Genomic DNA, 144,179 nt, shown 5'->3' with positions numbered 1-144,179 from the left:
CACCAGTCTCAACTACAGAGGAACCAGGAACACAGACTGATCTGAATAAGGAGTCCCAGCAGACAAGTCACACACACTCTGTCTCAGCCCAATGCAAGATCCCAAACCTATGCCATGGTCCTTTAGGAAAACCAAGCCTTCAGTTTCACGCAATCCTAATGCCCAACTTCAAGGTAAACATATTTACGACTAGCACAATCCCAGGTAAAGTGGAAGAAAATGCCCTGAGGAAGGACAGAGAGATCTGGGGGGCATAGGAAAGAAAGCAGCCCCTCATCCCAGAGTTTGATTAAAGCCTTCACTGACTGAAAGCAAGAATTGTAGCACAATCCACTGTATTTTCTGTGAAGATACAAACTTAGAAATGATATCCCTTCTGCATATAATATTGTTTGGTTAGGACACACTAAACCAGGTGTGAGGCCTGCCTGTACCCACAGCTACATTCCTTTCCCCAGACATTGTCTGAGAATCTCAAACAAGGCTATTAACTTTGTTTATGGAGAGACGGTATGTCTTTCTGCATCCCTGGGATCTTACCAACTGTGGTCCTATCATGTGTCTCTCTAGAATCACTTAATGATCTCATTTAGATTCCTTAGACATCACTCAAGTTAAAGATGTCACTTCCATCCCCATAAGAGTACTTTATATGGCCATCTTGAAAAGCAATGGGCTGTGCCCCACCCCTTGCAGAGGTTCAACTGCACTGAGTAGATCTTTCCCACACTGAGTAGGTCTTCCTCTCTGGAACTCTTCTTTGACAAGCCCACACCCATGCTCTCACATGTCTTATTTTCTCCTGAGCTCCTTCCTGCCTTTCAATTAACCCTTGGGCTCAGTCTAGATCAGAGTATCCTTACTAAACCCCACCTCTGCTTTATATACTAATTCTAAAATTCTCTTCTGCAATAAAGTCATGAATCCAAGTCTAGAAAGAACAGGTAATGATACCACAAGTGAGGGTGGCAAGCTGTGCCTCCTGCCTCTGTCCTCCAACATGCTAATAATGCATACAAACACCCTACATATCATGCCTACTTCCTAATGTCTTTGATGCTACCATCAGAGTACCTGGGTTGTGACACAAATCATCCCTCATCCCACTCCACACCAACATACAGCTGCCTTACCTATAGACGGACTTTGTGTCCTCAGAATACATTCCATTAGTCTGTACAGGATAATTTTGTCACCCAAGTGCAACAAGTGTTATTGGCCTGTACTAAATGAACCAAAATATTAGCATTCTTAGAAGAATTCACTCCAAGCATGCAACATTCAAAGAGATCTCATGTGGAAGGCTTGGTGTAGCACTAAGGTGCTTCCACAAGGAGCACCTCAGGAGCGTCTGTGAGCACCACCCACCGCTGCACCTGACTGGGTAGGTATGCTGTACTAGATACCATCCTCTCTGGTGCTCCATGTTCTGGGAAAGAAAACACCCTGTAAACCAAAAGGAACTATTGGGGTGACCCTCAGGACAGAACCAAGCTCACTCAGAGAGATAAAAAGAACACAGTTGCTTTTGACCAGGCCACTTTGTGACAGACACTGCCCTTCAGATGAGCTTAGGTAAAAGTGCAGCTTCCAAAGGTTTGGAAGAAAAAAAAAGGAATGCACCAAGTGAAGAAGTGGTGGGAAGGAATAAAAGCCAGGAATGGCAGTGGGAATGAACTCCAGGGGCCTCTCTGCAATGGGTTACTCGGGCCATATGCAAATCACAGAGGCAAAGCCCGATCCTGGCTTGTATAAGTCATAGCCGCCCTGGGCTTCTGTTTTCGATTGGGATAAAGACACTAGACAAAAAGTGTTAAGATTTCTGCTCTTTTTTAGAGCTGTGTGTGAACAAGAGATTCTTCAGCACTGGTGTAAATCCTGGGAGATTCTCTCTAAGGTGGGTGGAGAGGCTCCATGTTGGCAACTTGGGTTACCACAAGGTGTAACCTGCTTAATATGGTGGCAACAGAAGAGACCAAATGTACCAAAGAAGTCACGTAGGATAACAGGCACAGAAAATGTATGGTGTCCAGACTCCAGGCCATGTCCTTAAGGAAAGCAAACTCTACCTATCCAGGTTAAAGAGATGGAATTAAGCCTGCTTCATGTGCTCTCTACAGAATCCAGACTGTGACAACTCCAACCTTTACCCTTTGTACTTTTCAGGCATAGAAACTAAACCTCATGTAACCTGCTGGGGGCAGAGCAGGCCTAGGGTTTGTGCTCCAGTTCTCCTATTCGGTCTCATGGATCATGCATCCCTCATGGGGATTTCGTGTCATTGGCCCAGAAGATTTAACTGCTCTTCCTCCTGTTTCTCACAGATGTAGTTGACTTCATTCTGTGACTCCTTTGTAGGGCTCTATCTCTTCCATTGTACAAGGAATTATCCCTGAGCTGTTTGGTACTGGGTCCCTAGATAGCACTGAAGCTAAATCAGTCATAGGGCAGACTCAGGCTCAGCAAGTGCTGACTTCAAACAAAAAATAGGTAAGCAATGGATGGATGGGTGAGTGGATTGACAGATGGGTGGGTGGGTGGGTGGGTGGGTAGGTGGATGAATGGTAGGTGGGTAGTTGGATCAATGGGATGGGTGGATGGGTAGGTGGATGGGTAGGTGAATAAATACATGGATGGCAGGGTGGGTGGATGGGTGGATAGATGGGTGGGTGGATGAAGAGGTGGGAGGATGGGTGGATGGATGGATGAACGGGTGGGTGGGTAGATAAGTGGATGAGTGGGTGGATGGATGGATGGGTATATAGGTGGATGGATGGATGGTTGGATGGATGGATGGATGGATGGATGGGTATATAGGTGGAGGAATGGAGTATAGGTAGATGGTGGATGGATAGATAGATGATAAATGAATGAGTGTATGGGTAGGTGGATAATGGGTGGGTAGGTGGATGGATAGATAGATGATGGATAGATGGGAGAATGAATAGATGGGAGGATGGATAGATGGGAGGATGGATGGATGGATAGATGAGTAGGTAGGTAGTTGAATGAGTGGGTGAGTGAGTTGATGGATGCGTGGATGGTGGGTGGGAACGTGTGTGGAGTCTTGCTGTCAGACCATGCTTATATTGCTTCAGCCCATATGTTTAAATAAGACAGAATGAATTATGAGTTAGTTAGTCATTAAACATTTTTACAAGAGAAGGACCCACAAGCAGTGGTGATATTCACAGTGTTAGGGGTCACAGCCAGCTCTACACATGGTAGCAATTGATTTGTATTATCAGCTTGCTCAAGAAAGTAAATCCATGGGAGAAAATGTATGCTTTAAACTTCTCTAACATCTTCCATTTTCCAAAACAGAATTTTAAGAACAAAAATATAGAGAAATATGCATGTCATAGTCATGTACATCAGCTATGCCCGGATGACAAGAACATCCCTGTAGACAGAAGATCCGGGTCTGTCTCCACAAAAGGGAACCTCGAAGCATCTTTCATATAAACAAAGGAGCTGCTTTAATCTGCTCAACTCATCTCTGTGGGGAAATCCTTGGGAAATTGCCACATTTCACTGTGTTTCAGCAAACACACTGGACTGTGAAGCACAAGATGGAAAATGTGCAGCGAGGGCCTCATCAAGCCTGCCCTCCCATGAGCCACTGAAGAGTATTCAGGCAGTGACCTGATATTTACCCTCAATATTTCATATAAATAAAGTTGAATATGTATCTTAGAGGAAAGAAATGCATATTTTGACATAATTTTTTTATTTTTCTTAGAGAATTTCATACATGTGTACATATACTGTAAACCAATTGTAGCTACTCTGACTCCTCCCCTCCAGACCCACTCTCACATGCTGCTCTCAATTTCATCTTTTTGTTTTAACCTATGATGTTCAACTAGTGTTGTCCATCTACACATGTGTGTAGAGCCATCATTACAGCATGTTCAGCCTACCAGGTCCCATACCCCTAAAGGAAAATGTCTGTCTCTCACCTAGCACCCATTGACGGCCAATAGCTCAGCTAGGCATGGGGATCATGTGCCCTTCCCCCATCTGTTCTGAAATGTTGACTTTTGTTGGTCTTATTTAGGTCTTGTGTAGCAACCATAGCCACCATGACTTCATGACTACAAGAGTCTCGTCATGTTCAGAGGGCATTGCTTCACCCTCGTCCTCTGACCACTGGCTCTTACAATCTTCCTGCCTCCTCTTCCATGGTGTTTCCTAACCTTTGGAGTAGACTGTATGATATTGGTGTCCCACATAGGAATGGGCACTCATGAACACTTACAAAAGAAATGGTTATTATGCTCCGTCATGGGAAAGTTTAATCACTTATGTATCAGGCCTTGTGCATATAGAACCTCCATTGAACACCTTTTCCCAAAGGTGATGTGTGTAATGCTGGCGTCTGCGGGTTCCAGCTTACCTGTGAAGCAAAGCAGCTTTCACGTGAAGAGGTCCTTACACACACACACACACACACACACACACTTTCTGAGAACTCTATATGATCCCTTTAGGCCCTTGTTGAAATAACAGGGTCTCTTCCTCCCGTATAAACGTAGAGCCTTATTACATTCTCCCATCTCAACTCCTGTCTTTGTCCGCCATTTCTGGGGAACTGGCACCTTATCCTTCTCTTATCAGCCCTCTGCTAAAGTTCTGCAGATTTCATCCCAATGAGAGACCCTTGGACTTTCATCAAGACCATCTACCAACATCTCTGAATCTTGTCTCCTTCTAAACTCAGCACCTACTCGATCCCAAAACTTTGAAATGACTCGCCTTGACAGTGACCATTTAAGAGGTCACTTCTTCTTCACTGACATTTCATCCAGAAAATATTAGTGGTCTCTAGTCCTCCCCGAGGGGGCAAATCTTACCTGGCTCTAGCCTGACACACCCAAATGTACAGAAGAACATAAACCAACATGCACAGTGACAGCCACACTGTATCAATATCTCCTTCGCCATCATCCAGTACGTCCATATAAGCGGAAAGGACAGGAAACACCCATGGACAAATGACAGCTGTCCCTCCACAGTAGGTACACAATTCTTTACCACATAACTGGGCAATATTAATTTCTTAAACTCTAATAAATGGAGTTCATATAGGAAAATGATTGTGGGCACCTGCCTATGCCAGCTAACATGAGCAATGAGGAGCCTGCCTCAATCCATTTGTTCTGCAAATGAACTTGGTTGTAGACTATCAAGGGAAATACACTACGAACTTATCTTTGAATTTGAACAGGTACAGTGGGAGGAAAGAGCTGTGGGCCCCCTCTCTCCATGGAGAGAGATTCTAAGCCTAGGAGCTTGGAGCAGTGACTCTCTTGGACAACATCAACTAGGAGCCCATTTCATATACATATTCACAGGTACTCTCCAGCCCCATTGAGTCAGACCCTCGGGGCGGTGGTGGGGGACCCCTCCATCTTTCTTAGCAAGCTTTATGTGGATTTTTAACACCTCTGCTTAGGAGACGATCCTGGGAGGTGTTAATACAATTTGGGTATTCACTCCCCCTTCCTGAAATTCTGATTAGATGCCTGCATCTTATTTAAGAAATTCCCAGTGTAAGCCAGATGTGGTTGCACACACTTACAATCTTAGTACTTAGGAGGCAGAAGCAAGAGAATTGCCACAAGTCACAGCCACTGTGGGATACATAGTAAGACTCTGACTCAAAAAAAAAAAAAAAAGAAAGAAAGAAAGAAAAAGCACCCAGGCAGTGGGGGGAGGGCAGAGGGTCTCCCAGGAAAGTGTAAGAAACAGTAGAGAGCTGGTGAGAGAGCCAACAATAGGCTGAATGCTGTTCTCAGCCCCTATCAGAGATGCCTCCGTTTGTTCTGGATGAGGGTTAATGCAGAGGCTCATGACTGGTTCAAGTGCCAAGAAAAAGTGACTGATGAGTGTGTGCTCGGCTGAAATAGGATACCTACATTACGCAGTCCAGTGCTCATGGAACATAGGGGACCAAAGAGGAGGGCAGAAAAAATGTAAGGGCTACAGGACAAGAGTGCCATGAAATGCTCTTCTGGACATGACACCGCTGCTGGAACCCTGAGTGCCCAGCAGCAGTGGTCACCTGCATGAGACCTTCAGAAGGCAGGTCCACAATGTCTATCACCCTCCCTGAGGAGCAGTCGGTTACTAGGAGACAGAGTCATGGCCTTCAGTGCTGTAGTCACTGGTGAGTCTCCCATACTCCAATGAAGAGCTTTATACCCACACAGATGCAAGCACTCTGGTTTAACACACCGGAGCACAGAAGAGGTTAAAGTAGGAAGGGGAACTTTTGTGAAGAAGGGATTTGGTGTGAGGGAAATATGAGAGGAAAATGAAGGCATATGATCGATATTTTGTATTTGTCTGTGAAATTGTAATATAGTATATGATTACATATTTTCTAAATATAATAATGGTATAATAGAGAACATATTCCAAATTACTAGCATTACATTTTAGCAAAACTGCAGACCGGAATAAGCTTGTTGTGTACTTAATGTCACTGGGCTCTCAAGCAGATCCCTTGGTCTAATCATACGATATATGTAATTATATAATGCATTATATAGTGCATAATTATAAAAATAATACATATCATTATATATGTTATAACATGTAATATAATAGCCACTATATGTTATATTACATATATAAATAATTAAAATAAGAAGAATGAAAGAAGGAGACTGCCTAGGTCCCAAGGTGAACCTACAGTCAGCTACTGTCAGAGAAACATGGGATTCACGGGTCCTGAAGTTCTCCCAGCACAAAGCTGTGTTCACTGTTGCTTCACCTGTCCTACATCCCTGCACATGAGCAGCTCCTTCTGCTCTTGATTTGCATAGCCAGACCCTGCACAGAGACTGGCCAGCCTGACACAGTCACCATCTCATTTGGTAAGGATCCATAAATGTCAAGCTTCTTGTTATTCACGTTATTCTTGTGTTCGTTACAGCTGTTGGTATAATCATCAAACCAAATCAGAAGATTTTATGGGCTTGCTGTAAAATTCTCTCTGGATGTCTGCCACTCTCGCTGAGGGGCCTACTCGGACAAAATCCCATCTGCTATCTAGAGGAAATACCAGAGCTACTGAAAAGAGGGAGAACGGGCAGAATCAGGGGGCCTGGCATCTGAGCTTTGGTTAAATCCACCCACTCACCCACCCACTGTGTCTCTGATCACATAGTTGTCCACTTCACACCAGCAGCTTGGGTTATGTCCAGGTTATTAGGCAGGGCCTGGTACTATGTCTCAGGCCTGAAGCTATGCCTTATGTGTCCTTGCCATAATGTACTCCTTAACCTTATGCCTTGTGAATATTTTAATCAACAAAACACTTTTTTCTCCCATTTGTAGACAATAACTCTTTTTGTGTTGTTGGACTGAGAAAACTCACAAAGAGAGTTACTCTGAATTTAATTTCATTTAGAAAGTAATGTGCAAGGCATATGTCAAGTGCATTTGTATGTGTGCTGAGCATCTGTGTATGTCTCTGCCTCTGTGTGTGTGTGTGTGTGTGTGTGTGTGTGTGTGTGTGTGTGTGTGCCTGTGTGCACATGTGGAGACCAGAGGTCGGTCTCTACTTTCAGCTTGTCTTTTGAGACAGGTTCTTTCTCTGACTCTGGAGCTCAGTGACTTGTCTGGTTAGGTAGCCCGTGAGTGTCAGGGATCCTCCAGCCTCCACTTGCCCAGATCTGGGGCTACAGGCACATGCCACAACAACCAGCTTTTCAGGTGGGTTCTTGGGATCAGACTTAGATCTCCATGCTTAAACAGCAAGCACCTGTATAGTGTGTGTAGTGTGGTTGAATGAGAAATGTCCCCATAGGCTTGTGTGTTTGGACTCTTGGTCACCAGATGGTGACGTTGTTTGGGGAGGCTATGAAACCCTTAGGAGGTGCATCCTGGCTGAAGAGATGTCACTGGAGGTGGACTTTGGAGGTTTATAGTCTGGCCATACTTCTTATGTTCTCTCTCTCTCTCTCTCTCTCTCTCTCTCTCTCTCTCTCTCTCGCTCCCTCTGTCCCCTCCTCTCTGTCCTTTTCTCTCCCTCTCTATACATTTCCTATGTGCAGACAAACCCACCTCTTGTCTGCCATGTGCTATACCTCACCATGATTATAGCTATGATTATGATTATTATAGTCACCATGATTATGACTATAGCTCCCTAGCACAGAGATAAGCCAAATCAACTTTCCTTCTTAAATTGCTTTTCGTCACGGTATTTAATAACACCAACAGACAAGTAACAGACTGGCTGTGTGGTAACTAGATTTTGATGGTTGGTATCGTCACCTTATAGCCTTCAGCTACAGAGTGAGTTGTTTTAAAGTTAGTTAGTGAACAACTGTATACTAGACCCCAGTGGTGCCAGCCCAGGGGAGAGATGCTTCCAATGGCATTTGCTTTGCCAAGAGGAGAAGAAGAAGAAGAAGAAGAAGAAGAAGAAGAAGAAGAAGAAGAAGAAGAAGAAGAAGAAGAAGAAGAGGAGGAGGAGGAGGAGGAGGAGGAGGAGGAGGAGGAGGAGGAGGAGGAGGAGGAGGAGGAGGAGGAGGAAGAAGGAGGAGGAGGAGGAGGGGGAGGAGGAGGAGGAGGAGGAGGAGAAGGAGAAGGAGAAGGAGAAGGAGAAGGAGAAGGAGAAGGAGAAGGAGAAGGAGAAGGAGAAGGAGAAGGAGAAGGAGAAGGAGAAGGAGAAGGAGAAGGAGAAAAGGAGAAGGAGAAGGAGAAGGAGAAGGAGAAGGAGAAGGAGAAGGAGAAGGAGAAGGAGAAGGAGAAGGAGAAGGAGAAGGAGAAGGAGAAGGAGAAGGAGAAGGAGAAGGAGAAGAAGAAGAAGAAGAAGAAGAAGAAGAAGAAGAAGAAGAAGAAGAAGAAGAAGAAGAAGAAGAAGAAAAGAAAATATCATGAAATACAGAACCCACATACTGATCTCAGCTATACAGAGCTCTCTAGAAACTGAGACTATTCTGTCCCCAGAGATAAGACAGCCTACATGTCTCTCATCAAATCAGCTTTGTGGAGGTCTGATAGTCCTAGCACCTGGAACCGCACTGGGCCATGTGGAGATGGGAAACCATATGTCTTGCTTCAGAAAAGCTTATATTTTTGTACTGATAGGGTATTCATACCCAAAGCTCTGGATCCCAAATTCAATCTACAGCCCCAGGGAGATCCAAACATGCCTGCATCGGTCAACAAGCTTGACCCACCATCTGGAAAGTCAGATGAGTCATTGCTATGACACCATGAAGACAATTCGAGGGCTTGGAGGGAAGTGTGACTAATCTCATGGAGATGAAAGGGTCTTCAGAGCTGTTGAGCCAAGACATGCGGAAACTCTCTGTAGAGAGTCATTTTTCTCTCCAAATTTAAGTATCATCATTTATTGCTGTGTTGGGATGCAGACATGCAGCTGAATAATAACTGGAATTTGGGGACATCGAACAGCATGGAAACTACAACAGATATTCATACATTCCCTGTCCCTGGGCTGCGCAGAGGCTCATCACTAGATTGTAAGCTATAAACAGGGGTCTCCATAATGCTCAGCATGTCCGTCTCCATACACACACAGCAAGAGTCCAGCAAGACCAGAAGCAAAGGCCATGCAGGCAGCCCGCATGTGCATGGCACCCACATCCCTGACCTCCTTTGATTCAGTACCCAGCATCCCTCACTTCTGGATTCAGCACCCAACATTTGTGTGCGCCACCACCCCCCAACACCCTTTACTTCCTCTGGATTCAGCTTACATTTTTTTCTGACTGTTTCACGATTGACTGCTATGGAAAAAACAGTCAATGTTCAAGAGATTCTCAAGTGGCCACTAATACTGCACAATCAACCACACCAGTTGTATTGGGTCACTGGACTATGCCTAATGAATACACAATGACAAATGTGGATTGGATCACTCCTGTGCTGAGGCAGTTATAATACATGGTTCCTGGCTGGGAAGGTAGCTCAGTTGTTAAGAGCAAATACTGATCATGCAGGAAACCCAACTTCTGTTCTCAACACCCAGGCCATAACCTCTGACTGTCCCAGCTCCAGCAGATCTTACACCCTCTTCTGTCCTCCATGGGTGCCTGCATTCATGTGGACATACCACACACAGAGACAGAGTCAGACACAACATTTAACATGTAAAAGTAAATAATTTTTTAATAAACTAAATATCCTCCCATTACTATGGAAACCTGGAAAGTCACATGGAGATATGACAGGTCACAGGGAGATTTGGAAAGTCACAAGATGCAGAAATATAGAAGCCAGAGCCCTAGTTTCCTAATGAGTAATAGGCTCCACCTAGCACTCCACAGAATCTCCATGTGTGGAATAAACTTGCGCTGTGCCAAGCCTCTGGGGCAGCAGGGTTTACCTGTTTCAGCTCAGCTCGATGGGTTCTGCCATATCTAGTATGTCAGCCATTCTTGCCTCAATGGTTATTATTGGCAAAGTCCCAACTGCTTGCAGTTCACATTCCATCTGGGCACATGCTTAGGGTGGCTTCCTCCTCTCTCACATTAAGAAGGTGAATCCTATCCAGGCAGTGGTGGTGCACACCTTTAATCCCAGCACATGGGAGACAGAGGCAGGCAGATTTCTGATTTCGAGGCCATCCTGGTCTACAGAGTGAGCTCCAGGACAGCCAGGGCTACACAGAGAAACCCTGTCTTGAAAGAAGAAGAAGTGTCCACACTTCAGTCTTCATTCTTCTTGAGTTTCATGTGTTTAGCAAACTGTATCTTATATCTTGGGTATCCTAAGTTTTGGGCTAATATCCACTTATCAGTGAGTACATATTGTGTGAGTTCCTTTGTGATTGTGCCCCTCCTTAGAATTGGGAACAGAACACCCATGGAAGGAGTTACAGAGACAAAGTTTGGAGCTGTGACGAAAGGATGGACCATCTAGAGACTGCCATATCCAGAGATCCATCCCATGATCAGCATCCAAACGCTGACACCATTGCATTCACTAGCAAGATTTTGCTGAAAGGACCCAGATATAGCTGTCTCTTGTGAGACTATGCCGGGGCCTGGCAAACACAGAAGTGGATGCTCACAGTCAGCTAGTGAATGGATCACAGGGCCCCCAATGGAGGAGCTGGAGAAAGTACCAAAGGAGCTGAAGGGATCTGCAACCCTATGGGTGGAACAACATTATGAACTAACCAGTACCCCGGAGCTCTTGACTCTAGCTGCATATGTATCAAAAGATGGCCTAGTCGGCCATCACTGGAAAGAGAGGCCCATTGGATATGCAAACTTTATATGCCCCAGTACAGGGGAACGCCAGGGCCAAAAAAATGGAAATGGGTGGGTAGGGAAGTGGGGGGGGGGGGGGTATGGGGGACTTTTGGGATAGCATTGGAAATGTAATTGAGGAAAAGATGTAATAAAAAAATTTAAAAAAAAAAAGAAAGAAGAAGAAGAAGAGGAAGAAGAGGAGGAGGAGGAAGAGGAGGAAGAGGAGGAGGAGGAGGAAGAAGAAGAAGAAGAAGAAGAAGAAGAAGAAGAAGAAGAAGAAGAAGAAGAAGAAGAAGAAGAAGATTATGACTCCTGAACTGATATCAACCAATCACAGTCCTTGCCAGATTGGTTTAGGCTCTAGCAGGGTATCTACCTCTGAACATGAAATGAATGGTAGTTCCTTAGTAATTTCAGGAAATGCTTTATTTCTTCAACACGATCGCATATGCATCTATGACCTGGAGGCCAAGGACAATATCCTCATAGTGACAATGGCAAGGAAGACAGAATGAAAGGAAGAGGATTCTTAACATAACTTAGACGCCATCAGCTAGCTAAGCACTCTAGCACTGTTTTGAGTCCGTTGTCTGAGAAGTACCTGCCATGAGTGTCAGAGGTTTCAATCCAGCTTCGCATCAGATCTGAGGAGAGCCTGAGATTCTGTGTTAGTCCAACAGCTCTGGAGCCCAGACATCAGCTCCAAAGGAAAGGTCATTGTGTATGCAGGGGCAGAGGACATACCTTTCTGATAGGCTGTGTGCAGGTAAGTACCAGCCAAAGGACATTATCTGCAAATAGGAACCCTCGAAATTGCCAAACAACAATCTGGCAAAGCTGTACTTTACACTGAAAGCTCAGGCCATGCAAAAGGAAGCAAAATCTATGCTGCAGAGGACATGGCCACCTCCTCACCCCCTCTGTCACTGCTCCGGGGCCTCTGCCTCTGCAAACTGTTCAGACAATTCCTCCCAGGGCCACCTCCTCACTCCTTCTATCACTGCTCTGGTGCCTCTACCTCTGCACACTGTGCAGACAAATCCTCCCAAATGACAGTTGTCCTTCCCCTATTCTTCTTTCCCTTTGACTCAAAGAAACACCTGACTTCTTCCACCAACTTCCCCTCCCTTACAGAAGAAGGCAATCAGACCCCGTAAGACTCCATTTAGCAGCTGACTCCAGAAGAGACTTAGCTGGAGCCTCACTCTGCAATCACCCTGAAGCAACAAAGCCATCCATCACTACTTCCTGTCTATCACATAACACTAGGCCCCTGCTTCACAAGCATGGCTCCGGTGTCATGGTACACACGTCATATAGGGTGGAGAACTTGCTTGGCATGGATAAGCAGGCTGTGCAGGATCGCATGGCCAATTGCAGAGTTTAAAACTACTCTGCACATCTTGAGATTTTAATCTAAGTTCAGTCAGGCATTTTTTATGGCCCTGCCTATCTTATAGTTTGGATTTTAAATATCCTACCTCTTTGCTACAATGTGCTTCCTCACTCTCAGCCCAGAAAATATGCAGCCAAGCAATCATGGACTACAAACGTGAGTCAGAATAAACCTTCACCCTGTAGGTTGATTTTTTTCAGGCATTTTATCATAATCACCCAAAGCTGATTAACAGCAGTGGTCCTTGCCTATTAACCATAGGCTGGCCAGCCTCTGCTGCTGGGTGATGGTGCTGCTGACACTGGCCTTGTCTCTCCGGCTCTAGCAAGCAGGCTCTGGCTTTTTCAAGGGACAGAAGCAGTGTGACTCATGCAGTAAGACAGAGGCTCTGCTTGTGAGTGAAAGAATCCAGGATATGTAACAGTGGAAACAGAGTCGGGGGAATATTTTGTATTTTAACAACACGCCACTAAATAGCATCAGTGCTGAACACTCAGTCACCAACACTATAGTCCTCTCTTCTTCACTGCTGCTAAAATGATAAAACACCCTAACCCAAAGCCACTTAGAAGAGGAAGAGTTGGTTTGTCTCACAATTTCAGGTGATGACCTTCATGGAGGGACTCAAACCGATGGTCACATTATATCTGTAGTTGAGAGCAGAGGGAAACAAAGATACCCAGGATATCTGCTTGCTTCTGCTCTCGTATAATCCTCTCCTGTCTTGTACAATTCAGGAACTGACCTCCAGAGAGAGACTCCACCTACAGTGTTCTCGCACCAACCAACAATCCAGGCATGCCCCCCCAAAGACACCCCCACAGACTAACCTTATCTAAACAAGTTCTCAAGTGAGGCTCTCTTCTTGGGCAAGTCTAGGCTATAGCTAGCTGACAATTAAGAACTGACCAGCACAACTCTTGACCCCCAAAGTTTGCAGAGCTCTGTGCTACAGCACCATAAAGTGTTAAGAAATAAGGTGTCTTTGTGTGAAACTGCAAGAAGTAAGTGTTGAACAGAAAGACTTTTCAGTATAGCCGCTTTCCCTTTGGAGAGCTGACAGTTTACCCAAAATGAAGGACCCAGTACTAGAGCGGCAACACAAAGCTCAGACTATAATTTTCAAGAGAGCTTCCTCCCCAAACCCCATCTCATAAAGGCTGCTCCATGACCTTGAACTCCCAAGACAAGCACACTTCATTTTTCTTCAAATTACCTCCAAACAATTACATTCGTATTGCGCTCATGTCCAGCAATCTGAAACCCAGTCCTCCAAATTGTCTGTAATGTGAAACATGACTAACTCCTTCCCTGGGTGAATATTTTTGCCTGGTGTGTGGGGTAACATCTTTTAAACAGATTCTTACAAATTGAAAGTCTCACGGAGTACGTAAAGTGCCACTCCTGATATGAGGAGACGTCTTTGCTGCATGAAGCCGAGTTCACCAGCAACCTATGCTACCTCACCGTCTCCTTTCTGCCAGCCATGCTGAAGTTCCTAGGCAAATGAGTACATGCCCACAGTTACTTCTGCACATCTCTGCTGTCACCCCAATACCTCAAGTGTCCCAGAGACTCGTGAGATGCTGTATTCATTACTGTATTCATACCCCTGAGATCACACAATACTCCGGAAACAAAGCCACCAGGTGTTTCCTAGGCTTTTCAGGTTTTCAAAGTAAAGGGACATTTTTTCTATAAAAAGTAACTCATTTATCTTTTTCATATAGGCCTTCTATTTTCTTCCAAGTAAAAATATTGGAAGTATTTATGTGTTGTGCAAGATGCAAGGGGTCAGCTTCTGGTTTGCTCCTCACAGTCTCCTCAATTGTTAAGACACTGTCTCTCTAACTGAACCTGTAATCCATCAAATTGGCTAGACTAGCTGGTCTCCATTGTAGGGTTACAGACCAGTATTGCCTCACAGTCTTTTACATGGATGTTGGGAATCCAAACTCACACTTTGTGCTTGCATAGTGTGATGGGTTGTATATGCTTTGCCCTGGGATTGGCACTAATAGGAGGTGTGGCCTGTTGGAGTAGGTGTGTCACTGTGGGTGTGGGCTATAAGACCCTTACCTAGAAGTTACTCTTCCACTAGCAGCCTGCAGATGAAGATGCAGAACTCTCAGCTCCCCCTGCACCAGGCCTGCCTGGATGCTGCCCTACTTTCTGCCTTAATGATAATGGACTGAACCTGTGAACCTGTAAGCCAGCCTCAATTAAATGTCGACTTTATAAGAGCTGCCTTGGTCATGGTGCCTCCACAATTCCCTTTCCAACATGCTGCTATCTTGATGGTAGTAGCCCCTAAGTACATTCACAGCAAACAGTGACTCAGCACACAGCCAACCTCTAATCTGCTTATTTTAATTTTATTTGACAATTTATAGACATATGTGTACTGTATGTATTTGTGGGGCCCAATATGATATTTTCACTTGTGTTCACAATGCATAATGACTAAATCAAACTAATTAACAAATGTTTAACATCAGTCACTGGTACTTCTTTCATTCAGAAGTCATTTTAAACTGCTTTAGCAGTTGTTAAACATATAATAGATAATATTTTTAAAGATTTATTTATTTAGGAGTGTGTGTGTGAAAGACAGAGAGAGAGAGAGAGAGAGAGAGAGAGAGAGAGAGAGAGAGAGAGAGAGAGAGAGAGAGAGCTTGTTTATAGTGCCTCTGAAGTCCAGAAGAGGGCATTGGGTCTCGTGCATCTGGAGTTACTTCAGAGCCATCAACATGAATTAGAGGGATGAACATGTGTCCTCTGTAAGAGCAATACGTCATTTTAGCCACTGAGGCATCTCTCCAACCCCTCACATTGGTCACTGCTCTGTGGAGAAAGAGCTCCTTATGGTTCCATAACCCTGTCCTAACCCTCCTAAACCTCCATAGAAGATAGCTGAACATCCCCAATCGCTTGAGTCTCTCCTCAGCATTTTGATGATTAGCCAAGTTTGTCAAGAAGTTGAGCAGGAGACCTTAAAGATCAGGCATTAACAGTAACCCAGAAAATAGCTATGGTCATATCAGGTTCTTTTGGAGGAGCAGGAAGTCACGAGAAACCATTTTGCCCACGCATGTTCTACTGCCTGAAGATGCTATTTTGAGGACTTGAGTCGATGTAAGCCATTGGGTTTTACTAGGAAAGGAGAGGAGAGAAGAACCTTTCAGACAACGGAAAGAGCACATCCCAAGTCATGTCTGGAAAACCAGCAAGCACAGGCATCGTCATCATACCACGCTTGTTCTCATCTTATCTCCAAAGGTAGACCAGGGTTGCACCTCGTCAATCCTTGGATGGAGATTAGAAACAAAGTTCTTGGAAGAAAGAAGCACGGTGCGTATGATATGCTGAGACGTGGGCAAAGAGAACAAGAGTTGCCAAAGAGAAGGTTTTGCTTTCATGCTGAGGTTCTCAACCTGTGGATCTGGACCCCCAAAGACAACCAGACAACATGGATACGTACATTACAATTCATAACAATGGCAAAATTGGTTATGAGGTAGAAATGAAAGTAATTTTATGGTTGGGGGTCACCACAACATGAGGAACTGTGTTAAAGGGTTGATGCATTAGGAAGGCTGAGAGCCACTGCTTTAATAGGTGCTGAAGGGATTGATCATTGTCGTAGTCACTGGGAGGTAGGGGAGAGGAGTTTAGATATTGTCTCTTCTACTACGTTCCATTGCTGTGATAAGCACTGTTATCAAAAGCCACCTAGGGCGGAAGAGAATTATTTTGCCTTAACGTTTATGGCTCATTATAATTATTGAAGGAAACCAAGGCAGGAGTGGAAGCAGAAACCAATGGTGCTGTTTAGTGGCACCATGTTTTTCATTGTCACGTCCGCTCTCGACCAGCAAGAACGACACGACCACCACTCCTTCTAACAGCAGTTTATTCAGTCTTCATCTTTCTTCTTGTTTATATCTCCCCCGAACCCTGGGCCTCTCACTCTTATATACTCTCAGTTCTCATCCACTCACAGCAGGCCACGTCACCTCACCAGGTACGCAGCTTCAGCTAATCAGGGCAGCAGGGGCATATCTCCACCAAAATGGCTTCGCCAGTAACCTGGTACACCTGCGCAGCTCTCATGATGTTTGTGGCTTATATTCAGGTGAGGAAGTCAGGTGCAAGTCATAAGACTTAGCTGCAGTCCCTGGCGCCTTCTTGGGACTGCTGCCACACCCGCTCCTCACATTTCATGTCTTGCTTGGCTTGCTTTTTGTGTACAACTCTGGACTATTTGCTCTGCTGTAGCACTGCCTACTGTGGGCTGAGCCTTCATCATTCATTGTTCAAGAAAATCCCCCTGCGGATGTCCACAGTCCAATCTTCTAAAGGCAATTCCTCAATTAAGGTTCCTTCTTCTTAAATGACTCTACTTTGTGGAGAGGGAAAAATAAATAAACAAAAAAAAAAAAAACTAGCACAACTCCCAACTACAATTCTGTATCAACTTCCCCAGGAAGCTTAACACGCACATGTTGGGGCTGATGAGATGGTTCAGAGGGTAATGATGCTTGAGGCCAATCACAACTACTTGACTTTGATGTCAGGGACCCTCGTGGTAGGAAGGGGGGAGCAGCTCCTATAGGTTGCTCTCAGCTCCACACACATGCCCTGACAAGCACATGCACACACACACATAAACAAATAACTACAAGAAGATTAATTTTTGAGACTACATATTCAGTTCCTCTGCTACAAATGAGTTAGAACATCTAGGAAATGCTTCTCAGCACCAATTATGTCTTTAAAAGAACAAGAAACTGTTTGAAAATAGCTCAAAGCCCATGCCAATGTACAGCCTCAAAGTGTAATTTAGGAGGCTGGGGAGAAGGCTCGGTGATTAAAAGAACGTGTTGCTCTAAAGGAGGACCTGAGTTCAGTTTTCAGCACCCACATGGTAGCTCAAAAACATCCCATTTGTAACCTCAGTTCTAGAGGATCTGATGCCCTCTTCTGACCGCCCAGGGCATGCACATATGCAAGCAAATAGTCATAGACATAAGATAAAATATATAAATCTAAAAATAAATTTCAAATCTAAAACTTAGTTTAAAATTGTTATGCAGAATCCAAAACTTTCTATGGATGAAGGAAAGATCCCATAAGGGCAGGATTAGCTGGATGTCTTTAATGCAAACAGCCTCTCATTAGTCCTTCATCTAGATACGGATAATAAATACAATTCTGTTCTTTGTCTCTGCAAAACTCCAAACACAGTGCCTCTAGAAAACGCAAACTCAGTTGAGTTTGGAAATTTGCAGACAGCAAAGAGTGAACGTATTTAAAAGATAGGGAGGTATCCGCAACCAAAATTACACAGCGCAATCAACAAGATGAAAACAAAGGAAGGCTCGAGTCAAATTCTATCTGGGCATGCAGAAAAGTGCCATGTGGTTACGCAGTTTTAAGGGGAAGAGGGATGAATGTGTTTCCAAAGTGGTGGTTTCATTGTTGCCTGGAATTACCTCAAATACTTTAGGTATGGAGGAGACCTTAGCTCTCTCAAGCAAAGGGGCATCATCTTCTGCTGACTGAGCCCATTATGATATAGAATAGGCCATTAAACCAAAATGAACATGACATAAAGATAATTGCATATCTTATTTAAAACCTGTTCCAATCACCACCACCAAAAAAAAAAAAAAAGACAAAACAAAAAACAAAACAACAACAACAACAAAAAAAAAAAAAAAACCCAAAACTCCAAAATACTAAGGACAGGCAGAGAAGCAGTAACTTCTTGTGCCAAACAGCACGGATAACTCAATAAAACAACAGTAGCTCCAGGTCCTGGCTGTGTATCTCCTCAGAGAATCCATTTGCTTCAGTCTGTCACCTACAACAGAGCAGAGCTTATTACAGACACCTGGGAAACCGTGTGCCTCTGTAGGATTCATGACCAAAGCTCCTGGTCAAGGCTCACTGGCAAAACTGAATGAGCAATGGGCAATAATCTCTACAGTCTTGCTTGTACAGAAAAAGTAGGAAAGAGACAAAGCAAACAGCAAGAATTCAGTGGGTTTATTAGGGCAAGGGGAGTCTCTCAGGTAGACTTCAACATTGCACATAGAATCTTTCTGAACGTGTCTACTTAGGGATAGTAAAATTCTACACAGAGCATCCCAGGCTTCTGCAACAGTGGAAAGAACACCTAAGACAAAGAAAGACAGGGCAGACAGATAACAGAGGTATTGGGAAATTGAGAGTGTTTTAATGAAGAGAAAAAAAATTACTTTTAAGGATGCTGTGATTGTAATTCTGCATGAAATCCAAAGAGTGGGAGCCCTTTTCTTAATCCTGTGTTCTCCAGTCATTTGCAAGCTAAGCCACTCCAGAGATATAAACGTCATTCAAGAAGTTACTCCCGAGATCGTGACACCATTGGGGTGATAGATTATGATGCCAAGAGCTGAATGCGGAAAGTCTTCTACCGATGAAACAGAAAGCACAGTAAATACTACATAAATACCACATATTGTGTTAATCAGTCGATCAATCGATGCCAAGTGCTAGACAAAGCCCTGTGGATCTCCATGATAAATTGTGGCTTAAAAACCAAAATCAGGAAGAATCCATTGAAGGACGGCTTTCTACATGGCCCGCATCTCCTTTGAACACATAATTCTCTAAACTCAAAGTCAGACACAGGTGACATTTAAAGAAGAAAGATGCTGCAATTTCCAGACAGGGAAGTATTTGTCTTTCTCTAATTAAACTTAGTCACTGCATTGAAATAAAGCCATAGCTGGGCCACAGTGCTTGTATTTCACTTACAGCTAAGCTGTGCAGTAAGGATAATGTTGCTGAGAACAAGCTCATTGCCAACAGGCCAATCACCATTACTTTTAGAACAAGCTCATTTCCAACAGGCCAATCACCATTACTTTTAGAAAAGTCACTGCTGCAACCACCAATGTTTGCTGTAACTAACAGCAAATTAGATGGCGACACTTCCTCTTTTATTTGAAACAAGATCTTGCTATGTAGCCCAGGGTTGCCTAAATCTTGCAATCATCCTGCCTCGGCCATCCACGTGCTGAAGTTACAGGTGTACACCACTACACTCAGAGACTTAAACCAAGAACTTCCAATAAGACGAGAGGCTATGCACTTTGTAGCACACACATTTCTTGAGTACTTGTTTCAATTTTTGAAAGATTTGGGTGACCAACCAGGGGGCATTCAGGAGCTGGACTTAAGCTCCCTACACATTTGCAGCAAATGTGCAAGTTGGTCTTCATGTGGGATCCCTGACAAGTGGAACCAGAGCTGTCTCGGTCTCTGTTCCCTGCCATTAGGTTCCCCCTTCCCCCTACCTGGACTGCTTGCTTGGGCCTCTATGGAAGAGAATATGCCTAGTCCTGCTGGAGTAGACATTCCAGGGTAGGGTGGTACCCAAAGGGGGCTCCCCCTTCTCTGAGGAGAGGGGAGGGAACAATGGGTGAAGGGATTTGTATAACTTTAATTTTTTCAAAGCCTACTTTTAATGATGGTTCTTAAACACTTTAACCTCCCTTCTAGCCTACCACCCACCAGAGGTAGTGTAAAAGAAAGGATATTATGATGTGGGGTAAGTGAACCTGTTTAGAAATAGTTCTTTGGAGCAAATCCCATCTGTGTTGTCAGGAAGTCAGCAGTTCAGTTCACAAGTCAGCAGCTGGATCCACTCAAACACTTCACGAATATACCACAGTTTAGTTCAGTGGTGTGGGGATAGCAGCAGTAGTAGTAGAATCTAGCAGGAACACCTAGGCTTCAGACAAAATGGCACGAGTCAGCAGGAGGGACCAGGACCAACAGGAAAGCTAGGAAAGGTTCTCTGTAGTGCCTCTCTCAACAAAGCATTGCAAAGCTAGCTATATAAGCCAGCACCTGTCACAATCCCTTGAGTTCTACTTATACTCCTTCCAAACATCACCTGTCCTCCACCGATCTTGCCTCACCACGTGTCTTGCCTCAGCACATGAGTCCATCTTGGCAAAACTCCACTTGAGTCTGTTTCAGCTGACATCACTCCACCAATTGGCCGGAGTCTGAGGAAGCTGCAAGAAGCCGCAGTTTTTGATGTGTTTCTCTCTATGGAGTCCTCACAAATGCAGCTCAACTATGCAGTGTAAGGCGAATCAATACATGCATGTCATTAGAAAAAGAATCCTTCATCACATGTTTTTTTCACATTCTTGCTTTAGCAAAACATCCTTTCACCTGTGTCTGCTTCAGGAAAACTCCTTCATGTGTTTGCCCCACCTAAACACCATCCAATACAACTGACTTTCCAAAGAATCCATAAGTTTTTACTTAAGTTTTTACAAATGTAAGTGGAGGACTGGGAGGAGAGGAGGGAGGGAGGGGGGCTGTGATCAGGAGGTCAAATGAATTTAAAAAATAAAACACAATAAAACATTATCATACAACTATTCAGGATGTTTTCCCATAAATAAGCAAAATCACAATTCCAGAGTGTGATGCTAAGGAACTGAGAACTTAGTGTGCCCAGGACTCAGTGCCTCCAGCTCTTTTGTAGATATGCCCAGGACTCCTTGTTTCCAGCATCCTTTGTAAGTGTGCCTAGGCCTCCATGCTCCTCCGTACTGAGGTTCAGAGCACTCTCCACTCATTCCCAGTCACACCATCCAGAGGCAACAGCTCCATTAGTCTACATTCACTGAGACACAGTGGTGAACGGTGGACCAATTAGAAGTCTTCTATCTCTCCCCTGTTCTACTGTTTTAGAAACTGAAGAGTTTCAACCCATCCTCACCAGGCTTCATTCTGTTACATAAACACAAGCAAGGACACACTTAGCATCACCGGCCCGGGATGAAGACATGAGTGAGAGTATCCTGTGGGTTCAAAGCACAGCGAGAGTGCACTGATGGACTCCATGTGCCAGGAGGCTTATACAGACCACTCTGTTAAATTCTGAGAGTAGCCTGGGAAGCAGGCATTGTAACTTCCACACTTTCAAGACAGAAATGGGGGCTTGGTGACGTCTCCAGAGACCATAGATCACACAGTGAATACATGGGGGTGGGAAGTGTGGAGGGGTTATCTGCAGGAACTCTCTGCTTCGGCCTTGATGCAGTAGAGTCTTACAAGGGGGAGGATAAAGACTGGAGAAAGAAAGCAGCAAGTGTTTAGTTGGCATAGTTTTTTTAAATATTTTATTGGGTTTTTATACCTTTTTCTTCTCTTCCAACCCTTATTCCACGCTAATCCCTTTCAAACCTCATCCCCATCACTAAGATAGGAAAGAAAGAAGGTTAAAGGGGAAGGGGGGCATCGTGTTTCTTGGAGCAAGTCCAAACTTCATCATTGGGATCTCTCCAACTTCTCATCAAGCCGTAACTGCAACCAAGACCAACAAGGATCAGCAAGGACCAGCAAGGACCAGCAACAGCCTCTTTCTTCTTTGGAATGCCTCCCACCCTTCTCCAGGTTCTGGCATTTATTTCCTCTCCAGAGTTCCGAGGAAAACTTTGCAATTGACAAAAATGACAGCCCTCCTAGAGCATGAGACAACGATAGTTAACAGCTGTGGACAAACTGAAGCAGCCCCATACCCCACACCTGGGATTAAAACGTAACATAACTGATTTTTTTTTAAGAAATAAAAACTCCCACTACAGTATTTCAGACAGGAGCTGAGCCTAGAGCCAAGTCCAATGGAGGGGTGTGCACAGGATGAGCGGTAAGACCAAGCCCTCCCATGAGTCTTCTGGATGAGGGCTGGAGCCGTGAGCTGCACCTGTCCACCGAGCTAGGAAACAGAGAACCAACTTAACACTCTAGGATTATCTGATGTGCAGAGGAAAACAGCTCAGGCAGTAAGACACTTGGTTTTATAACATGTTCAGTGTCCAGAACCCAAGTGAAAATGCTGGCTGTGGTGTCAAATGCTTGTGATCCCTGCAGTGGAGAGCGGACACGGGTGATTCTGAGGCTGATGGGCAGCCAGCCTAGCCTACTTGGTGAGCAGCATTTCCCACTAAAATGGTGAACAGCTCCTGAAAAAGGACCCCCAAGGTTATCCTCTGGTCTGTACACACACTCACTCACACACAAACACACACACACACACCTGCATGCATACACACACACATGCACACGTATGCACAAAAAGAAAACAGTAATAATCTGGTCACAGGATAGAAGATGGACCAGAGGAGTGGGTGATAAAGGAAACCAAACAGACTAGATTGTGGCATTCCTATGGCATAGAGTCTCTCTGCCTTACAGTGCTGAGGGAGGGACCAGGGTCTTTTGATGCAGTCGCCTGTGTGACTTCAGACTCTAGAAAGGACATACAGAAGGGGACAGGAGGAGGAGGGGAGGGAAAGGCCACAAGATCATCTTTGAATTAGTGGACTGTCAGGCTCTGTGGAGCATCTAAGTGGAGGCATATCCAATAGGCTGATGGATGAAGAGGCAGCACACACCAAACACAGTGATGGGGAAAACCAAGGACAGAAGTGCCCTAGCTTCCTGGTGTGCAATGGTGGGGAACCTGTGCTGTGTCCCTGGCTGAGAAACCTTGAAGATCTGGGAGCAAAGGGAGGTGAACGTTCTCAGAATCACCCCCTCGGGAGCAGCGAAGAGTCCCTTCTCCCAGCCACACTTTGCTCTCCCAGTGGATGGTATTCGACCTTCAAGATTGTCGCCGAGGATGCCCTGTCCATTTGGTCTTTGCTCCTTCAACAAAAAGGTCAGTAGGATAAGTAATTTTATTTCATTGGTCCTGACCATCTGAAGCAAGCGGTGACAGGGTAACCTAATTCTGAGACAGAGACAGAGATAGAGGTGTTGGGGGGGGGGTGTCCCCGCAAATGGGAATCTAAATGGTAAAGGTCACAGGGTGTTCCTGTGGCCATTTAGTCATTGATAACTCCACGCTTCCCTACAGATTTTTTGTCAAGATATTCTGTTGTTTACAATCACACATGTGATTGTTTACGTGACATTTGACTTCCTGTTCTGCTCAAGCCTGTTTGTGTAACTACAGCATACTATCTGACATTTAAAATTTAGTAAAAGATTTTTCAACACCCACTGTGTGTCAGGCACCAGGCTCAATCCTAGGGATGTGAGCTGCTGGGACCTGATTCTTACCGTCGGCTGTTTACAGCCGGTGACGGCTCAGTTATTATCTTCTTGGTAAACTAAGGACATTTCTGATTCTGATTCTGATTCTGATTCTGATTCAAAGAAACTTCCCTGGTCTCTCTGCACCAAGCCCTGAAGAGTCTCGCTCTAAAGCCAAAGACAGCCCAGGAAGAGGAAGCTCCCACAAGACACCTGCTGTAGACTGAGCCGCCCTGCCACCATCTTGATGAGATCTGCTGTGTCTATTTTAGAGTTTGTCATGACTGCTGGCATGTTGGCATGATGTGGAGTGTTGACATTCCTCACAGAAGGAGTCATTGGATCCTCACTTCAGCTTCCAGACAGTCTTCCCCATCATTTTGAAGAGATTCCACCCTAATTACATGTGCTCTCAGGAGGTGCCACAGCACATGCTGGGAAGGCTAAGGGAGAGGAGACCCACTCCATCTCTGTGGCTATAGGGAAACCAAAGCCCACATGATGTGACCTTTCCACCACGGCTACTTTGGGCTCACGAATACACCTGTACTTAACCTCTTCCCGTGCACCTTGTGAGTGTTCCCAATAAATGGATCAGAGGAACTGAATTTTGGCTTGTCAGCATGACCTCAGAGGAACAGATAGATGTTCACATTTCCCCCAGGGGAGTGAGGGATTAGCAAGAGCTTCACACAAGGTAGAAGTCAAAATGTTTAAGGCACTTTAAATTGATCTTACAGGTGATTATGGGTGATATCCATTTCAATTCTTAAGCAAGAGAGTGTCCTTATTCCTTTACACGTCTCCTTTGCTACTGTTTTCCTTTGGGCTTTGAGATGTTTCACCTGTATCTATCCATACATGTATCTGCCTACCTACTTACCAAACACACATATTATATAGATATAGTATATGTGTGTGTGTGTGTGTGTGTGTGTGTATACACACACACACACACACACACACACACAAATATAGTAGGTAGGCAGATTCATGTATATATTTCTCTATTTCCCCAACCCTGACACACACACACACACACACACCACTTATTTTTTTGTACAGGGTTTTACTGTGTAGCTCTGGTTGGGCTGGAGTTCAATTCACCTATTTTAAAAGATACTGCCTAATGATTTTTCATATTTATCTGAATTATACAATCATAATCACTCTAATTTCAGAACTGCTTTGTTATTGTCAAGAAAGACCCCATATACAAAGCAGATGTAGTCCTTTCTTCCTTCTACCCACACACTGAATATGGCTGATCTATAAATGTCTGTCTGTCTATATAGATTTTTTTTTTACCACAGTGGATACTTTATACAGATAGAATCCTACATTTAATTTGTCTTTTTTTACCAAGACTTGCAATTACAGAGAATAATATATTTAAAGTTTACTCATGTTATAGAATCTATCAATAATTTCTTGTAAAAGCTAGCTACTATTCTATTGTTGGGATAGAGCATGTCTTGTTGATTTATTCATGGGTGGTGGCATTGTGGGGCTTGTTTCCTCTTTGGGGCTATGATGAATAATGTTGCCATGAACAGTCACCTATATGTTGTCTATTTACCTAGGTCTAAATTGCTGGGTGATAATCCAGCTGTGTCCACTCTTTTCATTTATTTTCTGTTTGTTTGAATATTAACCCTATATCTAATACATGTTTTGTGGATATTTTCTCACACTCCATAGGTCGCCTTTGACCCAGTTTTCCAACAGTACTTTTTGGTGCATCAGTTCCTTCTCCATGCCTGTCCTTGATATCCATAAAGATCAACTGACCATATCATGAATTTATTGCTAGACTCTTCTATCCCATCTGTCTGCTTGTCTGTTCTTATGCCAGTATCAGGCTATTATGATTCAACCTTTTGGGGAACAACAAGACTGTTTTCAAAGACACAGGACTCTTTGTAATTCCTCCAAGAAATGTGTGGGGTTTGTGCTTTCTCCTTACCCTTCAGCACTGGTGACTGTCCATCTTTTTGTTGTAACTCTCCCAGTAGGAATAAAGTGGAATCTCACTGTGCTGTCCATATAAATTTCCCTGCTGGCTAATGACCCCATGGCCTTCTGATGCTAAAAGTTCTGAGGCGTGTTTCATATGTTATTTGTTCCCTACACTAAAATAAAAAACTGTCTTCTTAAAATTTACCAATATAAAACTGATCTATTGGATCTATTGGGCCCCTTTGATATCAGGGAGGGGAGGGGATCATTAATGATGTGTAGTCAATATAAATTTATGTATGGAATATGGTCATATTTTTAGGATTCCAGAAAGAAAGAAACCACAAGTACCCTTAATGTTCTATCCTTTAGAGAGGGTCAGGACAAGACCCCATTTAAGCAGGAACTCATTTTTCTTTTTTTTTTAATTTTTAATATTTTTATTACATATTTTCCTCAATTACATTTCCAATGTTATCCCAAAAGTCCCCCATAGCGCCCCCCACTTCCCTACCCACCAATTCCCATTCTTTTGGCCCTGGCATTCCCCTATATTGGGGCATATAAAGTTTGCAAGTCCAATGGGCCTCTCTTTCCAGTGATGGCCGACTAGACCATCTTTTGATACATATGCAGCTAGAGACAAGAGCTCCGGGGTTCTGGTTAGTACATCATGTTGTTCCAACAATAGGGTTGCAGATCCCTTTAGCTCCTTGGGTACTTTCTCTAGCTTCTCCATTGGGAGCCCTGTGATACATCCAATAGCTGACTGTGATCATCCACTCCTGTGTTTGCTAGGCCCCGGCATCGTCTCACAAGAGACAGCTATATTTGGGTCCTTTCAGCAAAATCTTGGAACTCATTTTTCTAAACAACAAGAAAAATGGGAAGTGAGGAGAGCAAAATATAATATTATGAATAGACCCAGGGTAGATCTAGACTGGAGTTTCAGAGGGCCCTGCATGTTAGACTGGAGATCAGATCACAAGGAAGTCTCTGAGGTGGTAAACCCAAAAGCAAATAACAATACGGAGCATGTTCAACCTGCAACCGGGGAAGCTGCAAATCAGGTGTCATCATAGGCATGACCATGACCTCTGCTCCAGGACACAACGCTATGTGCCACCTTCTCCCAACTTTCAGATAGCCTTCCTGCCCATGAGGTTAGTGTGACTCGTCATGCATCATAAGAAATTACAGAAGCCACCAGCTAGATGGTGGAGAACTTAGAGGAGGCTCTGAAACACACATGTTTAAAGACCTAATGCTCAACTCTGCGATTTATTTACATGTGGTCTTTATCATTAAACCCAAGTTTAAAAAAAAGTTAAAAGTCACTGTTTAAGATGAGACTTGTCATTGAACGGATTGCCAACTTATGCTGAGTCAGCATGCACGTTCCCGGAAACCCTTGCCCTCCCTTGTCACATTTGGGGCACAGTGTTCCATGGTTGATGTTGTACTCACACTGGATCACATGGGTAATCTTTACAGAACATCGATGCCTCACCTCTGCCACCCAGAAACCTTTTAATCGGTTTCAAGCTGCAGCCTGAACGTCAAATGTTGGAAATCTCTCCAGATAATCAGGCTCAGGACAACTTAAAAGGATGCAGTGAAACCCAGTCAGAGCATCTTTAAGATGGAAATACGTTTTCATGCCAACTACCAATCCAGCTCGTCACTGCTCAACCCTGCTCTTCCTGAAGGATCACCAAACCTGACCACTTGCCCACAGTCAACCTTGGAGAAGCAAACTTCAAAAGCTCAGGCACTAAAAACCTGCCACCGTGCCTGGAGGCTCACCCTAGACCTGGGCAACTTAAATGTTCTCTACAAGTATGAAATTCACCAAAGTAATGAACAAACTCCAGAGGTTGTGGGATCTGAACCTCTCGTTTTACAGATGAGAAATCCAAGGCACAGAACAGCATCTTCAGTCATGACAGAGAGCCTGCGTGCCCTCTCTCTGCTGCGTTTGAGCAAAGGATGTTTCGGGGAGGGGGGGGATGCATCTGTGGTCAAAAGTTCATCACGAAAATGTGTGTTGCTCAGGAGATTGAAAATTTCCACGCCGACCCATCGAGGCCAGGTGGCTCCCATTCCTTCAGTTCACGTTCATTTAATTAAGGGTAGGTACAGTAATTAGAAACAGGCAGGGACACAGGAAATGGAAACCTCTAATACAATTCTGTGTGGACAGGTCAGCATCCACCATGGCAAGCAGCTGGGACTCACGGTCTGGCCTGAGGGAAGCAGAAGGAAGCGCATTCCACGCGTAGGAAAAGCAGTTTAAAGACAGCTTCCCCAGGTCTCAGTGTTACAGCCCATTCTGGATAGTGAATGCCAGCTCAGAGCCAGACGTCATCCAACCTGAGGATGACAAGGGCAAAACTCACTGTGCACGCTTGCTTGCTTCCCCGAGTACATACCAAGTGCCTTCTCTTTGCATTATCCTTTATAATCCTTGAAGCCACTCTATGGAGGAAGTACATTTGGCAAAAAAAAAAGTGCCTGAGGTTCAGAATGACTGAGTTGTCACCAGTCTGCACCCAAATCCCACAGGCAGGAGTAAGGCCAAGACTAAAAGCCACACCCATCTGGAACCAGAGTTCTAGCATCCCCTATACCACACCATCTACCCCTTTCCACATCAGCAACCTTGGCTCTTAAAGAAGATCAGCCTCATCCTGACAGGTGAGGATGCACAGGAGCCATTGGAACAGATGCTGGACAGAGCAGAGTGAGCAATGGAATGCGGGTTGTGCCTTACTAAATACATGGCCCTCTCTGCCGCTAGGAATGTGCTCAGAGAGTGAGTGCAGCCATCCCAGATGCTGCAGACCCAGACCTCTGCGGTGCTGTGGCCCACGACAAGGAGACCCCAGGTCCATAGCTACATTTGAACCATCTGGCTTAGTTGCCTGTTACACTGCCACGTCAGCCAAGCACAGGGTCTCCAGCAGACATAGCGAGTTCACAGCTCAGTGATTCCCTAGATGAATTATCCGCACTCTGGTGCCAGATTTTCCACAAAGCCAGCTGCAGGTGGCTTCTCCTGATTGCCATCTGTCTTGTCAATAGGACATGATATATAGGTCACTATTTTCCCCTCTGGTACCCACCAGCTGGGCTGTAGTAGTTGTGTAGTAGTAACTGATATCTCTCTCTCTCTCTCTCTCTCTCTCTCTCTCTCTCTCTCTCTCTCTCTCTCTCTCTCTCTCTCTCTCTCTCTCTCTCTCTCTCTCTCTCTCTTCAGTCTGTGTTCTGACCAAACCTTAATGAAGGAAGGATTTGTTCTGGCTCAATCTATGGTCCATCACTGGAGAAAGGCTGGAGTATGAGGTAGCTAGCCACATCCTGTCTTTAGTCAACAAGAAGAGAGAGAGATGAATGCTAGCTAGCCCTGTGTGTTTGCTTTCTTTCTGTCTCTTTTTATTAGTCTTAGGTCCCCAGTTCACAGGATGGTGGCATCTAAATTCAGTGTACGTCTTTCTTTCTCAGTTAGATCTCTGTGGAAACATCCTAGCTGGGCACCTCCCCCCAACCCCCAGGTAACTCTCAATCTAGTGACATTGGTATCAGACATTAACCAGTGCACACCCCTGGGTCCTTCCCTACCTCTGCATTTCCACTCCAAACTTTCTCATTGGTTCAAAACTTCATAGTATTTTGTGACTGTTTTTAAGCCTAACCTCCTTTGCTCTGCCTGTCACATACACAATTCAAGGTTGGAATGCTGTTTGGTCTATGGGGTTGGGGGAGAACAGTAGAATTCTACCTCCTGAGTGAGACCAGCTTCTGTTTCCCTGAGGTTTTCCAGGAGCCTCAGGAGACACTTTTGAGTTATTGATTGCCTGTCTTGGACAAGAAGCCTAGAAAAGAAGCCAGAGGGCAGAGGGCAAAGGCTTTTGGAAGTGACCAAAGGTGTGGAGAATCACTCTCAGACACAAATATATGCAAACACACACACACACACACATACACACACACACACATGCTACTCAGCAGGCTGCCCTTTGATTTGTGCTTCCAGATACCACACTCCAAAACCTCCAACCAGAATGTGTTCAAGCCTCAAGGATCACACTCACCAGGTTACAGAAAATACAGAGTGCACAGGAGCTTGCTAGATAGGACCCCAAAATGCAAAAAAAAAAAAAAAAACAAGCACTGGATGTGGGAAGCCATGCAAGACAAAACCAGGTTTCACAAACGAATTATTATATGGGGAAGAAAAAGGAAGAGAGAAATGACAGCTCAGGAGAAGACTAACCACACCTTTGTCTGTATCCTAACTTGGATGGACTCTTTAAAAGGGGGAGAAGGTAATTGAACATTGGCTGGAATTAATGCACATGTTTTAGATGTGATCGTGGGACTTGGTTCTTTAAAAGTCCCATCATCCTCCACAGCTTGAAATATTTATGGGTGAAATGATAGGATATGGGAGATTTTCTTGGAGACCGTCCAGAGGCGGGAGAGAGGCAGGGTATAGCTGGGAGGAAACTGAGCTTGGTTTGCCAATAGTTGGCGCCCATGACTGGACTGAGGGACCTGGCAACAAGACACTGCTCTTACCACGCTGATACCTGTTTGGAGCTTCCCATGATGAACAGGATCTTTTTTTTTTTTAAGGGAAGAAGTAAAAAGTCTCAGCCCAGGAAGACTCCAGACTGAAACATTCCCACTCTCTCCAAGACTTTCTGTCTCAGAAGCAAGGAACAGTGCTTCCTGCTTCCCAGGACAAGCAGCTGATAAGGTCACCGTGTTCATGGCCTACTAGCTATAGACTTCCCAAGAGGTAGGGTTACCTGAAGCTGTGTGGATTTGTCATGTGGCCTGGGCATCCCCTTGAGTGCCCTCCCCAGCCTCTAGCCTGTACTATGTCCAGCAAATATGTTTGGCTGGCTAGAAAAATGAATGGCAAACTCCTAGCCCTTTGGGTACCATTTGCAGACATAATTCTTCAATATATAAGACAAAAGTCTGCCTCTGTTGCTTCCTTGCTGTGTGGCTTGGAGCAAGAATCTTAACCTCTCTGAGTCTCCTGTTGTATAAATCATACTGGCAAATCGCCTCCTGGCTGCTGGCTTTCCTCATAGCTTTAGTTGCTGTTCCCTGGGAAGAGCAGATATGCACTGGTGGGAACCACCAAGGCAGCTCCCTGGGTGTCCCTTAAGGCTCTCAGCTTCAAAGGTGCCAGCAATGTCAACCTTGGTACCTACTTCCTGGTGTTCCATGGTGGCACTGCACAAAGACTTCAGGTCCTGGGCAAGTTTCATCTCCAAGGTTCTTGTAGTGGAAAGCATCAGCCAATGTCATTATAAAGCAAATATGTTAACATTTCAGATTAACCTACTACCAAACCAAACCAGTGGGGGGTATTGGGGACCCAGGGCTACTGTAGGAAGCAGGGTGCCTGACCACAGTAGACAGAAGCTTCATCTACTGCAGGAAGAAGATCCAGTCTGGCTGCAGTGGCTTTGACAAGCAGGTCTGCCAGCTGATGCCTCACCCAAGACCATGGTACAGCCCTGAGCAGAGGACAGACTATATAAAGTCAGTCCTCCAGAGCCCCACCAACCTCAGTCTCTACAGTGTGTAACGCCTGTCTATACCTGCCACTGACGATGCTTGCAAGGACCCTGAATGGACCTCAGGATCCTGTGGAATGACCAGAAAAGCTGTGGCTGAATAGCCTCTGAACAGGCTTGCAGCTGCCCCTCACTGGTGTCCCTGACTCCTCCAAAAAGCTCGGCAGAGGACAACTGAAGGCCAAGCTGAGTCCAGTTTCCTGGCCTAGAATAGCCTAGCAGGAGGAACGGGCTCAGAAAGCTGGAGAGAGCCATCATTACCTATCATAGCCTGGTTCCGGAACACCCGGGCTGAATGGAGGTGCTGAGCTCTGAGAGATGGATCAAGCTAGGCCTGGAGGGATTAAAGAAGGAACACAGGCCAACACCACAGCTCTGCTGGTAAAGCCATTTGCTGCCAAGCCTGTGACTCATCCCTGAGACCCACTGTCCCTGACCTCCATGCCCACCCACCACCCCACTGTACCACCACCACCACCACCACCACCCACACACACACACACACACACACACACACACACACACACGCACAAAATAAAAATCTAATTTGAAAGAAAAAATATAAATAGCATGCTAAAGATGCCTTATCGTGTCCAGGGAGTTTATGCTCTTAAAAAAGGCCATAGGGAGGTGCAGGCTCTTGGGAGTCAACTCAGTTATGCCTGTGGGGGTAACTATCATTTCCCTATCATTCCCCACAGCAGCCCAAGTCCCCAAGCTCCAGCCAAAAACCACCCTCCCCAGAGCTGACTCTGGCAATGGTGAGACCAGATCTGGGCATAAAATGTCCTAGGAAATGACAGCCACATTTGAGCAGGAAATTAGTTAAGGGATTTAAGGGGGTGATAGAAAATAGTCTGCAGACCTTGGACCCTGAGACTCCCCAAACTTCACACTTTTCCAAGCCGCGCGGCGCCGACACCAAGCTAAACCGAAGAACGCTTCCGCCCTCTAGTGGACAGAACGGCCGTAGTCCTGGTGGTTTCAGGTGCCCTCTTCCTTCAGTGTGATAGAGAGGACCCAGAAAAGGACAAGCAAGGATAAAACTGTGGACCATTGTCTCTGGCTCCTATTCCCTGCCCTCGTTCTTCCTCAGCAGTCCCCCATTTTCCCACCGATCAGACATCCACCCCTCCTAGCTTGCTTGTTTGCTCCCACATAAAACTCACTCTGTGAATGAATAAAGGAGCTTAAAATGGGAGCCTCATCCGGAGAAACTCGGTTTCAACTGGCAAAGCCTGGGCTCAAAGTCAAGTTCCCATACAGTGGGCACCAAAGAGGTATTTTCGGGTGGCCGGGAGGCACTTAGGTCCTCGCCATAGACTTCAGAAATCATTTGCACTCCTTTTTCCGATAGGACAAGGGTGGGTGGACCAAAGTGAGGAATAAGACAGACCCTGAGCTCCGTGATAGGCTTTGGAATCCCCAGGGCACCAGAGAATGGACCCGTCCCACCCCTCACTTTCTGCAGTCCTTGCAGACATTCATGCCTAAGGGTCCCTAGATAGCAGGTGCCCCGAAGCCATGGGAATCTCCAGCTTCCCGCCGACTTCCAGCTGCCCGAGCAAAGCCCTCTGCCACGCCCCATGCCTCAGCCCTGTCTCTTGTCTTTCGCTGTCCCAACTTCATCTGAGGCCATCCTGGGATCTGGTAGTATGTGACAAGCAACATGTTTACCCTCGTTGTCTGGACAGCCTCGGCCACTCTTTTTCCTTTCCTTTCCCTTTCCTTTTTTAATTACCTACATCGTGGCTTAGAACCCGCTGATGATGTTCTATCACCACCTAGTGGTCAGATCCAAAATGTGTGGCATGGCCACACCCAGCGTCTTGGTACAGGACCACCTGATCGAAGAAAATGAAAATTAATGTATGCCTCTAAGACAGGATGAGGCGGGGGGAAAATCCCAAAGCCTGTTTATGCAGAGGCTGAACCAGTGTCTGTCAAATGCTGGCAGAGGAAGGAGTGGGCAGGCAGAAGAAAACTGAGTTTGCCAGGTGTTCTCTTCGGAGACAGCACCCTGAGCTGACATTTATGACGCTGCCATCATAAGCCAGGCTGGGGTGCGTCCGGCGTGTTCACGCTGACATGACGGAGCATCAGAAAACAGGCTCAAGATCCAGTGGCTGCTGAGTGTGGAGCTGGGACTTGAACCCAGGAAGTCTTAACCAGGTTCCGAGACTGAGTAGCAATGCTTTGGTCACCTGGGCACAATATCATGCAAACAAAGACATTAAAGGTACCGCTACTGTAGATGGGCTGTGTCTCCAGATTCTAACGCCAATTTCTATGGGTCCAACTTTTTGTCAACACCTTAGGCTCCGTGCCAAAAGAAAACAATAAGAAGACACCGGTACTCTTCCCTTGGCGGCCATCTTTTCTTCCCCGAGATCCCAATGGTGAGACTGGCTCTTCTCACCTGCAGCGGTGAGGCTAGGGTTCCCCCTCACACAGCCACAGCTGCACCCCTTTTGCCCTGGCGGGGTCCTGGCATGGGGCGTCATGTTTTGGAAATAATAATTTTCTTCTTCCTAGCGCGTCTCCATCCTTACTCCTTCCTCGCCCTGCTGCTAGCTCCCCTGAGGAAGTTGAAGAGTTTCCTCAAACCCCCGCCTCCACTTTGTCTGTACAATGGGAAGCAGCTGGTCCTGCCCGCACAGCTGCACAGGTCTGTGACTGGCTGTTCATTTGTGCTCAGTGTTTTATAAACAGCAAACTGCAAAGGGCAAACTGCTCCATCTACAAACTCAAAGGGCTGCTGTCCTCCATTTTTAAAAGCGTGTGCATCCAGAGACACCACTGTTGTCAGAAAACAAAACAAATGCACAACCCCCCCACCCCCCCATCAAATGACCTTTGGCACAGAGCACGGACAAACGCAGGAAGAGAAAGATACACACCTCTGTTCCCCACCAACCCCCGGCCCCGAGGCAGGAGTGTAGATCTAACAACAGTAACCACACCCAAAAGTATACAGGAAAAGAAAATCTAACAGCTCAGAAACGAAATTGCATTTGCTTGAAAAGCCAAGGGCCGGGAGCCTCCACATCACCAGAGTGCTGTGACAACGTACAGATCCTGTATTGAACCACTTAATGGTCTGTCAAATTCAATTAGGGGAAATTTTGAGACTTCCCATTTAAACGATCTGTTCTTCCTTCAAGACTGAGTGTCTTGGATGAGAACCTGGAAGCCATACCCGTCTCCAGAACAGCCGGGAAGGCTCTCCAGAGTCTCAACCAAATGCAGTGTTGTTAGGGACTTTCCTTAGGTGCGGTCTTTGTCCCTGAGGAGATACAGTCCTGCTCCAGGAAGAGGAGAGGGCTTGGCACTTGTATGATCTTCTGGAGCTGTGAAGGTTGGCTCTGGATAGTACTAGCGTTTCCTGGATATTTAATCTCCACTGTGATTATTTCCAACCATGGTAGATAGTAGACTTTTGCCAACGAAACAACAGAGGGGACCTCTCCATCACTCTCTTGTCAGCTTGCTCATCCAAAATAGGGCGTCAGCTCAGCATAGTCTAATGAAGAGTAAGGCTGTCTTTGCTTGGTGTTTCTAGAACCAGTCAAGACAGGAGAGTTCAGCAACAGGTCATCTATGTGCAAGCATTTGCCAGGAAGGAGAAGCAGGGACTGACCAAAGGAGACAGAGGGGGAGTGTACTGGCTAGTTTTGTGTCAACTTGACACAGCTGGAGTTATCACAGAGAAAGGACCTTCAGTTGAGGAAATGCCTCCATGAGATCCAACTGTAAGGCATTTTCTCAATTAGTGATCAAGGGGGAAAGGCCCCTTGTGGGTGGGACCATCTCTGGGCTGGTAGTCTTGGGTTCTATAAGAGAGCAGGCTGAGCAAGCCAGGGGAAGCAAGCCAGTAAAGAACATCCCTCCATGGCCTCTGCATCAGCTCCTGCTTCCTGACCTGCTTGAGGTCCAGTCCTGACTAAGACAAATTGGTACCAGCATAATGGGGTATTCCTGTGACAACCTGACCATGTTTGGGGGAGGACTGTGGAAGGACTTTGGAACTTTGGACTTGAAGATCCATTCGATGTTAAGAGCTCTGTAAGGTGTTGTGTAGGAGCTTGCAAGATCATGGTGAGAACAGTGCAGAAGATGGAGGTCTGGCCTGTGAAATTTCAGAGGGAAAATTAAAGACTCTTTTCAGGGCCATTGCTGTTTTGATTGTGAAGATTCTGTAGTTCTGGTTAGCTGGGGCTGAAGAATCAGCTGTGATTAACAAGATACCAAACTACTAAAGCAAAAACTTTGCATTACTGGGACTATTGATGCTGGTTAGCTGGAGCTAAGAAATTAGTGGTGATTAAGAAGAGACCAGCCTTACAGAAGCTTTGCAGTTTCATGAGGTCCCATTTGTCAATTCTCGATCTTACAGCGAAAGCCATTACTGTTCTATTCAGGAATTTTTCCCCTATGCCAATATCTTCGAGGCTTCTCCCCACTTTCTCCTCTATAAGTTTCAGTGTCTCTGTTTTATGTGGAGTTCCTTGATCCACTTAGATTTGACCTTAGTACAAGGAGATAGGAATGGATCAATTCCCATTCTTCTACATGATAACGGCCAGTTGTGCCAGCACCATTTGCTGAAAATGCTGTCTTTTTTCCACTGGATAGTTTTAGATCCCTTGTCGAAGATCCGATTGGGAAAGGATCTTTACCTATCCTAAATCAGATAGAGGACTAATATCCAATATATATATAAAGAACTCAAGAAGGTGGACTCCAGAAAATCAAATAACCCCATTAAAAAATGGGGCTCAGAGCTAAACAAAGAATTCTCACCTGAGGAATACCGAATGGCAGAGAAACACCTGAAAAAATGTTCAGCATCCTTAATCATCAGGGAAATGCGAATCAAAACAACCCTGAGATTCCATCTCACACCAGTCAGAATGGCTAAGATCAAAAATTCAGGTGACAGCAGATGCTGGCGAGGATGTGGAGAAAGAGGAACACTCCTCCACTGTTGGTGGGATTGCAAGCTTGTACAACCACTCTGGAAATCAGTCTGGCGGTTCCTCAGAAAATTGGACATAGTACTACCAGAGGATCCCGCAATACCTCTCCTGGGCATATATCCAGAAGATGTCACAACTAGTAAGAAAGAAACATGCTCCACTATGTTCATAGCAGCCTTATTTATAATAGCCAAAAGCTGGAAAGAACCCAGATGCCCCTCAACAGAGGAATGGATACAGAAAATGTGGTACATTTACACAATGGAGTACTACTCAGCTATTAAAGAATGAATTTATCAAATTCCTAGGCAAATGGTTGGACCTGAAGGGCATTATCCTGAGTGAGGTAACCCAATCACAAAAGAACTCAAATGATATGTACTCACTGATAAGTGGATATTAGCCCAGAAACTTAGGATACCCAAGATATAAGTTACAATTTGCAAAACACATGAAACTCAAGAACAACGAAGACCAAAGTGTGGACACTTTGCCCCTTCATAGAATTGGGAAAAGAAAAAAAAACCACCCATGGAAGGAGTTACAGAGACAAGTTTGGAGCTGAGACAAAAGGATGGACCATCTAGAGACTGCAATATCCAAGGATCCATCCCATAATCAGCCTCCAACCACTGACACCATTGCATACACTAGCAAGAGTTTGCTGAAAGGACCCTGATATAGCAGTCTCTAGTGAGACTACGCCAGGGCCTAGCAAACACATAAGTGGAAGCTCACAGTCAGCTATTGGATGGATCATAGGGCCCCCAATGGAGGAGCTAGAGAAAATACCCAAGGAGCTAAAGGGATCTGCATCCCTATAGGTGGAACAACATTATGAACTAACCAGTACCCCAGAGCTCTTGACTCTAGCTGCATATGTATCAAAAGATGGCCTAGTCGGCCATCACTGGAAAGAGATGCCCATTGGACTTGCAAACTTTATATGCCCCAGTACAGGGGAACGCCAGGGCCAAAAAGTGGGAATGGGTGAGTAGGAGAGTAGGGGGGGAGGGTATGGGGGACTTTTGGGATAGCATTGGAATTGTAATTAAGGAAAATACATAATAAAAAAATATTTATTAAAAAAAAAGAAGAAGAAGAGACCAGCATCTTTGAGGTGACATCTTCTGGGAAGTGTTTTCTGAAAGCACAAGGAGGCGGTGTTCCAGAGATAGCCAAGGTTGTACTCCTGCTGCAGCAGGACTTGGTAATGTTTAAGAGTCACCCAGATGGTACTGGTTTTGAAGGCATGAAGGCGTCATGCAGAGCAGCTGAGGCTCGGCACTGTGAGGCCATTGGTGAAGGTGCAGCCTCAATTGCAATTGACAGCCCAAGACTGAAGGGGTCATGCAGTGTTGGAGATGCCAGTACCATGAGATGACCACCAAGAGCAGCAGCAGTGGAGTACAGGCATTTGGAGCCTAGAAGACAAAGGGCATGGCTGGAGAAGTGACCCAAGCTCTTGGAGGAGCCCAGAAGATAGTGAGTTGGATCCCAGACATTGGATGGTTAGAGGTTGATTTTTGCTTTTGTGACTGTGCCCTGATATTTTCCCTCTTGAAGGAAGAAACTATTTTAGTGGAGCCCACAGTTAAGAGACTTTTAATTGTAAAAAAGACTTTGGATTTTAAAAGAGATGGATATTTTAGAGATTGAAATTTTAAGAATATGTAAAGATTGTGGGACGTTTAAAGTTATTTAGATCTTGGGGATGAATAAGAATGTAAGGGTGGAGGCTTACTAGTGATGTATTTGTGTGTCAAGTTGACAAGGGGTCAATTGTACTGGCTAGTTTTGTGTCAACTTGACACAGCTGGAGTTATCACAGAGAAAGGAGCTTCAGTTGAGGAAATGCCTCCATGAGATCCAACTGTAAGGCATTTTCTCAATTAGTGATCAAGGGGGAAAGGCCCCTTGTGGGTGGGGCCATCTCTGGGCTGGTAGTCTTGGGTTCTATAAGAGAGCAGACTGAGCAAGTCAGGGGAGGCAAGCCAGTAAAGAACATCCCTCCATGGCCTCTGCATCAGCTCCTGCTTTCTGACCTGCTTGAGTTCCAGTCCTGACTTCCTTTGGTGATGAACAGCAGTATGGAAGTGTAAGCTGAATAAACCCTTTCCTCCCCAACTTACTTCTTGATCATGATGTTTGTGCAGGAATAGAAACCCTGACTAAGACAGGGAGGAAAAAGAAAGGAGTGCTAATGGGTCACTTGCTGTGGGCAACAGAAGCCTCTTAGCACCAGGGCCCCCAGAACATTCTTGAGAGCAAAGAAGCTAAGCTGTGTGTCAAGGGTCAGCCCTAGCTTACAAACTGAAGGTCACCCATGGCAGGTTGGCTCATCAGCACTCTGCACAGAGGCTAAGATGATCCTCTGCAGAAAGAGTCAGACAGACATGATGGGTCCAAGATCTTCCTCAGGTTGACTGTCACAGCAGACAAGCAGAAATAGGCAAGGGACCTTCCGAATCCACTGTCAAAACCTGCCTCAAGAAAACCCAGTATAACAAAAGCAGCTCACCTTCACGCTGGGAGTAAATTATACTTCTGGGGAGCTCTAAAGGACTCGTCTGGCACTTACGTTTATTAGCTCCAACTTATAAAAGGGAGAATTCCCTCATGTGCCCAAAGTCCTGTAAGCAATTACTAACCCTAATATGCATATTTGTGCAACTTAATACTGAAGATCTTGCCGAGAAATGACCTTGCATAGCAAAGCATTCAGACGTTCTATTTTGTGATTTCTTAACAGCATTCCAGTACACATCACGTAGGTGGCATCCTGACACGCCATGATCAGTGACCACCACGTTCTGGTCCTTCACAGACCCTAAAACCCCCTCCCTGCTTTGTATGTCTCTGTGTGGCGTACACGTGTGGTATTTGTACATATGTACAGGTGAGCCCATGAGGCCAGGAAGACGCTGGGTGTCCTGTTCTATCAGCGCCCCGCCCCCCTCGTTCCCTTGAGAGGGGATCAATCACTGAACTGGGAGCTAGGCTGGAAGCCAGCAAGACCCAATGAGTGACCTTCCTGTCCCCACCATCTGTACAGCACTGGGGTGGCATGCCTGTGCTGTCGTGCCTGGCTTCTTACAGCAGTGCTGAGACCCAACCTCAGGTCCCCACGAGGCAGCAAACACAGTGTTCCAGTCTCCTTCTGTCGCTATGATGAACACTCTGACCAAAAGTAGCTTGGGGAAGAAAGGGCTTGCTTCAGCTTATACTTCCAGGTCACAGTCCATCGCTGAGGGAAGTCCAAGCAGGAACTGAAGGCAGTAACCTGGAGTCAGGAGGCTGGAGAGATAGTCAGCGGTTAAGAGCACTGACTGCTTTTCCAGAGGTCCTGAGGTCCTGGTCCAGCAACCACATGGTGGCTCACAACCATGTACAGTGTACTCATATACATAAAATAAATCTTTTAAAAAAAAAAAAAGAAACCTGGAGTGGAAGCCCACTTACTGGCGCTCTCACCATCTCGTGCTATGCTAGCTTTCTTACTGAGCCCAGGATCACCTACATAGAGTGCCACTCGCAGGGAGATGGACCCTCTCACACCTCAATCAACATTCTAGACAATTCCTCAGACCTATCCACAGGCTAGTATGATGGAGGTAACTCTTCAATTGAGGATCCCTCTTCCCAAGTTGTATCAAGTTGACAACAGAAACTAAACAGGGCTTACCGTTACCTAGAGAGTGATCTTGTGCCCAAAGTGACATTTCTATCACTCTCAGCCTCAACATTTTACTATCATGTAAAGTTATCTTCTGGGCGCTAAGGCTTTTATTATGAAAACAGCAACTAGAAATCTGAAACTGAAAACTCACCCTCCTGAGTAGACAGATGAAAAAAGCAAAATATACCTTTATAGAGAAACACCCGAAGGTGACAACGTCGGCCGTAGAAGCTGAATGCTGCCAATTTTAGATATACTTTCCATGCAGGGACATGAGCAGGGCTGGGTGACTGCAGAGGCTGGCAAACACTCCCGCAGCCACAGCTGGGAGCTGTCTGGGACTCAAAGGCTAGGTGCATGGTCATCATGCCTACGTCTGCCACCATCCCCAGACCCAGTCCTGGAGCAGGCTACATCTGGGTACACTCAGTGGAGCTACAAAATATCTGCGCTTTCAAAAGGTAAGTCCTTTATTCTTAAAAAATACGCTAATGTTTTTGAGCAACTATTATAAACCAGTGGAAATCTAGGACTTCACTGTCCTTTTTGTAAAGTTAAATATCTATGCAAACAGATGGCAGAACGCACACTAAAGGGGTCTGCGGGAACCCAGAGTGTCTCTGTGATGTGAGCAGGCATCCCCATTGCCAAATGTTTCATCAAGGTTGAAGGAACGTGAGCCCATAAAGTCAGGGCTGGGCTAGCAACCCACAAGTTGACCTCAGGTTACATCCTAACAAAGTCCTGTGAAGTTAAACAAACAGGGCAAAATGAGTAACATAAAAGTCTTAACAAATTCAAGACATTAAAAATCAGTCGGGTTGTTTTTTGTTTTTTTGTTTTTTTTCTGGTTTATTAAAACAAAACTCCATGTCCATGCTTCTCGGGACATGCTATCACCAGGCATAAACGTCAGTCAACATTTCCAAGGCAGTGTCGCTCACAAAGTCACACAGTGCTTTTTTACAATAGCAATTCTTTTTACAACAATCTAGCATTGCTTTGTACAATGGGCAAATACTGTAACAAATGCCTTCCATAAAGACAGTTAGCCCTTTAGCTGTTGGGAAGCAAGGTCAGAAGTCTCATGAAGCAGTCACTGGTTGCACTAAACTAAATGCCAGGTGGCAGCTCTCAAGCCCCTAAAAAGTGTTTTTAAAAAACAGATTTACATCCCATAATAAGTCTTAGAAACTTCAAAGGTAGGGCCTATCATTTCAAAACACTACAGTAATCTATGGATAAAAATCTGCATTCAACTGTGCAGAGTTTTCTTCTAGATCTGAATTAAAACCTTTATTATTTACCCCAATTTTAATTTTTTAATTTCTCTATTAATTCTGCTACTCTCAATTTTAAAAAGGCCAGGGTTGCGGTAGGTTCTTCATGAGGAAGGCACTGCAGCCAGCTTCCTGTGCTTGCTCTCTCCAGTGAGGAAAGATACCGGAGCATGCCACGGTGCATCGTGAGCGATACAAAAAGCATGCAGCCTGCCTGCCACTGTTGTGACTTTTGGTCTGCTTAAAGAACAATGAATGTAGTTTCTGAAAAGGTTTTCCATGGCATGCAGTGTCCCAGAGGGGAAAAGGTCCTGAGGTCCAAACAGTTTGGGAAATGCTACGTGCATCGGTCTGTGTACTATCAGATGCAGTCCTGTCCGCATTGCAGGGCGCTGCATGTTCCCACGGATCCCCATCTCAGGGCATCACATGATACGAACACTGCAGGAACCAAGGCGGCAGGACAGGAACTCCAGTCCTAGCTTCTATTCCCTGCCATCCATCCCAGATATACCTTCTGCATTTGGCCTCCTGACGTCCATGGTTTAAGAGAGTCAGGAAGCGTAGAGTGTGTTCCTGGCTGAATGGACATAACACTTGTTTTGCCTTCATTTTTCCTTAGGATTTGGAAAGCAAATGCCCCTCCCCCTCTGGCTTACTTGGCTTGGCCTCACTTAAAAGCAGAGTGCAGCTTCATATTGCTTAGTATTAGGTTTTTATTTATTAAACCTGACTCACAGTCTTCCCCTGAAGGGCATGCATTTCAACTTGACAGAAATGCAGTAAACTGTAATAAATTATATACAAGCACCTAGTTTGTTTAATCGTTCGAGGAAGCCCCCCACTGCTGGAAAACAAGGGGAATGTTTCTATTAAGGAACAGGGCTACCTGGAAGCCTTATTGTGATGCTTTCTTTCATAATGAGGCACTGAAGAATGAGTTGTGCTAAAATTAACTCAAGGGTCAGCTTGTCAGGAAGAGCATAACTTTGGTTGAGATTTTTCTTCCATAAGAAAGGTTTCAAAGCACCAGTTAATTATGAAAAGCGTGCATGCCTATCCTCACAGTGAGTTAATTGTCAGGCAACAGCAAGTTCTTAAAGTAACACCTACCAAAAGGGAGAGCACGGCAAGGGACGCAGGACACACAGTCTCTGAGCAAGCTGGGAGCAGCGCTCATTTGCAGAGCTGACAAGCAGGGCAGCAACACCCACTGACAGACAGATCAGAGGGAGCCACCTGCAGTTCCCATTTAGAGGGGGGGAAAAAAAACAGAGACCAATAAAATGCTTGAGCCCCCACAGGTAAACCCAAGGGAGTACACCAGCCTCTCTGGGTGTCCCCCAAGTACAGCCAAGGGAAGTGCCAGCCTAGTTAGGGGAGCAGAGGCTAAAGGTGAGCATCTCACTCCACACCAAAGTCGCTACAGTTGACAGAAGTGAAGCAAAGGAAAAGGAGGTGTGCCATGCACAAGGCAAGGGCGGAGGTCACCACAGCACAGTATTATTGCTATGCGCTCCAGACCAGCCACATCATGCTCTGTGTAACACCAGGCGGGCCCACCCTCCCCCAACACACACTTCACTCATAGGATACAGTTAGTGTTTGAAATTCAAGTTCAGGAAAGTACAAACCTCATCCCTAATACTTTTATAAATTCAAATCATCTATACAACACTCATAAGAAAAATTCATAATTCCATAAAATCATACATATGGACAGTGAACAATTAGAGACTGCATTGTCACGTGATCTTGAAATCTGCCATAATTACCACAAATAACTAACAGTTATGCTCCCTGCTCATAAGAAAGGCACCTACCCACTACAACAGAGATGTTTTCACCATCACTCGCCTTTACATGGCAGGAAGTTTGGGTATGTAGCCCACATAAATGTCCTTGCCTCCAACCACCTGCCACTCAGCTGGGTCACTGTGCATGCTACACAGGCTGCACAGTGCGCCATCTGGGCACAAGCCATACACTAGTCACAGCACCCAGTGAGTGAGCAGTGTCTGGAACCCCTGGGTCAGCAGTGTGTAGCCAGAGTGCCACAAGCCAATGATCACTGCAGCCGAGCTCCTCAAAAGCAGCAGGTGTCTATCACTCAAAGGTATCAGCAACAGGGACTCTAAACGCTGGTCATTACAGCTCAAAGGCACTCTTGTCACGTGAGCACAGCCTTTAATGCCACCTTCCTGGCCAAGCACAGCTCACCCTCGCCAACCAGAGTCACCTCCTGATGCTGGCTCTTTCCTCAGCCTCTCACGTCCTGACTGCAGTGTCATCTGCTTTCAGGCAGCTACTCAGATACATCTTGAGTGTGCCGGCCCAGGACATCATTGCTCCTTAGTAAAGCAGTTGAGAGGAAAGGGCTCACATACAACCCATAACTTCTGTTGACAGCGATAATGGAGACAGAGAATGGATGGCCCAATTATTTTAAAGGAAACATTATTACTTACTATATAAGAGTCAGTTCTACAAACACCTCAATGTCCATCACAGTAACTAGCCTGAAAAGTTGTACTTAAAATGTGAACCTTTAATAAACTCCAAAATAACTTACTGAGATTTCACCTATAACCTAGTGATCATGAATCCAGATGGCACTGGCCCCAAGTGCTCTGCGCAGGCCACTGCGTCTGTGTTGGGAGGAGCGCAGGTCCACGGGGGCAGAAGGCACGTGTCTTCCTGGAAGTCTCCTCGGGGTAGGGCAGGCTGGGCCATGCCAGGATACCTGCCACTCTGTGTCAGACTGGAGTCTGCAAGGGACTCATCAGCTCCTCGCTCAAGATAGGTGCTGAGAGATCGCTACAGCACCACAAAACTCAGAATATACTCTAGCAGTTTCTGCCGGTTGCACTGCGGTACGAAAGTACTGCTCAGTTCTAGAACGGACACTCGCTTTTGCTTGGTCTCTTTGAAAACCTGGAGAGAAAGATAAGAGAAACTGAGTCAAAGAAACTGCAAAGGAAGTACTTTTGTTACCAGCCCAGTCCTTGACCTATGTCCATAACCCAAAACGTCAGAAAACATACAAAGCTGTAGGCATGTAGGTCAGATGCAAGCATGGAGGTGTGAGTTGGATGTAAGCATGGAGGTGTGAGTTGGATGTAAGCATGGAGGTGTGGATCAGATGCAAGCATGGAGGTGTGAGTCAGATGTAAGCATGGAGGTGTGAGTCAGATGTAAGCATGGAGGTGTGAGTCAGATGTAAGCATGGAGGTGTGAGTCAGATGTAAGCATGGAGGTGTGAGTCAGATGTAAACATGGAGGTGTGAGTCAGATGTAAGCATGGAGGTGTGAGTCAGATGCAAGCATGGAGGTGTGAGTCAGGTGCAAGCATGGAGGTGTGAGTTGGATGTAAGCATGGAGGTGTGAGTCAGATGCAAGCATGGAGGTGTGAGTGGGATGCAAGCGTGGAGACATGTGAGAAGGTGTAAATGGGAGTCCATCCAGTGCCTTGGGTTTCACAACTTATATTGGAATATAGTCAGAAACAGTCCCTTATAAAAGGCCACATGCAGCTCTGTGAAACTCATCAGACATGGATGTAAAGAAACCCGAGGCTAATTCTAGCAATACTAGTAAACATGCAAAAAAAAAAAAAAAAAAAAAATAGAATGTGGGAAAGTTAACACTGAACTCGCCTAATGTCTGTTATAGTTTGGGAATGAATATGAAACCAGCAAAATGCCAGAGCATCAAACAGGCCTTCAGCACGTCCTGATCCCAACCCTCACACACTAGGAAATACATTCCCAATTAGCCCAGCACAAACTGCTTCTTCTGGACCCCCCTCCCCCCGTCCCCCGCCACAGAGGCAGAGCAACAGATCGGAGCTACACAGAACAGAAGGCAGCGTGGTCGTGGACACATACCCCGATGTCCTTAAACATTTTCACAGCGTTCTTCACGAGACAGTATGTGGCACTCTCAGCTGCAGAGAGACAACAAGGCCTTCAGTGTTCAGGCTCAGCATACGGTCTCTACATGGGAGGCTACAAAGAACATGAACGCAGGAGTCCAGACTGAAGCAAGCGCCCTCCTGCTAATGGCAACTCTCACAGCCTTCTTCCAGGGACCTGCCATCTCCTTAAACCTATCCTGCCATCTATTAAAGAAAGCAGAGAGAGGAGAAGAGGCAGCTAGGAGAGAAGGAAGACAGATGCACCAAGCATCCATCTTGCAGTCTTGTAAGAACCAAGCACGGTGGTGCAGAATGGCTTGCTAATAGCAGACAGTGATGGTGGTTAGACCTATGGCCATACAAAGCTCAAGTCTAGAGGTCAGGAAACAAGATTTCTTTTTTCTTTTCTTTTTTTTTTAATTTATTGTATGAGTGCTCTGCTACATATACAACTTCATGCCAGAAGAGGGCATCAGGCTCCGTTATAGATGGTTGTGAGCCACCATGTGGTTGCTGGGAATTGAACTCAGGTCCTCTGGAAGAGCAGTCAGTGCTCTTAACCACTGAGCCATCTCTCCAGCCCAGGAAACAGGATCTCTAACCCACATTTGCCACTGATTAGTCAGGGGCCTGCGACAGGTGGTCCCAAAGTGGCACGAAGGGACTGACGATCTCTACACTTCTTCTGGCTCTGAACGCTGACTGGCATGTGCCCCACTGTGCCAGACAACCACCAGGACTCAGACAGGCGCAGGGCAGCACTGTGCAAAAGAGGCCTTCGCTGACAATGGCTCACACCCCCAGCAGCAGCAGACTGAAGGAGGTGGCGAGCATACAGTGAAAGACTACACAGCAGACAGAGTCACAGGCAGCATGCATGAACCTCCATTACCATGTGAGCTGGCCAAAGGCAGACACACAACACAGAGCTGGACCATTCAGCTTGTATGGCACACCACAGCAGATCTGTCCAATGAACGGTCAGCAAAATTGTACCTTTTCCCCAATTTCCCAAAATTAACAGAATTATATAATAATAGGAAAATGGGTTTGTGGTTTTGGTTTGTTTGGTGTAGCAGTAATTCATTAAATTCACTCTGTGCTCCCAGAGCGTGCGCAAGTATTTCTCGTCACCCACCCAAATGTTTTGGATAAAAAATGAAAGATTCATACACACCACCTTTATATTTTAATATGACGTCACTAGCTTAATGGCTGGGCCACTCCTGAACCTCCTTGTGGCTAACACACTCCCCTCCAATATTCCTGAGTTGACACTTCCTAAATCTGTATTTTATCCTTGTTGCCCTTCAGGGCAGCCCCCCTGGGGCTTCCCACACCCCACACCCCACACCCATCCCTGCACCTACATTCTGGCCAACTCTCCCTCCTGCACCTTCCCGGCATCTTCCTCCTACCTCAGTCCCTTCCCGGGAATCCTAAAAGTCTTCACCTCTGTCTCCCTGCCTAGCCATTGGTCTCTGGCAACTTTATATCTCAATCAAAGCCAACTGGGAGCAGGGAACCGCAGCGCAGACATGCAGTTCCCGTGTGATTTCAGGAGCCAAATTAACACAAATAGCATTAGAACCAATCCTCAACAGTCTCGTTTTTGTTTGTTTTTGAACTCAATCGGTAGACTACGCTGGCCTCGAACTCACGGAGATCCACCTGCCTCTGCCACCTAAGTGCTGGGACTAAAGGCATGTGCCACCACTCCCCAGCTTTTGGGTTTTTTTTTTTGTTTGTTTGTTTGTCTTGGTTTTTGTTTGGGGAAACAGTTTTCCAGAGAAGCCAAAATGAAACTGCACATACCGTACACGGCAACGTTCCTTTCCGTCCTGGTGATAAGGTACCTGTGCAGTTTCTGCAGGTACTCAGACTCGGGAACTGGACCGCTGAAGTTGTGGACAAAGATGGCAGCCGAGCTGTAGGCTTCTAGCAGGGGACCCAGAAGCCTCTGAAGAAAGGTGATGAATTGCTGGTGCTCCTTGGACTGGCTCACCTGAGAGCATAAGCAGAGGTGAGGTCACCGGAAGGGAGGGAAAGCAGGGTCAGCTGCTAGGGACTCTGGGATCCCAGGGCTGAAGATGGTCCTCCCACTAGCACTGCATGGAAGCAGCCTGCGGCTCCAGCACATGACTGGCTAGGAACGATCAGCTGGGACCAGAGTGCTCTTCAGGGCACTCCCTCCCTCCCATAGGATTTGAGGGGCCTGTCCATTCAACACTCATCTAGAATGAATCATCCTAATTGACCGACAGGACTGTTACAAGTTCTCATCCCTTGGAACAGCTGGTCTAGGGGCTGAGCCCTCTGAGGCATGCACTTCAAGTGTGATAGACACCCACGCATGTAAGGAGCAGGGAACAGAAGTTATGTATTCAAGCGCATGAAGCGAGACCGCTGTCCATTGGTGAAGCTGGTAAAACCCAGATGGAAAGAGAGTTAGTTCCTAAGTGTCATTTGGAAACAAAATCACTGCCCTGTGGAGAGCAGGTGCAGGGGTGGGTGTCGGGAGAGGCCTGTGCATTCCTGGAGGTGCTGAAAGTCACCCTTTCTTCATCCATGGTTTCCCAATCCTGTTCCCTTTCCACGTACCAGCTCCCACACTATACAATTTAAGGGACTGATTTTCAGTGACTTTACTCAGTGGTTAGAACTGGTGCATAAGAACTTTGGACATGAAGAAGTCACCAGTACCATTATCTAACTGCAATATAAACCTAACATCTCACTGTTCTTGACCCAGAATTCCTCACAAAGTACCTTGAGATAGCAATCTCGCTGCTCCTCACCAAAGTCACTGTCTTCGTCTTCCTCGTCACTTCTCCAGTTCAGGGGTTCCGGAAGCTTCTTGTCCCACTGCTGTTCTGCAAGGCCAGGACTGACATCTTCCTGGTCATCTTGCTAGGCCAAGAAGAGAGCGGACAGTAAATAAGATTCCTTGGCACACGGCCAAACATGCAACTGATGGGCCAAAGCCAAGGAAGCCTGCCTGAGCCCTCTCAGCCGTGCGTCCCTCACACGTATTTCCAAACTTTTTCCAAACTCAAAACCACCCGGGAGGCAGCAGGGAGGACAGATGGAGGCTGGGGAAGTCACAAGAAGGAACTTCCATTTCTTCTGAGTGGAGGGTGGCTTTCCCAGCCCCTCTGAACCACACTAAATCTATTAGACAAGACTCTGGAATCTCAAGAGAGAAAAATGAACTGTGCACAAGCTACGAACACCTAATATGCTTCACGTCTCATCCAAGAATCAACGTCCGTATGCCAGAGATCAGATTAAGATCTAGAAAACACCTCTGACAAAAGAAATCAAAATATTAAACAATCCCCAGACATCTGTACCCATTCTTACTCTCCCCTGCTACTGTCTGAACATAAACACATAGCAAGTATATTTACTGGTTAAAATAACCAGCAGAAACACTGTTTTAAATAAATAATTGGTAGAAAAAAAAATGAAGAGCAAGAAACTAAAGAAAATAAAGCCAGGCCATTTCTCTTACCTCTGCCACTGTGAGAATGCCATACTGGATGAACTTGCCAACTGTCTCATGACAAACTTGGTAAAAAGTCTGGCAGGGCTAAAAAGAAAAGGCCATTTAAAGATGAGTTGGCCCCATACTTTTCTTAAAGACTCCACCACCTTATTCATCCCCTGAACAAGTCCTTTGATCTCTGAGGTCCACTGTCTTGATAAATGGTCATGACAAGGCCAGAGAAAAGACCCTTCCCATGAGTGGCAGTACACTTAGTGTGTCCCCAACAATAGGGAGTGCTACTGAGCTTAATGCCTCGGTGGCATGAACCCTGGAAGGAGCAACTCCTTGGACGTTTTGGGAAATCTTGTTTCTTCTGTTTGAAGATGATCTCCATGCAAGAGCTGTCTTACGGTGAAGACAGCTCACACAAGTAACGAAAGAGGAAACACAGAAGCCCAATGATTCAGGAGGCCCACAAGGAACACGCGGCCACTTGAGGAGCCCCACTACCCACACCCTCCTGACCCTGCAACTCAAGTGTCAACCGCACACAAGGAGTATGTTCAAGAAGACCACACTAAAAATGATCACACGTGTGAATGTCCCAAGATACAGTCATATGAGCTAAAAAGAACAGTACAGGCAAACGTAGATTCTACATGGTTCAAGTATCCCAAATCTGCTCAATATGTAGGCTGCATTTTAAATGTCACCAAGTGCAGGGCGGTGGTAAATTCAACATTCTACTTCTGAGCCTCTGAAAGTATAAGCTGAGAAGGTTTCTGGGGCTCACACTCATCGTTTGGGGTTCTAACACCCACAAGAAGATGTGTCGGTTACTGACAACTGGCACAGGACCTTCTAACTGAGAACTTACAACAATCTCTCATGCTACAGAGCCAAACAAAAGCCAAGACAGTCGAGGCCAGACCAGCTTAGTGGCTCTGAAACTCAGAAGTGGGTCAGAAAGCTGCATGGACGGGAGATGTTCTGAGAGAACTAAAGGCGTCTCACAGCTGCACACAGACAATTAAGAAAGGATCAGGGGGCATGGAGGTGCCTCTGCAGTGAGCTGGCCTAATGCTGCTTGTATTCTAATGCTAATTTGGGGCCCCTAAGACTGTGCCCCAGAAGCAGGTTAGAAGATGAGTGACTCTGCCCCCAAGTTATTTCTTTTTGGTGAATAAAGATGACTGACAGCCAATAGCTGGGCAGAAGAGACAAAGTGAAGGTTAGGCTTCTCAGGCTTGGGGGAAGAGCAGGACCTCAAGGAGGAAGAAGGTGCAGGAGAGGAGTAAGGAGAAGCCGCTGTGGGTTAAGGGTCAAGCTGGTGTGGCCCTGAGGGCTGCCCAATTGGAGCTAAGAGAGCCCAGATGGAGCATAGTAAACAGTAATAACTCTGGTTATCACTGTAAAGAAGATTCTAACAGCATGGAGTTAGGCAGCTGCCCAGCTATTGTACTGCTTAGAGCTGGTTGTAAATATTAAGGCTGTGGGTATGTCTTTCATCCAGGAACTCCATAACCAAAAGCTGGGTAGAAACCCAGCCACCTCCACTCACCAGAGAAATGGTACCTTCGTTAGAGAGAAGGTAGCACAGGCTGGCGGCCTTCCTCACCAGCTGCTCCTGGCTGATCAGGTTGCCGAGGCCTCCAGCAGACCCTCCAGAGCACCTCTTATTCTGGACTGCATAGATGCTGCAAGCTAAGGAAATACAGGGAATCTGAAGTCAACAGTCCTGGGTCTCAAAGAGAAACTTTGACTCTTAAATGACCAATAGAACCTATTAACAAATAAAAAAACAAAATCTGCAGTTGCTGGAGAAATTTAACTACAGCCCCAAAGAATCCCATTCCGTGAGGGCCTAGCTGATGAAAGCTAAGTCTCCTGCTCGCCCCAGAACTCTCTTAATTCACCCCCACAGTAAGAAACTCAGTACTACACAGGGAAATTCAGTAGGCAGCCGTTTCACTAGAGTAAACTCCAGTGTCCCATTCTCTAGAGCAAGGGGCTAGCAGCTAAACCAATCAGGCATCACCATGTGATCCAGGCCCTAATGTACCTATGATGGCTTCCATGATGAAGACATGAAGTACGCCATTGCTGTAGAAGTTGAGTTCAAAGACTGACGGGACAGTTGTGCTGGGAGTAATAAAAAACTCATCTTTCCTGCTCGTGTGGGTGATGGTGACACAATTCCCCAGAAGCTGAATAGCATGCATGACGACATCTTCTGAATTCCCGGAGAAGCCTAGGTCAAAATCTCGAGCTAGGACTTCCTCCTTCATCACAAAGAAGTCTTCCACGAGCGTGGAGAGATGGATTCCCTACATAGAGACAGAAACGGATTGTGGCATCAGAAAGCCTCATTTCCCCAGATTTCTTCCTGCTATGACTGCCCTGCTGACAGCCACAGAGACAGGCCCAGACCAGCAACATGAGCAAGTAGGAAAGGCACTGCTCCCCAGGACTGTCACGGGCAGATGTCCCATCACAAAACTGAGCACAAAGGGAAAGAGAAGCGGCTGCCTGACAGTAGTGCCAAGGATCCGAGCGTTCGTGAGGATTCCCTTGGCTTTAAACACACGTCCCAAGCGCTCATGTGAAGAGCACGACAATGAATATGGTAGACGTGGTCTATCCATGGCAGAACTACATAAGCCTATTGTGGGAGGACAGAGGGGCTCTAATATTCAGAGCAAACTGCCTGGAAACTCTTTTCCAGCAGAACGTATACTGTGTCCTGAAATATGCCTTATTTCCATTACCTACAGCAACCAGAAACAGTATCCTTCCACGATGTGTATTCACAGTGTAGCTCTTTCCCTCGCTGGACTGCTGGGCTCAGGGCAGGGTGCCAGCCTTCTTTTTCTGTTCTTCTCCTAGCCTCAGCCTAACAAACACCCAGGCTTCTACCAAAGAACATGAAGGAGCGATAAGACGTACCTGCCTGTGTCTGTAGAGGAGCAGACAGGCCACAATGTGGGTGGACATGATAGCGCAGGACTTGCTGGCGGCTGGAAAGAAACAGAGTGTTAGCTGGCCTTGCTCTAACTAACATGAGGCCTTGAAAGTGCTTAGCTTTAAACAGAAGCCCGTGGAGCTAACCACGTCTTCTGCTATAATTCCTGTAACTGCAGTTTACAGTGGAAATACAACTGGATTTGACAGTGCCCTGGTAAAATGACTTCAGAGCAATCACTTAGCCATGAGGCCACATTCTAAGACAGATCCACCTTCAACCCAGAGCAAGTAGGCTAGATCAGTCAACAAAATGCCTTTAATGAAATACCAAGACCCAAAGCGCAGGCCCCCTCTGGAGCTCTAAAGGGGCCTGGACTAAGTGCCACAGCATGCATGCCATGGGCTGTAGTCTCCTTTCCTGTCCTTGCAGGTCCCCATGGTGAAAAGCCAGCATACCCAGCAGGGAAAGAGCAGGTCTGAAGTCACAGCATCAGGCTCCATCCTATCTCTACATTCATTAATCTCGTGACCGGTGTCCTGTTCAGGTGCTCAAGGGCACCACAGTACACAACTTGGAATTCCAGGACAGCCTGATGGTGGCCGCTCCACCCGCTGCTTTGTTAGCCTGGCGGCATCTTTGTGCACAGATAGCACAGAACAAAAGCAGAATCCACGAGAGTGCAGAGCCATTCAGGGCTCCGTCCACACCCACAATTCACACAGCCTTAGATGGGCAGCCAATCAGTACTGAGTAAAAGGCCTCATGCAGTCAGAGGTGAAAGAGACACCGCTAAAAGCCCCGAGATGTCAGACCATGAAATAGTTCAGGCCGTCACAAGCGAGGCCCAATCACCTCGACACAGCCCGCTCTAAGCAGCAGGAGAATCAGTGATGAGCGCCCGCTCCATCAGAGGTCCTGCGGTGTTTGTTGTATTCTGAGCCCCACCCACCTTCGATGTTACTTTCCTTCCAGGATCCTGCCTGTCACAACCTAGGCAGTAGGTGATAGACTCAGAAGAGGGACCCCCCCGGCGGAGTTCCAAATGTGGACAGCCTACTCCGCTCCGAGGGCCGTGTGAGCAGAAAGCGTGCAGCTTACTTACTGAAGAGAATGTGCTCGGCCAGGTTTGCAATCAGCCTTCGTCTGAAGGCTTCGTCTGCTGGGTTTCTGGACTCATTACTGGATAGGTCTTGATGTTCATCAGCAACGTCATTCGGTCTGAAGAGACAAATCACCCCTCTCAGCCCCACAGCGCAACTTCACTTTTATTTGTGAGATGCCTTCTATTTCTGTTGCCCAGACTAGCTAATATTCACTGTGTGGATGGGGCCAGCCTCCAGCTTGCAGCATGCCTCCTGCCTTCTGACTGCTGGGCTGACATACACAAGGCTAGACCTAGCCTCACGCTTTAGAAGGCACACAATACGGAACTAATCTCTAAATTATGAGTAGCTCCGATCACCACACATTTTAAGTTTAAATGATAAATAGATCATTTCTCTGGATTATTTTCCTCTGCAATGTGGAGCCTAATATATTTTTTCAGACAGAATACTTCATTTATTAATCACTGAATAGTCTATTAATATATCACTTCCAAACTCACTGGCAGAATGAATGCAGAAAGCAAGAGATATTTTAAAACAGCTGAAAACTCTAATTTTAGGACTCTAAATTACAAAGCATTTTCAGTTCTGGAAAATTCAATTACTACCAAACATTTTCTATGCATCTGACTTACAATATGTATAACCCAAGCAATCACTGAAAAATAAAATAATAAAATAAAAACCCAGTTCACATATTCAAAAGCATCAATCAAATGATCCAACAAGATTCACAAACTCACAAAGGTTTTATGCATAATTAAAAACAAAGCCTACACACACACGCACACGCACACGCGCACATGACAGAGAGAGACGGAGACAGAGAAAAGCAGAGACAGTGCGAGAGAACTCACATCTTCACATCTTCCATCAAATCAAGAATATTACTGCAATGAGGTCTGAGAAAGATCTCTTCCTAAGGCTGACCTGCTGTCCTACACAATCAGGGAAAGTGATGGGATAGCCGAGTCCCACAGGGACCCATAGCCTACCTTGAAGGAAGGATCGCTGGTAACAGTGCTTGCTCCAGAGAAAGGGGGGCAGATACAGGTTTCTGACTCTGGCCTTCTAAATATTCCTGGAAATTTAAAAGAAAGGAAAAAAAATCCTTCATAGCAACATATAAACTATATTTGATCTTCAAAAGTTAAAAGGAACTGTTTAAAAAGCAAGCTTTGGGCCTGTACCTTGGCACACCCTCACCTTCAAGGAAAATGGCTGTGCAAAATCCACTCGGACGTAGCCGTAGTTTTTCCGCAGCATTCTGATAACGCCTCTCGCCACACTCCAGAGGCTCTCGTTCTTCTTGGGCTTCCCCTAAACAGTGAAGAGGGAGGATGACCTGCTTGCTGCTGCTGCTGCAGCTGCCATGCATCCCTCAAGTGCAGGAACTGTTGAAAGTCACAGGAGCTAAAATCCCAGGAGTACCTCCTACTTTTTAAAGCCTCAGGTTGCCAAGCACATACCTTGTCCAATAGTTCCACTCTACGCAAGCAAAGCGGAGCTCCCCTGCACTTGCACACTGCTGGCGAGGCCATTTGGTGATGTGCCTCACATGTGGACTCATGAGTGGGCAGTGCTTATCAACCGAGTACACTCCGGCTTAAACTATTGGCCACCCTCCCTTAGTATGCACACGTGTAAGTAAACCCAAAAGGCTCTAAGCGAAGTGTGTTGAGACTTCTTTCAAAGAGCTGTTCTAAAGATATTTTAAAATTTTGGCTTCTTTAAAAAAACACAGAAATACTGTAAGATTAACGTTTTCATTTTAATCCCAGGTGTGATATGGGGCTGCTTCACTCTACCCGCAGCAGCTGACTATGATTTGCCTCGTGCTCTAGCTGGGGCATGGTTTCAACAGCCACAGGTAATTTGTGTGACTGAGTGACGTTTGGGATGCTGGGGACTTTCTTAGAGAGCATATAAATGCTAGGGCTCCAAGAGGCATTGGGGGTTGTTGCTGGTTGCTGCTGGTTGCTGCTGGTTGCTGCTGGTCATGGTTGTTCAGTAGTCATGCACAAAGAAGAAGATATCCTGACCTCAAAGATCAAACTTGCCCCAAGGAACTCGACATTCCTAATCAGCAGGAAGTAGGTAAAGGATGATACCCCGCCCCTTTCCTTTCTACTCTTTTTTCTCTCCTATCAAGTGAGGAGATGAAAGGATGAAAGGGAAAGGGTGGAAAAAGTAGAAGAAAGAACCCACAAAGTAGCAAAAGATAAGCTCCAAGCTGTGTGTGTGATTTCCTTACACAGTGGAACATCTCCCCACTGTGAAGTCTCAACTGCATGCAGCAACATGGCCAACCCTCACAAATGCTTGTGCTCACAAGGCATTCAGATTCCAAAGAACTGCACACGTTATTATTCTATAAAGTTCAATCTTCTTATAAGAGGTCAGACACGTGACTATCCCAAAGGGGGCTAACAGGAGGGGAGCCCGTAAGATTTCTGGGTGCTGATAATATCAGTCCTTAATTTGGGTGCTAGTCACATAGATAAACTCATTTTGATCTCATCTAAGTGCTTATGACTGGTGCATCCTTTGGTAAAAATTTACTGAAAAAAATTCCTCCCATTTCTCGGATTGGTTTGCGATTGCCAGTCTTCAGGCTTCACTAAAATTCACAGGAAATCAACCCTGAGACCGCAAGGAGACCACCACGTGAGACTCTCACAGCTGACAGATGAGATGAAGGCAACTCAGCATGCCCACCCAGGCAGGTGTCAGATGATTAGCACAACGGTGTCATTAAATACATAAAAGCTGGAGAGGCCCAGACGGCCTGATGCAGGCCAACTCCTTACCAACTGTTCGCCATTGTAGTGACCTTCGATTATGCGATCATACGAGATGCCCACGGGTATGACGAGGATGTCAGGAATGGTGTTGGACGACAGAGTATCCACTACCACTGAGAGGAGCCCTGCCCGGGCACAGGAGGTCTTGCCACTGCGGGACCGGGTGCCTTCCAGGAAGATCTCCAGGAACTGCTGCTGTCGGAGGAGTTCAACTACATGCTGAGATACAAGAAAATCAGACATGAACAGAAGACTGAGCAACTCGGGTGAGTGCAGGACAGTTAAACCCTAAGACAAAGCCCAGAGAAACACTGTAACTTCACCACTGACCTAACATTTCCCCACATCCATTACAGGCAAGGATGCCAGCACGGCTGTGCTTGGGTGATCACACACAAGAATCACCCACAGCAATGCAGTAATCTCCCAAACCCAACCAAACCCAACACGTCTCCCTCACTCTCCAATGACAGCTAATGCTGCGGGCTTGAGGACAATTAAAGGCCATACGCACCCCATGGAGCAACGCTCTGTACAGAATGTCTTTGCGTCCATCTGGGGTTTCATCGAGCCTCCGTCTTATGAAAAAGCCCCCAAGCTTGTGAATCAAGGTACTGCAAATTCAAGAATGCACAAATTATTTGTAAGGAAAAATATAAAAAGAAGACTCAAATGTCAAGAGAGTCCAAAGCATTGCCATCCGGACAGAAGCACACGTGTCATTTGAATGTTGATGATGAAAACACAGGGGTTCCTTTTCCGTGTTGCTGACGTGTTTCACTCACTCCTTAGCCTGGGAGCATCGCTGCATCGTAACTTCTGAGCCAAAAAGGAACCTGACAACGTGATCCACAGAGGTAAGGATAGGGATTTGAGGGAGACTGAGTCATTGCCTTCTCTGTGTGTCCACTGGTGAGTTCTCTAGGCTGTAGGAGGCAGGTCCATCCCATCACACAGATGCATGGCCCTGGCTAAACCAAATGGGTCACAGGCTGGGCAGGAGTTAGAAAACTAGCCTCTCTGGCTGAGGACCCTGGATCGATTCCCAGTACCCACATGGTGGTTCACAACCATCTGCAACTCCAGTACCAAGGGATCGACACCACCTTCCGAACTACTTGGGCACTGGGTACACACGCGGTACATAAACATATATGCAGGCAAAATATTCATGCACATGAAACAAGTCCTTGATTTTTTTTAAAAAAGATATATAAATGAGTCACAAAACAAAACTAAATGTCAGAACCTAAGAACGGGACTGACTGGTAGGAATGGAGGAGGGGTTAACAAAGATGAGAGGAAGATAAGAGAGTGTGAGGAAGAGAATAATCAGAATACACTAAATACACAAAGTTAACCAGTGGCTGAGCATGGTGGTGCATGCCTCTAATCTCAGCACTCAAGAGGCAGAGACAGTAGGACTTCCAAGTTCAAACTGGTCTACATTGCCGGTTCCAGGACAGCCAGAGCCACAGAGTAAAACCTTGTCTCAAAAATGAAAAAAAAAAAAAGAAAGAAAGAAAGAAAAGAAAAGGGTATTTTTAAAAACAAAACCCCACCCATAATCCCCAGTCAGAGTTTGAGGCACACAGACATTATCCCATGGCACATTTGTAAAATGAACAAATATTCCCTGGGAAAATACTCTCAAGTAACTGATGCTTAAAAGAGGGTCCCTATGGGGCAGGGATAATTTTACCAAGCTGGAATCAAGGATCACCATCTTTACAGACAGGAGACGGGAGCTGGAGAGACAGCGCAGCAGCGACGATGACTGGCTACTCTTCCAAAGGACCTGAGTTCAACTCCCAGCACCTACATGGCAGCTCAGAAGCCTCTGTAACGCTAGTTCCAGGGGATCAGACCTCCTCTTCTGGCCTCAGTATTTATCACTTGTCCATACAGGGATAAAACAACTCTGCTCCCAGCTCCAGGTCCCTCTCTGCAGCGCTGATAAGCTTAGACATGAAGCTGAAAGTCTGCTGTCAGCTGTCCTAAATTTACAACCTCTTCCTAGTCTTTTCAATAAGAGAAGTTGTTTTCAAACACTAGTATTTGCATTGGTGTAAGTAACAATACTATATATATTCAATGTTAACATTCTGGTCTCCTTTGCGTCTGTTTATGGAAACCAAGGTAAGATGTTGGTGAACTGTAGCATCATTCTGAAATTCTTCAGAATAAATTCAGTGAGTGAGCAATGTAACCTGAGATGTGTTTGTCACTGTGGAGACTTAAATGAGATGAAAGAAAACACCAGTGTCTGCTCTGTCGGAAAGATAAGCAATGCCTTGAGCTCCTGAGGAGAAACACGGAACTGTGAGAAGTGAGAAATGACTGGCACTTACAAAAAAGCTTCACTCAAAACCAGATCTGGAGAGAGTGAGTCTGTGAGCAACTCTGACCACAGGAGAGCCCCGCAGGCAAGTCACCTTAGTGCTGAGACCAGGGCTGTCTGCCGTGCACGCGTGCGTGTGTGTGTGTGTGTGTGTGTGTGTGTGTGTGTGTGTGTGAGCCCCGCAGGCAAGTCACCTTAGTGCTGAGACCAGGGCTGTCTGCCGTGCACGAGTGCGTGTGTGTGTGTGTGTGTGTGTGTGTGTGTGTATGAGCCCCAGCAGGCAAGTCACCTTAGTGCTGAGACCAGGGCTGTCTGCCGTGCACGCGTGCGTGTGTGTGTGTGTGTGTGTGTGTGTGTGTGTGTGAGCCCCGCAGGCAAGTCACCTTAGTGCTGAGACCAGGGCTGTCTGCCGTGCACTCGTGCGTGTGTGTGTGTGTGTGTGTGTGAGCCCCAGCAGGCAAGTCACCTTAGTGCTGAGACCAGGGCTGTCTGCCATGAACATGTGCGTGTGTGTGTGTGTGTGTGTGTGTGCGCGCATAGGCGCATGTGAGGCCAGCACACAACCCACAACAGCCACATGCCATTAACCAAGATCCATCTACATACAACAGGCCTGGAGCTTGACAAACAGGCTAGGCTGGCTTCCAGAGAGTCCATGGTGCCACCCGCCCGCCTGCCCGCCTCTGCCTCCCCAGCATGGGGACCACAAGCAGACACCACAACACCCAGACTTTTCCTGCACAATTCTAGGGATAGGCCTGAGGGCCTCACAAACAGATTACCACTGTACCATCTCCCCAGCCAACCTGTCTGGTGATTTTCTAATCTAGTTTCTTGGTTCCCTGGTGCTGGGGAAAAAATGCTGTGGGGTGTGACGAGGGTATCTAGCCCCTGTGAAGACACATCTGTCCCGTAGGTTCCTGTCAGTGTCACTATGCTGTCTGTCTATGGTCCCTATTACACGATAAGCTATTTGACAGTCAGGGCTAAGTGTGGATAAGGACCACTGACCACAACAGTGGCTTCTCTTCTGCTGAAGGATCACACAGGCTGGCTGCAGACTTGGGATCTAGAGAACTCAGAGTGGATCAGGAAGAGCATCCCGCATGGTGAGGCTGGGGCCTAGACTGAATGCCACTGTGGGAGGCCCTGCCTGTCCAGCGACCGGCCCCTCCCTGCAGTTTCTCTCTGCATTCACTGCATTGGAACTCCTGGCAGGTCGAGCTGACCTCAGTGCTGTGTGCTGCTTGGAAGTTAAGAGTTCAGTTTCTCACACAAGCTCAGCCCAGTCCTCACCAGCTTCTTCTCAGTGACCAGAGGTGGGAGACGGCAGATCTGGTCTCCCTATGCCCTCTGCTGAGCCCCAAATGGGGGCAAGCACTGACTCTTAGGAACTCAGGTTACTAATTCCTTCTCAGTTTGTCTCTGCTCTCCTCTCCAAGAACACGGCTATACTGACATAAGCCCTCATCATTTGCCTGAACTCTCACAACAGATCAGAATTAATTTCTCCAAGTCCAGAATGAGCAGTCGACACACAGGTCTGCGCATGCGTTCAGTCAGGAGTTTCCCATCCTGAGCAAGAACGGCTCTGGATCCAGCCCTAGCTGTGCGGCTGCCCCTCCTGCCTCTGGCCTTTCCGTGGGCTTCCGTGGACTCACTCCAGCGCACCTACCTGCCTCCACTGTCCTACAACCATGCCCTGAGCCTCTGCCTTGAGGCTCTACACTGTTCCCCTTGAGTGTAAACCACAGCATCCTCCGGAAATGCCCTGTCAAAGTGTTGGGTTGGGTTCTCTGCGTCGTGAGGTCAAAGTGGCAGCAGGGTCACCCTTGCTGACGTTAGATACCATGGTGCCATCCCCCCAGCTTCCTTGGACAGGCCTGATCCATTGCCCTTTAATGGCCTTTTGCTGCCTGATACTGTCCTTCAGTTGACCTGCAACACACTCCAGAAAGTAGCCCATATCAAATACAGAGACAGCGAGATGGGCAAGGCTTGCGTTGTATGCTATGCAAATGTTACACAATGAAATATTACTTCTACAATAAAAAGGCTAATGTCATTTTTATAACAAGTATCAAAATATAACAACAAATCCCATATTCAAAACAATCTTGTTATAGTTTGGGTTGGGGTTTTTTTGTTTCTGGTTTTGATTTTTGAGACGGAGACGCATTATCTACCCCTGCCCGGCTGGAAACTTGCAGTCTGAACCAGGATGGCCTAGGATTCACGTAGACCCAGCTGCCTCAGCCACCCAAACACTGAGATTAAAGGTGTGTCCATCTGACTAAACTAGCTTTTTACCACCGTTCACTTCAGCGAGGCTTAGCTCACCTGAAGACGGGGATGTTGAGATTATTGCCCGAGGCGATGTACGGCGCCTTGATGTTGTGGCAAAAGAGGATGAAGGTGAGCAACAGGTAGTCAATGTGCGATCTGTGCACGGGCAGAAACAGGAGCGGCAGGTTCGTCTAGGCAGAAGGAAGCGACAATGTTAAGGCTCGGGAGTTAAGGTGCAGTCCTACTTTGTTTGGTTACTGTCATCATCCTTCACTGGCCAATCAATGACTCGCTCTCTCCCAACAGGCTCCAGTAATTCCTCAGTGCCTACACAGTAGACATAAGCTCCATTACTACAACAAAGAGACCGTGGGGGAGAACACACAACAGTTCAAGTTGACCCACACCTCTGCTGAGGAAGACATCGTCATAGAAACCATCATGGAAATGAGCACAGGGCTCTAGAGCCAGGTGGGCCGATCTTCCCCTCGGCCTGCGCCTTTAAGTCACTATGTGTAAGACAAGATGGTGAGACTTACTATGTGTAAGACGAGATGGTGAGACTTGGTGTTCAGAGTTGTTGCAAGGTAAATTACAAAAGAAGTACTACACATCTTTGATAGGCCCTGCTGGTTTCCACAAAGGGTGTCTGGGGGTGGGGCGTTTCCCAATGGGTTCACAGGGCAAACAGCACAGAGGCGATACTCTGACCAAGCTCCAGCAGCGCCCCACACACACGGGAGACACAGCATGATGGGACACAGGACCCACACCCGGGGAAATGGAGTGACAGGAAACAGAAATCCTACCTCAGTTGCAGCCTTGACCATCTCGAGCTGACCCTTGTGAATCTGAATGTTCCAGAAGAAGCTGTTGAATAGCTTTAGCAACACCCAGCCAGTCAGCCTGACAGAAATAAACACATTTGAAGCTGTACATATATAGACACACGTGCATGTTACAAATCTGCATGCAGTTTACTTCTGCCTCTCTCAGCTTCTGGATCTACCACCTAGAAGTAGTTGTAAATTTAATTTTAAATTGAAATCTGTAAAAGTACTTGTAAAAAGTACTGTAAATTTAAAAATACATATGTGTGTGTGCACCTGGTTATCTGAACTGAAAACTGGGCATATGGACTTAAAGCAGACACCACTCACAGAAGTCTCTGCTGGCTCTCAACTATGAACACATTTTTCTCTAGCAGCACTTACACACTTCAAAGGCGAGTAGCCAGGCTAACTTAGTGACCTTCTAACACTCAGTCCCTCCATGTCAGACATGGACATATAAGGCTTGACTCAGCCATCTGAGGAGAACAGGGGACACCCATAGCAGAGCAGCCGCCACCCATCGGCATGGGTAAAGGCAGCCCGAAGCCTCTGTGTGCTCGTTCACAAGGGAGCATATTGATTTACCAATGGAACACATGAGTACCCTGTTCGCATGTCTCCCTTGATGGAGGAAAGGAAAATCCCACAACTCCAATCTACTTGAAGGAAACAGGCTGGCTTGGGCCTCAAGCAACCCTAGCCTGAAATACCTGATCATCCCTGGGGAGACGGTGGCGACCATTTCCTGGAGGATCTTCCTGGCTTTCCTTTTCACCTTCTGGATGGCTTTGGACTGCTGCTGGGCAGATCCATCTGGATTCAACTCCGCAGCCACTTCAGCAATTGCCTCTTGGACTCTGATTTCAACGTGAAAGTCAGACAATGAAACAGATTCCGTGTAACAGGACATACTGGTATTTCCCAAACTACAGCTATACACGAATATGTCGGACAAACAGACTAGAATGCTCGTTATCTTTAGTGTGCAGAAAATGCATGTTCTCTTTCATCTGTAGTAGAGCAGCCAGAGAGAGAATACAAGTTGGGACCCTCAGTCGGGGTTGTCTATCAAAACTGATGGGCAGAGCCAGGAGAGAGGGTTCAGTGGTCAGGAGGATGTACTGTTCTTGAAGATGACCTGAGTTTGATTCCCAGCACCTACAACAGGCAGCTCACAACGGCTCCAAGGGATTGGACATTCCTATAGCCTCCTCCTATAGAGACGTACATTCCTACATACATACATACATACATACATACATACATACATAAATAACAGTAATAACACCTTTCCAATGGAGGGCATCCTAAGCCAAAGGCTCCTTAGCAATCTGGACATATCTAAGAATTCACTCAGAGATCTGAGCGACTGCTGTGGGACTGAATGCCCCAGTCAAGTTACACTTTAGCAAAGCCAGGGGAGCGAAGGCCGTCCTGTGTACGTAACTCACAATGGAGCACGTACTCAAAGAACACGCAGACTTCATGAAAATGGATTGTGTCATCTATATGGAACCCAGTATAATAAACAAGGTAAAACAAAGTGCCACCAGAAAGTCAGAGTACTGCATGGCTTTCCTTTAGCCATCATAATCATAATCTGCCATTTGCTTATATTGCACCTCACCAGAACTGCATGCAAAGCCCTGAGAAGACAGACGTAGTGTTTACTTTTTGTTTTCTCCTTCTGAATCAGTCATTTTACAAAGGCAGAGCTCGACACTGAGCCGTAAGAATGTGCGGCAGGAAAGGCTCGTCCCACCGCCGCACTCACGGCATGGGCCTAAGATGCTTCTCTAGGTGTCTAATGTGAGGCCTGTACTGTCAACTATTCAATCGTTCATGTAACATGCTCTCCTGAGTTCTTACAGCGTCCAACACTGTTGGCGTTAGAGCCACAGCTCTCCACAAAGCTACAAAGAAACATTATGAATTCCAGGTTTTCAGCCACCCCATCTCCGGCCTCTCACTCTAGCTATACCTCTGAGGTGGGTATAGCTAGAGGCGGCGAAGAGAAACTCTCACTCAAACTCCATACTGTGAGGCTCAGAAAACCACCCCTCAAGCATGGAGCAAGGTGAACTTCTTTAAATAAAAGTAAATGGGAGGCCTAGGAAACTACCCTAGGCTTCAAAGCTCTCCGTGATCTCTTCTGACCTAAGACAATGGAAGCGGCCCTCTCTGGAATTCCCTTTTCTGACAGACAATGTCTCCCCCGGGAGACAAGATTATCTGAAACGTCTAGAACCCTGATAAGCATAGAGGGAAAGCTGCCACCTGGGACGCAAAGTACAGACAGCGCTGGCTGACTTCATCTAGTCTTCCGAGGGAGGCTCGCAGCTACTTGGGCAACCTAATCACTCTGTCCCCAGTGAGGTTCCATTGCTCATTTCCTCCCTCAGAGAGAACTCTGTCCCGGCTGTTATCTCTCCCCAGCTCACTCATGATCCACTAAAGTTACTTACTGCAACTTAAAATCATCCACAGCGCCTCGTTCCCTTCTCCCTGAGGCTACTCCAGTTTCCCACTGCCTCCTTAGACGGTTACTTTTCTGGGGTCGGTGCACATTAACGAACCTGTGAAGCTCCTTCCCTGATAGTCTGCTGATGTCTGCCTCCCTCAAAGATAAACAAGTTTCTCAGAGAGCGAAAATCCGAAGACTCTGGCAATGGCTTCCTACTGCACGGGCTTGGGTCTAAGTCCTCAAACCAAATACTTCTCTTTATGCTATCAAAACAGAAAATGGGTTGCCGCCAATATCGGTATGACAGAAAATTGAATGGGGAACCCTAGGCACATGCACACACGTCTCTAACATTGGCTCATGACTGCTTCCACTTTCTAGAAGCCTCGTCAGTACACAGTCCACAAACCAGGACCACCCACCCCAGCGGCAGTCTTTCCCCGCCTTCCACTCTCCTGACTTCTGTGACCCAATACTTAATGTTCAGAAATGCAAGCACTGCCCTTGAGAGAGAAGCAGAGAAACCAACAGAAGAGGCTTAATTCCCACCCCCTCCCACGGCCACATCCACCCTGTCCCCGCTTTGTCAACAGTGGCCCCACTCTTACCTGCTGCTGTTCAGTACATTCTCAGTAATACTGGTGGCAAACATGCCCTTATGGACATCTCGCTCTTGAACAAAAAGGATGTAAGACAGCCGTCTCGCCAGCCACCCTCGGTGCCTGTAACACACACACCACCTCAGCGAGCGCTCCAGAACACCTCTACTACAGAGTGGCCCTCCACCCACAGAAAGAGTTTCAGGTCATTTATTCCAGCCAATGGCTCTAGAGCCATTTTGGCTCAAAATGGTCCTATGCAGCCATTTTGACTCATAATTGTTTTTGTATATTCTCAGGTAAAAGAAATTGCTTCTCATGCTTAACTTGTTGCTGAATGTAACCCAAAAGAAAAGTCTGACTTCATCAACAGCACCACGAAGACAAGTAAGTGGGATGTTACCCATGAGCTGTGTGTGGGCAGGACAGATAGAGGTGACAGACAGGGCACAGCGATAGCTATAGGTGACATAAAGTAAACTTGGAGGTCTCCTCCCAACAGGAAAGGCAATTTTTGTATTGGAACATTCTTCCAAGACAAGCACTGAGTGTCAAAGTAAATTAAAAGCTAATCAGATCAAAGACATCTGGTTTCTCAATCGCTACATTTCCCCAGTGTAAACACACAGCAGGTGGATCTAAGGCGAAGTTCTCTCTCTCATAGGTGACGATGACTGCATGGTGATTAGCTGGGGCACAGAGATGCACTTCAGAATCAGAAGCCGTGAATCTCACTGTGTGGTGATTTGAAACCACGTATGATAATGGCATGCGGTGACACTGTCAGCACACTGCAGACGTGAGGTCAATAACTCTGAACTCTGAGGTCGGTAACTCTGGAACTGCCTGTGACTAGTTTGCTCACATGGCTTCTGATCCCTCCGTCACTCTCCTCATCTCCTGAAAAGCTTGGCTCACTGCTGCATTCAAGCCCAAGTCTGTGTTCAGTGAGCCCTTCCAGATGGTTGTTACGATGTTTGCCCAAGCACTCCCAGAAACCCATGGAGCGTGTGTGGAGGTGGGAGTGTGCCTGAGTGAGCGAGCACCTGAGAGCGCCTGACAGAACAGCACAAGCAGGCGTGCGACCGGCCTGCACATGTGCAGCACAGGGCCTGTCCTGCGTATAAACACGTTTAGGCTTTGTCAGCTAACACACAGGCAGCCAGAACTAGTAACTAGTAACTAGTAATTAGTAACTAGTAACTAGTAACTAGTAACGAGTGTGGGCTGTTACCAAGTCAATATAGTCAAGGCTTCGTAAACTGTCTTAAAAACCGTTCTAAATAAGAATACCAGACAAAACTTTTAGCTTCATACATAAAATGTCTATTTACATCAAGAAGACACTGTTTCTTTACATGAAAAGTCACAGTCGTGTCAACTAAAAAACAAGAAATAAAACCTGACTTCATAGAGCAGTCTCTCCTCTCTGCTTTGCATTGAAACAAAGGCGAGGCAGAGGAACCTGAGAATGGAGAGAAAGATAGATCCGTGGCCTTGGGCTGCAGTTTTCTGACAAAAGCAAGCTCCAATCCAGACAAGCTGGCCTCATCGCTCTCAGACAAGACCCTCTTCATGTACTTAGAGCAGGACCACGGAGGACTGAATCCAAGCACTGACTTCCTGGATCACCTTTCACAGAATTTTCATGACCAAGAACACCTCTTACCACCAGCGATGAGAGGCCCTAAGTACTCTAACAACTGTAAGTCCTGCAGTAGTCTTGGCTGCTGTTTCTCTTGCTTCAGGAACTCTTCCTTATCCTCTAACTTTAACTTAACGGAAAACAAAGGCCTCTTTCTCTGGCACCTCTAAATCCCTGTATACTTGGATCTTGGAAGTCAGAACTCACTGTTTTAAATTATCTTCAGTAAGCAAATCAAAGAAGGTTTAGCGCAGGGACGGGCCAACAGGAAGGAGACGTGGCAAAGGGAAAGAGAGAGGTGAATCTGAGCATAGTATTGTGACACACACCATGAAAATACAATGAAGGCCGCCATTCTGAAGTGGATGCACACTCACAAAAAGGACATCGACTTAGTACAGAGATGATCCAGTACTGTGTTTGTATGTGGCTACACACACATGTCAGCAAACACACACACACACAGCAGACACACGCATACAGTCAGGTGAGTGCACATGGCAGACAATGGACTCTCCTTGTCTCATAGGTTCCAGAAACCATAATCAGGAGGTCATCAGGTTAAGCCAGTGTCTCTCAACCTTCCTAGTGCTGTGGCCCTTTAACACGGTTCCTCAGGACGTGGTGACCCCCGCCCCAGCCATTATTTCCTTGCTACTTTATAACTGTTAACTCTGCTACTGTTATGAATCATAACGTAAATATCTAATATGCAGACTGTCTACCTGCTCTCATTAATTTAATGCAAACACTATTAAATAGTCTTCTGACCCCCAAGGCGATCACGCACCACAGTTGAGAACCACTGAGTTAAGAACCTTCCTGGCCACATTTATATTTTTTTTTTAATATGAAATAGTCACAACATATAAGACATTCACACCTGCATTTCCTGTCAGAGAAATACTCCCTACTTCTTAGCAACAGTTAATCGCATGCATATGTTAAGAACCCCACAGGTGGCACATTCACCCCAGAAAAGCTGCAGTCACCCTGACAGGCCTCCCGAGGCTGTCCTGCTTCTGCTGCTTAGATGCAGGCCCGTGTATGAAAAGCTCACACTCTGTCCACTCCAGAAAGCACAGGCCCATAGTAAAGTACACTACCCAGCGTTACAGAGTTTAACTTCTAGGACGTATCACAAGTATAAGAAATGTCTTTTTACCTTGTGTGAGTTTCATTGATATAAATAACATTCCGCAAACCCAGAGATGGGATACTGGGGTTGAAAAACCTTTCCTATAAAAACAAAATGAATGTACACATGAATTCACAGCAGATGTGATGGTCAAAAATTCCACTAATGTCTCTAGAAGACATTTAAAAATCCAAACATAACAGTTAGGGATTACTGCTTAAAAACTTACTGAATGAAGAAAATACATGTTTTATTGAATAGTACTTCATATACTTCAAAGATAGTCACAAACTCAAGGTTAACTTTGAAACCCTAAAGCCAAAGGCAATGGTATTTCTTCCTTCCCACACCATGGTGCCCTCCACCCCTACAGAGCGGGGACCCACAATCAGCTGCCATCACAGAAGTCACAGCTTTCAGAGTTCCCCAAATACAAACTGTCATCCTAAATAACTCAGTTACTCGTGAGCCCCTGGCCCACAAGACACACGAGAATTACTACCATTGAATGAGTGAGGAAACTGAGGCTGCCAAAACTTGAGGCGTCTATCTCAGAGCTCTCTATTCCCTAAAATGACTGGCCACTTAATACTGAAAAGTACAGCTACCAGTCACTTTACAGGTGATCCTTATCAATGTGAGCAAGGTCAAAAAAATCCAAAAATAAAAAGTGCCAACAAGATATAAAAATCACTTAATCTCTTTACAGAAAACTGGAGTTTCAAAAAATAGAACACAGATCCCAAGTATAAAAACATTTACTAACAAATTGTATTAAATGCATGGAGGAACTGCAAGAAGAAAGTAGTTCCATCCTCCATCCCTGCTACACAGAAAGCAACAGCCTGTTTCACTATAGCCACCCAACCCCAGGCCTGTTACACTATAGCCACCCAACCCCAGGCCTGTTACACTATAGCCACCCAACCCCAGGCCTGTTACACTATAGCCACCCAACCCCAGGCCTGTTACACTATAGCCACCCAACCCCAGGCCATAGCCACCACTCCACAACAGCCTGTTACACTATAGCCACCCAACCCCAGGCCTGTTACACTATAGCCACCCAACCCCAGGCCATAGCCACCACTCCACAACAGCCTGTTACACTATAGCCACCCAACCCCAGGCCTATTACACTATAGCCACCCAACCCCAGGCCTATTACACTATAACCACCCAACCCCAGGCCATAGCCACCACTCTACAACAGCCTGTTACACTATAACCACCCAACCCCAGGCCATAGCCACCACTCCACAACAGCCTGTTACACTATAACCACCCAACCCCAGGCCATAGCCACCACTCTACAACAGCCTGTTACACTATAGCCACCCAACCCCAGGCCATAGCCACCACTCCACAACAGCCTGTTACACTATAGCCACCCAACCCCAGGCCTATTACACTATAGCCACCCAACCCCAGGCCATAGCCACCACTCCACAACAGCCTGTTGTTACACTATAACCACCCAACCCCAGGCCATAGCCACCACTCTACAACAGCCTGTTACACTATAACCACCCAACCCCAGGCCATAGCCACCACTCCACAACAGCCTGTTACACTATAACCACCCAACCCCAGGCCATAGCCACCACTCTACAACAGCCTGTTACACTATAGCCACCCAACCCCAGGCCATAGCCACCACTCCACAACAGCCTGTTACACTATAGCCACCCAACCCCAGGCCTATTACACTATAGCCACCCAACCCCAGGCCATAGCCACCACTCCACAACAGCCTGTTGTTACACTATAACCACCCAACCCCAGGCCATAGCCACCACTCTACAACAGCCTGTTACACTATAACCACCCAACCCCAGGCCATAGCCACCACTCCACAACAGCCTGTTACACTATAACCACCCAACCCCAGGCCATAGCCACCACTCTACAACAGCCTGTTACACTATAGCCACCCAACCCCAGGCCATAGCCACCACTCCACAACAGCCTGTTACACTATAGCCACCCAACCCCAGGCCTATTACACTATAGCCACCCAACCCCAGGCCATAGCCACCACTCCACAACAGCCTGTTGTTACACTATAACCACCCAACCCCAGGCCATAGCCACCACTCTACAACAGCCTGTTACACTATAACCACCCAACCCCAGGCCATAGCCACCACTCCACAACAGCCTGTTACACTATAACCACCCAACCCCAGGCCATAGCCACCACTCTACAACAGCCTGTTACACTATAGCCACCCAACCCCAGGCCATAGCCACCACTCCACAACAGCCTGTTACACTATAGCCACCCAACCCCAGGCCATAGCTACCACTCCACAGTAATTCCCTGTGCAGCTCTAGTTTACAATACACTGTAGCACTTCACTTGCAATACTGTTTGGTGCAGAACCACAGTTTAGGTATTGTCTTGCATTCAAAATTAGAATTAGGTGAGAGGCCAGTCTAAAAGGAAAAGCCACATGCCCTTCTATTTAAATCTTTGTTTCTCCTACCCTCTAAATCTGAAATGGCCTCACCCCTGGACTGGCAATTCTCAAGCCCCTTCAGTTGTAACGAATTCTTGCATTAAGGCCCTTAGAGTTTAAAGGCAGCATCTCTAACAAGCCATTCTTTAGCAGACCTGGACAATGGGTAAGAACTGTTCAGGCTCTGCTAAAGCTTGCTAATGTTAACAAATACCTTTATGCGAAGTTCAGAACCGAACCTCCTGCCAAGTCAGCTCCAGGGGAGAATTTACCAGCACAGTTAGCCATTCACACAAGTCATAAACAACCTCTGTAAAAGGCGGTTTCTGGGTCCTAAGTATTTGATCCATCTCAGGAAGAGCTCAACATCTAACACATCCCTTTAAAACATAACTCTCACTTAGAGCAGTCGGGAAGGAAATCCTGTCTGCTAACGCACCCCACCACCAAATGCCATCAGCAGCTCACCTTTCACCCAGTCGGCTCTTCTCAAAGAACGCAGAAGGTGGTGTGACATGCTTATTTCTCAACAAAAGAACAAAACCAAGGGTACTCTTGGGGGCCAAAAGTCAGAGCCCAGCAGGTACTGAGCACTCCATCAACACTATGAACTCAAAGAAAAACTGACTCTCCCCTAACTGTGGACCAATAATATTTAATAAATGAACAGCAATAGAAATTAAGTCCATTTCTTTACCCGAAATGTTTGGCTTATAAACAGGGGTCTCGGTTCTAAAGGAGTCAAGTCTATTAAGACCAAAGACAAAACCCACAAAACTGAAAACCCTCTGCAGCAGCAAAGCATGGTGGTCCTTACCCAGCTCTGCGGCGTGCAGGAATAGCAGCACCTTCCCACGAAGGGCCTCTTCCGGCTCATCAGGCTCTCCTTCCATTTCAGTGTTGCAGATCTGAAGAAGGTAGGTTTGAACCCACAGTCAACCTAGTAAACATAAGGCAGAAATTGTGTCTAAATGGCAAACATTGTTTTGATCCTCCTGGTCTATTTCAAATAGAAGAGAAAATGATGCTGCTCTCATTGTCAGCAGTGTAACTACACGTGCCATGAGTGTTTTTCATGTAAGGTATCTTATTCTACCATCACCACTTGGAAAGAAACTTTGGTACAGAAGAAAAAGTTGATTTTCTGAAAACAGTAGTTTGTAACAGCTGCTGTGTACTCGATACAGCATTCACAGGTTAAATCCACAGGGTTGTAATGTTCACCACAATAGGAATGGATAGAAAAAGTAGGCATCCATATCACCCAGTGGATTATTATTTAGCCACAAAAAGGAATAAAAACCAAAGAAGCTAAGAGCTAGTTATGTTAACAATAACCCGACCCACAAAGGCCAACTACTGTCTTTCTTACAAGAACAAGCTGAAATTGTGAACCTCATAGAAGCAGAGATAGAAGAGTAAGCCCGGGGCCAGAGGGACTTCTGACAGTGGGATGAAGAAGTCAGACTCCCAAACCCCTGTGCTCAGTCAACCTTATGCCCTTCCAAAGCACAAACTACTCCCATATTCCCACGGGAAAACCACGCAGGCCTGACACAGTGAGCAGGCGTTCTTACAACAGTTTAGAAGAAAAACAAAGTATGTTTAGTGACATTCTGTTACCAGGAGCATTTAAAGCCTAGAATTTGAATCACCTGGCCAGAGTCAAGCCCGGTCCTTCCGTTCCCTTTAAGATTATTATTTAACTTTCCCTTCATTGTTTGTCAGATCCCACGGATACAATGTTCTTAAAAACAACCAATTAATATCAAATTTTGTTGAGGTATTTTAAACACTCCATGTAATGCTGAATTAGTAACACCACAAGAAAAATGCATGCTTTTCAATTAGTTTAATAAACAAGTTTCCTGGATTTTATGTTTTAATTTCCATTATAAAACTCAGGCTTACTAAATATAAGTTGTGTGGTAAATACTAAAAGGAAAAAATGTTTAAGCACACTACACAAAACAATGGTTACAATTTTGCCTCCATACAAGAAATTTATTTTTTAATACAATTACTGCTCTGAAATTCTCCACCCATTTTTTTTCTTCCCAGTTAATACTACTAAAAATTTTAAATCTTAGATTGTAAAAACAGCATTTCTAAGAGTCGGAAGCAGTTTCTTTGATGATTAATCTCTGCTTGATTACCACTGCAAACATTTTAAGGGGGCTGTGCTGAAGGCTTCTCTTCAACTTACCCAGTCCTCATTGGTGTGTTTACATCGGCCAAGGCTGTATTCCGATGAACTGGGCAGATAAGAAACGTCTATTGTGCCAACTGTCACTGAAGACTCCTCCATGTCAGAACGTGGACGTCCCAAACCATGTGCTGTAAGAAATAAGCACTACTCAAGGAAGTATCCAGAGAGTAACACCGGGCCTCAAACTGCTCATCTCCTCACAGTTCTGCTTAGTAACAAGATAACACATGAACTGACAGATTGCTAGTGTACTGAGCAGCAGCAAAAAGCTATAGCTTGGTGGTAGAGTGCTCATCTGGCCCGATCTGTTTACATGTCTGCTAAGCTGCCCTGACCTCAAAGGTCAACATTCACAGACCAGTATTTTCCAAACATACAAGGATAAGGCAGCTGTAGCCTTCAGATTCCTGGGCCAAACTGCCATGAGCAGTCACTTGTAAAAAACGAAGACAACTTAATAAATAAGGCACTTATAATAATGCTGGCTTGCAACGAATAATTATTTCACTTTTGTTAATAACTGAGTATCCCTGGGAGGATAGAGACAAAACTTTATTATTTATTTATGAATATGTGTGCATGTATAGGCATATACATATGAGTGCTGGAGGAGGCCAAAACAGCACATCAGATCCCTGGAGCTAGGTCGTGAGCTACCTGATGTAGGTGCTGGGAACCAAACTCTAATCCTCTGAAAGATCAGCCAGACTGTTAACCACTGCGCCACATCTCCAGCCCCAGCATAAGCTTACTTAGTAAGACATTTTATATGTATGAATGCAGCTTTTTTTAATTTTTAAAAACCTTATATCATCGTTATTTAATTATTTTAGCTGCTGGCTTCCCCCCCACCCCCCCCCACCCCCCAGCATTAGATTCTTCTCTTAAAATCAAAATCCACCTTCAGTGAGAACACTATTCTCTAAGAGGAACACCAGGACTCTTTACAATCCCCACGTGGATTTGCTCCGATAACTGTTTAGCCGCAAAACAACATCTGCCCTTAGCCATTCAGCTTAAGCAATCAGCTGACACCAGAGACCAGTAAAGCATCGCATCTGGTGGGAAAGTTCTTTATTATAAAGATTCGACGCCCCCCTCCCCCTACCAACTTCCGGCTCTGAATGGCCACACAACGGAGGGGGGCCGGGGATGGGGGAGCACATTGCAGCCTGAGAAAAGAAATGAGGCGATCGGAGGAGGAAAGGGAGGCTTGTGCCAACAGAAGTCCAAGCCTTGCTCCTCCAGCCCCACAGGGTTTACTTGAGGTCAAGCCAGATTTTTTTTACAGGAGAGGGGAGGAGAATAAAAGAATCCCAGAGGCTCTAGACAGCAGTGCTGAGCAGGGAAGAAAACAAAATCTGACAGTGGGCCACAGGCAGGGGCAAGGGGGCCCCTCTGGAGTTCAAGGCCCCCGGCTGCACACCACGCATGTGAATTTGGACAAGTTGGTTAACCACTACGCCTTGCTTCTCCCATCTGAAAAATGGGCACCATGCCACCTGACTCGGCTGTCTCCAGCTGCAGGGAGGGCAGGGGTCTCCATAGCAAGCCCGGGACACTGTGGGGTACGCGGGACTGCTGTCAGCGGGCGGTCCCTGGAGCCAGCTGCTCGCGGAGCCCCCTGCTGCCTCGGTTTCCCTCCCGGCCACCCGGGACGGAGGGTGCTGGGCTGTCAGCCCTGCTGGTGCTGTCACTGCAGCCCGATCCCTGGAGCGATACCGTGCCCACCCATCCCGGAGCCCGGCCCACTCCAGAGGGGACCCGGGTGTCCGCCCCTCTTGCAAAGCCTCGGGCGGGCCCAGGGAGAGCGGCGCCCACCCACGCACCTGACCCCGCGCTCCGGCCCAGCGGCGTCCTGCAGCCGCAGCCCGCACCACGCTCCGCGCTCCGCGCTCTGCTCCACCCGCCCGGCAGCTCGCGCCTGGGCGCACACAGCTGCCAGCGCTTCGCCTCTGCGCCTGCTGCAGCGGCGCGCCGCGATGACGCAGGCGGCGCGCGGCAGTGACGTCGGGGCTGCCGGCCGCCGGGCTTAGCGTTAAGGCGCTTGGAGGAAGAGGACGGTGGGGATGCAAAGCATGGGGAGTGAGCCTGATGGCTACACTGTCCAAGCTGCATGCTTCATGCATCGGCCGGTGGGTGTCTGTCTGCCATCTCCCTTGCGTGACCTCAGCTAACCTAGGCTAGCACCAGGCCCTGTCCTGTGGAGGAATGCATTCGGGCTGCGTGGGTTTAGGTACTTGTGCGTGATCTTGCCCTTTTGTATGTGAGACCAAGCTCAATTTGTGAAGAATGAAGAGACAAGGACTGCAGAGTGCAACGTTGTGAAATGTCTGAGTGACCGAGCCCGCAACGGCGAAAAAATGTAGAATAGACAAAGGAAGGCTTGAAAGATAACCCAATAAAAACATGCCCATAGCTCCCTAGAACCCAAATTCCTGGGCCCAGCACAGACATAAACAGAGAGGCCTCTCCTCTCCCTCTGTCCCCAGCAGTTGTCCCTGCTGTGGCCCTGAGATGCTGTTTCTCTCCTGTTGTGCTTCTGCCTCTCATCCCAGCACTCTGTAGTCCCTGAACTGCTTCTCCAAGCCTTCCCTTCCACCCCATTCCTCCATTGTCACAGCCTCCTGTGACATCTCAAAGATTAACTAGAGCACCATGTCTCAGGTCTTCATCCGGTGTCAGACTGCAAACCCATGGCGGCGACAGTGCCTTACATCAGGGTCCTAATTAATATGTTATAATAAGCACCCAGTAAATACTGGGAGCTGAGGCACAACAAGAAAAACTAGATTTCCTTAGCTTGAACTTTCCACTTCTCTTTATAAACCCATCCTACAAAGCAAATATTCTCTTCTGGGAAACAACCCCAGAGAGTAGAAGTGGCCATATATCAAGGACCCTGCCTTGATTTAGCCTCACATGTACCTTAGCAAAAAAACCAAACATACTTCACTAAGGCTCTCAAGGAGTATATATTGGCTACAAAGAGTAATTTCTTATCCCAAAACATTGTGAAATTTTGTGCACAGGATACAGGGGCGCTAACAACACAACAGGCATGGAAGGAAAACATGAAGAAAAACTTTAGATTAATAAAGAAGAGGAGAGAAATGAATTAGAAAGACTGACAAAGAAATTCTAAAATGTAAGCCATATGGAAAGTGTGTCTTACATAAAAGCCATAGTGACTCTTCTTGCACAAGAGTGGCTGTGCATGTGAATGTGGGTTTGCCGTGCTAAGTTCTGGTTACATAATGAAAATTGTTTTGGAAACAGGTGGCACCCTAAGCAATTTATTTTATCAGCAGAGTGATTTATAGTAACCAGTCTAGCCAGTCAAGATGGAGCAACAGGGGAGAATTTGCTGTCTTATTTAATACAAGAAAAACCAAACAGGCAGTATAAAACAGTGACATTCAAGAATCAGACATTCTGTACCTTAGATAGACAGTCCAAGGGGAGGCACACAATGAGCTGAACCTTGTACTTGCTTTGGCTTATCACCTAAGAGAGTTATCAGGCTTCAGTACAGAAAGAAGGAACTCAGCCAGGTTTAGGTAGACTGAAATGAGGAGATAGAATTGAGAGACTATGGGTGTCAAAGCAGGAGCAACAGCAGAGTACTAGAGAGGAGAAAGCTACGTGGCAAAAGAAGCCATGGAGACCTGCAGGCACAGGTTCAGGGAAGAAGAACACAGAAACATGAAGTGAAGAAAGAACACTCACTGTGGCTAGCACAAGATGGGGACTACTCTTGTTCTACAAGTCATAGTTAAAAGATTCTCCGTGGTCATAAAGGATGCTTAAAATGCCTGATCTTCAAAGAGTCTAGAAACCTCATTATTTATGACATAAATAATCTCACCTCAGTAGCAGAGCAAAAACAGCCCTACAATAAAGTCATATTATAGTCATATTTAACAAACCCTAAAAACCCAGTCCCACCCCTACCCCTTGGACAATTGCAAAAACACGCATACAAACAAAAGACCACCAAAGTACCCAAGAATAAAGCATGAGGATGCTTACAGGGAACAAAATTTAAAATATCCTGTACCTCACAAAGTGAGATTCTCAGTGTTGTCAAATTGAAATTTTAGGTAGGCATGCAAAAAGAAAAGAAAAAAGAAAACAGGAAAGAGTAATGCAGAACAGAAATGGAGAAACCCATGAATCAAGAATGCTAGAGCTAGCAGAGTTAACAGCAAGTAGAAGAGAGACATGGAAAAAGATTCAGCCAGATCTAGTCCGGGAAAAGATGTGGCTCAGCTGGTATGTGGCTTGCCAAGGTAACATGCATGAAGTCGTGCATCCCATCTCTACCACCACATAAAAGGAGGTGTGGTGATACAGGACAGACCATGAATGCCAGCACAGAGGAGGCACAGGCAGAGGGTCAGAAGTTCAAAGTCACCCTCCACCATACGGTGACTTTAATGCCAGCTGGGCCACAAGAGACCCCATCTTAGAAATCCAAATCAAAGTCATAGACCTTATAAAAGCATTGAGATTTTTTGTAAGCATATAAACACATACATACACACCTGTGATGAATTCACAGCAGGTTAAATGTTACCAAAAAGTAAAATAAATTACTTTGAAACATTGTGTCAGAGCTAGGTGGAACACAGCGCTGGGGAACCAGAAGTAAATAATGAAGAGGGATGGCATCAGGGGACTTGGGTGGGTGCATGTGATTGTTGTCCCTGGAGCAAGGAGAAAGATAAACACTGAAAGAATCCATGTCTGGAAGACCCAGGCTGTAAGAAATGTCACTGACTTCCAAACAAACAACAAAATGCTATATATTCAAATCTGAACCTACACAGAGGAGTTACAGGATCTTAAGGTAATTTTTTAAAATTACATTTAAAAGATAGCAGACTGCTTACAACAAAAATAAAGACAATATACTCTGCAGTTTATAGCATATATAACTACTGTGTGACCAGAGAAGGAAGTGTAACCAACAGAGACAGAAGGTGGAGGAGAAACGATTGAAACTCAAGCCTTTCTCACACTAAGATCCACATTTTCCCAGTATTTACACTGCCTGTTTAATAGTCCCTCTTTAAAAGGCTTCGTTCAGTGATCTAAACGAACCTGAGGACATTTGTTCCAGTTGCTACAGATCCACAAATGTACACTTCCCCACAAAAGAATAGTACTAACTGAATTCAAAATCCAATCATATAGTAGCCATGGCATTGCTTGATTTCAAATATAACAATTATTCTAGAAAGCTTTATTAGAAGAAATCATTTGAATGAGGAAGAGGTCCATGATTTTTTTATTCTCCTCATCTTTTCTCCAGGCTCCTTTTGGGTATTCAATTATTCAGTAAATATTTATAAAGCTGCTACTTTATGCCAGGCACTCTGCTGTAAAGATGGCTTTAACAAGACAGTACAGCTCGTTCTCGAGAGTGTATAGTCCGGTATACTTACTCAACTCCTGTTTAATAATTGTTCCCCAAAAGATTCAAATCGGCGTCTAGCTCTTTGGCTCGTGGCTTCTAGGATTCCCCTAGTCTCTCTCCCTGAGAGAGCCGCTGCCTTAATATCTTTTCTTTCCCTCTGATTTTGTTCAGGGTGATCTTTTGCCAGGCTCTGAGAAAGGAATGAAACAAGGTTGTCTAAGCCAATTATGATAATCTCATTCCAGAATATTGCAACTGTTGCTGCAGCCAAGATGATCACATGACCCAGTAGTCCAGGGCAATGTGACCTAAAAGAAGAGCAGCTGTGAGGATTGCCCCAGCTCTGCTCTCCCAGTTAAAGGGACAACAGCAGGCATTGCTGCTTCCCTGCTTCCTGCTCCAGCTGATATCCGGATTCCATCAGGTCCCCACCTATGTAAGCCACTACACTGTGACAGGATTCTGTCACTCTCCAGCCAAGGCACATCTGCTTGGACTATAATTGTAGGCACGTTTCTTGCTGCTAGAATGATTCAACCACTTGGAGAAATAAACAAGCCCATCTAAGAGAAAGACTTTGGAAATCAGCTTCGCCAGCCTAGCAGGCTGAGGGCTGGCAGAGGAAGGGGTGGGCCCAATGTCTTTCAGAAGCTACCCTAGGCCATAGGGGCTGAATATCCCTGACTCACTTTGAACACATTCATCACACTGCAAGGCCCGCACTTTCACTGAAACTTGCTTCATCACTAAATGGATAAATAGATTCCAAATAAAGCCAAAGGAGGGTTTTCCCGTGTTATGTCTGATGTTGGCTGAAAACCTGTAACTGTCGGCACCACGCCATCCCTTTGGATTGACGCATCCATCGACTGTCATTGCTGGTTGAAAGAATCACATTACCAAATCTGAACAGTTCTGAGCATTAAGTAATGACTAGTCCGACACCTAGAAAATTCAAGAGCCTCCAAAAAAAGCTGCATCATGAAAACTGGGCCCAGACCAGAGCTCCAAACCACTTACCCAGCTTCAAACAATACTTTTTTTTTTTTTTCAAGCTTTGAGGTGCACAGAACAGCGGTTGATGGTAGTGTAAACTTCTGCTGCTTGGGCATTAAAGCAAGCTTGGCTTCAGTTTAAGGGAAGACAGAGCAGGCAGCAGGCCCTCCAGGATACAGTGTGTCTTTGGAGCCTCAGGGAAGGCCCACATTGTAGAGCTTGTCACAGAAGAAATAGAACTCTTAAAGACACCCGGGGCCCAGGCAAGGATGTGGAGACTCAGAAAAAAAAAAAAATGACCAGGGCTTCTCCTTGGTCCTCCATGAGACATGCATACTCAGGTAAGGAACAGAGGTAGAGTTCTAAAAATGCTCACTTTTGAACTCTGGGCAATGGGTTAATTCAACATTCCCTCGTTCACAACCCACCAGCAGTGTGTTTTGTACCAGACATCTCACCAAGTATTGCTGGCAGAAAAAAAAATGATAATGTCAGGCATGGATGTGGTCCTGGCAAGGGAAGAGACTAGTGGATATTGACACAAGAGTGGGAAGAAGGACAAGAGAAAATAAAGAAAGAAAATAAGGACTGAAGATTCCATGTCACAGCACAGTGAGGAGACCAGCCACATGATGGTCAGGTCACTTAACTAGACATTACCAGGCTGGAGGGCACTGATGGTGGTACCTAACCTGATAAATAGCAGTCTCGGGAACGGAGCTGCAGGGCGGGCTTTGCTTACTGGTCCTAAGAATGAAATCAGAATCATTTCCATTTCTCTGGCCCTGGATAGAGACACGGCGTTCTAACCACAGCGTCTCTAGATCACACGATTACTATCTAGCTTTCTGATAGAGAACAGCTGCATTATTATTTTCTCCTCTATTAAGAGATAATCCAACCTGGGCATTATGGCATATTATGTAATCTCAGCCTTCAGGAGGTAGAGGCAGAAGGATTGGAAACTCAAAGTCACCCTTAGCTACATAGTGGGCTCAGGACTTGCTGGGCTGCCTAACCCCTATCTCAGAATAAATAGAAAGAAAGAAAGAAAGAAAGAAAGAAAGAAAGAAAGAAACAAAGAAAGAAACAAAGAAAGAAACAAAGAAAGAAACAAAGAAAGAAACAAAGAAAGAAACAAAGAAAGAAACAAAGAAAGAAACAAAGAAAGAAACAAAGAGAGAGAGAAGGGGAAGGAGGGAGAGAGGAAGGGAGGGAGGGAGGGAGAAAAGGAAGGAAGGAAGGAAGGAAGGAAGAAAGAAAGAAAGAAAGAAAGAAAGAAAGAAAGAAAGAAAGAAAGAGAGGGGGAGGGAGGGAGAGAGGGAGGGAGGGAGGAAAGGAAGGAAGGAAGGAAGGAAGAAAGAAAGAAAGAAAGAAAGAAAGAAAGAAAGAAAGAAAGAAAGAAAGAAAGAAGGGGGAGGGAGGGAGAGAGGGAGGGAGGGAGGGAGGGAAGGAAGGAAGGAAGGAAGGAAGGAAGGAAGGAAGGAAGGAAGGAAGGAAGGAACAAAGGAACAAAGGAACAAAGGAACGAATGAAGGAAGTTAGTTCATACAGACAGGCCTGTCAATGTCCTGGACATGAAAAACCCTTTGGTAAGATATTTGCTCCTGAAACTTCCAGACTGATGAACTATCTAAACAGTTAGGTTAGCATAGAGTTAATCTGGCTCTCGTCTACTCCATGAAACCAAAGTATTTTCCTGTTTGATCATCTCTCTGACCTCGTCTGCCCTAAACCCAGGAGAGCCTTGCCTTCCTCTGAGCCATCTCTGGTCACTGTGCTCTGACAGCACCTCCTGTAATCTCTTCTGCTCGCCTTCTACACAACACACTTTGTCTCACCTAAATCAGACGAAGAACATCACAGAGCTGAGAATCTTAGGAAAGCCAGAAGCCCAAGTAACAATCAGAGAAGTTTTCTAGGTAGAGGGCCGCACACTTACCCATGGTGAAAACTACCTCCCCTGGAAAGGAGCACAGAGAATCCCTGACCAGGAATCAAATGAGCATGGCACACCCAGAGGGAAGTCAGATCCAGAGAACTGTACCAAGGCCAGTCTGGACTGGGGAGGTGCAGAGGAGGAGTAGAAAGTCAGAACCAGATGAATAAGCCACAGTAAGAAGTTTGAAATCTTAAAAATGGTCACACATGCCATGAATAGTATGGTGGCGTTTGCATCTCTTTTACCTTGTTAGATTACTTAAGAGCCAATGGACAGGTAGGGCTACACATGTGAGCAATCTCGAAGGAGGACGGGCAGTGGCCTGGGAGCCTCGATGTTCCCAGGATCATGCCTGGGGCGAGCTGGCAGTGCAGGAGTTCGTGGGCAGTAGGTTTATTTTGTAAGCTCCCTTTATCCAGCACTTGCTACATGCCAAGCACAGTTGTGGACACACTATAGGCACTATCTCAGGCTGGCCTCTCAGCCATGGACCAAGAGGGAAAACAGTTCATGCCAGAAAGCTTGAGAGTAGGACTTTCCCACAGAGAAACTCTTAGATCCAGGGATTGTTGAAACAGCAAAAGGCTTATGAGGCAACCAGAGATTAGCAAAAACACAAGCTATGCTCCCAAGGTCTGGACAGACAGAGTCAACTGTGACAAAGGAAGCAAGCTGCCAAGAGGAACCTAAACTACAGAGCCACCACCCAACAATGGGAGCGGAGCCTGCCTTGGCTTTCTCAACACTCTAAACACCATCCAGCCTTCCTATGAGCCAAAAACAAGCTGCTGCGGAGCCTGACCCATCATTTCCCCAATATACAGTGGACAGCAGGGAAGGAGGCAGAAAAGATCTGATCCCAAAGATGAAAATGAGGGGACCCATCCTTCCCACAGCCCCACAAGCTAGGAACTCCTTATAAGTCTATCTTCCAGATGGGAACACTGAGGCACAGAGTGACATTCAGGTGAGTGTAGTTAAGTGGCAGGATCCTCGTGTGACTCCAGAACACATGCCCCTAAGTCTTGCATAGCCTGGTAGCAAGGGCTGGGATGCCATGTCCTTAGCTTGAGAAAACTGATCCTTTTATGAAGGCCTCAACCTGAAAGGCACAGAGCACTGTCACTCAGATGAAGTTAACTGAAGAACTGAATGGTTCACTGGGAGATCAGAGCTCCCCACCCCCAACACACATATACACTCACACATGCACACACATGCAAATACACATGCACACTCAAAACCACATATACACACACTCAAGCACACACACAATTTTAGACACATGCATGTTGTGGATAGCCCTGGCTCTGTTTGTATGTGGATGCTAATTCAGCTTCTCCAAGAGGAGCTGCCTGGAATGAGGAATGAGGACTTCATGTGACCCTTCTAATGAATAAAGAAACCAATCACTGGGCAAGTAGGTGGGACTTCCAGATCCGACAGAGGACAGTGGAAGAGGCAGGAGAGAGATGGGGGTTTTTGGATGGGAACAGCAGGAGGGCAAAATGTAACTACAAGAGGCCCCCAGTTTAGATGGTGAATCCTGGTAGATTCACCACCGGGGAATTTATATTTAATATGGCTTACTGTAGCCTCCCCCTCACCCAGCCTGGAACCTGTTTGCTCAGGGGTGGAGCTTCCTGCTCATTCGTCCTGCCACGCCTACTGCTGGACCTTGCCGCTTTGCCACTTGGAGCCACACACATGCCCACCCTGTTACTTGATCCTGAGATTGTTTGGCGGGAAATCGGGTTCCCTCCCACCTTCCTTTATAACTGGATGTCGGTACTAGTAAAATTGGGCTTTGAACAGAATGAACTTATCTTGGCCTCGTTTCTTCTTCCTCCCCATCTAGTTCCTCACTTTTCAGCTCGGAGCTGCCATTTCAGTCGAACCATTCACGTTGCGAGCTGCTGGCTAGCCATAACAGTTTACAGGATTAGGATTCTAGTTGTTACACCCAGCGATTGAGTTACCATCAGAGAGAAAGATACAGCCGCAAAGTGTGGGTTTGCAGGAGGTGCACCCCAAAAGGCCGTGGGAGTTTTGAAGCGTGGGGTTGGGGTGGTAGCGACCCACCAGTGGGAACTTAGGGAGCTGGGTAGAGAGATTTTGGAGCTCTGAGTCAGAGAAGCTCCATAAGATGAGAACAGGCCAGCCATGCCCAACAGTGCCTGGCTGGCCAGTCCACCAGGGCCTGACGGCTTGGTGTGGATTGCATCCTTTCTAATATTTCACACTACACATGCACACACACACACACACACACACACACACCTTTGTAAGCAGAATGTCTGAGAGCTCTGTGAAGGCTGCAGAGCCTCTTCTACATCTGCCTCTGCTTTAACCCTCTCCGACCCAGTTCACCCACATGGAATGTTGATTAGCTGGGTTCATTTACTGTTTATATTATTTGAGAGTAGGAATGGAACAATGCATACAAAATCATTAGAACAGAACCTGCCACCAGTGGGACACCCTCAGTGGCAGCCATGGTTATGTCTAGCTGAGATGTGCTATGGATATACCCATAGTTCTTGGACAGTCTCAAAAGATTTCAGGTGTACCTGAGCTTAAACCACAGAAAAGATTTTTTTTTCCCTTCCATAATTTCAAAGGTCACACAAACCATTGAAGTTTGTTTTCTCTGGGTCAGGATGGGCTAAGTTTCAGGACAGCAGTAAGTGACTCCGGATTTTAAGACAAGGGTTAACTTGGTAACATGCTGCATGCTTGTCCACAAAAGCTTCCCCCAGGGCTGTGCTTGTGCAAGTCACTGAGCAAGCCAAGCAGAAGAAAGCCATGTACTGGCAGATACCTCACAGATTGTCAAGAGTCGGGAAAGATATGGTGGTGAACTCTGACCTCTTCATCCACTTATCAGTTCTGTCCAAATTTTACTAGCTACAACAGTCCTACAGAGCATGTGGGGGTGGGGGAGGAAGGAGCAGCCCAAATGACCTCCAGAACAACCAGGGACAATTCTGGTAGGGCAGAGATAATGCAAAAGACCTTAATACAGTTGAAGAAATGCCAGAAGGTCTAAGTAGCGAGGTTGCACATGCTAACATAGGGCACGTCTTTACCTTTGCTGGGCTCAGAATTGCACCTCTGAAGATAACATGTTGCTTAGGAAAAAAATCTTTTGTTCCTAAATATCGCTTAAGACTGGATCTCTGAAACTTGCCACTGTGCTTGAAAGACGCTTAAGGTGTTTGGTGAAAGTCAGGTGCTTGTGGGAATGGAAGGGAAGAAATCATTCTGTCCCCCAGAAAGATCCTAGTAGACCAGAACACCTTCAAAGGAACCGTTCTACTCTTGTATGAGTTACGATGATTTATGGAACAACTTGAAGCCCAGGGTAAAGGCTCAGCTTGACTTGACAACCCAGACCCTCCTAGCTTCCTCTCTAGCCACTGGATGTACTTCTCTGGACATCTTCTGTCGGCTCGGTTCTTTAATTCTACCCCACACACTGAACTTACCTGACCAGGAACTTAGGCATCAGGCTAAGTTTCTTCCCATAACCAACCCAACTTGAAATCCCACCAGTGATGCCTCCTGACATACCCAGAACACATCATTCACCCTTCCTTCTGCTCTAGCCTAACCACCCACCATGTGTCTGGGAGGCCAATAACTTAGACCTGGATCCCCGCGTCTAGATCTGCCACTCTCTGCCTTCCTAAGCATCCCTCTTCACATCATCCAGAACAAAGAGGACACACAGTCTATGTCAGACAAGCACTTCTCCTCATACCTATTCCAACCGACTAACATGTATTCCATTGTCACCTATGCACTAAAGTCTGGAACATATTCTCCACTGCCTGTCAGTGTTCGCCTTTACCGAACTCCCTAACTCGCTATCCTCAGTTTCTTCTCATCCTTTCTCTGAAATTGCTGCCCTGTCCTCTAGTGTTTGAATGAGAAATGGCCCCATGGTCTTGGGTGTTTGCACTCTTGGTTTCCAATTGGTGGTGTCTTTTTGGAGGGGTTTAGACAGTGTGGCCTTGCTGGAGGAAGTCCATCAGCTGGAAAGCTTTACAACCGTTCCAGTTTGCTCATTTAGCTTCAAGGCTGTGGTTGGTGATGTGAGCTCTCAACCTCCTGCTCCAGCTGCCATTCTTCCCTCCGTGAGAGCCTCAACCCCCTCTGGAATCATATTCCCAAATAAACACTTCCTTCCGTGGGTTGCCTTGGCTATGGTGCTTTATTGAAACAACAGAAAATAACTAATAAAACGTCTCCCAGTTCCTCAAGAAGGATACATGTGCCCCTCCTGAGCACTCTGCTTCTTCTCACGATGGAGGAAGATGGCCGTGGACTTCCTGCCTACCTCACATCCCTACCAGCATCTGGAGGCAATACAAGTACAAAAGAGACTAGGTGTTAGGTCCAGATGTGAGCATTACACACGGTGAGTGTGAAGACATGGACTGTCTTAGTGATGAACAAAGCCAACTCGAAGACGGGATCTAAACACTTCAGCCCAACGATCATGAAAGGACTTTTCAAATACTTACAGAAAGAACAGGAAGTGGCCAGAGATGGTCTTGTCTTTACCCTCCCTCTCCTAGCTTCAGCCTTTGTCAAAGGAGGGAGCTTTCACAGAAAGGAAGGTCAGAACTGCTTTGCATATTTCTCTGTTCCTAACAACTTCAAAGAAAACTAGAACTTCTTCACGAATTCAGCCTCATTAGGAAGAAGATTGACCAAATTTAATTAAGACTCACTTTTTTAGCATACTTTTGAGAAAATATGGTTTTATTACTTTCAAAGGCAGAAAAGCTCAAAGATTTTTTTTTCTTTTGGGACATGTATTTGCTCTGCTATTAAAAATGTGTTCTGTGCAACTGTCTTGGGCTTTCAAGTTTCAAATTCCCAAAGAAATAGTTTCCAAAGGAATGAGCTAGTCATCAACCAACTTGTCACTCGAGGTGAAGAATATGCCCATCTCATTACACAAATCGGATATATAGGAAAATGTGAATACAAAGTCAAAACACAGTTGAATGTGGTTCTACGCAGATCCAGCCCAGCTGTCACTCAGCATTCAAAAGTCATCTCCCAGCAGAGAAGCAGAGACTGGGGAACAGGTTTTCCATGATCCAACATCACACGTGAGGTCGAGCTGCGGCTCCCAACTTGTCACTCAGGGCAAAGACTACATCCACCACGTTGCACATTGATTTCTGCCCATGATGATACAATGTGTCTTTATCAATGACACTACAGTGACTATATCAAAAGGCTCTCCCAGTTCTGTTCATGTGCCCCTGCTATATTTCCATGAATCTTGCATAAATTACACACAGAACTGTAGAAATCCTCCCTAACTTCAGTCAACAGACAGGCAAATAAAGGTGAATACCAGTGAGGTTGGATTTCCTCTGGGTTATTTGTAATTGAAGTCCTTAGAGTAGGTCCATCTGAACCTCTGGGTCACTTTGCTCATTAACTATTGAACAAATACAACCTAGAGCAGTAATTAATAATTGCCTAAAGCCTTAGCAATTCTGGAATGAATGGAATTTTAGCTTCTCCAGAGCTGGGAGAAGCCCATGTACATAGAGTGACTTTTAAATAATGATAATAGTGCCTAAAATAAAATTGCCTATTTAACAAATTAACCCTATGCATTTAACCAGAGTGACTCTCAGACAAATTGTAATTAAGCAGAACAATTAATTGGCTAGCCTCAACATATTACTGGCAAACTTGAACTATTCTAAAACCATGGTGGCACACATACATATCCTCTTATTAATTAGGAATGTGCTTTGGCATCACAGCAAGGTATAGCTGCTGCTCAGACATGCCCCAAAGAATAATTACTCTGAACTCACACTTACAGCCTGGCAACCATATGTCTGTATTTGTGAGGGAATGTTAATGGGAATGCAATTTATGCAATTTGTTTTTTTATTTAATTCTGTCATTTATCTGTCTCTCCTCCCTTCCTCCCTCTCCCTCTCATCTGTACAACAAAGATGATAATAATAATGATGATGATAATAATAATGATAATAATAACAAATAATAATACTTTGTGCTGTAATAAGGACTTAGAGTTAAAATATGCTATGCATAATACCAGGACTCAGGAGAATTACTAGGAGCTCTATGACAAGACCTTGTGTCAAAGAAAGAGAGAAAGAAAGAAAGAAAGAAAGAAAGAAAGAAAGAAAGAAAGAAAGAGAGAGAGAGAGAGAGAGAGAGAGAGAGAGAGAGAGAGAGGGAAGGAGAGGAGAGGAGAGGAGAGGAGAGGAGAGGAGAGGAGAGGAGAGGAGAGGAGAGGAGAGGAGAGGAGAGGAGAGGAGAGGAGAGGAGAGAAGAGAAGAGAAGAGAAGAGAAGAGAAGAGAAGAGAAGAGAAGAGAAGAGAAGAGAAGAGAAGAGAAGAGAAGAGAAAAAAATGTAAGTCTCAGAGACAGTCCCCGGAATATGATACATGCTGTGTGGTACCTTTAAAAGAACTAGAAAATTGATCCAGAAATCAGTGCCAGGTAATTGATAAAGGGGGTGTTTAAATAACAAGCTCCCCCTGCTTCAAGCACAGATCATTCTCTTTCTCTGATCATAGAGACCTGATTTGTGGGCACAGTAACTGCACTATTGACAGTATTTATAAAGCAATAATTCATAACTTTGTAACACCAAAGTAAGGGGTCTGACCATGTGAGATTCCAGGATTTCCCCTGGAAAACCAAGTGTGTAAATGTTTTCATTCCTTCTTAGACAGTTCAAAGCCCTTCTGAGGTCATCTGTGGGTTCTGTTCTCAAGAACATGTGTGTACATTATGACGACCATAAAAAAATAATGTGTAGTTTCCTTTACAGATTTTAAAGCTAGAACTACTCCATGATCCATCCCACTCTGGTTGTAAGTCCAAAGAAAATGAAATCGGTGTATTGAAGCATTATTTATAATAGTCAAAGAATAGAATCAACCTAAATGTCCACTGATGGATGGCTATATAAAATGCACATACGAAGAGAAAACTAGTCAGCTTTTTTTTTTTAAGGAGAAAAAGAAAAGAAAAGAAAAGAAAAGAAAAGAAAAGAAAAGAAAAGAAAAGAAAAGAAAAGAAAAGAAAAGAGGAAATCTCATGATTTTGAAGACATGGGCCAGGCACTGAAAAAAATCAAACACAATTTTACATTAACTATGAAAGTGTCAAGGCCAAAGAAGAACAGGGTAGAACAGTAGTGACCCAGGGCTGCAGAACAGGCCAGCAATGGGAGATGATATATTTAAAAGTTGTTGAGGGTAGATTTTTAAATATTCTCACCAGCAAATAATGCTACAAGGTTGTGTGTGATGGTGTATTACCAGAACACCAGCACCTGGGGGGGGGGGGGGAGGGGAGGGGAGGAGCGTCAACAGTTCAAGTCTCATCTCGGCTTGAAGCCAGCCTGAGCTAAGCTACATAAGGCTCTGCCTCAAAATTAGAAATAAACAAATAAATAGATAATCAAATAAATAAGCAAGCTACATATATGAGGGAAAGGCATGTTCTCTTGAAAAACACACACACGTTACTTCTGATAATATAGTATACAGTGTGTGTGTGTGTGTGTGTGAGAGAGAGAGAGAGAGAGAGAGAGAGAGAGAGAGAGAGAGAGAGAGAGAGAGAGAGATTGGCCCTTGAACCTAGACCCTTGTACATACTGGGCAAGAGCTCTACCTCTGAGCTATCGTCATCTTGGCCCTTACCCTGAAACTTAATCAGCACAGTCAACTGTGAATGGTAATGAAAGTATAAAGTTAGTCCAAGTATGCTATTTAGAAGTAGGGAGTCCTTGGGAAGTGAGAAGGGTTATCTAAGACAACAAGAAAGGATATCCCATGGTTGGATCCTGGCAGTTTCATAAAAAGTAGGAAAGAATTACAGATACACACAGAGCTGACTCTGCCAGGATGAGTACCATCACAGGTAGCCCCTAAACCTTGAACCTCCAGAACTTTGAACTACATAGAGACGTCTTTATAAAGTTGGCCTGCCTTGGGTGCTTTGGTATAATGACAAAAGGCTGATTTATAGATTTAGGCTGATTTATACATCCTTCAATAAAGGGTTGTTTTGAGGATGAAGGAAGTGATGGAAGAGGATAAGGAAGATAGATAAGGAGAGAAGTCATCTAAATCAGAAAAATGGTTTGGAGCATGGTTTGAATGTGAATTGTTCCCCCACTGGGCTGCGTGTTTAGACACTTGATCCTCAGCTGGTGGTGACTTGGAGATGTTCTGGAACCAATGACCCATGGGGCCTAGCTGTTAGATGTAAGACACTGAAAGGGCCTTCAGATTTTAGCCCAGTCTCAGTCTACCACTGAGACTGTTACCTTCTGATCTGTACCATCAGCTCCTGACATGCTGAAGTGAGCCCCTCCAGATATGGTACCTTTTCCTCCAGGATGGCTGCCAGGCACCTCCATCCTGAGCCTGACCAGCCCCTGTCTCCTCAGTTGCTTCTGTCAGGTGTTTTGTCATGGCAATAAGGAAAGTAATTAATACAGTGAGTATCTAAACGTCCGCTCTCACTGCCAAGCCTCGTATACAGTGGCACTCTGTGGCTGTGGCTACTGCGTAGCTATTATTAGCAACTGTGGGGGCAGTTTGGGTAACTGATGGTATCTAATGCTTTCTTTCAAGCGCCAAACAGGTAAAATATTATCATGAAGGCCCTTCACGCCTGTTTGGAGATTCAGACAAAATAGAAATGCTAATTCTGGGAACCAGAGCCATGAATTCTGAGTGGCCTTAGGGGACGAAATGCTTATCTGGTGCTCTTCTGTTGCTGGAAATGCACTGGAGTCTTTGAGATCACATTAATTGATAGGCCCCTTAAGTGCTCTACCTGGAGAAGCACCGAGATTCCTGACAGAGATTTCAAAGAGTTACCAGCCAGCGTTGTCCTAAAGATTTGTCAGGTGAGTTAGGGCCACTGTGTGGAGAAAAGCCCCGGGAGACAGCTGACCTCAATAGGGTGCTCTGGTGGGATTTCCACAACAGAGGCCAGGGCTCGTGAGGTCCCTGCTCACTCCTGATTCCAACAGGGGCTAATGGGCTGCAAGGAGGAATCCTGCTTCCTACACAGAAGGAAGAATGGGGCCGCAGCGCTTTCACTTCTGGCCCATCTGTCTCAGATTTCCCCGCTTCCCCAGGGCAAGAGCTCTGAGCTCTCACAGGCTTTCACCCCTCTCTGCTGCTCCTCAGCTGTCCTTCTCCACGCCTCCCTCCCTCAGTACCACAGTCCCCAGGCCACCTCTTTCTTCTGGGCCAGTCTAACCTCACCTCTGGCCCAGGGCCTCCGGGTTTCTGGTTTCTCCAGCCAGGAACATGCCTTCTCGAGTATCCATATGCCTGATTCATTCTTATTTTTAGCTCCCAGCTTCCATTTGCAACTTTCTGTCCCAGGCTTGTCATTTTATTCTGGGCCGTTCTGTTTTGTTGACAGCACTTACCACTATCTAAAATCAACCCGTCATCTTCTATTCTTGATGACACTCTCTGCTCCAAGTCAAACACATGTTCAGCATAGGCAGAGGACGCATAGGCACTGGCTCCGCAGAAGGATGGGCAGTCACCCATACTCATGCTTGCTTGATGCTGGAATGAATGGCCACCATCTACTGAGCACTTGCTCGGTGCCAGGCCCAGGATGTAGGTTCTATAAATAGAGTCTCACTCAACTAATCGTCTCCCCAAGCCCTCCAAAGTAGGCATTTATCATCCACATGGAGTAGATATGGTCTCATAGAGGGATTATGCAACTTTCCCAATGTCACAGCTAACAAGAAAGCAAAATCCTGTTTGAACCTAAGCTTTATTAGTGGCGTGGCTCTAACACTAATATTCTAGGTTAGGAGTCAGTTCATTCTAAAAAAAAAAAATAGACCAGATAGTCAATATGTTGGGCTTTGCTAACCATATAGTCTCTGTGACAACTGCCCAAATATGCTGTACAAAACAGGCCACAGATAGTACATAAGAAAATCAATCGGGCTGTGTGCCAGCACAACTTGGTTTACCAAGCAGGTAGGTGGTGGGCAGCAACTGGCCCATGGCTACAACTAGCCATTCCCTGTGAAGTCCTTAATCTATGTTAGACTGGGGAAAAATTAAAGTGAGGTAGGGGGAAGAGGCTTAGACAATGGCTCAGTGGGCAGTCGGCCACCTCAGCATCATTGAACATGATCCCCTGGGATCCATCCCAGCATTCACGTAAGAAGCTTGGCACAGCAGCACACACCTTCAATCCCAGTGCTGTGGCGGTGGAGAGAGGTTCCCTAGGTGTTCAGGGCAGCCAGCCTAGCTGAGTTCATAAGCATAAGGTCTCGTGAGAGATCTCATCTCAAACAACAAGATAAAGGCAATAGAGAAAACCACCAACCTCAGTATTTGGCTTCCACGCACCATGCACAGGCTCACACACATACACATGAACACGTGGAATACACGCACATATGTACACACAGAGAGAGCAAGTCAAGTATAAGAAAATCATTGGGCATGTGATCTGTGGGAGGTGAGGTTCTTCAACTAATGAAGGCAGCAGGCAGGTAAAGTGTTCAGTCGGAGAGATCAGTGTTAGGGTTCTGACAGGAACCAGGGCTGAGCTGAACACGTGACTGCACTGTGGTCTGTCTAGTGTAAGATTCCTTTAAGGATCACAGTGGGGATGAACTCAACGTGCTTCCTTTGGTCAAGGTTTCATTCATGTTGTAATTACACACGATTTCACAACACCCTCCAGGACCTGCGTCTACACAGAACGGAACACATGAAGTCGTTACGCTAACTACTGCCTCTCCCAGCCTCTGAGCCTGGACACTTTTCCAAGCCAGCAAACTGAGGAGTGATAGATCACAGGTCATGAGAAAAGTGGGGACCATAGCTCTGAGGCAGCCCAGAGGAATCTCCTGCCATCTCACTGAGATGCTGAGCAGTCTGTGTGCAGCAGTCTGGTACTTTAGAGTGGTACCCTGACTACCAGTGTTAAAGCAAAAGGCCAGTTCACCAGTCCCTTGGATCTGGCCTGGACTTTGAGATGGAGAGAGCTCAAGGGGAAAAGGGTGTTTCTGTAGTGCTGGTGTGCATCAGCAACTCAACTGTGGGCTGGATCTTAAAGGGCTCATAGTCCTTGGGCACTCTGCTCAGGGTGGCAGTGAACTGATGTTTGAGTATATGCATGCACATGTATATATGAAGCAGATGTGGCATGCAGAAAGGGAATGGGTGGTGCTGGGGAAGAATGTGTATATCTGTGTGATATATGTGTCTGTGTGTGGTATGTGTGTGTGTTATATGTATGGCATGTGTGGGATGTGTGAGTATGATTTATAGGCATGTGAAATGTATGGGATGCACCTGTGATATATATTTGGTACACATGTGTGATGTGTACATTACCATGTGTGGCATACATGTGTGATGTGTATATGGTATGATATATGTGTGATATACATGTGTGATGTGTACATGGTATGTATGTGCTCTTTATGGTGTATATGTATGATGTATATATAGTGTATATGGTGTGTATGTGGTATATATGATGTATATGTGTGGTATGTATGTGTTCTATATGGTGTGTATGTGTAGTGTATATGTGGTGTGTATATGGTATGTATGTGTGGTGTGTATATGGTGTGCATCATGTGACTTGTGCATGGTATGTGTAGTCTAGAGGTATATGAGGTATATAGTATATATCTGTAATGCATGTGTGATATATGTGCATGGCATGTATAGAGTATATATGTAGTATATCTGTGTGGCATGTATGTGTGATGTTTATGTGGGGTGCATGTGCCTGTATGTGTGTGTGCATACGTGTGTGTCTGAATATGTGCCCATCTATGCTTGCATGTGTGTGTATATGTGTGTATGAATATATGCCTGTGTGTGCTTGTATGTGTGCCAGTCAGTGTGTGTGTAAGCAGTGGTGTGTAATACTTAGTCTCTTCTACCTGGTAAGATGGAGAATTAGATCCCCTCCCAAGGTAGCCCCATGTAGTTGGAGACACAGTACAGAGAGCAATAATTTCCCTGACCCTGGAGAAGTTATCCCACTAGCAACAGCTAAGAAGCAAGCTCCCCTACAAACTACAGATAAAGCTTAGCTGTATTATCTCTGACTTTCATACAGTTTTCCAAACATGGGCCTCCAATATTTGAGCAAGAAAGCAGCCTCAGGACGGGGGAACCAGTGTCTAAGAGAGCTGTCGTCGCCTGTCCCAACTCTGCTGTTACTCAGCATGCAGGGCCTGGGACCCCTCCCTCATCTCTGCTGTTACTCAGCACGCAGGGCCTGGGACCCCTCCCTCATCTCTGCTGTTACTCAGCATGCAGGGCCTGGGACCCCTCCCTCATCTCTGCTGTTACTCAGCACCCAGGGCCTGGGACCCCTCCCTCATCTCTGCTGTTACTCAGCACGCAGGGCCCGGGACCCCTCCCTAACTGTTCTTTTTCCAGGCTCCCTTTCTTATCAAAGTCCTGAGCTTTTAACTGTGTTCGTGTCTTTATTGTTGCTACTTTAGAGTCTTGGTTACTTTTCTATTGCTGTGATAAAACCACCAAGGCCAAGGCAGCTTATACAAGAGAGTATTTAACTTGGCTTATGGTTTCAAAGGTTTAGAGTCAATGATGATGGAGCAAAGGAACAGCAGAGAGCTCAGATCTTGACCCACAACCACAAGGCAGAAGAAAGGACTGAGAATTGAAAGGACCTTTTGAAGCCTCAAAGCCTACCCTCAGTGACACCCCTCCTCCAACAAGAACACACCTCCTAATCCTTCGCCAAACAGTTCCACCAACTGGGACCCAGTACACGGGGGGGGGGGGGGGGGGGAGCATTCTCATCCCAACCCCCACTAACATAGGGAGGTGATGAGATGGGGAAGATCTGGGAGGAGTTGGGGGAGGGGAAAACATAGTCAGAATGTATTGTGTGAAATTTTCTTCAATAAAAACAAACAAAAATAGTATGGATTATTGACAATATATTTTTCTCTCAGTAATTAGTGCCAACAGGACCTCGGCATTACCTATATGCTCTCCATATGTACTATTATTTAATTGTCACAATTTTCTGAGCCAGGATGCACCCTATCGTGGGCTGGCTCCTCAGTTCTGATGGACAACAAGATTCTGGAAAGAGACTGGAGTTCACCAGGGAGTTGGCAGGACTGGAGTTAGAATGAGAACTTGTTTTGTCAAGAGTTCTCTGGAGCCCTCAGTGCAGAGAAAAACACAATCTCACATGTCCTTACCCCAAGGTCTTTCTTACTTGGCTACCATGTCTCCCCTTGCCAGAGTTCCAAACACCAGGGTGCTTTCTGCAGAAGAATCAACACAGCAACCACCAGCCATGATGTCCAAAGCATGGCCTCTGCCCTGTCTACACTTAGAAGTCAGGGGAGGAAGTAGACATTAATGCTGTGGGGGAAGAGATCTGGGAGCACCCAGAGAAGGAGTCCTCTTTCCTTTGCTCCCTCATCACTGGCATGCATAAGCAAGCAGCTAGCGTAAGCATCTGCAAGTCTCTGTATCAGAGACTATGCTTCAGAAGGAAGAAAGAACTCCTTCATGGAAGGCCCAGATCGACAACCTAGTGATACACTTCTTCACACACAAGGATCAAGGAAGAGAGTGTGTAAGAGCAGGAAGATGGGGGGAAGTGTTGTGAAATGTTCTCCTCTGGACACAGCACGTTGCTGCAGCACATGGGCACAAGATCAAGCCAGTCAAAAGCTTCCAGTGTGAGCCAGATGTGACAGAACACACCTTCAATTCCAACACTCAGGAGGCAGAGTAAATTCCAGGCCATTCTGGTCTAATGTGACTTCCAAGCCACCCAGAGATATATAGTGAGACCCTGCCTTCAAAAAAGTGAGATTAGGGGAGGGGACGTAAAAAAGAAGAAAAGAAAGTTTCAGCACGAAGGTGGGAGAAGCTCCCAAGGCCTCACCCATGATTGAGGAGCGACTGGGGGTTGAGGAGCGACTCTGAGAGAGGTGAATCACTTTACTTTGGATATTGTCCCAGTGAGTGACCCCACAACCTCTCTTTTTTTTTTTCTTTTTATCTTTGAGAACTTTTTACTGCCCTTTCTGCACAGATTTCTTCAGTGACTTTTTCTTTTCTTTTCCAGTTTTTGGTTTTTCTTTTTTTATTATTAGATATTTTCTTTATATACATTTCAAATGCTATCCTGAAAGTTCCCTATACCCCCCCCACACCCTGCTCCCCTACCCTCCCACTCCTGCTTCTTGGCCCTGGCATTCCCCTGTACTGGGGCATATAAAGTTTGCAATACCAAGGGGCCTCTCTTCCCAGTGATGGCCGACTAGGCCATCTACAGCTACATATGCAGCTAAAGACATGAGCTCTGGGGCTACTGGTTAGTTCATCTCATACTCATCAAAGGTGGAACAACCACTCTTATATGGGCATCACTAACACACTCAATGAAGTATATTTTGAGAGAGAGAGAGGCAGTTGATAGGGAGATAAATATGTTAAGGGGAACAGGAGTCAGAAGGAGGAGTGGGTGTACATACAATCAAGATAAATTGTGTATGTGTGTGGCTTTTTCAAAGACTAAAAGATGCTAGAATTCCTTAACTATAAAAAGAAATCAAAAATAAAAGATGCTAGCTCAGGCCACATACTTGGTCAATGGTAACACCTCACTCAGTAAGAGTGCCACTGATGCTTCCCTCCCTCTGCTCTAGGCTGGAAGCCTCCAGCTGCTGAGTCCTGCTGCAGCGGAGATGAGTGTAGGGGTGGGTGGGGGCGAGGGCAGGAACAGGGAGTGTGGAGAGCCATGCTGCAGAAGGGCCCAAGGAAGTCAGTCACAACTATGTCAGTTCAAACAGGCAGCACCCGGTGCTCACCAGTCTACACCAGCTCTGGAGAAGGCACACAAGAAAGGTTCCAGAATACAGCAACCCAAAGCCAGGCAGCAAGCCAACATCGAGCACTCACCTGCAGGCTGTTGTTGCTTCATGGTTGCCGATCAACCCAGTACTGAAGTCAAAGAAAACTAGTAACTAAACAGGCAAGTTCAAAATAGTAGCAGCCAAAGGTCACATAGATTAAGGTAGAAAGTTGCAGAAAATAGTTGCCTCTAAAAGAGATTAGTTCAATGTATCAAATTATCCCCAACTCCGCCCACTGTGATACAAGCCAAGAGATATGTTGAGTCCCGAGGGAGAGAGGTGAGCCAACAGCGAGAGAAAAGCATCTATCTGTATGATAGATAAACAAGGCTAATTCCAAGCAGCTCTCCATCCAAGCATGAGCTTTTGTGTGTGTGGCTGCTGCAGCACAGACGACCTTGTGAAGGTGGCTGAACCCACCTGACAGACTTGAGTAAGATCTTATTTTAAACAACAGCTAACCTAGAAAGATCCAACTGCAGCCCAATTACCTGGACACTACTGCTTGGCTTATTGGAATCTGAGTTGCCTGGTGTGCATTTCCTGTTTTTCCCTCAAGCACTGGTGAGCGGGGCTGGCAGTGCTCTGAAACACACTGCAAGTGATGAGACAACCAAACGCCTCTAACATCTCAGGTACCCAGAGCAGATCTACCTCAACCTCAGCAGCCACCACAGGCCAGGGTACCAGCAGCTTTTACAGCCATATCTAAGCAGCACCTAAGAGGAAGCCGACAATCCAGGTTACCACAACTCCTTTTATCTTGAAATACCGATAAAAAATTAAGCAGTCCGATAACGCAGGGCACCAATGGCTTTTATTTCCACTGCTGTCTGAAACGGATAATTCCCTTTTAGAATTTCATGAGTTTGGCCCAGAAAGGAGATACTCGAGGCATTAAACATACAGGAGCCTGGGACACCAAGAAGGCAGTAGCTTCTATTTAAGGGTCTGACTGACACAGCCAGCTGAGTGTCATAGGAAGTGATAAAAACTGAATATATCCCTGTCCCTAGGCCAGTCTGGGAAATCAGGTGCTATGAAATTCGTTCCCAGACGTGAGTATTAGCCTCAGTGTCGAGCAAGCAGTCTGTTGGACAAGACTTGTGAAATAACGTAGGGTTTTTTTTTTAATTGTACCAGGCAATGTATTAATATAAACTATCAATGGATAAACACCATCACCTGATAAAAAGAATGTTTTCCACCCCACTGGGCATGAAAGACAGACTCTTAGAAAGCACAAGTCCTAACGTTGTATATGCTTAGCTGCATTTAAAACCCGCTGGGGGGAGGGGAAGGATGCAGCTGTCAGTATTTGCCACCTCATGAGGACCTGAGTTCAATTCATAGCACTCAGGCCAAGTGCTGGATGTAGTGGTGTTGAGGTTTGGTCTGCTGCTATGTTTTGTAATGCAAAAACTCTATCCCAAGGTCTAGTTGCCTCAAGATGGTGAACTCTCTTGTATGCCAGCTTTCGTTGTGCAAACCTTGCTCTGTAATTTACAACTATTGGTTAAAATAAGATGCCTACAGTCTTTGGCTGGACAGAAGAGGTGGGCAGGGCTTCTGATACCAGGCTTGGGATCTGAGGCAAAGACCACGAGAAGAGAGGAGGAAGAAGGAGGAAGGCACCATGGGGTTGGTAGATCATGAGCACACAAGTCTGTTGTAGGAACAGACCAGGTATAGCATGGCAAGTGATATCTCGGAGATAATTGACCAAGAAACAGACAAAATAGCACAAAGGGTTGATCTGTTCAGCTCTAAAACTTATTATAAATATAAAGCTTTTTGTGTTTTGGGGTACTCAATTATCTAAGGTGAGATAGCAACCCACAAATAATATTCACCACAGCATGATGGTGCGCACATTCTAATTCTGCCCCTGGGGCGGCAGAGACAAGCAGATGCCTGGAGTTCATTCTCCAGCCAGTCTTGCCTAATTGGCTGGCCCTGGGTCCTAGTGAGAGACTACATCTCAAAAGGTAGGCGGATACTGCCTGAGGTACAACATTTGACCTTAGCCTACACATTCACATCCTTACACATATACCTGGACACATGTGGTCACACACACACACACACACACACACACACACACACACACCTTGCAAATTTATCCTTAGTTTACTGGGAAAGGCATTGCCTATGTAAATCTTTGAGTGTTAAGGAACCACTAGAGATCCCTGGAGAAATAGCGTAGAGGCTCAGCTAAGAAAGAAGACAAAACTATGACAAGGGCAGAGAAGGGAGTGAAGGTCAAAGTAGAGACAGGGTTGCCCCGTGACACACTGCACTGTTCCACTCTCCAATGTCACATGCAGTTCCTGTTAGTGACCTGTCCCCTCTTCTGGGCTGTGAATTCCTTAAATGGAGTGGCTCTGCCTTGTTGCTGAGTCCTGGGACAAATTAGAGGTGGGTCAGGGATGTTGGCCTACTGAAGGAGTGCTGAGGAAGCAAAGGGCTAAGGACCCAGAGTGATGCTTATCAGACCCACAACACATTCTCTGTTATCTAAGGGTGCCCGCTATGCTGCCTGGTGTGGGGAATCCCACCTACCCAGCAAGCTCACCCTAAGCATCAGTGTACAAGACAATAACATGTGATTCAGGAGGGACTAAGAGTGCGGCAAAGTGCTTGGGGACTTGTGAACAAAAATCTCGGCATCTCTTACAAGTCCCATGGAGCTCCATCTGGGAGCAGGGCGGTGGAGGGGGAGCCAGCCTTCTGCTGCTGCCTGGTCCCCTGGCTTTCATTTTCCCAGGCCCTTGTTCTTCCAAGTTGCTACTTGGAATTGACTCAAAATACATAGCGTTACCAGCAATGTTCAAGTAGCCCATGACAACTACCCCTCCTCTGCAGAGAGGCTAGGGTTCACGGGGAAACAGAAGTCCTGGCCTAGCGTGGAGCAGCCTATGTGATTGGTGGTAGTGGTGGTGCCATGTTTTTGTTTAACTTGGTTTGTTTGCTGTTTGGGGGGTTGGGGGATGGTTGGCTGCCTTGGTTTGTGACACTTGAAGCCCAATACACAGCCACGCCCCCATTCTGGGTGGAGACAAGGCAAAGCTTTGAAGTGAGGTCAGTGTAGTGAGACAGCCAGAAGGATAGGAAAGGCAAAAGCCAGGCCTGTGGCAGCATCTGCTGGCACTGGGGCTCCTGCAGAAGCACCCAGGAACAGGGACTGAGTGCTTCCATTATCACACCCAGCATGACACCCCAGAACCCCATTCCACATCTAAGTGCAATTGAAGATCTGGATGGCACTGAAGTGGGGTGGATCGGGTTCTGGGAACTGAATGTTGACAATGGACAACCCCTCGCCCCGACAATAGTACTGTCAAGTTCTTCTCTAGAGTGGAGAGAGAGGCAGGCGTGCAGTTGCCTTGGAGACTAGTGGGCCATCTGAACTGCCTTTGAAAATCTCCTGGTGTAGTGTTCCTCTGCACAGCTTCTTTGTTCCTTTCTCAACATTTGATCCTCTGAGTGCCCATCCAATGAGGAGTTTAAAATCCAGAATACAAGTGCCGAGTGTTCTGGGTCTTGAATTCACAGTGCTGGTCCGTCCTGCCAGTAATTGTTTCTTTCGAGCATCTTTGGCTAAAACATCCAGGTCCCAGAGAGGTCCCTTTACCACTTGTGCCCAGAAAGCAATGGTCAGGGCTTGACTAAGGCAGAAGTGAGGCCCCAGGTAGGGAAAAGGAAATGAAGAGAGTTGATTGGCTGTCAGAGACTGGATGGGGGAGTGGTGAGGGTCAGCAGTGCAGACCCCTACAGGAAAGGCGGGGAGGCTCCTTCTGTGTGGCTCAGGGTCCCGAGGCCTGCAGTCCTTTCATCCCGAACCTTCCAACTGCCTCCCTGGCCATTGTTTTTGTCTGGGAAATATGCTAACCAAGTTTTTAAAGCACACTCTCTAATGTCCTGGCCTGAGAGTTCATAAAAGATAGTAGACGAGGCACCTGGTACTACCAGGGCAGGCCAAGTGGGCAGCTCTGGGAACACACATGGGCAACCAAGGGAGAGACCATGAGCGCATCTCCAAAGCTTCAGCTCCCAGCTCACCTCCTAGGCTCCTGATCTCAGAACTTCCCCAGCAGGGAACAATATTCTGGATGGGTTTATCACCCAAGCTATACCTGTGGGATTTGAAGGAAGGGGATGTGGGATGCTGGCTACAGGAGGGACATAATTCCTGAGACAAAGCAAAGGAGAAGAGAGTTGTCACTGGGGGCAGGGAAGAAGTAGGGAGGTCTCCTAAGATGAGATGCACCAGTGTTTTCTTCTGGATCAGCCTCTCTCCACCAGCAAGTAGGACAGAAAAGCAACAGAAAAAAGAATCACATGCCTCTCCCTTGCCATTTGCTTGTTCAAGAGCATCTTAGATGTCAGCATGAACAACTCGGTCTTAGGGACCACGCGGTCCAGCTTCTCTTGTTCACAGATTCTGAGCCCCATAGTAAGCAGGTCCTTAGCCCATGCAGGGCCACTGCTGCATGCCAGCTGAAGTGAAGCATACAAACACTGTAGTTCACCAAACAGCCCTTTCATGACTGGATCCCACTCCCTTCTAAGTCCTTTGTCCTCTCCAGAGACATAAATGGCCTGCTGCTTTTAATGCCTGGTGCACCATTCATATTTAGCTTGTCCAAGGGCAACTGGTTTCCTTTGCTTCCATGCCCACCCTCTTCCATGTGCTGAAAACACAGTAAGTCCACCACAGAATCTCTTTTCTCAAAGTCACTTTCATGAAAGAAGTGCTGTGCCCATTTTACAGATGGGGAAAACAAGTTTTAAATATCATGGCGAAACATAGGCTTTAATTACAGATATAAATAATTTTTCTCCTTCTATGATCTACTATGATTCTAATAAGATTAACCAAAAAAAGGACAGTCCCTTAATTTGAGTTCCTTAGCGTAGAAGCAAATACACCAAGACTATTTTCTGGGAGGAGAGAGAGAGAGCAATTCAGAGTGGGCATCTTCAGGTAATGGGCCCACAGCATTAGTGACCTAAGCAGGTGCTAGAGCTGAGAAAGGAAGGAGAGGCTGATGGCTTGCCCCATGGAAGATCCTCCAATGACAGGGGAAACCACAGGACTCTGAAATCTCCATTTACCACGCTAACTTATAACTATCCCTCAATTTCCAGTCTGCTTGTTGGGGATTTGGTTCTAATGCTTTGGTTTAATCGGGAATCTGCCTGTCCAAACGCTGAAGGTCCTTGTCCTCAGTTGGCTTTTGATTGATCGATAAAGATGCCAGCTGCTAATGGTTGGGCATAGGGAGTCTGGGCAAGACCTTTAGATTTGCTCAGGTTAGAAACTGGAAAAAAAGGAGACAGAGAATTGCCATGACTTGGGGGTGTGGGGGAGAAGGATGGGATGTAGGAGCTGCAGGAGAGAGAGCCAACCAGCCATGGGAAAATTCAGTTGGGTGGCCACTGGCCACTTCTTTGATTGGGCCAGGGGGAGCAGGGGAAGGTTTAGGAGTGCCCAGGCTTTGAGCTAGCCAAGCCATTTTAAAAAGAACTGGTGTGTGTGTGTGTGTGTGTGTGTGTGTGTGTGTGTGTGTGTGTCTTCCATTCGAGAATCCAGATAGCTCTTGGGCAGGTGGTCACATGCAACCCGCAGGGAGCACAAAGTGGAGTAGGTCAACCCACCACTGCATCTCTTCCTTTAAACGAGTTGACCCATTTCTCCCCCAGTTTGTCCTAAAGTCAATGAGTGAAGGCACATGGAGGAGTATCAGCAGGGAGTGGAATATTCTCCATCAACGTTTAGACATGGTGAACAGCAAGAATACTGCACATCAGAAACTGGGTCGTCCCAGGGCCTGGCTGCCACACCACACCTGCTCCCTGCCCTGGAAGCTCTATCAGTCTGGCACTGGCAATGGATCAGAAACATTAGCAAGACAGCCTAGAGTAGCCCAGGAAGTTCATAATTCTGGATTTGCTTACAGAGAGAGTAGATACACTCACCAGAGATTAACCTACCTAACCCTTTGACTTAACCAAGCCAGGATCAGGGGCAGAGCTGGGGTGCTTTTAATCGGATAATATTAAGTGTGATGTGGTATGTCTATGGAGGGTCGTGGGGCTCGAGTACTATCCATTCAGCAAGACAGAGAAGATAGTGTAAAGGGGAAGACCAGCAGAGCCAGCAGAACGGGAGCCAGCCAGGCCACAAGGAGGGAGGAAATGCTCCCCAAACAGCAGAGAAGAGTCAGGCAAGGAGCTATACGGCCTGCAGTGGCTTCTCCTCCACCCTTACCATGGCCCTTACAGATGAAGAGGAGCAGAACTCACTATGATGAGCTCCTCAGACCCATGACTTTTGCTCCCAGAAAGGTCAAGGGGGCTCCACAAAGGAAGTTCCTGGGGAACCCAGAGAGACTAGAGCGAGGAGAGATCTCCATCTGTGTAGAACCGCAGGCAATGAAGCCATACTCTACCACAGACAACAAAGTAGAGACAATCTTGTAACAATAGGGGAGGTGCACCTAGGGATAAACAGACTGATGGAGAAAGGTTGTCTTAAACAAAAAAACCACAAATTATCACTGGAAAATACTTTCCTGTTCAACCACTAAAATAAAATGGCTTTCTTTGTTTTAACATTGTGTCCTCTCTTCCTCCTACACTTCCAGGTCAGGCCCTTTTATCCACCCTGGAGTGCAGCTCTCCTCTGTAGAAGTTGTCAATCATAGAACACCCTACCAGACCCGAGGTCAGAAAACACCTCTGTGTTGGGAATCTGATGGCATAGGAACCGCCAGGGCACAGGCAAACTTGGGAACTAACTTAGACATAGAGTGCTCAGCCCAGCACCTCTCCTCTGGTCTTTTATTTTGCCTGAATGTGAATGAAAAGACCTAGATTCTTAGCAGTCAGCAGAGCATTTGAAGGCCACGTCCCATCTGCAAATCACACTTACTGGTGTTTCAAGTGAAAGTCATCGGGGTCTTCCCTGAGCCACGGTGACAGATAACAGATGTCTAAGGAGTGTGTAGACTTAAAGAAAAATGACTCGGGATACAAATAAACTCATGCAACAAACTGTATCATGCAACAGCTATATTACACCCCCCCCATACATCACCCGAGCCTCTAACTACTTCCCAAGAGAAGGTCGCCACAAGTCTCAGCCCTTTCTTGGGCTTCCTCTATCTTGCTCTACCTGCCCTGGGTTCCACTTCACGTCTTTCCCGTGTCTAAAGCCATCATATCCTGAGAAAGGTCCCCATGTCCCAGTTGCTCAAATACCTGTATCCTTGATGTGGTATCTGGAGTTATTTTGAATCAGTTGACTAGCAAAGCTGTCCCAGACAGCTTCAGAAGAAGACAGCCCCCAGGCAAGGGTGACTTAGAAGCTCCTCCAGAGGCCTATTTGTGTGGCTGGAGGCTGGAGGCCTTCGGGTACACGGCAGTAACCCCAGAGAAGCACCTCGGGCAGCAGCCAACAGTCCAGGATGGTTTTGCAACAGTGGAGGAGGAGGAAGGCTCTTTCATCAAATAATAACCAGCCAGAGATAAGGTCTGCTAGGCTGAGCTTGATCAGCCAATCGCGAGCTTCAGAGCATGAAAAGAGGCAGACCCAGGCTTCCGGAGCCAGTTTTAGGGCTCGTTATAATTTAATGATGCTGCACTGGGGTGAGTTGGAGGTGGGGTGTCTTCTTGGCTTCACCTGGTGGGGATTTTCTACGGGGGGGGGGGGGGCAGGGAGGCGGCAGGGTGGAGGGTTGCAAAGCTCTAAACTCAATAGCCCCATTCTCCGTGAGGGTGGCTGTATTGAGCATCCCAGGGGTCACATGGAGCTCTAGGCTCCTGGTCTGGCTGGGTCTACTTTGCCAGGAATTTTCTCTCACTGCCTCTAGGAAGCTGGGAAAGAGACTTGAGTGGGGCTGATCAATGTAGGGATCAACAGAGAGCAAGCATGTTTGACACCGGGTGTGCAGCTCTCTGCTGGTGAGGCTGATGGAGTCAGGGACACCTTGATGACTTGAACTCAGTCTCTTGAGGTGGTTCTCCCACCATCTCTTCTTGGTGCTAACTTTCCTGTTTGTAGTGATGGGGTCTTTCCATCTGCCCAGCCTTTTCAGCCATAATTCTTTCCCAAGGTAGCACTGATCTTTTAAGATAAAAGACTTACGGTTAAAAAAAAGATGGTGTCTGGGGGCCCAGTTGACCTAGGGTTGCACAATGGCCTTGCATCGTGCCTGCCCTGTGACCTCACTGCAGAAGCTAAATGTAGGGAAAGTTGCCCCAACCCTATAGAAAGATACACCTTTAGCTGACGCTGATATGTTACAGCTGAGCATTGAAAGGAACTTAAATAGGATCAGTTTGCCATGTGAGTATGTCTTCTGTGTTCATGGCCATCCCAGGAGGCAGCAAGCTGAGGCAGAAATGGTGTGTCTTCCTGCCCTCATGACACATGGCACATCACGGGAGACATGAGTTTATTAAAGGGGTCCTTGGTGGAAGGGAGCCAAAGTCTGGGCCAGTGACAGGGCTTGTTATGAAAGCTTGCTTGTCTAAAGAGAACAAAGCAAGGGATCCCACAGTAGTAATGGGAAGCCCAGTGGAAGATCAGAGGGTAGAGCGGCGCCACATACTGTCCAGGGGACTGCATACAAGAAGCGAACACTGAGACAAACTAAAAGTCAAATTTGTGTCGTGTATGTGTGCATGCATGTATGTACATGTGTGTTTATGGGTGTGTATGTGTATATGGGTATGTGTGTGTACAGGTGTTTGTGTGTATGGGTATGTGTGTCTATATGTGGGGGGTATGTGTATGTATGTATGTGTGTGTGTGTCTGTATAGGTATGTGTGTGTATGGGTGTGTGTGTATGTATGTATAAGGATGTGTATGGGTGTGTGTATGGGTGTGTGTGTATGTGTGTATAAGGATGTGTCTGTGTGTGTATGGGTGTGTGTGTATGTGTGTATAAGGATGTGTCTGTGTGTGTGTATGGGTGTGTGTGTATGTGTGTATAAGGATGTGTCTGTGTGTGTGTATGGGTGTGTGTGTATGTGTGTATAAGGATGTGTCTGTGTGTGTGTATGGGTGTGTGTGCATACATGCACTTGAATGACAGAGGTCAAACTCAAGTGTCTTCTTCTGTCACTGTCCATCTTTTTTAAAATTTATTTGGTCTTGTTTGTTTTAAGGCAGAGTTCCACCTGTCTTTAACTCGCAGCACTGTGATTACAAATGTATGCTACCATATTATCTGGCTTCTTTTGTACCTTCAGGGCATCAAACTAGGGTCCACAAGTTTGCTTGACAAGCACTTTACTTACTCCTCAGACCAAACTCAGGTGTGTATGTGTTGGTGTGCGTGTGGTATGTGTACATTTGTGCATTTGGAGGATGCGGCACATGTATGTAGAAGCCAAAGGTCAATCTCAGAGTCTAGTAGCTTCCTCTACCACCGACAATGAGCTCACTATCCAGGCCAGACTGGATGGCCAGCGAACCTCCAGGGTCTGCCTGGGTCTGCCTCCTCCCCACAGTGCTGAGTCATAGATGTCCACAAACCTGACTTTCTGTGTAAGCTGAGTCCTCATGAGTCATCTACACACACACACACACACACACATCACAAGTCTCATTGGGATTAATTCATAGAACACATATTACACCCAATTACAATATCTATTTCAAAAAAAAATCTGCCCATCAATGGAATGAACTTTAGAATATTTTGAAAGACTGTTAAGAAAAGCTTGGGTGGAGGTGCTTCTACAGATATGGTCAGAATTCCTATCATATAAATAAATCAAAATTTCAAAGAATAAATGAGGACACTAAAACTGATAAAGAGCAAGGAGAGCTGGACGAAGCCCTGAATCAGGTTGTTCACCTAGCACACAGCACTCCCTGGGTTCTACAGAGAGGAGAAAATAGTTTTTGAAAGACACCTTTTCTCATTAACTCTCCCTTTCCTTCAGCCCCCTTCTTTCCCAGCTCTCCCAGAAGAATCCCTGCCGTACTCCACACAACCCTAATCGACTTGGATTCTCTGTGGATTCTCCTCTCCTAGACATTTTCATAAAGGTTGTCGTAAATTGTCACTTTAATGTCATAAATTTCCTTCATGTTATAATAGGTCCCTGCATGTCAAAAATATGTCACTTTCATGTCATAACATGTCCCTTCATGTCATAAATATACCTCTTCACATCATAAATATGTCCCTCCATGTCTTAGTATGTCCCTTCATGTCATAGCATGTCCCTTCATGTCATAGCATGTCCTTTCATGTCATAATATGTCCCTTCATGCATTGCTTCTTTCACTTAGTATACTGTTTTCAAAGCCCAAGTCTTTTAATGTTACTGGTGAAAATAATTTTTCCCTTCTACAAACACATAATAATTGGCTTACCCACTGATGGAGAATGTTTTGCTACTACAAATAATGATGGTGGGATATTCATAGACAAGTATTCTCTACATTTAACCCTCAAAAATCATAGAGGAATGAGGAGGAGGAGCCCGTGAGAGACAGCCCCCAAGGGGCTTTTCCCTTAGCAGAGATATGATAACACAGCAATAGCTAAGTCTTGGTACATAAAATCCAGTCACAGGTTCAAATCCACCCTCTTTCTACCATGGCAAGACAAAGGAACATGTTTCAAGGAAATGGTCATAGGAAGCCAGAAACGTTGAGTGATTTACCAAAAGCTACACCCCATCCAGGGATCAAACCCAGAAGTTCTGTGTCCTTTCTGCCCCAGCTCCTCAACACAAACACCTCCTTATTCTTGCATGCATCAGCCTTGGCTTTTAAGATGTGTAGCTCAAGGTGAGAAAAAAAAAACAAAGAAGACTCTCTTAAAGTGAAGGAGGTAACAAGTGGTTGATACTATGTGGATGAGATGCCTTGTCAGAGCCAGTGGGCCTTTGGCAATGCAAAGACAGTGAGTGCCTTACTCCTGGATGCAGCTGGCCCCACTTGCCTTCTCCTGGCAGCTGGCTAAGGGCAATGCCTCCCTAAGTGTTTGGGTTGTTTAAGTAGGAGACATGGGGACTTTAGGTGAGTCTCAGGAGGAAGGTGACCTCTTGCATAGCAGTGAGGTACAGAAGTGGATCCTAGAAGACAGAAGTCTGAAGATGCAGAAGAAAGAGCAGAGAGAATGTGAGGAAGGTTACACTGGGAGACTGGCCAGTTTTCCAGTTTGCCTGTGTCCAAGAATGTTTTATATTAGCCCTTGAAGTTATTTGTTTAACCCCTGAAGTTACTTGATCAGATTGAAAGATGTCAAAAAATAAATAAATAAGAAAAGACAGCAAGTGTCCTAGCTGCAAGAGAGTCCTCCCAGACACTCATCACCTGTCCACTCCCAACATCCACATTCCTGGCAGAGCTCTACCAACAATCCCCAACAGTAGGAGGAGAAAGATGAGGCTGAACTGACCAGGGTAGAGAGGGTGACTGGGGCTGGACACAGGTGCCACTTCTGAAGTCAAGACTCCAGGACCCAGTGCTTTTCATCTGAGGCTAAGAATGACAGAACAAGTATCAGGCTCTTGTGAGTACCAAAGGTCTTGAGCAACCATGCAGCTCACAGATCCCAAGCCCTGGATTATTGCATCATGGTCAGGCCAACTTTCTTTGATATCTCTTTTATTTATTTAGGCTCATGACTTGCAGCATTCAAGGGCATCTGCCTAGACATTATCAGAAAGAAAATCAGTTAGATAAGCATTCTGGCTGTGGTCCAGGCTACTCCCAGACCCTGCTTTTCTGGTTTATCTCTGTAGTCTTTTAGAAAATCAAATTTGGAGCATGAGGCAGTCGTGAGCAGGATCAGAATGGGGCCAGCGCAGGTCAGGAGGTTCATCTTGGGGTAGAGACAGTAACTCTTGGTACTTAACCATGGGTCAGGTCCTGCTTCCTAGTTACGTCTTCATTTGTAAAATCTCTATGGATCTCTTCAGGAATTCATAGCCATTTCAGAGACCCAGAAAGTCATAGTGACAGGTCTGTTAGCATGCCTAAGCTCATACCATTAATGCATATGTAGAGTGACAAAGCTTGAACGAAGGTCATGTGACTCAAACCTATGACATCTCCATTTCTATACCATGCTGCCGCCCATAAGTGGTCTTTTAATTTTGTTTTACTTATTTCTCTCTCTCTCTCTCTCTCTCTCTCTCTCTCTCTCTCTCTCTCTCTCTGTATGTGTGTGTGTGTGTGTCTGTGTGTGTCTGTGTGTGTGTCTGTGTATGAGAGAGAGAAGGGGTGCTTGCTCATGAACTTGCCGTGGCACACATGTGGAGGTCAGAGGTCAAATCCTTTGGGAAGTTGGTTCTCAACTTCCATATCCTGTCTTAGTCGGGGTCTCCCCTGTGCCATATACTCCAGGCTGGCTGGCTCCCAAGCTTCTGGGTGACTCTCCTGTCCTTGAATCCTATCTCACAGGCGGTATGCTGTGATTATAAATGAGATCCACCACGTCTGGCTTTTTACATGAATTCTGAGGATCAAACTCGGCTTTCAGGATTGTGTTGCTCAAACCTTTTCCTGGTGATCCATCTTCTTTGGCCCCACAAGAATTCTTAGTTCATTTTTCTGTCTCTCTTACAAACAGCCACTCATTTCCATCCTCTTTCAATGACTTGTAGAACCATCAAAACCATTATTTGTGTGTTAATATGTAATGTGGGCACCTAGGTTCACACACATCCATACAGTCACCCTTATAAGAGCACCTCTCTGCATCTCTGTCTATCGCTCGGTGTCTGTGTGCGTGTGTGTGTGTGTCTGTGTCTGTGTCTGTGTCTGTGTCTGTGTCTGTGTCTGTGTCTGTGTGTGTGTGTCTGTGTCTGTGTGTGTGTCTGTGTCTGTGTCTGTGTGTGTGTGTGTGTCTGTGTCTGTGTGTGTGTGTGTCTGTGTCTGTGTGTGTGTGTGCGTGTCTATGTCTGTGTCTGTGTGTGTGTGTCTGTGTCTGTGTCTGTCTGTGTGTGTGTCTGTGTCTGTGTGTATGTGTGTGTGTGTGTGGGTGGGTGTGTGTGTCTCTGTCTGTGTGTCTGTGTCTGTGCCTGTGTCTGTGTCTGTGTGTGTGTGTGTGTCTATGTCTGTGTCTGTGTGTGTGTCTGTGTGTCTGTGTCTGTGTCTGTGTCTGTGTGTGTCTGTGTCTGTGTCTGTGTGTGTCTGTGTCTGTGTCTGTGTCTGTGTGTGTGTGTGTGTCTGTGTGTCTGTGTCTGTGTGTGTGTCTGTGTGTCTGTGTCTGTGTGTGTGTGTGTGTCTCTGTGTGTGTGTGTGTGTCTGTGTCTGTGTGTGTGTCTGTGTCTGTGTCTGTGTCTGTGTGTCTGTGTCTGTGTCTGTGTGTCTCTGTGTGTGTGTGTGTGTGCGTGTCTGTGTCTGTGTCTGTGTGTGTGTCTGTGTCTGTGTGTGTCTGTGTGTCTGTGTGTGTGTCTCTGTGTGTGTGTGTGTGTCTGTGTCTGTGTGTGCATCGTTAGCCAGATATGCTTTGTTGCCTTCAGAGAAAGGTGCAATGTCAGATAGGAGAGAACTTGTCCAGCAGGAGACTTCACATGGCTCTGACAACCTGAAAGCTCTTGGCAAGAGAGAAGTTGATGGTGGTGGTCCTTACATTGAGCATAACAGCTTGGCTATGCATAGCTGGCACAAGCTTCAGCCCTCTCCTTCTCCCAGCAGGAGAGTCCTGAGAAATTCCATTCTGGGGGCGGGGCCTACTGTTTCAGGAGTCTGGGGAGCAGATAGACAAGCATCTCTTTGGAATATCTTCATCCCTGTGGACACAGTTACATAGCTGAGCTGTCCAAGATCCTTCTGCCGCTGCTTCTCTGTGCTGAGATGACAGGTAAGAACTGAAAAGTCTGGCCAACATATTTTAACAGGACTATGCATATGTTCTAAAACACACTAACATGGGCATGGACTCTCAGCTCCAAAGGACCCTGGATATTAAGATAAAGCAGTTGAGTGTGTCATGGCTGTTCTGTAAAGAACACAGAGAATGACACTGATCAGCTTTGTTCCTAAAAGGAAGGTCCCAGTGAATCCTACATCCCAGAAGAGAGCACCTCAGATGGTGGTCTAGGTCCTCCTGCCTGAGATAGGCCTTCTGTCAGAATGCCGATTTGGGACCATTCTGCTTTACAGCCTCTTATGTGTGTTACACTCAGTGGAGGCCTGGATAAGGTTGGGTGGGAACTTTATGCAAACTACAGCTAAAACCTCTGCAGCATAGATGACAGCGTGAAGTCCAAGAGAGTAGACCATGCTACGGGAGTCTCGTGGATGTATTTTAAAAGAAAAAGAGCATTTTAACCTTTCAGAAATCCATACTATAATATTTGCCATTGAAATAAGGAAGTGTCAGGGAAGCATCACAAAAAATAGTAACAGGGAAATGTGCATGAAACCAAAACTGAGACAAAATCTATTGTAGAAGAGACGTGTTTGTTGTTGATGTGAGTGATGGGTATATTTTAAGCTCTCTCGCATATGATGAAGTAGTATGTAGGGGTGGAGTCTTTTATTCTCACAAATTATGAAAGAACAAAAAATAATGCATATGAAAAAATATAGAGAGAGAGAGCTTACCAATACATGCTTGCTAACTGAATGGCTTATCCACTGTTTGTGCCTAGCTACATTTTAGTTGTTAAGAGTTCCCCCAGGAAGCTAGGCCTCTTGGGAGAGTCCTATTATACTAGCTTCCCTGGGGGATTGAAAGTTTAAAGCTAACCTGAGTTAAAGAGTGAGTTCAGGGCCAGCTTGGGCAACTTATGAAGCTCTACCTCAAATCGAGAAATGTCAAGAGAAGAGCTGTGAGCAGAGCACACACGAGGCCCCTAAACTCCATCCAGGGTTGAGGTTGGACGGGAGGGGAGGAGTCCCACGAGAAGCCACACCCTGCTCTGTAGATTGTTTTGAGTGACTCATTAGGGCCATAGCTTCTTCAATGCCATAGGTTTGTTTATAGTCAGATGCTGGTCAATAAAATCATTTAACTTGGCATGCAGAATGGTACTTAAAGAGGTACTCAATGAGAGCCAAAGGGGTGGAGGCAACTCATGGGCACAGGAAAGCCTTAAATGGTGCAGAACACTACACACACATGCCTGACCTAGTGACAAATGGGAACAGCTTAAGCTTCCTCTCGGGGTGGCTTCTCTTAATCCCTAAAACACGTTGTCCCAGCCATTGGACCGAAACATCACTGCGCTTCTTTATTAGTGCGTCTATCACCTCTTCGCCTGCATGGTGTGCATGTTTGATATTCCCAGCTAGAACAGAAGCTCCCTAGAGATAGGAACCATGGCCTTCACATCTCTGGTGTCTGCAGTCCTAGCACAGAGCCTGGTCTAGGATGCACAGGTAATAAATAAATGCTAGATACGGCAGCAGCTACAAGAGGTCCCACTGTGATGCCCTCTTCGGACCACCTGCTACAGGAGCGCAGATGACTGATGGCCTCTTGATACTGTCCCTTTGAGTCTACCATGGCATTCTGCTTAGGCTACTCAGTGACTGACAAGAGTCAGCCCTTTCCTGCCACACATGTGCATGCATACACACACATGCAAACGCACATGTGCGTGCGCGTGCGCACACACAGACACACACACACACACACACACCACTCTTGCAGACACCATATTGGAACTGCACTGCAGTCAGCGGCTGCTCCGTCAGGGCATCTCCTTCCTCCCTCTCTGCTCACTGGCCTCTCCCTTGCTCTGTGGTCTCTGTGCACCTGCATCTGTTGATCCCACCTAGCCACTGCATAAGCGGCTCCCACACTGGATGAGAAATGTCAGCTTCTCTTTGGCATCTGCCTCTCAGAGGCTCCAAACTGCTGCAGACTTGCTGCTTAATGCACCTGAACTTTGCCCATCACAGATATCTTCCATGCATGTATCATCATCTTGCTGAGCTCAAACATTCTGTTTTGAAGACCTGTGCAGTAGTGGCTTGGGCAGCCCTGTGTAGTTAAAACTAGTGCTCCAAGCCAAGAACATCTCACAGGGACCTACTTTCTTTATTCTTAGGATAAGGCTTACAGGATCTTCCTTCCTCCATCACAGAGACATCAAAGAGACGGATGCTCCTTCAATCACCTCAAAGCTGAGGCTAAAGAGAGGACTCCAGGGCTAAGGGTGCCTACTGATCATGCACTGACTGCAGTCCTGATCCCAGAACCAACATCAGGTGGCTTACAGCTACCTGCCTGAGTCCTGGGGGACCTGGTGTTCTCCTCGAGCCTCTGCATGTGCCTGCATGCATGTACACGTCACACACATGCACAGAATTAAAACTCAAATCACAAATTTAAAAAATAATAATAAAGTGCTCTAAACTACTCTAAGCAGGGTTGGTAAACTTTGGTGCAAAGAGCATGTGATAACTATTTTAAGCCTTGTGGGCCACAGTCTTTCTTATGACTATTCAGTCCTACCGTGTGACACAAAGGTCGCCCAACGTTGTCCATGAGTGAGCATGACCATGTCTCAATAAAACCTTATGAAGATGAAACTTTAATACTGTATGAGAGTGAGACAGACTTGGTCAGAGGGCTTCAGTTGGCTCATGTGTGCCCCAAAGTCATGGAGTCTTATGGTTAGACAAGCTATAACCATCATGATAATGGGTGGCCTAACTGTTCCTCAGACATTCGTGACAGACCTGACTAATCAATGTGGAGAACCTTCTTGAAGGTCTAGAGGTGGCTTCAAAATCCTCCTGGACCTAGGGCTAGAGATGAAGTTAATTTAAATTGGTTATGTAGGGATGTCTGTCTGTGCCCCACCCACCCCCATCCTGTTCTGTTTCCATGGCTCACAACAGAGAAACAGGCCATGGAGAGATTAAGTAACAATAAAAGATAAAAGTAACTTTAATCACATAGAGAGCAATCTTTAATGTTAAACGTGCTGATGTAGAACTAAAACCTAGCCCTTTACATTTCCAAAAACGAAAAAGTTAAATTGTTTTTCATAAGGAGCAAGAACCAAAGTCTCTTCTTTTCTCTCCCTAAAAATCGGGGCTCAGTTCTGCTAGGATGGATAGGTGTTTGCTCTTGTTTTTCTCCAGCAGAAAGTGGGGCTGGCTCCATGGCCCTGGGTACAGCCCAGGAGGCATGGCCCATGCTCCCTCTTCTACAGGACAGGCTAAGTGGAGAGAGGCAGTTGTAGGCTTCCTCCTCCCCCTCTAAGCCAGTGTCCTGTGTGCCCTCCTCCCCTCTTATCTCAGCCTCCTCACAAGGAAGATCAAAGCGTCCTGTAAACTATGCAGCTTCCTGGTACCGAAGTCCACTCTAGTCCCAGGAAGCCAAGCTCCTTATTAATAGTAAATAGGCGAGCCATTGTCATTTGGGGCCAGCTGTCCTTCTGGAATCTAATGGTGCTCAAAGGAGGTTCTCCACAGTTAAGGTACACATTCCGGAGGCACCCCAAGTTCCCCAGCCTGCAGGATCTCCTCTTTGTTTATATGCAAACAACAATCACTGTGAATAGTATACTCACAGCATCACATTTAGGCACTCATGCTTTAGATGACTTCAGCTGGTTAGGGATTCCCCAGTGGCCCCATGTGGATGACAGCTTGGCTGGCTGACAAGGAAGTTTCCAGGAAGTCCCTTGAGGACCAGCAGCTGCTGTCTGGGAACTAGCTTCCATCCTGGAAGGCATGTGAGCTGATTTTCACAGTAAGGTGTTAACCATTTCCCTTAGCACACAAAGCCCAAAGTTGCCCACAACTTCAGAAGAGCTAAGTACTGGCAAAGGTCTTCCTCCTCCTCCTCCTTCTCCTCCTCCTCCTCCTCCCTCTCCTCCTTCCTCTCCTCCTCCTCTTCATGATCATTTTTTATACTTTTTTATGTGTGTGTGAGTGTTCTGCTCACAAGCATATCTCTGCATCCTGTGTATCCTAGCACTGGAGTTACAGACAGTAGTGAACAGCCTACTGAGATTCAAACCACTTGTGACAAGTGCTCTTAACCACTGAGACATCCTTCCAACCCACAAAGCTCCCATAATGGCCTTGCCCGACAGTCAGGGCTTCTGGAGAACAGACTTTTGAGGCTGGGGACTGGTGAGCATGGTCTTGAAAAGCTATAGACTGCAGTTCAAATACTCAAGAGTCCTTGGTCACCCATGTCTTCATCTGACATCTCCCTTTCTCCCCTATACTCCCAATATGGTATCCACTCACCTGGTTTCACTCTCAGAGCCTCTGTTTGTGGGCGGTGGGTTGGAAGGACTTGCTACAGAGCGGTCCAGTCCCCTTCAAACCACCATGAGTCACTCACACATCACTCCATCAAATGCTAAGGCGTTCTAGTTTGTTTCTAGCCTTCCACCAGGATGTCAGCTTCTTAGCAGGAGGAAGCCCTGGTTAATTTTGTCTGCTCACTTTAGGACCTCTACCATCTGGAAGGAAGCCTGACACAATACGTACTTTCTCTGTGCAGGAGTCACAGAGGCCACGAGTCTGGAGCCAGGCTCAGACTGCCCATGTTCTGTCAGCCCTGGCTGTGCTCTGAGGATCACCCACTGCTCCTGTGGTGCTTGTTCATTATTTTTTCAAGAACTTTTTACTGAAGCCCTACTGTGTGCTAGACTCCATGCTAGACAGTGGGTTTACAGATAAGATGAGCAAAGTCCTTGTGCTCCACAGCTTAGAATATCACTTAGGACCTGCAAAGTATCCTGCTTGGGTTTCCAGTTGCTTCCTAAAAATGGAGTGGTTTCTTTTTCCTAGTTCCTCTCGTCTCTCCTCTCCTCTCTCCTTCCCTTTCCTCTCTCTTCAGCAAGTTATTTAGTGTATATGTGTGGGTTTCGGAGGTGGTTGGCACTACCTGAACGCCAACCATAGTTTTAATACATGACCATTATGTTCTTCTATGTTTTGGAGGGTGCTTAGTGTCTTGACGGTGGGGCCAGAAGTCGGTGGTGCATGCAGAGGTCGGGAGTGAGGATTCAGAGAGAAATTACTCACCAGGCCTGGTGCCAACCAACCCTCTGACCTTGGCCCAGTTTGACACAAGGCCCAGTGTGAACACTGCAACCTTGGAAGACGTCCTCTTCCTCTTGTGGTGATTCTGTACCAATAACAGCAAGTGTGCATCTCAGAGGCCTCTCAGGTTCTTCCCATGCATGAATACCCACAATGATCCTAGCTAACCAGGTATCCCCCTGCTTTAGTCCCTGCAGGTGGTCCTGACACCTCAGTACTGAAAGTGAGTATAGTGTTTAAACTGGTCTTTCCACAAGGGAAGGTCCATCAAATTGAAATTTGACTTCATATTATCAGAAGCATGAAGGAGGATACAAGACTTAGTCTTCTCTCTGTGTCTGTCTGTCTATCCACACCTAATGCCTTCTGATCACTTGCCCACTACCCACTCCTTGCTGGGACAACCTCCTCCCAGAGCCCAACCATTGACTGTCCTCATTCCTCACTTTCTCAAGTGATTTATCTGATGGCCACAAGGTCCAAAACCTGTTAGGCTCTTACAATCACCAAGAGACCTTGACTTCTGGCCTCATGGCCTCCTTCAGTCAAAACCCAACAAGACTCATTTCTTGAGCAAATCCCACATCACACTGATCCTAACCGCAAAAAGATGAGTTGATCTGAGAAAAGACATGAGGTTAAAGACACTTGAGCCATCAGCTCTTGCCCTATGGCTGCACACGGACAGGAGTAATTCAAGGTTCCCTGCCATCATTCGCAACTATTACCCAACCACACACAAGGAGGAGTGCAGATCAAGCTACTGCTGGCTTTTGGAACCACAAACAGTCTAAATTGATTTGTTCTCATAGCTCATTGGGCAACCGTGCTGACCTCTTCCCTCTTTGCCAGGCCCTGAGGCTCCCTGCTGACTAGCAGCCCATCCTGACAGGCAAGAGCACCGGCCTCTCAGATTCACAGTGTACCACCGGCTCCAGCGCAATCCAGGTCACCAGGAGACACGAGCAAAACCACTGCCTCCTCACTAACCATCCCCAGATCTATCCAAATACAACCATCCTTTCAAAATTGATCATGTCCTCACCGGCTTAGATGTGTTTGTAGCAGCAGTAACCGGGTGATGAGTGACGGCCAAAGATTCTGTTTGAGTCAAAGTCTGTGACACTGTCATTTTGACTGATCTGCTTACATTTATGAAATACAAACATTCTGTGCTCTAGGTTCTAAGATATCTATGCCTGTAGGACATATAATATAAAGAACTTTTTAAAATATCACACACCAAAAGACCAATCAATACATGGCCACATTAGACAAAAGGCTCTCAAAAAAGACACAGTTTCATATATAAATGTGTGAGTGAGTGTGTGTGTGAGTGTGTGTGTGTATGTGTGTGTGTGTGTATGTGTTCAAAACCCACATCCACCAAGGAAATGCAGATCACAACTACACTGAGATACATCTGTCTCAAGCAGTCAGAATGGCTGTCACCAAGAGAAAAATATACTAACAAACACTGGTAAAGAGGAAGAGGAAAGGCAAGCCTGTCACACTGTGGTGGGAAAGGAACTAAAGAAGGCACAAAGGAGAGCAGTAGGAGGCTCTCAAAAGCTGGAAGCTGCTAACGTAGGATTCAGCGCTACCACCTCTGAGAATCTATGTGAAGGAACCGACCACACCACAGAGACTCTGGCCCGCCTGTGTGACGGCCGCACCGTGCATAGACAAGTTACATAATCATGTTAGATCTTCAGCAGTGAGGCCCGCCTGTGTGACGGCCGCACCGTGCATAGACAAGTTACATAATCATGTTAGATCTTCAGCAGTGTGAATGAATGCAAGGAGAGAATGCAGCACACAATCCATAGTGGGGTCTTTCTCAGCTATAAAGAATAAAATCATATCATGTGCAGAAAGATGTGAAGTGGAGATCAAATCAGCCAGATTCAGGAAGACAAATGTCAGATGATCACGTGGGATTCATGTTGAAAAGAACACACACACATGCACATGTATACACACACGTGCATACATATATGCATATATACCTAACACATGCACACAACACACACATACATGTATACCTATGACATAAAAACAGCCAGAGAAGCATTGGGAAGAGGAGAGGAGCCAGCAGAAGGGAAGGAGGAGACTGAAGCAGGTAGAAGGCAGTGACTATAACCTGTGTATGATGCACGTGTATGACGATGTCATAATAAAACCCATTATCTTGTATCATGAATATATGCTCATTTTAAAAGCCCACAAAGATCATCTAAATGCATCGCCTTCAAAATCCTTCCAAATTCTGCAACCACAAAATCAGAGAATTAAAGTCAACCTGCTAGCATCTACTGATCACAAGCTACTATGCTATGACACACAGAAGTATGTAGCTCAGTCCTCGAGTCGGGCACGTGATGTAACGACAGGATCAGTACACTTCCTGTTGATATGACAAACACTTGAAGCCAAGTACTGTATGAAGAAAATAAGTTTGTTTGGCCCAAAGTTTGGGAGAGTTCAAGTTCAGGATCTGGTGGACCATCTGTTCAGTGTCTGGTGAGGCTGCACTAGCTGCAGAAACTCTGAAAAGGACAATGGGAACCAAGTTCACTTTCAATAACTAGCTCCAGGAGGCCAGCATTAATCCCTCCTGAGACCACAGAGATCCAACCACCTCACCTGACTCAGCCCCTCTTAAAGGTCCCAGCACCCCACACATCTGCACTGAGGAGCAGCCTCTAGCACACACATCTCAGGGGGACAAACCACATCCCAAACACAGTGCTCACTGCATGGTGATGGAGGTCAGAGACGCTGTACATCCCACATTAAAAAATGGTGCAAAGTCAGCCTGATACTGGAAGGATCTTCTAAGTCCACCCTTGCTGCAAGAGAGGAATATTTTGTACTTTGTGAGCTCCAGAGAGGAGGTAGGCAAAGGAATAGGTTATTAAATAGGCCCCATGGATCAACAGCGTCTGCACACAGCACATACTACTTCTCTAATAAAACACAGATGGTTTTGTACTGTCATCCTATAAGAGGTCATCAATGGCCTCCGTGAATGTACCTTGTGACCCTGCTTTAAGATTTCTAAAACTAAAAGCTTAAGCTGTGGGGTTTTTTTTTAAAGTTTTTTTTCTGTTTTTGTTTTTAAATTTTTTTTTGTTTTTTTTTTTTTAGTGAATATAAACTATACTTAACATTGGGTATACTGTGGCATTTTCACGTTAATATTCTTACTGTCTCTTGCCCTTTCTTTTTTTTAATTTATTTTCGTCTCAACTGTAGTGTCCCTCTCTCAACTCCTCCAAGTCTCCCTACCTCCCCTTACCCAGGATCCACTCCTCTTCTGCTCTTTTCCTTCAGAAAAGAACAGGCTTCCCAGGGAGAGCAACCAACCAGTATAACAGGGCACAGCAAGCCTAGGCAAAAGCCCTCATAGCAAGGCTGGACCAAGAACCCAATAGGGGAAAGGGGTCCCAAGAGACAGATAAAAGAGTCAGAGACACCCCCACTCCCATTGTTAGGAGACCCTTAACCCCAAGTTCAAAAACCACAGTATTTCTCTTACTCCTTCTTAATCCCATCCCCAACTAGGCTTCCCTCGACCTTCCCGTGTGTGTTTGTTTTGCTTGGTGACCCAGTAAATCCAGTTATGTCTACTTACAGGAACATGGGCAACTTACCAGTAACTACACCACTGAAGAAAATGTACCCCCCTTCCCCAGCAACCACTGCTTGCTGGTAGATCCTCAGGGAGGGGCTAGCCTCCTCAGGGAGAGGCTAGCCTCGTGAGCTCCTCTCCTGTCCATGAGAGGATGCGGACAGGGTGTGCTTTGTGCCAATCAGGTGCTGGTAAGCACAGCTGCTGAGAGTTCCGGAATGGAGTGGAGTGGGCATGGCATGCCCCAAAATAGCAGGCATTCCATAGCATGCCCTCCCCTCCCCCTCTTCCCTGGTGCCCTCAGCCTTGAAGGGTTGGCATCACGTGTGTGTGTGTGTGTGTGTGTGTGTGTGTGTGTGAGAGAGAGAGAGAGAGAGAGAGAGAGAGAGAGAGAGAGAGAGAGAGAGAGAGGTCCCATTTAAGGTTGAGCATTCCAGAGTTACTTATTCTCAGCACTTGGACCAGTTGGGAGTCTTTAGCAACCACCACAGACATCTCAAGGAAGCGTCTGTGATTAAGGCAGATAGCATCACTAACCTGTGGATGCGAACAGAACTACTTAGAAGGTAGCTTTCAGGCACATCATGTCCATTGAACAAAATGACAGCAGTAGTGTCCTATTAGGGCACGACTAGGTTTTTAATACACACACACACACAAGTCTATGTGTCTGCATATACACACTATTATGTGTTTTGTTGTTGTTCAAGACAGTGGTTCACTATGAAGCCTAGGCTAGCTTGAAATGCACACTTCTTCTTCCTTAACCTCCTGAGTGCTGGGATTACATGTGCAGACCTCCTTACTAAGCATGTGTCTTCAGAAACGACTGAATTCCTACTTTGTGCTAATTGTCTCTAGAGGGTGAGTTTTAGTTTTCTGTTGGTTTTCCCGTGCTACCTGTTTTATTCTTTTATTTTGCTTCTCACCTGTAACAGGGGTACATTCCCTTGCAATAAGTAAGCAAGCAATGCTCTTTAAGTTGGTAATTACTTGTGGTGCATTGTCACAGAACAACAGTCTAGCAGATGTGTTCTCAGTTTTCATAAATATGCATGAGGAACGCAAAAACCTGAAGAAGTGTCTCCAAATGTTTTAAGGCTAGATTGATGTTTTCATTTTCTGCCTCTGCTTTTCGGATGCCTCTGTTTTCCAGATGGATCCTGACTTAGATGTGAAACAAATGGCATACTTGGGTCGAGCAGTTGTTCTCGTGGGCTGGGGAGAAACTGAGAAACTGGCTTTGGGAAGAGGGAGGGAAGGGGGGCCAGGGAGAGGGAGGGAGAGGAAAGGAGAGAGAATGAACAATGAATGGGAATTCTATTGAGAAACAGGCCTTTGATTGTTTAGGTCAAAAGGCCAGAGGAAAACGTTGACGCCTCCCATTTTCTTCCTACCATGGCAGTTTCTACTAAGAAACTCTAAACCCCCTTAACATTCTTCAGGGGATTCTCAAGTCCAGGGCTCAGAACTATGCATAGAGAGCTATTTGTTCCTGGGTGGAGAGGCAGCTGGGAAACAGGGCTCACTGTTTCAGCAAATATGGCTGCAGGAAGGGAAGCATCCCCATCAGCCTCTCGCCACAGCGCTGAAAGGCTGTCCAGCAGGCTGTCAAGCAGGAATACCCTTAGGTTTTGCTGGGGGTGATAACCTCTGCGAAAATCCAATAGCTATTTCCTTATTTCTCTCTCTCCCTCCCCCTCCCCCTCTCCCTCTTCCCCTATTCTCCTCCCTGTCCTCTCCTCTCTCTGTCTCCATGCTCCCCCCAAACACACACAAAAGGAAAGGAAAGGAAACAGGGAAAGTTCCTTCTTACTCAAAGCTTCCAGAACAATGGGGCTAAATTGCACGGTCTGATGAGCAGAAGTAGGCCAGGCCTGGATGAGGGAGGAGCAGACCAGACCTAGGAGAGGGTAAGAATGATCTCAGGGAGGGTAAAGCTTTAGGATCCCCCCCTACACACACACACACACACTCACACGTACACACTCCTCCTCCTGCCACATCTGTTACTTCTAACTAGCACAGCTCTTTCTCACTTGCTTGGTGCTCAAAAATCTTAAACTAGCAATTCAGACAAGTGTCCCAGGGTTCACAGAAGGAAAAAAAAAATAAAAACTGCTGGCCTAACCCAGACATCAGGAGAACTGGAGAGAGCCCATAAGAAAGTTCTAAAGGTGGGATGGGGATTACACACCTAAGGGAAGGCAAGGAAAACAAGGTCCCTCCAGCACGGCCCCTGCAAAAAGCAAGGGCAAGGGAAGGTTGGGGGGGGGGGCCTAGCAGTTTTCTATAGCCATGTTACAGGACAAGGGACCACAGGACTTGAAAGACAGCCACTGAGAGAAGCAGGGAGCAGGCTGTTTGCACACAGTGCAGCAGAGTGCAGCAACTCGGGGTTCCAGCAGGAACAACATGGGGTCAGGGTCTGGTGAGTAAGTGGCCAGCTTGTTTGCAAATCTGGACACATAGGGGTCAGGAAGCTCTTTTGGGAACCAGGGACCTGGACTCAGGAGGCTGCTGGGTGACCTGAAAACTGCCCAGAAGCTGGAGTCTACTCAGATGTCTGTCTTCCAAATTCCAGACTAGCTATGGAGGTAGAAGAAGGAGCCAAAAATGGAAGCACTGGAGCATGTCCCTGTTCTTCAGTGTGACATCTGAACAGCCCTTCACCCTGTCAAGCGAGCCTTCAGATAAGGTGGCACCTTCAGACCTCAACACTGCAGCTTCAAGCTGTGCACCAGGTACATCTGTGCCCGTGGTGCCTCCGTGGCCAATTCTCTCCTCCACACCACTGACCCCTCTCTAGCCGCTACAGTGGGAAGAGGCCTCACTCCTTACGTGCAGGACTGAATCAGCTTTTCTCACCCTAACTGTGATGTTGGCCAAGCCCCTTCCCTGTTAGCCTAGCTGGCCCCATGTGTGGTGTGATGAGAGGCCCAGGTTTAATGCACATGGCCCTCCAAAGTCCACTGGCTCTCTTGTTCCTTTTGGCTGACCTGGCTCCAACCTCCACACAACCTAAGCACTGATCAGTCTTGCACTTTGGCCAGAAGCCACTCTGACCACAGCTGGCCCTCCCAGCCCCCTCCTCTCTCAGTTCCAGCCCCAGAAACTCAGTCTCTCTCAAGTTCTGAATGTGCTTTCATCCTGGGGTCCTGACATGTTCTAGAAGTCCTTCAGCCTGGAGTGCTCTTCCAGGGGGCGGGTGGGTGGGGAGGGAGTGTCCCCTCAATTCCCAGGAGCTCTTTCAGGATCACCTGACCCCACCACCTATCACAACTCATCCTCTCTTTACACATATCCTTAAGCTCCCGCCCTGATTCCGGTGAGAGCCTCACCACACACTTCTTGCCCAATGTGGCTTATCTTTATTTGCGATACTTCTTCCCAATATGAGGAAAGCTTCAGGAAAACAGATTTCAGCCAGGGGAATTTGCTGTTGGAGCCCCAGCACCCGGAACACCAGAATGTGGTTAATAGCTATTTGTCAAATGAGTGTTAAGTGAATGAAGAATGAATGAATGAATGAGGGTGGGCTCATACTGTCCAGTGTTAACCTCACTGTTTGGCTTCTGTTTCCAGCTAACTGGATTGGGTTTTTCCAGCCTCTAGGGCCCAGGCACCTTCTCCTTTCCCCTATTCTTGCCCCTGGGTTTCTACATGTGTCATAAGCTGCATCTCCAATGTTATTCAGGTCCTTCGACTTGCTTTCTCCACCCCAGGTCAGCCCAGAAAGGCCTGGAGTTCAGATGGAAAACATTAAAACATCTTTTGTTTCTCCCCCCCGCCCCCGCCCCGTTCTGCACAAGGCATTTATCAGAGGTTTCTACTGAAGAACAAGTAGCTGGCAGGAGCTGTGCTGAGCCCGATGATGTGCGGTAACCACAGGCACCCAGTCAAGAAGACCAGGGAAACCCCGTGCAGTCCCAGCTGCTGATACCGTTCATGTATTGTTTTCCTTCACTTATTTTTGTACACATTCACCCAACAGTGTTTAGATGAGGCGTTCTTCTAGATGTTGGGAATGTTACAGCAAGCAAATTAGAAAATAGGGCCACTGCAGAGTTAAATGATCCAAGGTCACATTGAAGTCGTCAGCCATGGATTCAGGGGAAGCGGCGTCCTTAAAAGAGGGCATGTGAAGAGAGACACAGTAAGAAGACCATGTGACAACAAAGGCAGACATGGCTGTGATTGTCATGGGTGTGATTGACAGGGATGTCTTTGACAGGGGTATGATTGACATGGGTGTGATTGACATAAGTGTGATTGACAGGGGTATGATTATTGGCATGGGTGTGATTGACAGGGATGTGATTGACATGAGTGTGGTTGACAGGGGTGTGATTGACAGGGGTATGATTATTGACATGGGTGTGATTGACAGGGATGTGATTGAAATGAATGTGGTTGATATGGATGTGGTTGACAGGGGTGTGATTGACATGGGTGTGGTTGACAGGGGTGTGATTGACATGACTGTGGTTGACAGGGGTGTGATTGACATGAGTGTGATTGACATGGGTATGACCCGGCTGTCAGCCAAGAAATGCCAAAAAAAAAAAAAAAAAAAAAAAAAAAAAACAAAAACAAAAAAAAAAAACAGGCAAGCCATTAAAAGCTAAAGAGAAGCAAAGTGTCAGACACCTTCAGGGATCCGGGGAGCACACACTTGGACTTCAAGGATCAGGGGAGCACACACTTGGACTTCAGGGATCAGGGGAGCACACACTTAGACTTCAGGAATCAGGGGAGCACACACTTGGACTTCAAGGATCAGGGGAGCACACACTTGGACTTCAGGGATCAGGGGAGCACACACTTAGACTTCAGGGATCAGGGGAGCACACACTTAGACTTCAGGAATCAGGGGAGCACACACTTGGACTTCAAGGATCAGGGGAGCACACACTTGGACTTCAGGGATCAGGGGAGCACACACTTAGACTTCAGGGATCAGGGGAGCACACACTTAGACTTCAGGAATCAGGGGAGCACACACTTGGACTTCAGGAATCAGGGGAGCACACACTTGGACTTCAGGGATCAGGGGAGCACACACTTGGACTTCAGGGATCAGGGGAGCACACACTTAGACTTCGGGAATCAGGGGGGAACACATCTGGATCTCAGCCCTGCAGCTTTCAGATCATATGACAATTCATCTCTGTTGTCTTAAACAAACAAACAAAAACTTAATAAATGTATTATCCCTGGTGGCTGCTAGCCATTCTTGCCTTCCTTCTACAGATAATACAAGGTAGCATCTTTTTGGCTGGAGTGAACTCACATTCTTCTCCCAGCAGCAAGGGCTGGCTTCTAAGTTAGCCTTTAGGTATATTGTAAATTCTCTCTCTAACAATAAAATCAGACTCAGTAACTATTGAATCACCCCCACCCCACTCCCCATTTAATGGTGGCAATTGGGCAAAAATGCCATCCCTTCACAGTTATCAGGATTGCTAAATTCTTTAAACCTGTCACTCGGAACATTTAGAACTTTCATCTGGGAGAGAGCAAGCTCTTGTAAGGGATTATGGAAGAACACAGTGAAGACACGGAGGTGTCAGGCAGGGAGGGACCTGAAGCTGGAGAAGAGGGTTAGCCTCATAATGAAAAGCTAACCTTGCTGGAGAGATGGCTCAGCAGTTAAGAGCACTCATTAACTGCTTAGTTGGTTAACTTCCAGAGGTCCTGGGTTCAATTCCCAGCAACCACATAGTGGCTCACAACCATCTGCAATGAGATCCGATGCCCTCTTCTGTGTGTCTGAAGACAGCGACAGTGTATTCATATAAATAAAATAAATCTTTGCCGGGCAGGGGTGGCCCATGCCTTTAATCCCAGCACTTGGGAGGCAGAGGCAGGAGGATTTCTGAGTTGGAGGCCAGCCTGGTCTACAGAGTGAGTTCCAGGTCAGCCAGAGAGAAACCCTGTCTCTAAAAAGGAAGAAAAAAAGAAAAAGAAAGGCTAAGCTTAGACTTACAGATAAAGATCCTAGTCGCTCTGCTCTGGGGATTTGAATGCAGTCATTGCTACAGAGTTACTATTCACAGAGCCTCGGGGTCAGGATGTGGGCGGTTTGTTTTACTGCATATGGTTTGTTTTACTGCATAGCGATGTTTGTCAGAGGGCTGGGCAGATGCAGAGTCTTTTTGAATGCTTTTCTGGTTCGATTCTGTTGCAGCTCCAATTGGGTGAACTTGGAAACCCCACCTGATCTTGTTATGGCCTCAACTTCTGCTCCTTGATCGAGCAGTGTGTGCTGTGGGCTATGGGATGTGTGGGGTTCTCATTAGCAAATGCACTTGTGCGCTGACGAACCACGTGGACACTCTCATGGCTCATGGACCCTGGCAAGAACTAGGAAATGTCATTTGGTTAAGGGTTACTCAGCTTCTAGCAGAAGCCCGTCAGGCCACACACTCTGCAAATAGAAACTGTGAACACAGAGGAAGTCAGTCCGTGTATACTTTAAAGTTGGCATTGCACAACAATTTAGATAAGGATCTAAAGATGGGGCCCAGAGGTTGTGGATTTTCCAGGTGGGTCCAATGTAACATTGTGTCCTTACAAGAGGGGGCAGGAGAGGGCCATGTCCCAAAGGTCACACAGATCACAGGAATGCAGACATACAGACTAGCAACTGGACAGACAGGCTTGGACAGACAGCCTCTAGAATACTGGTTCACGACCTGTGGGTTGAGACCTCTCCAGGTCACCCAACCCTTTCAAAGGGGTCAAATATCAGATATTTACATTAAGACACATACAGTAGCAAAATTACAGTTCTCAAATAGCAATGAAGTAATGTCATGGTTTGGGATCAGCACAACATGAGGAGCTGTCTTAAAGAGTCACAGCATTAAGAAGGCTGAGAGCCACTGCACCAGTATCTAGAAAAGACAAGGAAAAGACCTAGAAAGAGCCCACAGCAGAGCCGGCCTGACAGTGTCTTGATCATTCACTGACCTCCAGAATTGCAAAATAATCTACCTGTGTAGGTTTACAGCATTATGTTTGTGTTAACTTTTGGGAGTGGCAATGGGAGAACACTCCCTTGCACACAGCCTTGCACACTGCCTTCCATATACCCTTGCACACACCCTTGCACACTGCCTTGCACACACCTTTCAGTTCCATATTCTGTGTTTAAAACATACTGAAGGCTGGTGAGCTGCCTAGCAGGTAGAGGGCACTTGCCCCTCCAGCCCTGACAATCTGAGTTTTATCCCTGGGACCACACCAGCAGGATGTCCTGACCCGCTCTTCACATATACCCCCCAGCACATGTCCCACCCCACAAAATAAATAAATACATAAAAGTTATAGAATATTCAGTATGCTGTGCTTAGGCTCTCCAAATCTCCACTTATGAAGATGCTCTCCCCTCTGTATAACATATTCCAACACCATTCATAATTCCAGCATTACAGGTCAAATCCAGCTGGAAAGAGACTGGAAAGAGAGTGGTCACTAATCCAGAGATCACCAAAGCTGACTGCGCTCTAAGTCTCCCCCTGTCCTGAACTCCTCCTGAGTCCTTGCCTTGTTTGGCTGGGCTGCTGTGTTTGCTTTTAGTGGGTGTTAGATATCCAATCCAGGACCACACGTACACCGAGCACGTGCTCCACCAGAGGCATCCCATCCCATCCCTCTCCCAATGATCTTCTCTCTGTCAGTTTGCCTGCTGGCTGAACAACAGTTCTAGGTGGTCTAAACTGAGAGCCAATCAAGTGCTAAGAAGACATTTTGACTTTAGGATGGGTATTAATCTATATAACTTGAGGATGCCTGATTAGATTCCAGGTGAGCTAGATGTTTTAAAGCCATACTAGACTTCGCTGGAAGAGACCATGTAGAATTTCCAGCTCACCCTTCCCCCACAGCCTGCCTAACAGGTTTCAGACTCAGTTCACCAACCCGCACAATCACGTACTGTCCATTGCACGCACAGATGCTTCCCATGTGTGCCCCATTGACTCTGGATCACTGGCTGGACTCCAGCTCATTCTCCTCGGGCTAGAAAGAAACTGTGCCTTCCAGAATTCGGACACATAATGCAAGGATGGTGTCTGGATATGATTAACTGCCGACTAGCTGTTTGGTCTTGTTCTGTTCTATGTCATTTGTATTGGACAGCAAAGTTGGCAGTCACAAATTTGAATGCTTAGTCATCATGGAGTGGAACTATTTGAGAAGGATTAGAAGGATCAGGAAGTGTGGACTTGTTGACATAAGCATGTCACTGGGGATGTGCTTGGGGGATTCAAAAGCCTAAGGTAAGCCCAATCTCTCTCTCTCTCTCTCTCTCTCTCTCTCTCTCTCTCTCTCTCTCTCTCTCTCTCTCTCTCTCTCTCCTCCTGCTGATCAGAATGTAAATAAAGGTCTCGGATACTGCCACAGCACCATGCCTTCCTGCTACCACACTCCCTGACATGGTGATGATGAACTAAACAAGCCCTCAATTAAATGTTTTATCTTTTAAAGTTGCCCTGATCATGGTGTTTCATCACAACAGTCACACCCCTAACTAAGACACCAGGTGACTTTGTGTACTCAGTTGGATAATAGCAAATGTGTTGCAAGTAGAAACATGAAAGATACTGTGTTCTAGGTTTATCTTCTCTTGTTGTATTCGAAACCAGTTGCCCACAGGGTGGAGAAGCCCATGCTAGCTTTATGGAGAATCATTGTACAGTCCCAGGTCTACAGAGTAGAGCTTAGCTGACAGCATATCACAGACACCACTGGTCCCATGTGAAACCTGCAGAATGGCCCCACAGAACCCACATCAAATTACATACCAGAGATCAGTAAACTCACAACTGTTTGATAAGCAAATATTCTGAAGGAGGGGTAATTTATTAAATACCCAAGGCTAGCCATTATGGGAATAAAATTGGCATCCCTTTAAAACTATTTAAACTGGGTATTTCTTCTTAAGTAATAATGACATCATTAATTTGGATATGGGGAAACAGACTTTCTTCCTAGAACTTTTGCTCATAAACATTGTTACAACTCTTTGAAAATAAAGTGAAAAGCAAATAAAACAGATTTAAGAATTTCTTATGCATTCTCTTTGGTCTGATAACTCCAGCTGTGCACAAATATTTATGAACAAGGACACTCAATGTGATAAACACTTTACAGTGTCAGTGTTCAGATACGGAATAGTAAAGATATGAAACAATAGGCTGCCAACCCAAAAAGATTATAGACTCATTCCTGGTGCAACATAACTGAGAAGCTAGATCAAGTTAATTTGTCAACGATCCTTCGTACCGTAAGAATCCTACCGTTTGCTCAGTAAGAACCAAGGAGGTAAATCTGTAAAGCAGCTTGCTCCAAATTTTATATTGTTTTGTTTCTGTATATGGAAGAAGAGAAAAGAAAACACTAAAATGAATTAATGAGCGAGTATTTCTGGGAATGAGGTAACACTATAGTGTGTCTGTGTGTGTTTGTGTGTGTTTATAGTATTTTTATAGTAGATGTATAGTATTTGCATTTTCTGAACAATAAAAGACTTCAGGAATGTCAAACACCCTTGAAAACCCATCCTACATGCTGATTCAGCGTAACCTTTCAGGCACCCAGACCCAGAACAGGGAGACTTCCCTGACTGCTCATTCTTTTGTGTTTATCTGACGCCATGTTGGACTGCAGTTCCCGCTTTACTTTCCTTATGGCTGTCCTCATGGTGCAGGCTTCAACCTGTGCCACATTTTATGTGGGCTCAGGGTGGCAAAGGGAGAAGCAGACATGATGGTGGAGCAGAAGAACGGCAACCAGTGGCCGGAACAGAAAGCCAAGAGCTCACATCTTGAACTGCAGGCATGAACCAGAGAGCAGACTGGAAATGGCACAGAGGGTGACCCTCAAAGCTCACCCCCATGACTCACCTCCTCCCACAAGGCAGTTGGTACCTTATAGACCTCTCCAAACAGTGCCACCAACCAAGGACCAAGTGTTCAGAGATTTAAACCTAGTGGGACATTGTCACGGTTTGTATATGCTTAGCCCAGGGAGTGCACTAGTTGGAGGTGTGGCCTTGTTGGAGTAGATGTGTCACTGTGGGTGTGGGCTTTAAGACCCTCATCCTAACTGCCTGGAAGCAGTCTTCTCCTAGCAGCCTTCAGGTGAAGAGGTAGAACTCTCAGCTCCTCCTGCACCATGCCTGCCTAGATGTTGCCATGTTCCCACCTTGATGATAATGGACTGAACCTCTGAATCTCTGTAAGCCAGCCACAATTAAATGTTGTCCTTATAAGAGTTGTCTTGGCCATGGTGTCTGTTTATAGCAGTAAGACCCTAACTAAGACAGACATTTTCATCCAAACCACTACACAGTTTCCATCTTGATGAGTTCTGAAAAGGACAGATCATGCAATCATTGAGTCTCATCCCTCTGTTTCTTTCTTCCATATGGAAGACAACAGGCCAAGCTACTTAGACCCTGCCCTGTATGGAACCGCATAGTCTGCCCAGGGTGGTCAGGTCATCATGATGCCAATAGACATTCTGTGGCTTCTAAATGAAGACTGTGACTCATCCTTGTGTTTGCTTCCTCCTGACAGCCCTATCAAGTCACTATCATGTCACCATGAGGAAGCTGAGGAACTCAGGTCAAGTAGTTTGACCGAAGACACTCACAAGCTCACGTGTGAAGTAATGGGCTCAGGGTCAGTTTTCTGCTGTATTGTTTGCCTCTTTCTGAGCCATTGAGTAAGATGGATTTGAAGGAATGAGTCTGTCTGGAAATGTTGAGCATATATGTACCAAGTTAGAAAAGCAGACATTGTCCTGGGCCCCAAGCTACTCATTGCCCTGGAGGGTAGCATGTCTTAATGATTGGGTGCATGAACCCCCATGAAGAGCCTTGCCACCTAGGAGGCCATTAAGCTCAAGGAAAACAGAGCATGTGGGCAGACCCTGGGCTTCAGTCGGGCTGGTGAGTCAGCCCTCCTCAGTGGCTATCTGACTTTGAGAAATTAAATCACTTCTCTGGGCCCCAATGTCTTCTAGAAAATGGAGGTGAGACCTGCTTTCTTACAGAGGTTTGAAGATTAATCAAGACATAGAAGAAAGAGAGCAACATGAAGCACAATGTCCAGCCTCCAGCAATGAGTGTTGGTGTCCTCTTCCTTCCTTCCTTCCTTCCTTCCTTCCTTCCTTCCTTCCTTCCTTCCTTCCTGTCTCTGGACTTCCCGTTTCTGGCCATTGATACAAGGAGGCCCCTGAGATCTATATTAGAAGAGTTGACATGTTGTTTTCTCTCACTGTCTGATACCAGCAGGCCTCCAGCTGCCTTGGGAGAGTCTTTACCAAGACAACCAGAAAATAACAAGCAAAGTAGTACTCAGTAAGGAAAACAATGTTGAGGAGATGGCTCAGCGGGTACCCGTGCTTGCCATGAACACATGAGGGCCTGAGAGTGCATCCCCAGAGTCCGTGTAAAGCTGAGCATCCTGCCCTGAAATCCCAGCACACCTAAGGTGACATGGGAGACAGAGGCAGGAACTGGAAACAGATGTGAACAGGGAGCCCCACTCTGTCTCAAACAAGGGAAGAGTGAGACATGACAGTCAAGTTGCCCTCTGTCTTCACCCTACTTGTAACCACAAAGGCGAAGCTGAGGGAAGCAAAGGTAACCTAACATCTCACCCAAGGCCATAGGCAGAGCAACCTCACATCTCAACCCAAGGCCATGGCAGAGCAACCTCACATCTCAACCCAAGGCCATAGGCAGAGCAACCTCACATCTCAACCCAAGGCCATGGCAGAGCAACCTCACATCTCAACCCAAGGCCATGGCAGAGCAAGACAGTGACTGGGTGGCACAAAGCGGGGCTGAGCTCACCAACTTAGATGCACTTACACTGAGAGAGCTTAAGTTCTATTTTTCTTCTTTATTTTAAGTCTTTAAACTGGCAACACAAACCTTATCATTTATTTTTATTAAAATAAACACGGGAGTGTTGAGATGAACCATGAAGGTTTCATTTTGTGTTTTGTATGAATTTTTAAGACCAGAACAAAGGATGCATCCTCTTCCCCCAAGCTGTTATGAGGTAGAAGGGTAAACACAGTGGGGTGGGCTCCCCAAATTCTCATGAGATCAGCTATCTCCAAGCCTGCCTCCTCGAACAACACTGTCAGAGAAACCAGAGACTAGCACCATTAACACATAAAACCAGAGAAGAAAATTTCAGTTCATCTTGAAAAGAATGAGTTCAAAGAAGGCATGAGCCAGAGACAGCTGACAAAGTATTTCACTGCATCAGGCTGCAGCGCAATGGTCCTGGGGGACCGGTTCCATTCTGTACCCAGGATGAAAGACCTTCGAGGACATCCCATGGGCTGAGGCAGGCGCCCTGGTGATGAAGGCCGATAAGAGGTGGGCCATTCACTCTCATCATATGCGACAGGAAGCCCAGAGGCCAAATGCTGTCTCGGAAAAATAGTCACACCAAGGACGGTGACATTTTTATTTCAGGGCTCTGCTTAGTTTTCAAAGCAACTCATTAGTCTATTGCATAAAAAACATAAGCCAGAGGTTTAAAAAGAATCACCCAGAATCCCCTTCTCCTGGAGATAACTTCTGAATGTATAGAATTCTAGTGCAGCTATCTTTCAGATTTATCTTATCTTTCATTACACTTAGGTATGGAGGGTTGCTGTGCACATGTGAGCACAGGCGCCTGCAGAGTTCAGAAGAGGGTGTCAGATCCTCTAGAGATAGAGACGCAAGAGGTTAGAGCCACCTCTCCTGGGTGCTGGAAGAACTCCCGTCTTCTGTAAGAGCAATATGCATTGCTAACCACTGAGCCATTTCCCCAACACCTAGATGTTTTAGTTTTTGATAGACATATGGACTGGTATGTGTCTGATGATGTGTGTTCAATTTAAAGATAGAATCATACCATCCATACCGTCCTATAAACTACTTTTTACTAAACATTACATAGTGAGCATGTTTTTCCAAGTATGTTCTAAAAATTACTAGTAGTAGTTCATCATAGATTTATGATGTATTATATATTCAATATGTAATAAATTTTATATTTGAATCTCAGTTGCGTGAACACTTCAATGTATAAATGCCCAAGATTATTGAGAATTGATTCCATTTTTTTTGTTGTGGTTGTTGTTTTTTACTATTATAAACAAGTCTAGCTATTGCGTGTTGTGCTGTGCGCTCCTTGTGGGTTGCTTTAGTTAGGTCTCACGGTAATGCCATGAGTTAGGCACCACCATCAATCCCATTTTACAGTTACTGGAACACAGAGAGAAATCAGGGCCCTGCCCCAAGGTCACGCAGTTGGCGGACATACACACTCTGGGTTTCAGAGGGAGCTGTGAGACTAGGCCCGCCCCAGCTCTCCCACTGGTCTCTGAAAGGGCTCTTCTGTCTGAAGCGAACGAATGCAGGCCATGAGAAAGAAGTCAGGCAGGCTGAAGCAAAACACGGGGGAGGTAAACACACACTAACCACTCTTTCTGCCACTCCAAGAAAGAGCTCTGAGGAAGGCAGGGGAAAGAAAGAAAAGGAGGCCTTAAGGAATAATGTGCTCATGGGACACATCTTTCTGATAGTCGTGGGACAAGAGCCAGATTCTAGAACGGAATATCATGTGCTCGAACACTTCTACCTTAAGCATGCTCCTCTACAGAAAGAAGCAACCTGCAAGTGTGTGGTTTTTCAGTCTTCGGACCACACTCTCCAGGCTTCTGCCCATTGAAGCTGGACAGAATGACAAGCTTCAAGAGAGCCCAATTGTCTTTTGTTTTTGTTTGTTTGTTTATAGAAAATCCCACAAGGGGCTGGAGAGATAGCTCAGCAGTGAAGAGCTATTTGACTGCTCTTTGAAAGGACCTGAGTTTTATTCCTAGCACCCACATGATGGCTCACAACCACCTATAGACCCAGTTTCAGGGGATCTGACATCTTCTGGCTTCTTTTGGGTACCAGGCATACATCAGGTACATATACATATACGCAGGCCATATATCCAAACATGGAAAAAAATTAAAATAATAAGAAAAAAGAAAACACTATTCAGGATTTTTTTTTTAATTTACCATTTTATTTTTAATTCTGTGTCTCTATTTGTGTCTACAGAGTTCAAGGATGCCAGAGGCACCAAGACTCTCTGGAGTTGGAGTTACGGGTGACAGTGATACTCCAGCTGTGAGTGCTGGGAACCGAATTCACTTGGGTCCTCCAGAGGAGAGATGCATGCACCTAACCACTAATGGCTCTTGGATGAAACTCTTGAGAGACAGACAGAGACAGAGAGCGAGAGAGAGACAGAGAAACACAAATTAAGAGAGGAATGCTGGGCAGAGAAAGGACAGCAATCGCTTGGGATGAGTCTGTCTTTTCTTTCACGTTTCCCTCCAAGCCTCCTGGAGATTGGTAGAAGCATCAACATTCTCCTCACGTACCCCCTCTGCCTTGATTTAAGCCAAGATGCTATCTGCTCTTGTAAACAAAAGCAGCAGAAAAGGTCACCCTGTGAAGGAAGGATGTCCTCCTGGAATGTGTTATGGTATTAGCTGGTCGAATTCTATCAAGTCACAGTATAGTGAGCCGCTAGGCTGGGAACGGACCCCAGTTCGGTGTTGCGGTCAGGGCTGACACAGAGACACCAAGGTTGGAGCCTTTAGTTGTCAACATTCATGAAGACAGATAGGGGTGGGGTAACAGCATGAGGTGCTCATTTCAGGCTTGTCCTCCTCATAACTATGTCATTAAAGACTTCAGTTCCAAACAAGAGTGCCATCTGAAGGGACCAAGTTAGTTAGCACTTTGATGGGAAAATCTAGCTCCTAGGTGATGTCTAACAGGAACAGCAAGCCTTACAGGCTGCAACACACATATGGGTTCCCTCTTGGGCATCCTCATAGCCTCCGTATGTCAGCACATGGTAATGCCACCTCATTTATTTTATTGTAGACAGCGTTTCTGAGTCTAAAATGGGACACATGTATCCCAGTCTGGCTTTGAACTCAATATATACCTTGAACTTCAGATCACCTGCCTCAATGGTATTATAGGTGACCCCTATATTACCACCTCATACTCACTGTCTTCCCATGTCTGTCATGGCATCTATGATGGCCACTCTCCGGTGTCTATTAGACTGGATTAGCATTACCTAAGGAAACACACCTCTGAGTGTATCTACGAGGTTGTTTCCAGAGACGCTTGGCTAGGAAGACCCATTTTGAATACAGGTAGCATCGTGCCATAGACCAGAGTCCAGGAATGAATGGACAGAGAGAGCCTTCCCATGCCACCCCACTCCATCCTTCCTGACTGCAGATGCATTGTGACCAAACTCTCCCACACCTGCTGCCATGCTCTCCCTGCAGGGACTGAGCCACGAGCTCTTAAGTTGCTTCTGCCCGGCATTTTATCACAGCAGTGAGAAAAGTCACTGGTACAACTCCCTGTCTGTAACGCACCATCATTGTCCTGTCGGCGGAACCTTTGACAGACATGCCTGGTGGCTGTGTGAGAGGTAGGACTGGAGAAAGGCAGGCACCCAAACTCTCCAGGAGCAGTCCAATGATGGGGCAGCTGTGGTTAATCCAGCAGAAAGGATGGGAAGGAAGAAAACAAAGCTGGAAGCATCAGCCACAGTAGGTCTTGGCAGGGGAGGGGCAAACACCAGAACCCGGAAGCTATAGGGAGTCATTGAAAATGCCGGAATCTGGAAATTATATCGAGTCATTAAAACCACATGGAGTGGCCAAGACGTTCACTTGGCTGCACGTACAAAAGAGCACCTGTTTTAGAACTGCCTCCTCTGAAATATGGGACTCTCCCTTCTCCGTGAGTAAAAGAGCATGCCCCACCCGTCTCTGCCTTACTAGGTCAGCGGAAACCTGAGTCCAGAGTAACCGCACCGACTCCATTTGTCCTTTCTTCCAAAAGCCGCTTTCTTGTCATCTTCTCACTTGTAATGTGTACGCTACCTCTAAAGGGACACCTTGAAGTTACTTGATACGGGTCCCAAAAGTCCCAGGACGATGGCTACAACTCCACCGGGATGCTATCAGAGCGCTCGCGATCACTGATGCAGACAAATGGGGATTGACCGATAGGATAATGGTTTCAGGGTACTGAAAAGGAGGCCCTGGCATGAAGTTCTGGGCTTGAGTGATGAAGAGAGGGGCTGATTCCACTCCAGATAAGCCTGAGAGAGGAGACAAGAGGGCAGCATATGCATGTTTCCAATGGCCACTTGATAGGGTACCTGTGAAGGACCCGAGGAGAGATTCTGGAGGGTAGCTTGTGGGTCAGGTGGTTGCTCGCTGATCCTAAATCCCATTTATTAGTAGAAAAGCAAGGACTTTTGGCATTGATCCTAAGTGAGGTTATTTTCTGTGTCTCCCGTTGTTCAAGAACTGGGGAAGGAATAATAATAATAATAAATAAATAAATAATGCCAGTTTCTGAACAAAACAATATTCTCTTGCCAAATGAAAGGGGACAGTTTCATAATAAAACTAGATTCCTGTTCCTGACTCTGTATAAAAATCGCCTCATTGTGGGTGCTAGACCTTAATATAAGAGCTGAAACTCTGAAAGTGTTAGAGACAGAGCCATGCACAAGAACTTTCTCAAAGGGACTCCGATCACGCAGGAAGGAACATAAAGTCCTGACAAGTGTGGTTGCATGATGTTAAAAGACTTCTGGATAGAAGAGAGTTCACAGAGCAAATGAAGAGATGGCCTATTGAACGGCAGAAAAGTCACAGTTAACTGTACATCTCACAGAAGGCTTGGTATCCAGAATACAAAAGGAACTCAAAAATCTAAATACCAACAGACCACACAATGCAATCAACAAATGGCCCAGTGATAAGGATGGACAGACAGCTCCCAGAAGAGGATGCCCAGAGGGCTAGGAAACATGAAAGGTGTCCAACAGCCTTCATCAAGGAAATCCAAACTAAACTACACTGAGATTGCATCTTCCTGTCACACTGGTTACCATGGAGACAACAAATAAAGGCCAAGGAGATGGCTCTGTGGGTGCGAACACAGACAAGCTGTTCTAGCCCAGCTCTCCAAAACTTGTACCCTGACCTACACACACACATTGTGCACACAGACACATACACAGAGAGACACACACACATGCACACACACATACACATTCTGCACACACACATGCACACATACATTGTACACACACACACATGCATACACACACACACACCTAATAAATTTGTAAGCAAAGCAGAACAAGTGATAAGTGCTGGTTAAAATGTAAGAAAGGGGAGCCTATGTATATGTATATGTATATGTATATGTATATGTATATGTATATGTATGTGTGTATATGTGTGTATGTGTTTTTATATATGTATATGTATATGTATAAATATACTTATGCATATACATATACATATGCACATGCACATACACATACACATACACATACACATACACATACATATACATATACTGCTGGTGGGGGGTTCTCAAAATGCTGAGAAATAAAACTACCATAGGCCCAGCAATGCCACTGTGGGTTGCCCAAAACACACTAGGTCAGTACACTGCAAGGAATCTCAAACAGCCACTTTTATGGTGGCACTTCTCACAATAGCCAAAGAATAGAATCAGACCATGTGTCCATCGACACATGAAGAAAAATAGAAATTACATGTGTATCCACAGGAGCTATATTCAGCCATAAGGAAGAGCAAGATTATGTCATTTGCCAAAAAAATAGATGCAGTCAAAGGCCATTATATTAAATACACTAATGTCAACTCAGGAAGAAACACATCTAGAATGTCCTCCCATTGATGGATTATGATACATAGGACTTAAAGGGAGGGCAGGAGGAGGACGGAGGGAGATTAGCCCAAGAAGAGAGGTAGGGAAGAGGGTGGCAAGCAGGTGAATACCCTAGAAAATATAATACACTTGAAAGGAGTTGTCTTTATGAAAACAAGCATTCTACACAATGATATAGACCAATAAAGAATGTCTGAAAGAAAAACAAACTTTGTCATAACAGTTGGAATGAGACAGGCTTTCCAATAGTGAGGGCAGTTATCACTTACACATCTCAAGTATATGTGTGGGAGGAGCAAAGCTCAAATCTGTAATAAAAATGTGTGTCTTTTATATCATGAATAAAACATGTTTAAAGATCAATTTTTAAATATTTTTTTAAGTTTTTTGAACCAGGGTTTCTCAGTGTAGCCCTGGCTTTCCTGGAACTCACTTTGTAGACCAGGCTGGTCTCAAACCCAGAGACCCAACTGCCTCTGCCCTCCAAGTGCTGGGATTGAAGGCGTGCGCCACCACGTGAAGCCAGTGGTGGTTTCAATGAAAGATTTTAAATTGTAGAACAGAGAAGGGGATGTGGTTCCACGGGTAAGGTCACCTGCTCCACAAGTGCAAGAGCTGAGTTTGGAGTCCCCAGAACTCATGTTAAAAGCCAGGCATGACTGAACAGGGCTGAAACCCAAGCACTGGAAAATTTGAACAGCCTGCCTAACTGAAACTACTAACGTCCAGCTCAATGAAAGAATCTGTGGGCCTTTACTCAAATGGCTTACACTACTGTACCCCTTTCCATCTTTGCCTTTGAATATTTGAAATTATTCATGAGCGATCCTGACCATCTAAGACATGAATGTGTTGAAGGAGGCCTGGGTTGTGGATCTGTGGGGTAGTCTGTGACGCAGAGAGGAGAGCAGTGGCAGTCAGCATAATTATCATCACTCAGATACCAGTCAGTGGAAGTGGATGCAATGGCCTCAGCAGAGGTGAGGGGCAAGGAAGAAGACACACAGAAGAGGAAGTTAGTAGGGACTTACAGTTCAGATAAATGTTAACAGTTGCAGGAATAAGATGAGGTCCAGAGTTCAGTCCCCAGGGATCACAGAGGTTCTACTGTGCTGCAGCTGGAAGTGATAATCACAGGACAACAGCAGCTTGTAAGCTGGGAGCTCTCAAGGATGCCTGGGAAGGGCACAGTTAAAGATAGCAGCAGCAAGACAAACACTGAACTAGGTCAAAGTTTATACAGAGGTTGCCTCAAGGAGATCCAACTCTGTGTTTGTCTCTCTTATAAAACATATAAAAAATATTTTATATGTTTCCTAAATGTTATAAAATTTCTGCAACAACTGTGTGTTATTTCTGTAGTATGCACAGCAAGCTAGAAAAGAAATCAAGAAGATGAGAGGAAGAAATGTGCCAAGAAGACTGGTGGGGGCAGGGGGAGCTGAGGAGAGCTGAGGAGTGCTGAGGAGGAGCTGAGGAGTGCTGAGGAGGAGCTGAGGAGAACTGAGGAGGAGCTGAGGAGGAGCTGAGAAGAAGGTCTCTGAGGAGAGCTGAGGAGGAGCTGAGGAGGGCTGAGGAGGGCTGAGGAGAGCTGAGGAGAGCTGAGGAGGAGCTGAGAAGAAGGTCTCTGAGGAGGAGCTGAGGAGAGCTGAAGAGGAGCTGAGGAGAGCTGAAGAGGAGCTGAGGAGAGCTGAGGAGGGCTGAGGAGGGCTGAGGAGGAGCTGAGGAGAAGGTCTCAGAGAGCTGAGGAGAGCTGAGGAGGAGCTGAGGAGAGCTAAGGGAAGCTGAGGAAGAGTTGAGGAGAGCTGAGGAGGGCTGAGGAGGAGCTGAGGAGAAGGTCTCAGAGAGCTGAGGAGAGCTGAGGAGAGCTGAGGAGGGCTGAGGAGAGCTGAGGAGAAGGTCTCAGAGAGCTGAGGAGAGCTGAGGAGGAGCTGAGGAGAAGGTCTCAGAGAGCTGAGGAGAGCTGAGGAGAAGGTCTCAGAGAGCTGAGGAGAGCTGAGGAGGAGCTGAGGAGAGCTAAGGGAAGCTGAGGAAGAGTTGAGGAGAGCTGAAGGGGAGCTGAGGAGAAGGTCTCAGAGACCAGAGGGGAGCTGAGGAGAGTTGAGGAGGAACTTAAAAGAATTGAGGAGAGCTGAGGATGAACTGAGGAAAGCTGGGGTCTCAGAGAGCTGAGAATTGCTGAGAGCTGAGGAGAAGGTCTCAGCCAAATACCAGCAAACCTCTGCTTAGAGTCACTTCTCAAGGCCTGTCTCTGCCTGCACTCTCATGAGCTATAGTCATTGCAACCTTTAGTCAGAGATAAAACACCCTCAGCTGCAAGGCTGACTTCATTATCAGAAAGACCTTGTGTGGGTGACCATGTAGCTTTTACATCTGCTTACCTACCAGCCTCTCTCCACTTAGGAAAATATGAGACAGACAGATGTTTAGATAGAAGATAGATAGGTAGATAGATGACAGAAAGACAGTTAGACAGATATAGATAAACACATGTATGTAACTATGGATTGGCATATTATGAAGTACATTGAGTTTGTTTGTTTGTTTGTTTGTTTGTTGGGTTTTGGGGGGTTGTTTTGTTTGCTTTACTTTTTATTCCTTCCTTCAGTCCATCGACCCTGCCCTCCTTCCTTTTACAAAGGGATGGACTTCATGGTCATTATTGCAGTTAACAAGTTCATACCTAAGTGAGACTCTTCAAACCATTCATTTGTTCATTCCCCTCAGGAACCTGTTCCCAGTTCTGTGCAAGCTGGCCAGCGGGGAAAGCTTCCTGGTTGGCACCTATTTGTTTTCTTCAAGAACTGTGGCCAGTGTGTGTGTGTGTGTGTGTGTGTGTGTGTCCTCAGAAATAGGCTCTTAGCATCGAATTCTGGTAAGCAACCAAGAGCAACGGTGGTAGCCTGTGTTTCAATTTCTGAATGTCTTTTCTGTAACTTTCACCCTAACTATTTAAAACCTGTGACTAAAGCATGTCAATTTGCCCATGGTCACAGAGTTATAGGCAGAAACAGAACAGGGAGAGGGTCTAATTGAAGGTTCTCAACCTGGGGGGTCAAATGACCTTTTCACAAGGGTCACCTAAGACCATTGGAAACACAAGTATTTTCATTATGATTCATAACAGTAGCAAAATTACAGTTATGAAGTAGCAACAAAAAATAATTTTGTGGTTGGAAGTTACCACCAGACCCTGCTGTGGGGAGCCCTCTGCCTCTCTGAGGGAAGTCTGTCCTGAACTATGTAGATTTTGGAGGTATGAACAGGACTGTAGGTGAATTTCCTATCTTAAACACCTATTTAAATTTACATTTCCATAGCTTTTTAATCCAGCCTTAAAGAGAAGAGAAAGAGGACTTGAAACAAGACTCCTAAGCAGATTCTTAATGGCCCAGGCAACTAGTAGAGGACACAGTGCACACAGTCAGGAGGGGAGCAACACTGCCCTTCTGATATTTAGATTATAGGCCCAATTGCATGACAACTAGCTTCGTTGCTCAAAATCAACTTGCCAGATCGTTGTTTGACTTTTTTATTGCAAAAGAAAATGAAACCAGCGTACTAAGATCTCCCATTCAGGATCTTGCAGCACACACAAGTCCAATTCTGGGTGACCCCCCAAAAATTAATCATTATTCAAACTAACACATCACCTCACTAGATCGCAGTCAAATAAAGCCCGACAACCAACAGGGAACTGCAAATGAGACACTCCACAGGCTGAGTTGCAGGCAACTCTGGCTCTGGAACACGAGTTGGCCAACACAAAGCAAGGGATACAACAACCAGAAAAACACCTTGTCTGTGTCCCGCAGTGCTGCAGATGACAGGCAGCGCAAAGGGCTGAGCCAAATTCTTCCTGTTGGGGATGATGGTAGTTGCTCTGCTTTCAGTGGGAAAAACAACACTGTGAGACCGGAGGCAACTGAAACCTCTCGGAAGTACCCAGATGTTTGAGAGCAGCCTCTTGATGTCTCCCTGAGAACCTAACCAATAGAAGCCTGAGGAGCTCCTATTTAAAGAACCACAATGGTATAAATGATTCAACCTTAAACACCTTCTACTGTCATGAGTACCTCCTCTTCATGCCCTAACACATAAACATACAGATTCCCACCTTAACACAACTCCACTTGAACACCACGCCACACCACCACAGTCCCTTCTACCTCAACGCCCACCATTACCGAAACAATTACACCACAACCATGCACTTTCTCCTGGTTAGCAGAGGACTCAGCCAGAAATCATACCACTGTGTGTCATCACTTAACATTCAGTGTTAAATGTTGGGGTCCAGCTGGGTCATGGAGATTCCAAGTCAGAGACAGTACCATCCCCGATGGCAGAGTGTGGGGCCAGGATGCAACAGAAATACTCAGAGCCATTAACACAAACCTGAGAGCCTCAAAGGGGTTAGAAACTGATAACATTCAAACAGACTGTAAAAAACCAAGACACACCAAGATTTCCTATGAGTTGGAATAGAGTTCCCCCAGATCCTTTCAGTGAGGAAGCACGTTTAAAACCACTATGATTAGACCAAGGCATTATTTGTCTTTTGTCCTAGGCTGACATTTGCACTAATCATGTGCCAACCACGATAGATAAAACTTCTCTCTCCTTAACCAAAACCAAGTTGGCAAAAGCACCAAACTATAACAAAGGCCACATCTGTCAACATAGCACACCTCCAGGGATTTTTTTTTAAAGCAATTAGAATTTTGTTTTTAGTTAAATGAGTCCTTGATGAAGCAGCAAGTTACTAATTAAAGTAGGTTCTTTCTGGTTATCTACATAGCTTTTTAATAATGATATTACATATAGCAAAGTGGAAAGCATACATTAAAAAAAACTACCTATCAGGGCCAGTGAGATGGCTCAGTGGGTAAAAATGTCTGCCACCAGACATGATGACTGAGTTCAACGCCCCCAGAACCCACGTGGTAAAAAGCAGAAATCAATCCTAAGAAGTTGTTCTGGACACCACCTTGGCTCAGGGGCACCTGTGCTCCTGTACACCCCACACATAAACACACATGATAAATATAAATGCATATAATAAACAAGAACTGCATACCAGACTGTGCCCGGTCGTTACGTTAAGCAAGATTTGTTTGAATTCACCTATGGGCTCTCCCCTAGTTCACTTCAGTGAACAACTGACAAGCAAGTTATGAATGTTTAGTCGGGGATCTTTGATGGTCTCGTGAACGAGCGACGGAGCTTGCCAGATAACAACTGAAGATGTTTGCTTTCAGTGATAAAAGTTGAGCTTTTGAGCCAGCCATGAGAGCACTTGAGTGGAGGCAAGCAGACCAGGAATTCGAGGACAGATCACTTTCACTCTTCAGAAGTGGAGTTCCCAAACTCTAGTGTCTTTAACACTCCCTGGGTTTTCTGATGAGACTTGGTGCTAAGAAATGTGAACTTTAAAGAAGTTAATGGCCTGTCAATTAAGAAAAAAATAAGTAAAATTCAGAAAAACCAATATTGTCAAAAAGACCAATGCATAAAATATTCCTGACTAAAAAAACTAATTAAAGCACAAGATGAGAGGCTGATCAGCAAGGAACTGTTTGGTGAGTTTCCATGAACTTATTAAAATAAAATGCCCACAGTTATGATAAGGGTATTAACATAAGTATTAAATTACAATCACTAATTATTATTAAAAGTATTATTAATACATAAATAATATCAAAATCCACCAGCTTGTTGCTTTCCTCTGCTCTGGGACCACAAGAGTTTTCTGTGGTTTCTGTTATTTTGCTTTTCTTGGGTACATGCTAGAGATCTACGCCAGGCAAATACGATGCAGACTAAGCCATCCTCCTGTCTCCTTTTTAATGGTGGGTTTATTTTGAAGATGAAAATACAAGTCACTCAAGGACATGCCATGTGCCACACCCATTCCAGTGAAAACTGCGTGACAAGCCTAAAGACTTGGACGCAGTCCCAAGGCAAAGTTTCACGGAAACTCAGTCTCCTGGAACCTTGGCACTAATGCTCCAAACCTGTCCCTGCATTAGTCGGTGTTTGGATCTGTGTGCTTTCTTTCAGTATCATTTTATTATAGGTGCCTCTAAGAAATGATTTTACTAATACCTAAATCACGTTGAACTCCATTGTCTGGCCTTCACCAATGTCTTAGGCAGTCCTTGAGCTGACCCTGGCCTTGGAATTTCATAAGAATGTTATTCATTCAGTCGAAATGCCCCAGTGTTGACAGTCAGTAATCAGGCATCTCAGTTTGCCAGATAGGATCTAGAAATCTCAGGGCTAGTTCAAAATAGAAACTTAGAACTCCCATTGCAGACATGAATGGCAGCCTACATTACATAATAGTAGAAAGAAGGTGGGTTGTGGTTTTAGGAGGAACTGAAGTCTTGTATTATTCATGAAAGGGTTAGTAGAATGGAACTCCCCTGGTGCATGTTTTTCACTAGGCCCAGAGGAATAGCATAACTAGGTATCTACTAAGGGACCCCTGGCGGTGGGTTTAACAATAGACTAGCATTGCATCAGACCATTCACCTGGCTCCTGTGTTTAGCTGATCTTAGATAGGGCCGTTCCTATCTCAGTTGTAAACACTGCCTGGATCCTGTCAGCTTTTATGTATGCATTTTCTTTGTTTTGTGTAAAGAACCATTATGCATCTCAATGTACCTTGACTGATGTATTCACCTAGCTTTCTTGTTTTTCTTCTGTATTATAAGTCTGGTGCTTGCTTTGAGAAATTACATTCAGATACAGCACTCCCATGTGTTCACATCTGTTTGTCACCTTTTCGCCGACTCCTGCCCACCTGTACTGGGACTCTGATTCTCCCATGGAGTGAAGGGCCAACTGAAGCCAGTCCGCAGCACCAGTGTCCCTGGCGGACCAGTCACAAAGTCTCCTCCTTACAACCTTTCCCTGAAGGAAGCAGAAATCAAGTTCTCTCAGACCCAATCACCACACTTTACCAAATATGAACTTGACCTTGGTCTTGGCTAATTTGAACAGGGATCGGTCCATCTACAGGCTGTATGTAACCACCAAGACACTGGACCCTGTCATAAAGAACTCTGTTCTGAGGCCATGAGCCAACCAATCCTATCTTCTTATGTAGTTTTGCCAGGAATCAACAGACAAAACCAGTTAGCAGCAACAGAACTGCAGAGTATCTATCCGCCTTGGGCAAGTGAAGGGTAGGCAAGAACACTGAACCACGACTGGCTGTTTCAGAACACATGAGCACCAAGGTCCAGTCAGCTTGGACAATTACTCAGCCAGCTCTGAAACCCAAATACAGCTGTGCTCTTTCTACCTTTCAGGCCAGAAGCCCAGAACCCAGCTTTTTGGGGCTGGTGTGTCTTGAGTCAGAGTCCAAGCCACACTGAAATGTCACAGCGCACCTTATCCCTATATGGGAACTACTCTTTAGAGAACAGAGGGACAGAGCTGGGGAGGGAAGATGGGAGGACCCTGGCTCCAGCTATTGGGCATTTTCCCTCATACATGAAGGACGTCTGCTACCATCAAAACCAGGCTGCATTGTCTGCAGTCCTTCTGCAGGACCAGAAGCCACCTGTCAGCAGGTACTCCTGATGCAGTCAGAGCTGTGGCCTTGTCCCAGCAGGGTCTCCCAGAAGAAGCAAGGGTCTTGGCTGGTGTTGAAGAACAAGAAGCAGAGAGCTTAGCACTGGTTTCCTGGACAGCTTGAGAAAAAAAAAAAAGAAAAAAAAAAACGGGAGGGTTGGAAAGCCCCAGCTTACGATAATCTACTTGAACCATTTCGATCTTCGATATAACAATGAAGATTATTGTCAGTCTTATGTAAGTTCTCCTTAATCACCCAGTTGCCCTATTTTCCAACTGGAACACTACCTTAAAGCCATTTCTCGCTGAAAATCTGCTGCCACCATTGTGCATAAACCAGTCTTTCAGGCTAAATCACCGGATTAATGAATTGCAGTCCCCTTTACAGACTCAGGAATCCCGTGGGACCCTTTCCTTGTCCATAGCCAGTGTGGAGGATTACGAACACATGCCTCCAACTGCCACATGACCTATGCCAAGGCCACTCTTTCCTGATAAAAAGAGAGGCCCGCACGGTCTAAAGAGCTCTAGAAGTAAGATTCTCAACACTTCAGAGAACAGGATCAGAAAAAAAAAAGTTGTTCAACTCTAGAGAGTGTTGTTTTGTTTGTTTGTTTTTTGAGACAGGGTTTCACTATGTAGACCAGGCTGGCCTGGAAGTCACAGATATCCACTGGCTTCTTCCTCCTGAGTGCTAAGGTGAAAGGCATGTGTTACGATGCTAGACCAGAATGGAATTTTTTTTTAAATCCTGTCCTTTGATTTACGAGAGTGTGTGAACTTTCTGGAAACCAATATATATCATTTCATCATTTCTGGGTAGCCTGTATCTGAGGGCTTCAATCCAGGCCAGGGCCTTCATTTTGTATTCGTTCTAAAGTAGGTTAAGAAATGTTTGCTAAGCACTTGTTGAAAGTTTTCAGCCTGAATTGACAGTCAGAACTGTCTTTTAAGATTTTTCTGTTCCCCAGAAGAAAAATGGGGTATATGTTCTCTTTGTATGGATTCTGGCTTTTAAGCCTTCAATAGACATGATACTACCTGAATAACCACAGAAGTTAGATATAGATTAAGAAACTAGGAGGGTAAGAAGGATCTCCCCATGGAGGGGAAATAGGTTATATAGTTAGAAATAAACAGGGGAAACTGGGCCAGGAGGATTAAGTGGAGCTGTAGAGAGAAAGGGAGGTGAGGGAAGAAATATGGGAGGGACAGCTAAGGGCTATTTGAGGGATCATATGGAAACCTACTATGGTACAAGCTTATGCATACACACACACATATTATATACTTATATATGAATATTATAT

General features: G+C 46.0%; 1 protein-coding gene and 1 long non-coding RNA gene across 6 annotated transcripts; one reads left to right on the top strand and one right to left on the bottom strand.

The window, feature by feature from the left end:
- Positions 1-40,786: 40,786 nt before the first annotated feature.
- Gpam (glycerol-3-phosphate acyltransferase, mitochondrial) lies at positions 40,787-136,339 on the bottom strand. 5 transcript variants are annotated; one of them, XM_021151280.3, is made up of 22 exons: positions 102,083-102,309; positions 76,954-77,115; positions 71,501-71,631; positions 70,112-70,234; positions 66,860-66,933; positions 64,059-64,172; positions 61,697-61,843; positions 60,963-61,059; positions 60,208-60,344; positions 56,041-56,140; positions 55,533-55,745; positions 53,929-54,042; positions 53,718-53,803; positions 52,719-52,834; positions 51,598-51,668; positions 50,714-50,978; positions 50,213-50,355; positions 48,676-48,753; positions 47,931-48,071; positions 46,977-47,166; positions 45,133-45,191; positions 40,787-44,179 (listed from the first exon to the last, which is right to left on the bottom strand). In XM_021151280.3, the coding sequence occupies exons 3-22, from the start codon at positions 71,600-71,602 to the stop codon at positions 44,063-44,065; spliced, it is 2,487 nt and encodes an 828-aa protein (XP_021006939.1). In that variant the 5' UTR covers positions 71,603-71,631; positions 76,954-77,115; positions 102,083-102,309; the 3' UTR covers positions 40,787-44,062. The 5 variants fall into 5 exon arrangements, with proteins under 5 accessions (XP_021006939.1, XP_029328760.1, XP_021006938.1 ...); XM_029472900.2 differs by lacking the exons at positions 76,954-77,115; positions 102,083-102,309 and adding an exon at positions 136,316-136,339; XM_021151279.3 differs by lacking the exon at positions 76,954-77,115.
- LOC110286104 (uncharacterized) lies at positions 102,392-114,928 on the top strand. Its single transcript, XR_002377114.3, has 3 exons — positions 102,392-102,469; positions 108,540-108,658; positions 114,673-114,928. It is a non-coding gene; the product is annotated as an uncharacterized LOC110286104 (long non-coding RNA).
- Positions 136,340-144,179: the final 7,840 nt, after the last annotated feature.

This window comes from Mus caroli, unplaced genomic scaffold (assembly GCF_978045245.1).
Source record: "Mus caroli unplaced genomic scaffold, Mus_caroli_1 scaffold_20, whole genome shotgun sequence".
NCBI lineage: Eukaryota > Metazoa > Chordata > Mammalia > Rodentia > Muridae > Mus > Mus caroli.
Note: the sequence above shows the minus strand (reverse complement) of the source record. Positions and strands in the feature narration are given on the sequence as shown.

Bases quoted from the DNA above. Each gene is read 5' to 3' on its own strand.
- Gpam (XM_085833956.1), bottom strand. From the start codon at position 94,884: ATGAAGCAACAACAGCCTGCAG. The intron at 55,746-56,040 runs GTGCGTATGGCC...CTTGTATCTCAG, and splicing joins ACAGAGCGTTGCTCCATGGG to CATGTAGTTGAACTCCTCCG. The intron at 53,804-53,928 runs GTGAGGGTGTGC...TTAAATTTCCAG, and splicing joins CACAGCCATTTTCCTTGAAG to GAATATTTAGAAGGCCAGAG.